The following is a 144,179-nucleotide window of genomic DNA, read 5'->3' as shown; positions in this document are numbered from 1 at the left end:
TTATCAGAGTTATTGACCTCACAATAAGCCAGATTCGAGTAACTTACATTGGTGCTGAAACTTGAATCAATCAAAAATGGACAGCTCAATCGGAAATGGACAGCTCATGGTGCTGAAAGTAGTCAAATTAGAGAAGCCTAGGCATAATTAATTTAAACTGTCTTCATTTTAATTATACTTTACTAACAAGAGGGCTTTGATTTGGAGCCTATATCTTCCTAGTTAAGAAATAAGACGTAGGCCTACCTGTTTAACAGACGAAATTAGGCTATAGGCTGCTATATCCATAGATTTCTCTGCCAATTCCTCCACCCACCATGCACTCTTTAAATAGCCTACCTCCGTGTCAGTGAAGGGCTATTAAGTTAAAACAAACACTCAAAATGAGGGGGTATGAGAGGGTAGTCCATAGGCCTAACATTTATGAAAGAAAATTACATAAATAAAATAAAACGGATCCGATTATATAAAGTGATCTACAACAGCGCTTTGGTCCGTGATGCTTTATGCTAGAAAACAAGAAGTAAAAAAACAGCTGTAAAAGATGTGACTCCGATGCATATGGGATATCATTGTTTTCGTTTCTTTGACAGTCATAGGCTGACTTTAATTGGGCAGTAATCTAATTCTGTCACTATCAATTGATTAAGCTATTCACTTTCTGTATAATAGAAGATGTTTAAACCCAGACAGCTTTTAGCGAAACACTTGTGACCTTCTCTCATTGGGTTAAGCCACATAAGAAGAGTAGCCAACAGTTAAAGCTTAAATGTTTCTGCGTCGGTAGGCCTACTCTGTCTGGAGTGGAAAGGTAGGCCTAACTTTTGAAAGTACCATGCTCCGATTCCTAATTTCTACTCAGATTTTATTATTTGCAAACAGGGACAATTTCACAAACAAGACACATTGATTTGGAATGGGAGAAATATGATAAGATGAACACATAGGCGTATCTCTCTGTCTATTCTTAGCCTGTAATTCCGGTAGTTTGTGTGGTATAAAAAAATTATTCAGCTAATATGTAAAATTGCCCTTACGAAAAAGATTGCAGTCAGGGTGCAGTATAACTGCAGTATAACTGCAGTTAGAGTGCAGTATATCTACTGTATGCTGCAAATACTGCGTCCAAAATAACATTTTTTTTTTTTTACTGCAGTAATTTTGCAGTGTAAATACCACAGTCGACTGCAGTTACTGCACTTTTACTACAGTTTTAAAACTGCAATCTTTTTTGTAAGATTTCCATGACATTTTTATAAAAGGCACTTTTTTTTCTTGGACCTGCAAATACGATGATAGATTCATGCAATGCTTTTACTATAAAATGAGATCTTTCACCCCTACTCTTGTCCACAGTGGTCTGTGAACCCACAACCTTCTGGCCCGCAGCCCTGTGCGCAATCAAAATCAAGAGTTGCCATGTAATGCTGACAGGACTGAAGAACAGTTTCTAAAACTCCATATCGAAGGCTCTGGTCTGTCCAAGAAGTGAGGGTAAATGGTATACATGTTCTCTGCTATCCACTTTGTTTTAATTATTATTTTGGGTATAGGAGAGGGTCACTTGTTTTTTTTTCAAGCGTTCAGGGAGGGTTTAGGTCAAATATATTTTGCTGAAGGGAGGGCCATCCATTTTCATTTCAGAGAAGTTCGATTTTCTCCATGTAACCCTTACTATAAATAACGTTCACTCCCTTAGTCAGGTAGCTAGCTCACTAAGTAATTGCATCATGTAGCTCTCTGGGAACAGGGTTGGAGAGCCCTGCTCTACACAGTCCAAACAAAGTGTTTTGTTTGACAGTAATTTGACAGTATAGCTAGCCATTCACCCGTAGGGCCACAAGATGAGCACGAGCAGCCCCATCTTGCCACCATCGATGCATAGCTAGCTAGCTAGGTAGAGCTAGTGCTAGCTAAGTTGCAGAAAACATTCTCTTTCACATACACTTTAAACGCATTTGCTTTTTCATCTTAATACCATTTTTTTAAACTAACATTATCTTCCATGTTCTTTGCTGTTGGTTTGCCATGGGCTGAAGTTCTGACTAGAGGGAGTACAGCTACGATCGGAAGTGGATGGATCACTATTTAATTAAATATCTCGATTTGTAGCTAACTTTCAAATAATTAACCGTGGGGATCGAACTTTAGAGCCCAAACTAATTTTAGAGCCCAAAACGTCCATTTAGATTTGTTTTGTTTGGTTGTTCTGGTGATCGTAATTTACATAGGCTTTCTAGGGCAGACCAGGGCTTTTGGCACCGCTAGGTTGCTACGCAGTAGCCAACCAGATGAGCTTGTGATTTCACACTCCAGACCGGACATTCGGGCCTGGGCGGAACAAGCAAGGAGGTGGGCAGAGCCAAACACAAGCTAACGAGATCCTTTTGGCACATTCTGGCATGTATTTCCATATTTCCGTTAGGGAACACCTTGTCTGTGAAGTATGCGTGTGCAATAACTCAATTCAACCTTGCACTCCTTGTAAACAATGCCATTTTTTACAACTTTGGCAAAGGCTCACGTCTACAAAACTTAGTGCACTCTGTTCATAACAGATTCTAGTTTTGGAACAGGAAACTGTATTGAGATCTGGATTTTCTTTGATGAGAAAATCAGCAGAATGTCGGCCCAGTTCCACCTCGCTCCATGTTCTCCCACTGCCCACCACTGGGCTTCCTCTCCTCAACATATTCCAATTCTAATGTATACATCCGGTGAAATGTCTAGCTCCTTGTTCTATCTGTGAGGTAGCTAGCTAGCCATCGGTGGGTTGACGAAATTTTGCAAATGTAATTCCAACGATTAACTACCTAGCTGGCTAGTTACCTGACTAACAATAATTTATTTTCATAATATAGCTGTCATTGTCACTGTAGCCTGCACATCCTCCTTTTTTCACAGCTTTCACAAATCCTGTTGTGATTTTGTTATAAAATTATATTTGCATTCATTTAGTAAAAAAAGAGGTGCTTTTTGGCAAGTTGTTAATAATGTATATTTTTTCTATATGCCGTGGTTCAATTTGTACAACTCTGCATTTTTCTTGGAGATCCTGAATGGTTTTGTGATACTCTCAACTCTCTGTGGTATTAAGCACATTCATAACTGTTTTATAACACCAAATTAATGTTACTTTACTTAAGGTGTCTCTGCACACTCTATAACGGTTATGGTTATTACAGTTCCATTCACTGTAATAATGTGACATAGAGGTTGGTAAATGACATAATACCCTGTTCAAACATCTGGTATGTATGACATATGACATAAATTGTCATGCAGACTGTGTAATAGTAGTTGTTATTAACAGTTGACATTAGAGCATATGAACAGCAGGATGAACAGTCATCTAGCTTATGACAAATGCTTATTACATTTACATTTACGTCATTTAGCAGACGCTCTTATCCAGAGCGACTTACAAATAGGTGCATTCACCTTATAGCCAGTGGGATAACCACTTTACAATGTTTTTTTTGGGGGGGGGTTGGAGTAAAGGGGGGGGGGGGGGGGGGGGGTAGAAAAATGTTTATGACAAATGTTGTAATGTGTTATATAGCTGTTATAAAGGCTTTATGAATGCATGAATAAGGACACTTACAGTAAAGTGTTACCATATTTTTTTACCTCCTGGATAAGATTTTTTGATTATCACAGCCGGTAAATGGTAGTCCATCTCTGATGACAAAAATGATATTTTTGTCCTATTTTGCCGACTAAATGTTTCATCTATCCCAAACTTGTTGCAATGGGTCAGATGGTGACACTGTACAACCTCATTGAGGTTTCAAACATATTATGGTATGTGACCACATGGGTCCCCCCAAGGGTTAGGGTAAGGGGAGGGGAAGGGAAGGGGTTAGGGTTATGGTTAGACCTGAAACTGTTAAAAAACATCTCTCCTCATAAACTTGACCCAGGTCACCAGCCTAACACTAACTCCAGACAGGTGAAACCATTGTCCCCCCAGTGCAAGATTTCTCTTTCATTTCGTTCTCTTTGAGAAAACCGCTGGATGACATTGGATGAGTAGTGGAAGGTGGTGTATGACGTTATTCCCCTCTCTTTCAATATAATGCACTTTAAGCTGTCCTGTGGTCACTGGTCAATGCTCAAAGGTCACCGGTCAAAGGTCACTGGTCAAAGGGGTTGGCATCTATCCCAAGTCCATTCATCTATTTCAGACAATATGCAGTGTGATTTATTTCTACATTCAGTCAAGGGGGTCTCCCAATATTTTACTTTTAAGACTTTTAAATTAATCAACTTCATTTAGTTTTCTGTTTCAGTTTCTGCTTCACTTGCTGAAAGGAAACAATGTCACAACACATTTTAGTTCCTCTTTGCTTTCCATCTGTTTGGCTGCTGTAATTTGCAATTCACTACCTCTGCATTCCCACATAATTCCACTAATTTCCCATGTTTACCATAGCAGCAAAGCACCTGGAAACAAAGTAGAAGAAGTGGGCCAATATGGTATTAAGAGGAGAGGGAGATTCAGAGAGACTGTGTCAAGGCCTACACTGATTCATCAAATGTACTGTTACTGATTTCATTAACTATTTCAAGAGTGTGTCAAATACATTACTATTACAGCGTATTTGGAAAGTCATTATATCTGTTTACATCATATCTGCTTGCTATCTGAATGTTCTAATGGTGTCTTACCTTGAATTGATCCTTTTTGTACGTTTTTCCATACAAGCTTGTTATTGTTCCTCGCAGACTGTTTACTTTTATTTTATTTGTATAGTATGTTATTGTCTTCTATATTGTGTGTTGACCGAGGTTGGGGATGTGTGTTAAAAATGGAGAAAATAAAAACGTTGTTTTGTATTGATTGTATTGCCTTTGATGTGATCCATAAAAAAACAATTGTTCACAAAAAATACAGTGTTTAGTGCCTATATAAAGTAGGTCTGTCTATAGGCCAGAGCAGACTGCTGTCCAGACCATAACCCTCAGGCCACAGCTCCAGACCTGACCTCTACATGCTCTCTTTCTCTCTCTCTCTTTCTTTCTCTCTCTCTCTCTCTCTCTCTCTCTCTCTCTCTCTCTCTCGCTCTCTCTCGCTCGCTCTCTCTCTCAATTCAATTCAATTTCAATTTAAGGGCTTTATTGGCATGGGAAACATATGTTAACATTGCCAAAGCAAGTGAAGTAGATAGTAAACAAAAGTGAAATAAACAATACAAATTAACAGTAAACATTACATTCACTTAAGTTCCAAAAGAATAAAGACATTTCAAATGTCATGTATGTGCAAATAGTTAAGGTGCAAAGGGAAGATAAATAAACATAAATATGGGTTGTATTTACAATGGTTTTTGTTCTTCACTGGTTGCCCTTTTCTTGTGGCAACAGGTCACAAAACTAATATGGTCATACATTTGGCAGGAGGTTAGGAAGTGCAGCTCAGTTTCCACCTCATTTTGTGGGCAGTGTGCACATAGCCTGTCTTCTCTAGAGAGCCAGGTCTGCCTACGGCGGCCTTTCTCAATAGCAAGGCTATGCTCACTGAGTCTGTACATAGCTGTACAAAGCTTTCCTTAAGTTTGGGTCAGTCACAGTGGTCAGGTATTCTGCCACTGTGTACTCTCTGTTTAGGGCCAAATAGCATTCTAGTTAGCTCTGTTCTTTTGTAAATTCTTTCCAATGTGTCAAGGAATTCTCTTTTTGTTTTCTCATGATTTGGTTGGGTCTAATTGTGTTGTCATCCTGAGGCTCTGTGGGGTCTGTTTGTGTTTGTGAACAGAGCCCCAGGACTAGCTTGCTAAGGGGACTCTTCTCCAGGTTCATCTCTCTGTAGGTGATGGCTTTGTTATGGAAGGTTTAAGAATAGCTTCCTTTAAGGTGGTTGTAGAATTTAACGGCACTTTTCTGAATTTTGATAATTAGTGGGTATCGGCCTAATTCTGCTCTGCATGCATTATTTGGTGTTTTACGTTGTACACGGAGGATATGTTTTGCAGAATTCTGCATGCAGAGTCTCAATTTGGTGATTGTCCCATTTTGTGAATTCTTGGTTGGTGAGCGGACCCCAGACCTCACAACCATAAAGGGTAATGGGTTCTATAACTGATTCAAGTATTTTTAGCCAGATCCTAATTGGTATGTCCCAAAAGAAATTGATGGCATAGAAGGCCCTTCTTGCCTTATCTCTCAGATCGTTCACAGCTTTGTGGAAGTTACCTGTGCCGCTGATGTTTAGGCCGAGGTATGTATCGTTTTTCGTGTGCTCTAGGGCAATGGTGTCTAGATGGAATTTGTATTTGTGGTCCTGGCAACTGGACCATTTTTGGAACACCATTATTTTTGTCTTACTGAGATTTACTGCCGGGGCCCAGGTCTGACAGAATCTGTGCAGAAGATCTAGGTGCTATTGTAGGCTCTCCTTATTTGGGGACAGAAGCCTCAGATCATCAGCAAACAGTAGACATTTGACTTCAGATTCTAGTAGGGTGAGGCCGGGTGCTGCTGACTGTTCTAGTGCCCTCGCCAATTCGTTGATAAATATGTTGAAGAGGGTGGGGCTTAGGCTGAATCCCTGTCTCACCCCACAGCCCTGTGTAAAGAAATGTGTGTGTTTTTTGCCCATTTTTACCGCACACTTGTTGTTTTTGTACATGGATTTTATAATGTCGTATGTTTTTCCCCCAACACCACTTTCCATTAATTTGTATAACAGACCCTCATGCCAAATTGAGTCAAAAGGTTTTTGGAAATCCACAAAGCATGAGAAGACTTTGCCTTTGTTTTGGTTTGTTTGTTTGTCAATTAGGTTGTGCAGGGTGAATACGTGGTCTGTCGTACGGTAATTTGGTAAAAAGCCAATTTGACATTTTCTCAGTACATTGTTTTCACTGAGGAAATGTAAGTGTCTGCTGTTAATGATAATGCAGAGGATTTTCCCAAGGTTGCTGTTGACGCATATCCTACGGTAGTTATTGGAGTCAAATTAGTCTCCACTTTTTTGTGGATTGGGGTGATCAGTCCTTGGTTCCAAATATTGGGGAAGATGTTAAAGAGTTTAAAAATAGCCAATTGGAATTTGTGGTCTGTATATTTTATCATTTAATTGAGGATACCATCAACACCACAGGCCTTTTTGGGTTGGAGGGTTTGTATTTTGTCCTGTAGTTCATTCAATGTAATTGGAGAATCCAGTGGGTTCTGGTAGTCTTTAATAGTTGATTCTAAGATTTGTATTTGATCATGTATATGTTTGTTCTTTGTTAAAGGGCCAAAAAGATTGGAGAAGTGGTTTACCCATACATCTCCATTTTGGATAGATAGCTCTTTGTATTGTTGTTTGTTTAGTGTTTTCCAATTTTCCCAGAAGTGGTTAGTCTATGGATTCATCAATTACATTGAGCTGATTTCTGACGTGCTGTTCCTTTTTTTCCCATAGTGTATTTCTGTATTGTTTTAGTGATTCACCATAGTGAAGGCGTAGACTCAGGTTTTCTGGGTCTGTATGTTTTTCTTTGGATAGGTTTCTCAATTTCTTTCTTAGGTTTTTGCATTCTTCATCAAACCATTTGCCATTGTTGTTAATTTTCTTTGGTTTTCTGTTTGAAATGTTTAGATTTGATAGGGAAGCTGGGAGGTAAAATATACTGTTTAGGTTTTCTACTGCCAAGTAGAAGAAACGTTTTGTCCAGGAAGTTGTCTAAAAGGGATTGAATTTGTTGTTGCCTAAATGTTTTTTGGTAGGTTTCCACACTACTTTCCTTCCATCTATAGCATTTCTTAATATTATTCAGTTCCTTTGGCTTTGATGCCTCATGATTGGATATTGCTTTGTTCAAGTAGACTGTGATTTTGCTGTGATCTGATAGGGGTGTCAGTGGGCTGACTGTGAACGCTCTGAGAGACTCTGGGTTGAGGTCAGTGATAAGGTAGTCTACAGTACTACTGCCAAGAGATTAGCTATATGTGTACCTACCGTACGAGTCCCCCCGAAGCCTACCATTGACTATGTACATACCCAGCGTGCGACAGAGCTGCAGGAGTTGTGACCCGTTTTTGTTGGTTATGTTGTCGTAGTTGTGCCTAGGGGGGCTTTTCGTGGAGGGAATGCTGTCACGCTCTAACACCTCTTTGTGGTGGGTCGGGCGCCTGCAGGCTGACTTCGGTTTTCAGTTGAACGGTGTTTCCTCCAACACATTGGTGCGTCTGGCTTCCAGGTTAAGCGGGCGGGTGTTAAGAATTGCACTTTGGCGGGTCGTGTTTTGGAGGATGCATGACTTGACATTTGACTCTCCCAAGCCTGTTGGGGAGTTGCAGTGGTGAGACAAGATTGAAATTGGGGTAGAAAATTAAATAAATAAAAATGTTCAGAAATTGTGTGATGGGTTTTATTGGTTTTCTCAAATGTATGTTTTTCCCTAGGGGGGTTGAGACCTCTCGTTGTTTGGACTTGAACCCAATTGAAAACCTATGGTTTGAATTTAAGAGGGCAGTCCATAAGCGCAGACGAAGGATATCAAGGATCTGGAAAGATTCTGTATGGAGGAATGGTCTAAGATCCCTTCCTATGTGTTCTCCAATCTCATACAACATTTTAGAAAAAGGCTCAGTGTCATTATCCTAACAAGGGTAGGGTGCTGGAGTACTGAAAGGGTGCTGGAGTACTGAAAACAGGGTTGGCAATCATTTTGACCACAATCTTCTGTAGATTTTTTTAATTACTTGTTAAACTAAATGTTTTTCTCTGAGCAATTGGATTAAAAAAATATAATAAATAAAATAAAAATAGCATGCAATATAGCTCAGTATATGTATTATTTATTTTATACAGTCTTTTTAGCTCATCTTTATCAAGGGTGCCATTATTTATGGACCTACTACCATACCCTGATCAAAGGCACTTAAATGTCTTGCCCATTCACCCTCTGAATGGTACACATACAGAGTAGGTTTGTATTGTCGGTAACTACAATGTTGTTGATCCATCCTCAGTTTTCTTCTATAGCAGGCATTAAACTCTGTAACTGTTTTAAAGTCATCGTGGTCATCATGGTGAAATCCCTTCCTTCCTTTCCGGCAACTGAGTTAGGAAGGAAACCTGTATCTTTGTAGTGACTGGGTGTATTGATACACCATCCACAGTGTAATGAATAACTTCATCATGCTCAAAGGGATATTCAATGTTTGCTTTTGTTTATTTTATTTTACCCATGTACCAATAGGTGCACTTCTTTACGAGGCATTGGAAAACCTCCCTGGTCTTTGGTTGAATCTGTGTTTTCGAAATTCACTGCTTGACTGAGGGACCTTACATATAATGTGTGTGTAGGGTACAGAGATGAGGTAGTCATTTCAAAAAGCATGTTAAACACTATTATTGCGCACAGAGTGAGTCCATGCAACTTCTTATGTGACTTGTTAAGCAAATCTTTACTCCTGAACATATTTAGGCTTGCCATAACAAAAGGGTTGAATTATTGACTCAAGACATTTCAGCTTTTCATTTTTAATTAATTTGTAAAGATCTCTCAAAACATAATTCCACTTTGGCATTAAGTGACCTAGCCATGGTGAAAGGGAACCAATAAAAGCCACAGGGTACTGGCTACTGGTACTGGTAGTACTGGTTTGAGAGATCGGTGACTAAAATAAATTATGATGAATTATAGAGCTTGATTTTATTTATTGAACCTTTATTTAAACAGGGTGTCACATTGAGATTAAAAAGAGAGCACTGTGTACATTACAATAAAAACAGAATAATAAAACAACATACACAAATATGTGTATAAAACAATATCATTCAGCACACAATAACAAAATAAACATATTTAATAAAAACAATCACATTCAACTACATAGAGGTCCTCAATCAATAATTACAACTGCCTGAGTGGCACCAGCACCTCTAACTGCAGTGAACTCTGCAAATTGTTCCAAAAATTAGGATAAAAAAAACTAAACACAGATTTTCCCAAATCTGTGGAGACTAAAGGGATCTCTAGTGTTATCCATTCCTGAGAACGGGTTTGGTAACTTATGATTCTTAACTTAATTAATGAAGTTACATATGAAGGGAGTTTCTGTAAGATTGCTTTGTAAATAAATAAAAGAGAACACGGCTCTCTTCTTACAGACAGAGAAGTCCATCCCACATTTTTATACAGACTACAATGATGAGTCCTAAAATTGTCCCCTGTGATAAAACGTATTGCGGAATGGTAGACTGTGTCCAAGGGTTTCAAAACAGAGGTTGCCGCATGCATGTAAACAATATCACCAAAATCCAATACAGGGAGAAGCGTTGTTTGAACAATCTTTCTCCTATTTTCAATACTGAGGCATGATTTATTTCGATATAAAAACCAATCTTGGATCTTAGCTTCTTAGTCAGATTTTCTATATGCGTTACGAAGGACAACTTGTCATCAATCCAGACACCCAGGTATTTATATTGAGAAACAAGCTCAATTTGGGCTCCATTTGTAGAGCAAATATGTAGGTCCTTAGGGTCAACATTTTGTGACCTAGAGAACAGCATGAGCTTGGTTTTACTTATATTTAACACTAACGTAAGATCTGTAAGAGATTTCTGAATTGAGTCAAAGTCATACTGAAGTTCACGAATGGCCTGCTGCACTGAGGTGGCACAGGAATACAAAACTGTGTCATCTGCATAGAGATGAATGTTAAAAGTATTAACAGTGTTTCCTATGTCATTATTATACAAGGTGAACAATAATGGACCCAAAATCAAACCCTGAGGAACACCATTTTGAATCTCAAGAAATTCAGATTCAACCCCATCTGTCAAGATGGCCTGAGTTCTGTCGCCAAGATAATTCTGAAACCATAAAGAGCATATCCCAGGCCTATTCTTGATAACTTCTTCAGCAAAACAGAATGATCAAAAGTGTTGAATGCCTTTGACAGGTCAATAAACAAGGCAGCACAGCTCTTTTTAGCATCCAAGGCATTGACAAGATCATGAACCTCTTAAGGATTGGACCCTTTTTTTTCAATTTTCGCCTAAAATGACAAACTCAAATCTAACTGCCTGTAGCTGAGGACCTGAAGCAAGGATATGCATATTATTGATACCATTTGAAAGGAAAGACTTTGAAGTTTGTGAAAATATGATATTAATGTAGGAGAATATAACACATTAGATCTGGTAAAAGATAATACAAACAAAAAAACATGCGTTTTCTATTTATTAATTTTTTTCATCATCTTTGAAATGCAAGAGAAGACCACAATATAATATTCAAATGTAAGAACTGGGTTCTACAGTTTGAACCCCTGCTGTCTCTGGCTCCACACCCACCCCGCCCGGCCATCTAGATGTGTGAAAGTTAGTGTATAAGCTAATGATCCATCTCCTGGGAGTGTGTAAACTTACATTTTGTATTACCATATCATTTTTGTATGTTCTCTATAGTTATGTATCAATTGACCAATTCGGCACATTTGGGCAGACTTGATACAAAATAGTCCAGTATTGCAACGCTTCACTCGATCAATCTGAAACTTTGCACACACACTGCTGCCATCTAGTGGCCAAAATCTAAATTGTGCCTAAACTGCAATATTATAGTGTGGCCTTTCTCTTGCATTTCAAAGATGATGGAACAAAACAAATAATAGAAAACAAATGTTTTTTTGTTTGTATTATCTTTTACCAGATCTACTGTGTTATATTCTCCTACATTAATTTCACATTTTCACAAACTTCAAAGTGTTTCCTTTTAAATGGAATCAAGAATATGCATATCCTTGCTTCAGGTCCTGAGCTACAGGCAGTTAGATTTGGGTATGTTGTTTTAGGCGAAAATTGAAAAAAAAGGGTCTGATCCTTAAGAGGTTACAGTTGAAGTCGGAAGTTTACATACACATAGGTTGGAGTCATTAAAACTTGTTTTTCAAGCACACCACACATTTATTGTTAACAAACTATAGTTTTGGCAAGTCTGTTAGGACATCTACTTTGTGCATGACACAAGTAATTTTTCCAACAATTGTTTACAGACAGATTATTTCACTTATAATTCACTGTATCACAATTCCAGTGGGTCAGAAGTTTACATACACTAAGCTGACTGTGCCTTTAAACTGCTTGGAAAATTCCAGAAAATTATGTCATGGCTTTAGAAGCTTCTGATAGGCTAATTGACATCATTTGAGTCAATTGGAGGTGTACCTGTGGATGTGTTTCAAGGCCTACCTTCAAACTCAGTGCCTCTTTGCTAGATATCATGGGAAAATCAAAAGAAATCAACCAAGACCTCAGAAAATAAATGTGTAGACCTCCACAAGTCTGGTTCATCCTTGGGAGCAATTTCCAAACGGCTGAAGTCACCACGTTCATCTGTACAAACAATAGTATGCAAGTATAAACACCATGGGACCACGCAGCCGTCATACCGCTCAGGAAGGAGACGTGTTCTGTCTCCTAGAGACTAACGTACTTTGGTGCGAGAAGTGCAAATCAATCCTAGAACAACAGCAAAGGACCTTGTGAAGATGCTGGAGGAAACAGGTACAAAAGTATCTATATCCACAGTAAAACGAGTCCTATGTCGACATAACCGGAATGGCCGCTCAGCAGTAAAGAAGCCACTGCTCCAAAACAGCCAGACTACGGTTTGCAACTGCACATGGGGACAAAGATCATACTTTTTGGAGAATTGTCCTCTGGTCTGATGAATCAAAAATAGAACTGTTTGGCCATAATGACCATTGTTATGTTTGGAGGAAAAAGGGGAAGGCTTGCAAGCCGAACAACACCATCCCAACGTGAAGCGCGGGGGTGGCAGCATCATGCTGTGGGGGTGCTTTGCTGCAGGAGGGACTGGTGCACTTCACCAAATAGATCGCTTCATTAGGAAGGAAAATTATGTTGATATATTGAAGCAACCTTTCAAGGCATCTGTCAGGAAGTTAAAGCTTGGTCGCAAATGGGTCTTCCAAATGGACAATGACCCCAAGCATACTTCCAAAGTTGTGGCAAAATGGCTTAAGGACAACAAAGTCAAGGTATGGAGTGGCCATCACAAAGCCCTGACCTCAATACTATAGAGACTTTGTGGGCAGAACTGAAAAAGTGTGTGCGAGCAAGGAGCCTTACAAACCTGACGTAGTTACACCAGCTCTGTCAGGAGGAATGGGCCAAAATTCACCCAACTTATCGTGGGAAGCTTGTGGAAGGCTACCTGAAACGTTTGACCCAAGTTTAACATTTTAAAGGCAATGCTACCAAATACTAATTGAGTGTATGTAAACTTCTGACCCACTGGGAATGTGATGAAAGAAATAAAAGCTTAAATAAATAATTCTCTCTACTATTATTCTGACATTTCACATTCTTAAAATAAAGTGGTGATCCTAACTGACCTAAGACAGGGAATCTTTACTATGATTAAATGTCAGGAATTGTGTGAATTTTCATTTCTCAGTTTTTTAAAGGGAGCATGTTTATCTACAATTGAAAACATTTGATTAGTGGTTCAGAGCCAATCAATGTCACCAAAATAAAGGTCACAAAAAAGGCCTGTTCATTGAAATGTTTAAAATTCCTCTTGTTGATAAAACAAGGTTTGGATCTAGATATCCGTATATCCCTGACACAATGGGACAGTGGTCACTAATATCCAAAGCAAATACCCCACTCCAAGCATATCTCTGCTGTATTTGTAAATATGAGGTCAATCAAAGTTGACTTCGTAGGGTTCTTTAAGTTTGGATGAGTAGGTTTTGTAATCAGCTGGGTCAAATGTAGATAAGTACAAAAATCCTTTAAACAGTCAGCATCCTGCGTTCCCCATGCAAGATTAAAATCTCCAGCGATCAATACCTCTGGGGTAGTAAAAATTGCAAATAAATCAATTTAGTGCACACTTCTTGGTGGAGGGTGGACGATAGATTCCTATAACTGTTATTTTTGAGTTTGAACCCAACTGAAGACTTAAAGCCAACAATTCAAATTGTTTAGGACTGGAGGTAGCCTTTAACAGGGACACAGAAAGAAGATTATTTGTGTAAATAGCAACACCACCACCTTTGCCTTTCCTATCAGCCCTAAACACATTGTAACCATCCATAGCAACCTCAGAGTCCAGGGTTTTATCAGTTAACCAGGTTTCAGATCAAATAAAAATATCAGGGTCTGCCTGAGAGGCCCAGATCTTGAGATGATCCATTTTAGGTAATAAACTACGAATGTTATGATGTAAACATTTCTAACCTTTTCTGCATTTAAAATCACATGGAGTTTCAATACAAGTCAGATTACTTTGAGATTTCAGAACAACAGGAGACTCAAAGATTGGATTATACCTATTAGGAAAATAAAACAAAGTAGGAATAGCAATTGTATTTCTCCGGTTAGCACCCTTAGGCATGTCATCACTTTCCGATACAACATGTGGAACTCTCACAGTGACCAAAGAGGAGATGGTAAAAACTGACTTACATGTAATGCTAATATTGTCCTCATGTCAATTTAGTTGACCAAGAACCTTTCCAATGTTTGATGACAACAGCCGGGAGCCATTTTTACCCAGGTGAATTCCGTCTTCCACAAAGTAGCCCAGAAAGAGTCCAAATTGTTGACGAAGGACATGCCCAAGTCCTTGGTCAGACGCATTAACCACTGGTGAAGAGACCAAAGACGGCTAAAACACTCAGTCCCACAACGGCGATGAGATGGAATTGGGCCTGAGACAATTATATGTTCTTCTAATTTCTGAGCATTCTCCAAGAGCTGTAAGAAATTGTCTCTTAGCTTTACAGATTTCACACGTATAATATCATTAGACCCAATATGCAACACAACTGTTTTCAGAGCAGGAATCTGTTTCTTGATGGTCGGCATGACTTCTGATAACTCCAATACCCTAGCTCCAGAAAAACAAAGTGTACGGGTATTTCAGACTTCCACCAATCTAACCATGGAGCTTCCCATAATAATGGTTGATGGCTGTTGTCCATTTCGAGCCGGAGCCCTCAGCCCAACCCTAGCCCCACTAGGGGCTTCTCTAACTTGCCCCCACAAATGACAGGAATAGCACCGTAGACCCCGGTGAAGCAGAACCCACCTTAGACCTCGGCGATGCCGTCACAACGTTGGCCAATATGGAAGGAACCTCCGACGCTCCATGAGAAGATTACGCCGGGACATCAGGCTCCAGAGCAGCGAAGCTTTTTGATGTCGGCAGCCTATTCATGAATCCCGTCACTGCAGAGGGCTCAGAAAAGAGGAGGACGCCGCCCTCGACTTCAGCGATCACATCTGCGATGAATGTCTCCCTGTCCGGCCAGGAGAGGATCATCCCGCGATTCAGCAGCAAAGGTCCCGCCGACCCGATTCTACGTCGGTGAGAGGTTACGTGAGGGAAAACACACACACATTTACAATAGACAATTTGTAGGGGGTCACACTCACACACACACACACACAGATATTGTTTGTTTCATTTACATAAACAAAACAACAACCCTTTTTCCTATTGGCGAGCAGCTGGCACATAAAGTCAAATCTTCACAAATAAAATCTTTATTGGATATCTCATGACAACACCTAGGAAGACGCCCAGGACCAGGATATGGCCAATTTGGCCATATGTTCATTCCACAAGTAATGGTGGTGTATACATTTTTTATCATGTCAGTTTTCCAAGACAAATGGAATTCAATCGAGTACAGGCTTACCTGAATGAACAACAGACAGATAGCAATATGGAAATTTATTAAATAGTTTGGGGTACGGCCTTGTTTCCGAGGAATGTTCCTCAGAGCCAGATGCTGTTGACAGATAGCCCTTTACTGGGCAGCTGGCATCGAACCAGCTAGTGGTGGTGGGGAGGTGGATGGTTGTCAACAACTGTTGCTTAAAAAAAGTGAGAGAGCATGGGTAAGTTGACATATAAATACATCCCAAGATTTACGCCCATTGGTTGAGAGAGAGGAAGGTGATAATTGCAATAGGTTGAACAGCAATCATGAGGTATGTGCATTATTGTGCTGTACTTATAGGCTATAAGGTAAATAGGTGAATGACATTCTGCACATGGCTTAGAGTAAAGAAGAGAAGAAGCAAGACGCTATGCGGATGATACCTTTGTATTCATTGGCACTATGCCCGTATAATAGGAATCGAAGTGAATTACTTGATGAAGTTAACCGAGCATTCAGACCAGCCTTCCTGTTAGAACTTTCATAAACAATATTATAAATCAAGGCCTACAGAAGCGATGAGCTGGTCCTCTGGAGAGGTATTTTTCCAGGATCAGGACAGCTCATACGGTCCTAAAGCCCCTTAATGGACCCATCAGGAATTGGCCAGCTCAGAGGGGAGCTTGACGAAACCTACTGCTGTGATATGATACTGTGTATGAATAACAAGTCAGATCAAACAGGTCCCTTCCATCCATCATCCCTTCCCTAAGGGGAAAAGGCCTAGCCATCCATCCAGGAGACAAACAACCCTCACACAGAGTCCACCGTTATACATGCAGTACAAAGTAAAGGACTGAGCTGATAAGTTCCTCCAGGTCTAAGGGGTCTAGCTACTTCAGGAGGAGAGGGGATGCTTCACCTTTAACCTGCACAACTTATAAAACCCTGTGATCTCTCTCTTCCCATTGGTTCCCCTGTAACTGTATTATCTTCCTCACATCTCACTGGTCACAGAGAGACAGACAAATGGACGGACGTACAGACGGACAGAGATGGACAGAGATAGACAAACAGACGTGCAGACAGACGGGCAGAGACAGACAGAGTCAGACAGATGGATGGACAAACGGACAGGCAGACAGGTGGACAGAGACAGACAGAGTCAGACAGACAGACATACAGACAGACAGATGGCTCTGAAGACCTGTACTGTATAGACCGGTGGGTCAGTCGGTGCTCCTCTCTGGAGACTCTCCCTTCAGCCTCTGGGTCTAACACTTCCAAGAGCCTAGGAAGAACTCTGGGAATCTGAACTGTCACTTGATGTGATTTATTCCCTGCCTCAAACACATGGATGTATTTAAAGGGCAGTGGGGTGACCGAGAACAACATGTGGGAACAGATATGAGAAACGGTCCAGTCTTTTTTTCTCCTTAATTCAATGAATTCCCCCTCGCTGGTTGAGATGTGTAACGTAGCTCTCGTGTAATGTGATATACAGTACAGCTAGGCTATCGCTAGCACCCGTGGCCAAACTGCATCTGAGGCTCGCTGTTTCTCATTGAAGACATGTACTGGTCCTGGGTATTTATATTATCCCCCGAGGATTAATGCTTGGGTTGTTTTTTTAAAAGAGCTAAAGGCCCAGTGCAGTCAAAAATCGGATTTTCCTGTGTTTTATATATCCACGCTATGAGGTGGAATAATACTGTGACGGATTACCAGGACGTGTACTCCGAGCATGTGCTGACCAACTGGCAAGTGCCTTCACTGACATTTTCAACATGTCCCTGACTGAGTCTGTAATACCAACATGTTTCAAGCAGACTACCATAGTCCCCGTGCCCAAGGACACTAAGATAACCTGCCTAAATGACTACCGACCCGTAGCACTGATGTCTGTAGCCATGAAGTGCTTTGAAAGGCTGGTCATGGCTCACATCAACACCATTATCCCAGAAACCCTAGACCCACTTCAATTTGCATACCGCCCCAACAGATCCACAGATGATGCAATCTCTATTGCACTCCACACTGCCCTTTCCCACCTGGACAAGAGGAACACCTACGTGAGAATGCTATTCATTGACTACAGCTCAGCGTTCAACACCATAGTGCCCTCAAAGCTCATCACTAAGCTAAGGATCCTGGGACTAAACACCTCCCTCTGCAACTGGATCCTGGACTTCCTGACGGGCCGCCCCCAGGTGGTAAGGGTAGGTAACAACACATCTGTCATGCTGATCCTCAACACGGGGGCCCCTCAGGGGTGCGTGCTCAGTCCCCTCCTGTACTCCCTGTTCACCCATGACTGCATGGCCAGGCACGACTCCAACACCATCATTAAGTTTGCCGACGACACAACAATGGTAGGCCTGATCACCGACAACGATGAGACAGCCTATAGGGAGGAGGTCAGAGACCTGGCCGTGTGGTGCCAGGATAACAACCTCTCCCTCAACGTGACCAAGACAAAGGAGATGATTGTGGACTATAGGAAAAAAAAGAGGACTGAGCACACCTCCATTCTCATCGACGGGGCTGTAGTGGAACAGGTTGAGAGTTTCAAGTTCCTTGGTGTCCACATCACCAACAAACTATCATGGTCCAAACACACCAAGACAGTCGTGAAGAGGGCACGACAAAGCCTATTCCCCCTCAGGAGACTGAAAAGATTTGGGATGGGTCCTCAAATCCTCAAAAAGTTCTACAGCTGCACCATCGAGAGCATCCTGACTGGTTGCATCACCGCCTGGTATGGCAACTGCTCGGCCTCCAACCGCAAGGCACTACAGAGGGTAGTGCGTACGACCCAGTACATCACTGGGGCCAAGCTTCCTGCCATCCAGGACCTCTATACCAGGCGGTGTCAGAGGAAGGCCTTCAAAATTGTCAAAGACTCCAGCCACCCTAGTCATAGACTGTTCTCTCTGCTACCACATGGCAAGCGGTACCGGAGCGCCAAGTCTAGGTCCAAAAGGCTTCTCAACAGCTTCTACCCCCAAGCCATAAGACTCCTGAACAGCTAATCATGGCTACCCGGACTACTTGCACTGCCCCCCCACCCCCACCCCATCTTTTTACACTGCTGCTACTCTGTTAATTATTTATGCATAGTCACTTTAACTCTACCAACATGTACATATTACCTCAACTACCTCAACTAGCCGGTGCCCCCGCACATTGACTAGCCGGTACCCCCCTGTATATAGCCTCCCTACTGTTATTTTATTTTACTTCTGCTCTTTTTTTCTCAACACTTTTTTGTTGTTGTTTTATTTTACTTTTTTATTAAAAAAGAAATGCATTGTTGGTTAAGGGCTGTAAGTAAGCATTCACAGTAATGTCTACACCTGTTGTATTCGGTGCATGTGGCAAATACAATTCGATTTGATTTGATTTGAACTGTGAAAATGATGATAATGCCCTTTTAGCTTAACAGCTGTTTCAAAAGACTTTCTGAAATTTCAGGCTGTTTTGGTGGGATGGAGTTTTGACCAACCCGGTGACATCACCAGGTGGTAAATGGGTTAATAGACCAATAAGAAAGAGAGTTCCAAACCTCTCCATCAATAACAGCAAATTTTCTGTTTTCTCTTCCCCACTCAGACCATTCCCAGACAGTCCTAGCAAAATTCTTGCTTGAGAAATTACTCTTTGCTAAGAAGCTATTTTTGTTTCTTTTTGACCATTTTAATTGAAAACAATCACAGTAAGGTACTTAATTGTTAACCAGCAATGATTTGAGATAAATATCAATATTAGGAAGGTGTTCTTAATGTTTTGTACACTCAGTGTACAGCTTGAAGTAGAATGCGTTGCTCAGTTGATTGATAGGTGTAGGCCTAGGCTACTGTAGAACGATAAACTTTCCTCCTGTGTGGATGCTCATACTAAGCTAACATATGAAATTGTTTTAAGATGGTCAAGGCTGCATTGAGACAATGACTTAGCAATGACCCAAGCTCAGCTCAGCTAATCCCTACCATTGTGACACAGTGTTGTCAAAATGCTTCAGCAAATGTACATTACATCAGGGGCATTGGTAGACACAATATTAATAACCAAATGTATGTCCCTCTAACTGCCCTGAATGCCTCTGCTGATCCTACAGCTATTGTATGCAGTAATCATGTGCCTAAGAACCAGATTTATACTGTTAGCACTGAGCCGGTGTGCCCGAGGAGGAAGTCCACTGTGTGCAGCTCACCCTGCACTAACATAAAGAACACGAGCACATCTACTGCTGCTAAGCTTCCCAGTAAAGCAATAAAAACAAGTAAGCATCCCTGGAGAATGGACACCAAATTAGAACGGATACATTTTGGTCCGTGGTCCATGCGCGTGTGGAGTGTGTGACATATAAAATTCCCTATTTTCTAATTGGCTAAACAGATGGTTTTGTATCTGTCGGCCCGTCAAAAGTTCAACTCGTGAACTTTTTGTCCATGAAAATGGATGGAAATTGTATGGATATGGATGTGTCATCTTCGATGACCATAAACGTACTACTCCTATTGAGAAAGCATTGGAAATCACGGATACGGATCAAATCAACAGGCCAGTCTGGCCTCGCCTTTACTCATGAGAATGTCTCCTTGGGATGTTTGACAGGTCTGTGATATTGGTTGGAAGGGAGTGTGTTCCCCGCAGGCTTACTAAATAGGTTAACAGTGAGTCAACACTAGTCTGAAGTGGTTTCTCCATGTCCACTAACGATTCAGCAGGAAAAGAAAGGTCTAATGCAAGGAATACACTGTGCATTTTTAGATACTTCACTGTACAATATAACCAGGGTTGAAAGTAAACCGGTACGGTCCGGCATGGAGTACAGTACCAGTAAAATAAATAGTGGCGGTACGCAGTACCAGTAAAAGATTAGCCTATCACAATAATTAGATAAAAAATGTCAACAAAACCTTAGGCTTATACACTGTAATTATCAGGTCAGCCACAAAGGTGGTATACGTTCCAAAATGCGGTGTGGGTTTGTCTCGACAACTAGAACACGGTGAAATTTTCCACGGCAAAGATGACATGCCGAGACCAAGACACCAGCGGACAACAGAGGACAGAGGATGTCTTTTTCCATTCATCAAATGGCTGGTGCGCTGTTGGATGCTGGAAATATTTTAGAGTGGATGAATGTGCACAGGTAGCCTAAGAAGCATTTCTGTGGGGAAATGTTGTTGCAGTGTCATGTACACGTTTAAGGTGGCGTTTTAAATACAAAACAAATTGACAATACAACTTTTATAACAGGTACATACCAATAAAAAAGAGACTAGCCTGCTGGCTTACTGGGTCGATAGGAACATTAGCCCGAGCTGTTTAGGAGGGATATCACACCTGGCACAAATTATTGTCTAGTTCTGTTTTTCCTACCGAGGGGTGCCCTATACCTGCACCCAGAGGGGAGTAGTTCAAAGTTCGGGTACAGCGGGTGGCTTTGGTCTAAAATGATTTTGTGAGCCTTGCGGAGGGCCCTGACCTTAAAGATCTTATCCAGACCTGTCTGTTTGATTCCAAGTACCTTGCTTACTGTGGTGATAATCCTTCTCAGCAATTTTCTCTGGCTGACAGTGGCATTGCCAAACCAACAAACAATACAAAAAGTTAAAATACTCTCAATGAAATATTTGTAAAACAGAGTCTGTATAGTACAGTCAACACTAAAAGATCCCAGCTTTTAAAGTACAGTCTCTGTTGACTCTTTTTGTAGATCAGGTCAGTACATTTACTCCACTGAAGCTTATTGTCCAAGAGGACACCCAGATATTTGTATTCCTCTACAATCTCTATGTTCTGACTTCTGATAGATGTTGCAGAGGTAGGTGTTATACACTTCCTGAAGTCTGTGCACATCTATTTGGTCTTGTTGGTATTGAAGACCAAGTGTGATTTGTCACACCACTCTACAAAGTCATTTAGGACCAGGCCATGGTGTTCCTCGTCATCATGCAACAGGCTGATCAAGGCAGTGTCATCAGTGAACTTAACGAGGTGTCTGTTAGGATGGGAACTAGTACAACTATTAGTGTACAAGATGTACAGGAGTGGGGACAAAACACATCCCTGAGGAGAGCCTGTGTTGGTGGTGCGTAAGTCCGACTACTTTGACCCTCTGTGACCTCTGGCTCAGGAAGTCCAACAGCCACAAAACCAGCCCCCCATCTAAGGAGAAGTCCCTAATGAGTCTCTGTGCCAGAATGTAAGGCTGGATTGTGTTGAAGGCAGAAGAAAAGTCAACAAACAGAACCATGACATGGGATTTGGCGCCCTCTAGATGTCTATAGACCATTTTGAGGAGAGTTAGAATGGCATCATCAACTCCTCTGCTGGGCTGACAGGCAAACTGAAACGGGTCAAGGAGCTTCTGGGTGGCGCTGAGAATATGACTTTTCACAATTTTCTCAAAGCATTTCATTACTAATGATGTCAAGGCAACAGGGCGGTAGTCATTCAGCACAGAGGATTAGATGATTTAGGAATGGGTATCATTATTGAATTTTTCCACAATACTGGCACGTGTTGCTGGTCGAGCGAGGATTGGAAAATGTCTGTAAAAACACCAGCCAGTTGTTCAGCACAGTGCTTAACACATGTCCACTTATTTTGTCTGGGCCTGGGCTTTTGTGTGAATTATATCCCCTGAACAACTTCAAAACATCAGCCTGTTTAACAACAACCCTCTCAAACTTTTGTAATGATGGTTCCATTTGTTTTACCTCAGACACAAAGTCGTCAGACTCAAATCTTGAAAAGAAAACATTCAGTTCATTAGCTATGTTCTGGCCTCAAGGTCAGCATTTGTTTTTCCCCTACCTACAGTTGAAGTCGAAAGTTTACATACACCTTAGCCAAATACATTTAAACTCAGTTTCACAATTCATGACATTTAATCCTAGTAAAAGTTCCCTGTCTTAGGTCAGTTAAGATCACCACTTTATTTTAAGAATGTGAAATGTCAGAATAATAGTAGAGAGAATTATTTATTTAAGCTTTTATTTCTTTCATCACATTCCCAGTGGGTCAGAAGTTTACATACACTCAATTAGTATTTGGTAGCATTGCCTTTAAATTGTTTAACTTGGGTCAAACGTTTCGGGTAGCCTTCCACAAGCTTCCCACAATAAGTTGGGTGAATTTTGGCCCATTCCTCCTGACAGAGCTGGTGTAACTGCGTCAGGTTTGTAAGCCTCCTTGCTCGCACACGCTTTTTCAGTTCTGCCCACAAAGTCTCTATAGTATTGAGGTCAGGGCTTTGTGATGGCCACTCCATACCTTGACTTTGTTGTCCTTAAGCCATTTTGCCACAACTTTGGAAGTATGCTTGGGGTCATTGTCCATTTGGAAGACCCATTTGCGACCAAGCTTTAACTTCCTGACAGATGTCTTGAAATGTTGCATCAATATATCAACATAATTTTCCTTCCTAATGATGCCATCTATTTTGTGAAGTGCACCAGTCTCTCCTGCAGCAAAGCACCCCCACAGCATGATGCTCCCACCCCCGTGCTTCACGGTTGGGATGGTGTTCTTCGGCTTGCAAGCAACCCCCTTTTTCCTCCAAACATAACAATGGTCATTATGGCCAAACAGTTCTATTTTTGTTTCATCAGACCAGAGGACATTTCTCCAAAAAGTACGATCTTTGTCCCCATGTGCAGTTGCAAACCGTAGTCTGGCTTTATAATGGTGGTTTTGGAGCAGTGGCTTCTTCCTTACTGAGTGGCCTTTCAGGTTATGTCGATATAGGACTCGTTTTACTGTGGATATAGATACCTTTGTACCTGTTTCCTCCAGCATCTTCACAAGGTCCTTTGCTGTTGTTTTAGGATTGATTTGCACTTTTCACACCAAAGTACGTTCATCTCTAGGAGACAGAACTCGTCTCCTTCCTGAGCGGTATGACGGCTGCGTGGTCCCATGGTGTTTATACTTGCGTACTATTGTTTGTACAGATGAACGTGGTACCTTCAGGTGTTTGGAAATTGCTCCCAATGATGTACCAGACTTGTGGAGGTCTACAATTTCTTTGCTGAGGTCTTGGCTGATTTATTTTGATTTTCCCATGATGTCGAGCAAATAGGCACTGAGTTTGAAGGTAGGCCTTGAAATACATCCACAGGTACACCTCCAATTGACTCAAATTATGTCAATTAGCCTATCAGAAGCTTCTAAAGCCATGACATCATTTTCTGGAATTTTCCAAGCTGTTTAAAGGCACAGTCAACTTAGTGTATGTAAATTTCTGACCCACTGGAATTGTGATACAGTGAAATATAAGTGAAATAATCTGTTTGTAAACAATTGTTGGAAAAATTACTTGTGTCATGCACAAAGTAGATGTCCTAACCGACTTGCCAAAACTATAGTTTGTTAACAAGAAATTTGTGGAGTGGTTGAAAAACGAGTTTTAATGACTCCGACCTAAGTGTATGTAAACTTCCGACTTCAACTGTCTGTGGGGGGCACTAGCCATGGATTTAATCCCTTGCCAGGCCACCCTTGAGTTTCCTGAGGAGAGGGTCCTCTCCACCCTTTGTCTGTATGCCTCCTTGTCCACCAGTATCTGTCGTTTAATCTCACGTTGTACATCTCTTAAAGCCTGTCTATTACCCTCAGCATAAACTACTTTCTTCCTATGTAGTTATTTTAAATTTTTTGATACCAAAGGCTTATTGTTAGGGAAGATTTTACAGGTTTTAGTAGGCACAACTGACTCAACACAGAAGTTTACATAGTCTGAAATAACATATGTGAGTTCATCAAGATCAGAGCTGCTGTCCTCAAATATCTCCCACATAGTACAGTCAAAACACCCTTGGAGACGAGTGATACTATTGTCGTTACAGATCTTGACAGTTTTAACTGTAGGTTTCTACCTCTCCAGGAGCCGACAGTAGGTTGGCCGGAGGTAGACAACATTGTGGTCTGATGTACTCAGGGGAGGTCTAGTGGTGACAGAGAAAGCATTTGGTATTGTCCAATAGCACAAATCAAGAGACTTATTTTTCCTAGTTTGACATTTCACATACTGGTGGTACGTGCGCAGGACCTTGTGCAAAGTACAGTTGTTAAAATCCCCTAAAATAAATGTGGGTGCGTCGGGGGATATAGATTCCAGTTTCTGTGACAGATTCTAAATAATCTCTGATGCATTTGCTATATTAGCTTTTGGTTGAATGTACACAACAGTAACAAACAATTGGGGGAACTCACGGGGCAGATAGTAGGGTCGCAGTGACACAGAAAGCAGTTCAATGTCGGGGGTACAGAGTCTCTCTCTCTTACCAGGATATTTTTCTGATTCCCCCGCTTTTTCCACATTTGCATTTGGGTTTGTAATCCACTCGCAGACAATCGGAGATGGACCATTGGGATATCCATCATGTTCGTGTTTGAGTTGCATTGTAGTAGGAACTTTCTACTGTATTGTAATCCACTGCCAGCAGCGTTTTCATAAGTTAGTCCGTTTGTAGCGGGTATGTACATGATCAACAAGATCAGTCCAACACCCCACCACGGTAAAGCCATCGTTGACAGATGGTTTACAAACAAAGTGTACAAATTAAAAGCATAAAAGAACGCCACACCAAACGTCACACACACTGTGGGAGACAACAGAGCCGCGCCCCGTCATCAGCACCTTGACGTCAGCTTTGGTAAGCCAAGCGCCACGTCCTGCGAGCTTTATCATCGAAATGGTCTGGTTGACTATGTGGTACTCAACAGAGATGTTTTGACTTGGAATTAAGCTGTTAATACTGGGGATTGGCTGTTGCGGGGGGCAGAGAGGTCAATTATGATTTGTTTCTTTCTGGAGTACTTACATGTAGCTATCCCTATGGGGCTGATCCTGTAGATGGGGAAGGGTGGTGATGAGAAGGGGCAGATCATGAATCCTTCCTTGATCTCCTTGGCAAGAAGGGTTTCCAGTTTCCACTGCTTCCGGTTCTGTGATTGCAGTCTGGAGCTTGGGGCATGTGAAGGATGATTATGGCAGGGTGATGAGGCTGGGGGAGAAACTGTGGGTGAGGCCGTTGAGGAGGAACTGGACGAAGGGGGTGGGGTGAGATGAGAGTTCGGCTGCCATGGCTGGGATGTTGATGGGGGTAGAGAGGAAGCTCTACCATCTGGAGACTGGTGGGACGTGAGGTCATCGTCGGAGGTCGGGGGTTCGGCACTGGCAGCTGTGGACGTGCTAGCGGGGCCCTCTCTGCTGAGAGAACTGGAGTAGATCGAAAATACTAGAGCTTTGGAATCTACCCAGCAAAAAACAGATTTCCCGCCTGCGGATGAGCCTCTGGAGGCCGACCACCAGTGATGGCTAGTGGCTTGGGCTTGTTGCCGCTGTAGGCTGTGCGGAGAGATCTATATGTCTCCCAGTGTCTGTCGGAGTGACGTGGGCAGCAGGGGATGATTGAAGCTGCTGGCTCGGTCTGATAGAACGCTGTAACGGGGTATCCGTGAACAGGTCTTCGTCGAATAAAGAGAACATGAGCTGTTCGATGGCGGAGGTGGTGAGTAGCAAAACTAATACCCTATCGGTAAAGTGGATAGTTGGCAATAGCAATAGCGATAGCAAAAGCTGGCGATCAAGCAAGAATAGCGAACTACGAAAGCGTGCTACGCTTGGTGTAACGCAGAGAGCAAATACTAGTGCTGAAAGATTAACCGAAATGTCATTTTTGGGGGGTTATTAAATAACTAAATAGACCCACATCATTTCAATTACTTCAATTCCATTTAGTTCCATTTAGTTCAGAAATCAAATCATTCACGAGAGAAATTTTGTCAAGAACTATGTGTGACGATATGCTCATTGGAAGTTGTAGTTTTCATTAGGCAAATATTCAACCTAGTTCAGCGCATAAAAGTGGTAATTAACTACAATGACCATAATCCACATCACCTGTTCTTCCTGGCCCCGGACAGAGGTGGATACATACAGACCATATGAGACCATATGAGAGAGGAATGTACACAACACAGAGATGAGAGGGATAGAGTCAGTTTGTGAGGTAGATCTACCCAATTGATAGTTGTAGTAGTTGGTAATAAGCAGCCTAGCTAAATAGGATGACTCGTTCAATGAGGAGCACAGAGATAAGATTAGATGGTTGTCTGGCTGGCTGCTACTGCATGAGCAGAGATGAGATGGTGACTTTAAGGAATGAAAAATGAAAAAGTAATCAAATAAAAACTAAGTAATATATACAACTGAAATATTTGATTAAAGTAAAGTTAGTAATGTGAATGATGGTTAATAAGTGATACGCAGTAATGGGCATTCACTACCATCATGGGGCTCTTATTCATTGTTTTATTCTGTGTTGTTACAGTATTCAACCCACTGTCAGTGTCAGGAAAAAGGCAGGTGATGGCTGAGGGAAGCTCTAAAATCATTTTAATGTCATTATTTCATCATGCATGTATTTAAATAGTGGGCACAGTGAGATCCGGATTAAGAGGCTGATTCATTAAACAGATGATAAAGAGGTGGTAAAAAAATGAAATGAGATTGTGTGTTCTATGGTTGAAGCAGGGGATTAGGAGGGCCTTCATAAATTAACTAGGATTATCTGTTCTACCCATAAATCAAATTCCAGAACACACACTAGAATTCCAGATCTATCCATTGAAGGTCCTCAGAGTAGTTGAAGTGCATGTGTTGTTAGGAAACCCTGGCATCCCTCAGGTCACTCAGGACAAGGAGAACGTCAATGGGTCAATGAGGACAAGAGCTACCAGCATACGCTATATATACAAAAGTATATGGACACCCCTTCAAATTAGTGGATTCAGCTATTTCAGCCACACCTGTTGCTGACAGGTGTATAAAATCGAGAACACAGCCATGCAATCTCCATAGACAAACATTGGCAGTAGAATGGCCTTACTGAAGAGTTCAGTGACTTTCAACGTGGCACTGTCATACCATGCTATCTTTCCAACAAGTCAGTTCGTCAAATTTCTGCCCTGCTAGAGCTGCCCCGGTCAACTGTAAGTGCTGTTATTGTGAAGTGGAAACGTCTAAGAGCAACAAAGGCTCAGCTGCAAAGTGGTAGGCCACACAAGCTCACAGAATGGGACCGCCGAGGGCTAGAGCGCGTAAAAATCGTCTGTCCTCGGTTGCAACACTCACTACCGAGTTCCAAACTGCCTCTGGAAGCAACATCAGCACAATAACTGTTCGTCTCATGAAATGGGTTTCCATGGCCGAGCAGCCTAAGATCACCATAGCAAAGCCAAGCGTCGGTTGGAATGGTGTAAAGCTTGCCGCCATTGGACTCTGGAGCAGGGGAAACACGTTCTCTGGAGTGATGAATCACACTTCACCATCTGGCAGTCCAATGGACGAATCTGGGTTTGGTAGATGCCAGGAGAATGTTACCTGCCCGAATGCATAGTGTCAACTGTTAAGTTTGGTGGAGGAGGAATAATGGACTGGGGCTGTTTTTCATGGTTCGGGCTAGGCCCCTTAGTTCCAGTGAAGGGAAATCTTAACGCTACAGCATACAATTACATTCTAGACAATTCTGTGCTTCCAACTTGGTTTGTCGAGTTCGGTGTGGAAGAACTTGACTAGCCTGCACAGAGCCCTCATCTCAACCCCATCGAACACCTTTGGGATGAATTGGAACGCCACTGCGAGCTAGGCCTAATCGGCCAACATCAGTGCCCGACCTCACTAATGCTCTTGTGGGTGAATGGAAGCAAGTCCCCACTGCAATGTTTCAACATCTAGTGGAAAGCCTTCCCAGAAGAGTGGATGCTGTTATGGCAGCAAAGGGGGGATTAACGCCATATTAATGCCCATGATTTTGGAATGAGATGTTCGACGAGGATACTTTTGATCATGTAGTGTATGTATCTTCTATGATCAGCAGATGGTAGAGTTGTCATATAGAACCTGTCTGAATGGGGAGTGAGATGCTGCTAAAAGCTACCCATATTACTCTGAGGAAGCCGCAGGGTCAGCTAGCTAGACAATGCACCCCTCTACGGGACAAAAGAGGGAATGGTTTACTCCATGTACTAAGGATCAGACCCTTTTTTTCAATTTTCGCCTAAAATGACATACCCAAATCTAACTGCCTGTAGCTAAGCACCCGAAGCAAGGATATGCATATTCTTGATTCCATTTGAAAGGAAACACTTTGAAGTTTGTGGAAATGTGAAATTAATGTAGGAAAATATAACACATTAGATCTGGTAAAGATAATACAAACAAAAAAACGTGTTTTCTATTAATTTTTTTGTTCCATCATCTTTGAAATGCAAGAGAAAGGCCACAATATAATATTGCAGTTTAGGCGCAATTTAGATTTTGGCCACTAGATGCAGTGTGTGTGCAAAGTTTCAGATTGATCCAGTGAAGCATTGCAATACTGGACTATTTTGTATCAAAATGTGCAGAATTGGTCAATTGATACATTTTCAAGTACATAACTATAGAGAACATACAAAAATGATATGGTAATACAAAATGTAAGTTTACACACTCCCAGGAATGTCACACATGATGGATCATTAGCTTGTACACTAACTTTCTCATCTAGATGGCCAGGCGGGGTGGGTGTGGAGCCAGAGACAGCAAGGGTTCAAACTGTAGAACCCAGTTCCTACATTTGAATATAAAAATGGATTTTATCAAACCAAACTATGCTGCATTTTATCTCTGGGACCCTCAGGATGACAAATCAGAGCAAGATTACTGACTGTAAGTACATTATTTACCTTCAGAGGTGAATGTATCAAACCAGTTGCCGTGATACGTTTTTTGCTGTTGTGCACTCTCCTCAAACAATAGCATGGTAATTTTTCAATGTAATAGGTACTGTAAATTGGACAGTTCAGTTAGATTAACAAGAATTCAAGCTTTCTGCCCATATAAGACATGTCTATGTCCAGGAAAGTTTGCTGTTACTTACAAAAGTAATGCTAATCACATTAGCGCATGTTAGCTCAACCGTCCCGTATACGGGACACCGATCCCATAGAGGTGTCCCTTATACAGGACGGTTGAGCTAACGTGCGCTAATGTGATTAGCATGACTGTTGTAAGTAACAGCAAACCATATGTAGCTTGTTTTTGGTCGCAGGTTCAGGAATAGCTGAAAAATTGCAACATTTACTTGGAACTAACTCTGCAAAAAGCACTGCTGGGTGATTTGAAAAGTCATAGTCAATCGATCAATATTTAATTGTTATTATTAGCAAAGGTGTTTATCTTTAATTTACAATATGTAGAAATTATGAGAATAGAAAGTTTCAGAACCTTTGTGAATTATCACAGCACAGTGGAAAAATATATGACTGGATGGTCTCCAGAGATAGATGGGAGGGGTTGAGGGTAGCTGAAGGCTGGGACTAAAAACAAACAAAAGATAACTAATGTAAAATATACTGTCCATGAAATGTATGTAGTATGTATAAGCTGGAAGTGGAAGCCTAAGTATTGTTGCCCATTAGTTTACTCCAATTAGCGGATTGGTGGTAGGGTTAGGGGAAAATAATAAAGAAGGATAATATATTTAATTAGTTTACTCCAATTAGGGGAGTGGTGGTAGGGTTAGGGTAAAATAATAAAGAAGGATAATATATATATATTAAAAATAATATATATATTTACTAAAAAAGAAATATGTGGGATTGGAAATGATGCAGACAATTACATTGATAGAAGCCACAGTCTATCTGCAAAATTAAAGCTGATAAATACATAGCAACGAATTCCAATGTGTTATAATGCCACTGGAACGACAAAGAGTTTTACAAATCTCTTTTGCAATATATCAAGTTTTGTAAATATTTGTAATGTAGTAATTAAGTTAAGGGCAGACAAAACCACGCGGGACAAAGTAGGCAAAGACAAAAGCACATCACGACAAGAGGGATATCACAATGCTACATGATGGGAGACCCACCACAACAATGCAAAACATTGCAACAGCAGGCAACAGCACAAGGGGCAATTAGGAAGAAAGGTATAACGGACAAATGGACAGCTGAGTACAGTGAGTTTCAAAAGTATTGGGACAGTGACACATGTGTTGTTGTTTTGACTCTTTACTCCAGCACTTTGGATTTGAAATGATACAATGAAGTGAAGACTGTCAGCTTTAATTTGAGGGTATTTTCACCCATACATTTACATTTGACATTTCAGTCATTTAGCAGATGCTCTTATCCAGAGCGACTTACAGTTAGTGAGTGCATACATTATTTTTTTATTTTTCATACTGGCCCCCCATGTGAACCGTTTAGAAATTACAGCACTTTCTGTACATAGTCCCCCCATTTTAGTGACCAAAAGTATTGGGACAAATACATTTATATGTGTTGTCACAGTTTTCTAAGCCAGAACCCAGAAGCAGACCAGGACGAGGTGAGTTGAACGAAGGTGAGTATTTATTAACAGATTCTGAAAACGATGCAGAATAATCCAGCGGACAGAGCGGGCGGCGGAGATGAGTTGGTGGAGGTGAAGTGGCAGATCCAATGATGGCTCGGCAGCCGCCGACAACCAGGCAGGGGTTGGGTGAAGGTTCCGGGAGAATGACTGTAGATAGAAACAAATGGAGGCAAGTACACGGCAAGCCAACAAGGTGCAAAACAACAAAACTAACGCTAGTAACTCAGAGGCTGATACGCTGACAAACATACTGTTCATGGCTAACGATCCGGCAGGGAATGGATGTCAGGTCAGAGCTTATGAAGGGTGATGATCAGGACCAGGTGTGCAGATAGCTGATGAGATGCAGGTGCGGGTAATCGGGAGATCTCCCGCCTAGGAACGTCGCCCGGCAACCAGGCAGGGAGCGTTCAAGAACCTTCAGGAAACAGGAGATTCAGAGCAGAAAAACGGCAACACAGGCAGGAACCGACTCAGGACGCAGGGTTCATGACAGTACCCCCCCTCCGACGAACGTCACCGGGCGGACTACCCGGAGCGCCAGGATGGAGGCGGTAGAAGTCACGAAGGAGGTCAGCATCAAGGATCTGACGCCGAGGAATCCAACTCCTCCTCAGGACCATACCCCTCCCAGTCCACGAGATACTGGAAACACCGGCCCCGCCGTCTGGAATCCATAATGCGGCGCACCGTGTAGGCAGGACCACCTCCGATCATCCGAGGGGGAGGAGGAGGAGGCGGAGGGGGCAACAGAGGACTGAGGAGAACAGGCTTGAGGCAGGAGACATGAAAGGTGGGATGGACTCTGAGCGTTCTAGGTAACTTGAGTCGAACCGCAACAGGATTGATCACTTTCTCCACCACAAACGGACCAATGTACTTCGGTGACAGTTTCTTAGACTCAGTCCGCAGAGGAAGATCCCGTGTAGCCAACCAGACCCTATCTCCGATGGTATAGGTGGGGGCGGGAATCCGGCGGCGATTCGCCTGGAGCTGATACCGGTCAGAAACTCTAAGGAGGGCCTTTCTGGCCCGATGCCAGGTCCGGTGGCAACGACGAATGTGGGCCTGAACAGAGGGCACTGAGAGATCCTTCTCCTGAGAAGGAAACAAGGAAGGTTGGTAGCCATACAGGCACTGGAAGGGAGACATCCCAGTGGCAGATGTAGGGAGAGTATTGTGGGCATACTCAACCCAAGGCAACTGAGAGACCCAGGAGGTGGGGTTGGAGGAGACAAGGCAGCGTAGCGTGGATTCCATCTTCTGGTTGGCTCTCTCCGCCTGACCATTAGATTGGGGGTGAAACCCAGATGTTAGACTGACTGTAGCTCCAATGTCCAAACAGAAGGACCTCCAGACAGCAGAGGTAAACTGAGGACCACGGTCGGAAACTATGTCACTGGGCAACCCGTGGACCCTGAAAACCTCCCTAACCAGGATCTCGGACGTCTCAGAGGCAGAGGGAAGCTTGGAAATGGGCACAAAGTGGGCGAACTTGCTGAATCTGTCCACGATAGTCAGAATGACCGTGTTCCCCTCAGAAGAGGGCAACCCAGTGACAAAGTCCATGGCCAGATGCGACCATGGTCGCCGGGGAATAGGGAGGGGGTGAAGAAGTCCATAGCTGGGCCGATTGGCACTCTTATTCTGCGCACACACTGGACAGGCAGCAACAAACCTCCGAGTATCTTCTCCCATGGCCGGCCACCAAAATCGTCTGCGAAGTAACGCCATCGTCCGAGCCACGCCAGGGTGACAAGCCATCTTGCTGGCGTGGGACCATTGGAGGACAGCAGAACGAACCAACTCAGGCACAAACAACCGACCGGGTGGACCGTTACCGGGACCGGGCTGCGTCCGAAGGGCCGCCATAACCTCCTCCTCAATCCTCCACATAACTGCTCCCACGACACAGTTCCGGGGAAGAATCGTCTCGGTCTTGGCCCCACTCTCCTCCCTGGCCTGACGGGAGTTGAGACGTCTAGCCGATTGCACGTAAGCAAGATTCTTGTGGTCAGTCCAGACAATAAACGGTTGCTCCGCCCCCTCCAACCAGTGGCGCCACTCCTCCAAGGCAAGCTTCACCACGAGAAGCTCCCGGTTACCCACATCGTAGTTCCTCTCCGCAGACGAAAGACGACGAGAGTAGTAGGCGCAGGGATGGAGTTTACCGTCAGTGGAGCATCGCTGGGACAGTTTGGCGCCAACCCCCACATCAGACGCATCCACTTCAACAACGAACTGACGGGCCGTGTCAGGTTGAGAGAGAGAATCGGTGCGTTGGTGAATCGCCTCTTCAAATCCAGGAAAGCTCGGTCCGCCTCAGGATTCCAACTGAAGGTCCTGGTACTGGAAGTCAGGGCAGTTAAAGGAGCGGCCACACGGCTGTAATCCCGGATGAATCTGCGATAGAAATTCGCAAACCCCAGAAACCTCTGGAGCTGCAATCTCGTACCGGGCTGGGCCCAATCTAGAACCGCCCTAACCTTCTCCTGGTCCATCCTAATCTCTCCCCTGGAGATGATGTACCCGAGGAAGGATGTAGTGTGGGCGTGAAATTCACACTTCTCGGCCTTCACAAACAGGCGATTCTCCAGCAATCGCTGCAGAACCTGCTGGACGTGGCTGGAAGGTTCCTTCGAGAAGATAAGAATGTCATCCAGGTAAACAAACACAAAAAGACCGATCATATCTCTCAGGACGTCATTCACCATACTCTGGAACACTGCTGGAGCATTGGTCAGTCCAAACGGCATCACCTGATACTCGAAGTGACCCATCGGTGTATTGAAACCCGTCAACCACTCGTCCCCCTCTCTGATCCGGACCAGATGATACGCATTGCGTAGGTCCAGCTAGGTGAACACAGTAGCACCCTGTAAGGAGTCGAAAGCAGAGCTCATCAAGGGCAGGGGATACTTGTTCTTGACCGTGATATCATTCAACCCCCGATAATCAATACACGGTCGAAGAGAGCCATCCTTCTTACCCACAAAGAAGAATCCTGCCCCCAGGGGTGATGACGAGGGACGAATGAGACCAGCAGCTAGGGACTCCTTGATGTAGGTCTCCAAAGCTTCACGTTCAGGTCGGGAGATGCTGTATAACCGTCCCTTGGGATAGGCAGCCCCAGGGAACAGGTCTATGGCACAATCATATGGTCGGTGGGGAGGGAGTGACAGAGCCCTCTGCTTACTGAACACTTCCCCCAACTCGTGATATGTTTCGGGAACCAGGGACAAATCTGGGGGGTTAGCCTCAATGACCTGACTGGGAACAGGCAGTCTTGAGGCAGTTAGCATGACAATCAATGCTCCAACTAGTTACCTTGCCAGTCGAGGGATTGTGTTCCTTCAGCCAGGGGTATCCAAGGACCAGAGGAACATGGGGAGAAGGCAGAATGAAGAATGAGATAACCTCAGAATGATTCCCTGACAACAGCATCCTAACCGGTTCAGTCCTCATCGTGATACGTGCCAGACTACTGCCGTTCAGAGTGGTAGCTTCAATGGCTTCCGGTAATCGCTCCTTGGAAAGCCCCAGCTGTTCCACCACGTCGGCATCAATAAAGCTGCCATCGGCACCTGAATCGACGAAAGCGTTAATCGCTAAACTCTGATTCCCGTTCATGAGGGTAGCCGGGAAACGGGGTCTGACAGGGGTATTGAGAGGTTGTAACTGGCTCGCTAAAAGTCCTCCCAAACTTAGCGAGCCGGGCAGTTTGACGGCCGCTGGGAACAAGTGGAGATGTAATGTCCCGAACTACCACAGTAGAGGCAGCGGTTGGTCTCACGTCTACGTTGGCGCTCCTCCTTGGTTAACCCGTGCCGCCCCACTTGCCTGGGTTCAGAATCTGGAGGGAGGACCTCTCCACTAATCCCGTGTGATGGACAATGATCGACGCGTTCTGGTCCACCTCCTGACCCGAATGGAAACCGAGAAGCTGATTGATTGGACTGCTCCCATTGCTTCTCCCTCCTTCTCTCTCGAACTCTGTTATCCACCCGAATAGACAAAGCTACCAAACTGTCCAGGTCACTAGGCTCCGGATAGGAGATCAGCTCATCCTTGAGTTGCTCCGACAACCCCTGATAGAAAGCCGCTTGCAGTGACTCTTCATTCCACCCACTCTCCACAGCCAGTGTCCTGAATTCGATAACGAAGTCGGCAACTCTGCGAGCTCCTTGGCGAAGAGAAAACAGGCGTTTAGCTGCGTCCTTACCTCGGACTGGATGGTCAAACAGCCTCCTCATCTCTGCCATGAACTCCTGGTATGACGCCATGCAGGTGTCCTGTCGTTCCCATACGGCTGAAGCCCACTCCAGGGCTCTACCACGCAGCAATTCAATAACAAAGGCCATCCTAGCCTTGTCTGTGGCGTAAGAGTGGGGCTGTAGATCGAACACTAATCCACACTGCATAAGAAAGGAACGGCATCTTCCCAAATCCCCTTTATACTCATCAGGCGTCGGAACCTTGGGCTCACGGAAGGGCACAGCTCCAGAAGCGGCAGGCGAGAGGGGTGAAACCGGTGGTGGATTCTCCACCGGCAAACTAAGTTGAGCCTGGATCTTCGTCAGACTGGTAGAAAAGTTCCGAACCGACAACGCTATCTCCTGTAGCGCCGTGCTGTGTTGTCCCAACATCTTCTCCTGATGGGTAATGGCATGGCGAACAGAGTCCAGGTCCGCTGGGTTCATTTCTGGCCGGATCGTTCTGTCACGGTTTTCTAAGCCAGAACCCAGAAGCAGACCAGGACGAGGTGAGTTGAACAAAGGTGAGTATTTATTAACAGATTCAGAAAACGATGCAGAATAATCCAGGGGACAGAGCGGGCGGCGGAGATGAGTTGGTGGAGGTGAAGTGGCAGATCCAATGATGGCTCGGCAGCCGCCGACAACCAGGCAGGGGTTGGGTGAAGGTTCCGGGAGAATGACTGTAGATAGAAACAAACTGAGGTAAGTACACGGCAAGCCAACAAGGTGCAAAACAACAAAACTAACGCTAGTAACTCAGAGGCTGATACGCTGACAAACATACTGTTCATGGCTAACGATCCGGCAGGGAATGGATGTCAGGTCAGAGCTTATGAAGGGTGATGATCAGGACCAGGTGTGCAGATAGCTGATGAGATGCAGGTGCGGGTAATCGGGAGATCTCCCGCCTAGCAACGTCGCCCGGCAACCAGGCAGGGAGCGTTCAAGAACCTTCAGGAAACAGGAGATTCAGAGCAGAAAAACGGCAACACAGGCAGGAACCGACTCAGGACGCAGGGTTCATGACATGTGTATTAAAGTAGTCAAACGTTTAGTATTTGGTCCCATATTTCTAGCACGCAATGATTACATTAAACTTGTGACTCTACAAAGTTGCATTTGCTGTTTGTTTTGGTTGTGTTTCAAATTATTATGTGCCCAATAGAAATGATTGGTAAACAATGTATTGTGTCATTGTTTGAGTCACTTGTATTTTACATAAGAATATAATATGTTTTTCTAAACACTTCTGCAATAATGTGGATACTAACATGATTACGGATAGTACTGAATGAATCGTGAATAATGATGAGTGAGAAAGTTATATAGCAGCGTAAACAGACAGACAGAAAACAGACACCACAATCAGCAGCCTAAGTTATTGGTTCGCATAAGAGATACAACTGTCAGTGAAAATGTCCATGACTGAAAAAAATAGTTTGGGCTAAGTGATTTTGGGCATAAGCTACGTATCATTTATGTCATTAGGGTTGACTGGTGGAACTTGACTCACACAGCAGAAAACAAACCAAGAGACATGCTAATAATAGATACCTTATTGTCCCCTGGTTAGAATGGAAATGTGTCTTCTGCCTTTTCCAACACCCCCAGACATACACACCCACACACGTTGAGAGGCACGGGGTCAGCCACAGTGCAACGCCCCTGGATGGAGAGCAATAACAGCAGGAGATGGTATATGGGATCAGAGAACAGCAGCCTTCAAGCTGCCAGTTCAATCGAGTACAGGCTTAACTGAATGAACAACAAATACGGAATGCAATATTACATTTGATTAAATAGTTTGGGGAATGGCCTCGCCAGATGATGTGATGGCAGGTAGCCCTATGCGGGGCTGCTGGCTTCAGGTGGACGGTTGTCGAAAACTTTTGCTGAAAAACAGCAGGTGAGAGAACGAGGGTAAGTTGACGTATGAATACAGTGGGGGAAAAAAGTATTTAGTCAGCCACCAATTGTGCAAGTTCTCCCACTTAAAAAGATGAGAGAGGCCTGTAATTTTCATCATAGGTACACGTCAACTATGACAGACAAAATGAGGAAAAAAAATCCAGAAAATCACATTGTAGGATTTTTAATGAATTTATTAGCAAATTATGGTGGAAAATAAGTATTTGGTCAATAACAAAAGTTTCTCAATACTTTGTTATATACCCTTTGTTGGCAATGACACATGTCAAACGTTTTCTGTAAGTCTTCACAAGGTTTTCACACACTGTTGCTGGTATTTTGGCCCATTCCTCCATGCAGATCTCCTCTAGAGCAGTGATGTTTTGGGGCTGTCGCTGGGCAACACGGACATTCAACTCCCTCCAAAGATTTTCTATGGGGTTGAGATCTGGAGACTGGCTAGGCCACTCCAGGACCTTGAAATGCTTCTTACGAAGCCACTCCTTCGTTGCCCGGGCGGTGTGTTTGGGATCATTGTCATGCTGAAAGACCCAGCCACGTTTCATCTTCAATGCCCTTGCTGATGGAAGGAGGTTTTCACTCAAAATCTCACGATACATGGCCCCATTCATTCTTTCCTTTACACGGATCAGTCGTCCTGGTCCCTTTGCAGAAAAACAGCCCCAAAGCATGATGTTTCCACCCCCATGCTTCACAGTAGGTATGGTGTTCTTTGGATGCAACTCAGCATTCTTTGTCCTCCAAACACGACGAGTTGAGTTTTTACCAAAAAGTTCTATTTTGGTTTCATCTGACCATATGACATTCTCCCAATCTTCTTCTGGATCATCCAAATGCACTCTAGCAAACTTCAGATGGGCCTGGACATGTACTGGCTTAAGCAGGGAGACACGTCTTGCACTGCAGGAATTGAGTCCCTGGCGGCGTAGTGTGTTACTGATGGTAGGCTTTGTTACTTTGGTCCCAGCTCTCTGCAGGTCATTCACTAGGTCCCCCCGTGTGGTTCTGGGATTTTTGCTCACCGTTCTTGTGATCATTTTGACCCCAAGGGGTGAGATCTTGCGTGGAGCCCCAGATCGAGGCAAATTATCAGTGGTCTTGTATGTCTTCCATTTACTAATAATTGCTCTCACAGTTGATTTCTTCAAACCAAGCTGCTTACCTATTGCAGATTCAGTCTTCCCAGCCTGGTGCAGGTCTACAATTTTGTTTCTGGTGTCCTTTGACAGCTCTTTGGTCTTGGCCATAGTGGAGTTTGGAGTGTGACTGTTTGAGGTTGTGGACAGGTGTATTTTATACTGATAACAAGTTCAAACAGGTGCCATTAATACAGGTAACGAGTGGAGGACAGAGGAGCCTCTTAAAGAAGAAGTTACAGGTCTGTGAGAGCCAGAAATCTTGCTTGTTTGTCGGTGACCAAATACTTATTTTCCACCATAATTTGCAAATAAATTCATTAAAAATCCTACAATGTGATTTTCTGGATTTATTTTTCTCAATTTGTCTGTCATAGTTGACGTGTACCTATGATGACAATTACAGGCCTCTCTCATCTTTTTAAGTGGGAGAACTTGCACAATTGGTGGCTGACTAAATACTTTTTCCCCCCACTGTAAATCCGAAGATTTATGCCCATTGGTTGAGAGAGAGGAAGGTGATAATTTCAAGAGTGAGCGCATAGGTTATACAGCAAGAGTGTGGAATGTGCATTATTTTGCCGTACTTATAGGCTATAAGGTAAATAGGTAAATGACATTCCGAACATGGCTTAGAGTAAAGAAGAGCAGAAGCAAGAAGCTATGCTGATGATACTTTTTTATTCATTCATTCCTACTATGCCCTTAGAATAGGAAACAAAGTGAATTATGTTATGTTATGTTAAGTTAAATGAGCACTCAGACCAGCCTTCCTGATTGAATTTTCGTAAACTACATTTCAGTTCCATTCCCACCTTCCGGCTGCTGGTCCGCCTCACTAACCTCTAGGCTACGGCCTCTCTAAACTCTAGGCCACTAACTAATCACTTGGTTTTGCTTAACACAAGACATGATCCCTCGGCAAAACGGTTAACCTCTCACCCCCAGTTACCATCTCTCAACTGTAAATATACAGGTACTGAACATTGTAACATATCACTCATCATCAATGTAGCCGCTTCTCTCTAGAAATATTATATTATACCACAGTTTGGCTGAATACTTGATTCAAAATTGGTCAAGAGGGTGTTGATTATTTTCGGATATTCAGGCAGCAAAACATGATATACATATGGTTATGAAGTAATTCCAACCACCCTAGTTACATATGATATCAGTACACAAAACCAAAACACACAGTACTTTCTATTCATTACAATAAAGTGAGCCTAACCAAGCACACATCAACATTGGATACATTCTGAACACAGGGCCAGTAATGAGAAAGTTGGCAAGTGAATTTCATTTACTTTTGATAAGTGCTGTCATTTTCACAGCATTTAGTCTGGACAGATGTGAATTTCTCGCATCAGTCTTTGGCTAGTTAGTTACACTGTTTTAAATTTGATAGTCCATTTCCAAAGTCGAATGAATAACATTAGCTTGAATTATTTCAGAGACCTCAAAGTTTATTTAATTCACTAAATAAGAATATCAGACAGTTTTTATGGAACTCCTAGGGTGAGTTTATGGTGGCCTCTGTCTTCTGAACTTTAAAATGTACTATTGGGTAGCGCAAGTTAGATATCTGACCCAGGCCCAGTCCCTTCTTCAGTTCAGATGGAAAAAAAATGTTGTTTTGTGGAAGAGTTTGGAAGTAATATAATGAATTTATTTCAATTGACTGATTTCCTTATATAATAATAATATAATATGCCATTTAGCAGACGCTTTTATCCAAAGCGACTTACAGTCATGCGTGCATACATTTTTGTGTATGGGTGGTCCTGGGGATCGAACCCACTACCTTGGCGTTACAAGCGCCGTGCTCTACCAGCTGAGCTACAGAGGACCATTATGAACTGTTACTAAGTAGAATTGCTGCATGTTGCGTTTATATTTTTGTTCAGTATAGATTTATACAGTATAATTTCCTTTATCAACTGTATCTGACAGGTTGAATAGATATTATCCTGATATACGAGCAACGTGTTTCAGGTGTGGAATAACAGAAGGTACCTTTTTACACCACATGGGACTGTGTCAAATTACAAGCATTTTGGCAGGAAGTATATGACATGCTTCCATTAGTCATGAATAATCCTGTTCCACAGACCCTGAACTGCCTTCTGGGTAGTTTTGAGAAGGTAAACTTTACAAATATCTGTCACTTAAAATTAACTGAAATTGGCCTTGCTGTAGTGAAAAAGTGTGTCGCTCTAACTTGGAATTCAGACTCCTCTCGCACAATTACAAAATAGTTATCTGAAATGAATAAATGCATTCCTTTAGAGAAAATAATGGTAACACTTTACTGTAGGTGTCCTTATGAATGAATACATTCATAATGCCTTTATAACAGCTACAGTGCCTTCAGAAAGTATTCATACCCTTTGACTTATTCCACATTTGTTGTGTTATAGCCTGACTTCAAAATTGGTATATATATTTTTTTATATCTCACCCATCTACACACAATATCCCATAATGACAAAGTGAAAACATGTTATTAGTGTTCACACCCCTGAGTCAAAACTTTGTAGCAGCACCTTTGGCAGCGATTACAGCTGTGAGTCTTACTGGGTAAATCTAAGGGCCTTGCACACCTGGATTGTACAATATTTTCCCATTATTCTATTTAAAATTCTTCAAGCTCTGTCAAGGTGATTGTTGATCATTGCTAGACAGCCATTTTCAACTCTTGCCATCAGTGACCCGTCATTTGAACCCCCACATTTGAGCACCACATTTTTGGGGGCTTGCCTATTTTGCATGTTATTTTGGCATTAGTACGTGTCACATATCAGTTTGCAAACAATGTAAAAAATTATTATAATAATTGAGTTAATAAAGCCGCATACAAACATGGTCTCTTTTTTGCTTTCTTGAGTAAGGTAGCTCCAAAATGCAGGTGTTTCAGCCTATTTCAGTGCTTTCTGTGGTGGTGGGGCAGACAGCGGAAAATACAGAGCGTAGGTGTTGGTAATGTTCTCTAGTTGCGCCGTGATTAGCTCAGTGTTCTGTCACTCGTGGGGACAATAAGTCACCACCAAGTCTGAGGGTAGAGCTCGAAAATTCAAGCCCCTTGGGTGCTGCCATAGAGTTACATTAGAAGTGCCCATCCAAGAAGGCTCAAGGTCATTGGCCACAGATAAAATGACGTCAAATCACGTTATATCTACAGTAGCTTTGATTGGACTGATCATGTCAACATCATACTTTCAAAATATTAGCTAGCAGTCAACATCATGAATCAAGTTGACAATCTGCTGGCAAATCATTTTATAATCCTTGTCATATGGGCTCCCGAGTGGCGCAGCGGTCTAAGGCACTGCATCTCAGTGCTAGAGGCATCACTACAGACCCTGGTTCGATTTCAGGCTGTGTCACAATCCGGCTGTGATTGGGAGTCCCATAGGGCGGCGCACAATTGGCCCAGCGTTGTTCGGGTTTGGCCGTGGTAGGCTGTCATTGAAAATAAGAATTTGTTCTTAACTGACTTGCCTAGTTAAATAAATATAAAATAAATATGAAGATAAATAATGAAGAAAAATTACAGATAAAACGTATTGGTGTTTATCAGCCATTGGACATTACACACAAGTTGGAAATTGCAAATTCAACAATGAGGGGTTTGGAAGGAATCAGTGGCTAACTGCAATCATTGCAAAGCAATCACTAGCCTGCTATTCAGTGGCTGTGTGGTCCCAAATCTGGGATTAAGGGTCTCCTTTCCAAGTTTAGAATGATAAACATTCAACATTGGCCATGCTGTCAATGAAGCATGATTTGTGCCGTGCTCAAAACTACTGTTAACTCGGAACTGCGAAATCTGATTTCAGTGGCATCCTCTGGATTTATGGTGCTTTCAAAACAAATGGGAACTCGAGCTCCGACTGGGAAAATATGTTTTCAAAGGTCATCCAACTCAGAATTGTAAATCTGGAACTCTGCCTCTTTCTAGAGCTACGACCTGAAGATCAATGACGTCATCATGATTCAACATTGTTTTTTTCAGAGTTCCCAGTTGTCTTGAATGCACCATAAATCCAGAGAATGCCAGACTTTGATGACAAAGTTTGATGACAAAATTTGCCCACGAAGGACTGCCGCGCCACCTTCCTGTTCAAGTGAGCACAGCACAACAAGGTGAGTCCAAAAATGTATTGTACACTGCTGCATAAATTATGTAATATGCCAGGGAGATATGTATACTGTAGCTAAGAAAGTAATACTAAGTGTATGTTGTGTAATAAGCTGTTAGTAGCCCATGTGCCTCAACCTAATCATTCGGTCTATTTGCGCCTCTTAATTTCGCCTACTGTTCTGACTTGGTGGTGCACATGTAGCCTACAACCTGTTTTAGAGAAATGTAATCATCAAATATTGTAAGAGCTTTCATTGTCTGCTTATATGCCCCCTTTATTTATCCTACTGTTCTGACATGGTGTACAGGGAGAACACTGTAAGAATGGCCCCTGTTCTTAATTCTGTCACTGTACATTTCAAAAGTGCTAAACAAATAGTTATGTTGACTACGTCCGTCCTAGCTCACTCATTAATGTCTTAATCAAAATTACGGATTGCCTTTTATCCGCTTGTCTTCCCCTTATGCCATAGTTTGTACATCTCAATTGTCATTAGAAACCACATTTGTTTAAGCAAGTCAGCCATATCAGCTATGTTTTTTTAACAGGCAGTATATAAGGCTGAATGAACTGTTTCGCTGCCAGACAACGCTCCGCTGATAGCCAGGTATGATGTTGGGACTGCTGTTGGGACTCTGCTGTTGGGACAGCTTTATAGACATTTACATTTTAGTCATTTAGCAGACGCTCTTATCCAGAGCGACTTACAGTTAGTGAGTGCATACATTATTTTTTTATACTGGCCCCCGTGGGAATCAAACCCACAACCCTGGCGTTGCAAACGCCATGCTCTACCAACTGAGCTACACCCCTGCCGGCCATTCCCTCCCCTACCCTGGACGACGCTGGGCCAATTGTGCGCCGCCCCATGGGTCTCCCGGTCGCGGCCGGTTACGACAGAGCCTGGATTCGAACCAGGATCTCTAGTGGCACAGCTAGCACTGCGCTGCAGTGCCTTAGACCACTGCGCCACTCAGGAGTGGTTGTTGTCTTACAGCCTGAATTTAAAATTGATTAAATTGAGATGTTCTGTCACTGATCTACACACAATACCCCATAATGTCAAAGTGGAATTTTGTTTGTTAAACATTTTCTAAATTAATGATAAATTCAAAGCTGAAATGTCTTGAGTCAATAAGTATTCAACCCCTTTGTTATGGCAAGAATAAACAAGTTCAGGAGTACAAATGTGCTTAACAAATTGCATAATAAGTTGCATGGACTCATTCCGAGTTCAATAATAGTGGTTAGCATTCTTTTATGACTACACCATCTCTGTACCCCACACATACAATTATCTGTAAGGTCCCTCAACTGATGGCCCCCTTCAACCAGCCCAGATAATCCTGTGTGTGTGTGTGTTTGTGTGTGTAAGTGTGTGTGTGCGTGTGAACATCCGCACCTCGGCTCCAATACATTTTTCTATGAGCAATTTAATGCGCAAACAGAAACATCAGTCAATATACAAGATGACAATCTAGACATACAAACGAGAATACACATGATTACAATGGAACTGCGTCATGATGGATAAAACATAGCATTCCATTGTTTGTCTACAGTGTATTGACCAGTATGGTCCCACTTTAAACGAAGTATCTTATAAAGGCTTTATATGCTTCAGAAATCATCTTTAAGCTTATGTCATACTCTATCACCGCTGTATAAAGGGTGACATAACAATTCCCACTGTAGGGGGAATTGTCAAAAGTAACATAACACACTGTGTATGTTTATACACCATTTATAGAGTATGACAAACGCATATGGATGATTTGTGAAGCATTCATGTAGTGCGTATGAAGCCTTTTTGTACACTATATAAAGCCTCTATAAGTTGTACACTTAAAGTGGGACCAAAAGGGTCATAAACAAATCAAATTACCCTTCATGTGAGTGATTGACTTTGGTATGACTTCTTTGCTTTCCTTGAATCCATCACTGACAAACTGCAGGGGCTAGTGAGAAAGGTCAGGGGCCGTAACGTTGGTTATGTTTTCCCACTAAATTGTTAGGAGCATATGTGCAACCTTCTTTCTTTCTTTTTATGGAGGGTCCTGTTCCTACATAGACCCAACAGATTTGTCAAGTCCTGGCCTTCAATCTTCGGTCTTGATGATTTTCCCAATCTTGATTCTATGTGTGTGTTTTGAGTTTCCGTGGCAATTATGTGTCTGTACAGTTAACCTCAAAGTACAGATTTCTGGTAGACATCATTGAGGGTGGATGGGGTGAATTACTTGACTTAATGTAAAAGTGCTATAAAGATGTAATGAAAAGTGCTTCATAAACGCTATCTATTATTGTTATCACCTACTGCTAAACTCCAGCTCCTGCCAGCTCTCCAGTGGAATGTGTTATGGTTTCTCCCTGACACTGCTGGAAGGCCCAGGGCTCCTAGTGGGATGTCAGCCTGGGAGAGGAGAGGAAAAGGGTGGGAGATAAACTTTGTATTATTTTGTATTATTTTTCCTTTTGTGTTGCAGTCAGAATCCCAACGACAATAAGCAAGGAAGGGAGGGTAAAAGAGAGGAAGAAAAAATGGTTCCTAACTGTTCTAGACGCACCCGACCTGGGGAATACTTACAGGGGAGAGCAATGAGCCAATTGGAAGCTGGGGATGATTAGGTGGCCAGATTGGGAATTTAGCCAGGGGGGTTCACAGAGCCATTGACGAGGAGTGGGACAACATTCCACAGGCCACAATCAACAGCCTGATGAACTCTATGAGAAGGATCAGAAAACGATTGACTCGTTAACACCCCTACTCTTACGATAAGTGCCATGGGATATTTAGTGACCACAGAGAGTCAGGACTCCCATCTAACATCTCATCTAATCACTGCCCTGGGGCATTGGGATGTTTTCCAGCAGCATCTGGTCTACCATCCAGGGACTAACCAGGACCAACCCTGTTTAGCTTTTGAGTCAAGCCATCAACTGGGCGCAGGGTGGTATGCTGCTGGCATCACACATCTTCACCCAAAAATACATTCTTACTTGGGGAAAGAGGGCAGAGCTGAAGGATTGATGAGGGGGAAGGGGCAGGGGATACTTTCCAGAATCTCCTCATTGGGAAACTTTCCAGTGTTTTCACAGCTGGAGTACTTCTCAGCTTTCCAGCACCCACTCCTCTCACACCCTCAGTAGGGTGGAGGTCATATAAACGCAACTTGCAACCATTTCAAAAATTTTACTGAGTTACAGTTCATATAAGGAAATCAGTCAATTGAAATAAATTAATTAGGGCCTAATCTATGGATTTCACATGACTGGGAATACAGATATGCATCTGTTGGTCACAGATACCTTAAAGAAAAGGTAGGGGTGTGGATCAGAAAATGAGTCAATAGTTTTCTGATCCTTCTCATAGAGTTGATCAGGCTATTGATTGTGGCCTGTGGAATGTTGTCCCACTCCCCTTCAATGGATGTGTGAAGTTGCTGGATATTGGCAGGAACCGGAACACGCTGTCGTACACGTCGATCCAGAGCATCCCAAACATGCTCAATGGGTGACATGTCTGGTGAGTATGCAGGCCATGGAAGAACTAGGACATTTTCAGCTTTCAGGAATTGTCTACAGATCCTTGCGACATGGGGCCGTCCATTATCATGCTAAAACATGAGGTGATGGCGGCGGATGAATGGCACGACAATGTGCCTCAGGATCTCGTCACGGTATCTCTGTGCATTCAAATTGCCATCAATAAAATACAATTGTGTTCATTGTCCGTAGCTTATGCCTGCCCATACCATAACCCCACCGCCACCATGGGGCATTCTGATCACAACGTTGACTTCAGCAAACCACTCACCAACATGACGCCATACACGCTGTCTGCAATCAGCCCACTACAGTTGAAACCGGGATTCACCCGTAAAGAGCACACTTCTCTAGCGTGCCAGTGGCCATCGAAGGTGACCATTTGCCCACTGAAGTCGGTTACAATGCCTAACTGCAGTCAGGTCAAGACCCCGGTGAGGATGACGAGCACGCAGATGAGCTTCCCTGAGACGGTCTCTGACAGTTGGTGCAGAAATTCTTCCCACAGTTTCATCAGCTGTCCCGTGGCTGGTCTCAGACAGCTGTCCTGTGGCATTGTTTTGTGTGACAAAACTGCACATTTTAGAGTGGCCTTTAATTGTCCCCGGGCAAAAGGAGCACCTGTGTAATGATCATGCTGTTTTATCAGCTTCTTGATATGCCACACCTGTTAAGTGGATGGATTATCTTGGCAAAGGAGAAATGCTCACTAACAGGGATGTAAACAAATTTGTGCACAACATTTGAGAGAAACAAGCTTTTTGTGAGTATGGAACATTTCTGGGATCTTATGAAACATGGAACCAACATTTTACATGTTGCGTTTATATATTTTTGTTCAGTATAAATAACGCAAAAACAATATGAAAGAGAGGGATGTAATAAAAGAAAGTGAACCTGAATCGGTTTTTGGAAAGCTTGCTATTTTGGTGGGTGTGGCATCTTCCTTTATGGGCATGTAGGCCTCTCATCGTCAGATTGGCACACCATGGAACCATGAAGTGTCTTTAGGACGTAAACTGTCCAGTTCGATGTGTCTTCAGAATATATCTCAACAAGTGTTTAAAAACTTTTCAGGGTTGAGCAGTCACTAGACAGGTTTAGACCAAGGCGCTGGCTAGCTGCAGGTCTAAAAAAGGGGTCTTGAAGAGTGCACAGTTGTCTTTGTCTTGGCTCAGTTGGTAGAGCGTAGCGCTTGCAACGCCAGGGTTGTGGGTTCGTTTCTCATTGGAGACCAGTACAAAAAAAGTATGCAATCAGTATTATAAGTCGCTCTGGATAAGAGCGTCTGCTGAATGACTAAAATGTAAATGTACAATTCAGGAGACCCCCTTTACCATCTGCTCTTCTACCCTATGCCATGTACTGTATCTCCAACCATCTAACACAATTGCAGAAAACCAGCCTTTTGCCAAAAACCTTTTATTTTTGATGCAATTTACTTCTTTGAGAAATGCATCGTCTGTCACTGCTGTCCATACACAAGTCAATGTTTTGCAGTGCAAGCAAGACAAGCATGCAATATACCATTTATAATGTAGTTGCTCCTGTATGGTTTTAGCCCACTGATAATTTCCATTGTTCTCCCAATTCTTTGTTTAAGGTTATGTTGAACGAATACAAGAAGTGCTGGAAATATTTCTGGAAGTAACATTTTGGATCGTAAGATGCAGAGCCCTAACATTGTGTGGGCCCACTGCGTGATTAACATATAACAGGAGTATGCATATATAACAAAATATAAAGAAGAGATGCTGTGGGATGTGGAGATTGAATGGAATGCGAACTTAGCTTTGGAACACTTCTGAGGGATGAAAGTGTATGGGAAAGTTTGATGTTGGTGTGAATTACTCTGTTATCATAATAGTTTGAAGGTCTCCACTCAAAAGCTTATATACTCCCTGCAGCCACTGACACACACCATGGGGAGTCAGTCTCCCTCTCTCTCTCTCTCTCTCTCTCTCTCTCTCTCTCTCTCTCGCTCTCTCTCTCTCTCTCTCTCTCTCTCTCTCTCTCTCTCTCTCTCTCTCTCTCTCATTCTTTCAGTTTTTTAGATTTGCCAGCAGGCTTCATAGTCATAGTTTGTTGCATTCTGACAAAATCATGAACACATTGGTGCATAGCGCCGAGCATGCTCATGCTTTCAATGTCAGTACCAGAGCAAAACAACTATGTATACAAAATATAGTTATTTTTGTGGCTGCAATTGTTTTGCGACTCTTTCTTCCCAATCCAATATTATTCAAATTCAATTTTGGAGCAATTCTGCATTGTAGTGTGTCCAATTGTTTCTTAATTTGTTGTTCTTTTACAGACCGAAGAATCAATGACAGTCTTGTTACTGCATTGCATTTAATTGGATGTTGTGGGCTGCTGGGAATGGAGGGGTACTTAGGAGACGAGTGGTTTGAGACCAGGCATGTGATATTTCTGCTTTATCTAAAGCCAGATTGGGGCATTAAGAATAATATAAAATTGTTTGTTTGAAACACAGTGGACATACAGGCTAGCCTCGTTCAACCATCCTGATCTCGCAAGCGTACATTCTGTTTCGTTACACGTTTAAAAAAGTCTGGCCCTCTCAATCTGACTGGCCTTCAGGCCAGTCAATCACCTGCATATTCCAACCAATCAGGACACTTGGATGCACTCCAGGTCTCTAACACCTCAAGTTAGTGAGTGCTTACATTACATGCCATCGCAAGAAGAAGAAAGTGTTGTGCTGCCGGACTGTTCACATTTTGTTTCCTAACCAACGTTTTTAGTATTTATTAGAATTCCCACTACTCTTCCTGGGGTCCAAGCAGAATTAAAACAATTACATCACAACAAAACAACAGCCTACAAAAAAAATAAAACAATGCATCATACAAGACATTATTAAATTATTAGTGTGCGTCCATTGGAATAAGTAAGTGTTGTAAATGCTAGTGGGTTAATGTTGGGTGTAATGTCAGCGAACGCTAGTTACTTTACCACAAAATGTAAATGTGTAGATAACTAAGATCAGGGCTGGCGTTATGCCCCGCCCTACCGCACCTCCTTGCCCATCTAAATAAAATATTGAAATATTGATCATTTAATTTACCGAGACGCACGACGACAGAACGATGCATCAATCTCAGATCAAGCACGCGAGCGAAACAGCGCCCCTCTGTCTCAGTATGTGTAGAACATGTGTCTGATGCTGTCTGGACCAAAAGAGTATGGCATGTCATACTGCAGTATTTCTGGCCAGACTGCATCAGATGCATGGGCTACATACAGCGCATTCAGAAAGTATTCAGACCCTTGACTCTTTCCATATTTTGTGACGTTACAGCCTTATTCTAAAATTGATTAAATAAAACATTTTCCTCATCAATCTACACACAATAGCCCATAATGACAAAGCGATAACAGGTTTTTAGATTTTCTTTGCGAATTTATTTAAAAAAGAAAACAGAAATACCTTATTTACATAAGCATTCAGACCCTTTGCTATGAGAATTGAAATTCAGCTCAGGTGCACCCTGTTTCCATTGATCATCCTTGAGATGTTTCTACAACTTGATTGGAGTCCACCTGTGGTAAATTCAATTGATTGGACATGATTTGGAAAGGCACACACCTGTCTATATAAGGTCCTACCGATGACAGTGCATATCAGAGCAAAAACCAAGCCATGAGGTCGAATGAGCTTGAGACAGGATTGTGTTGAGGCACAGATCTGGGGATGGGTACCAAAAAATGTCTGCATCATTGAAGATCCCCAAGAAAACAGTGGCCTCCATCATTCTTAAATGGAAGAAGTTTGGAACCACCAAGACTCTTCCTAGAGCTGGCCACCTGTCACGCCCTGACCTATAGAACTCTAGTTTGTTGAGTCAGGGTGTGGAAATCTATGTTAGAGATTCTATGTTTATGTTCTAGTTTCTCTATTTCTATGTCTGGCCGGGTATGATTCCCAATCAGAGGCAGCTGTCGCTCGTTGTCTCTGATTGGGGATCATACTTAGGTAGCCCATTGCCTACTGTGTATTGTGGGATCTTGTTCCTGTTAGGCTGGTATGTGGATAGCCCTTTGGACTTCACGTTACGTTGTTTCTTGTTTTGTTGAATGTTTATTTAGTTAATAAACATGTACGCTTTTCACGCTGCACCTTGGTCCGATCCGTTTCTCAACGATCGTGACAGAAGATCCCACCACAAAAGGACCAAGCAGCGTGCCGAGAAGGAGCAAATGCCTGGGACTCAACAGGAGGTAACCTTAGTAGATATCCTCCTCAGTTGGGGGAGGATTACTGAGGAGGAGGCCGTCCATTATCGGAAGGCGATGAAGGAGAGTGTAGCCGATAAAGGATCCTGGGAGAAGGAGGAAGCCCGGGTAGGAGAGGATCAATGATGACGCCAACGGGACCAACCGCTGAGGAAGCCCGAGAGGCAACCCCAAGAAAAAAAAAATTAGGGGCTAGAAGGGTGGTCGGGGATCGAGAGAGAAGAGCCCCGACCACTGCACCCGGTGGGGTTCCAGTTGGAGTCCCTACGACCATGGGAACAGGAATGGGAACAGTTTTACACAGAGGAGTCGGAGGATGACGGCGACGATGAGGTTCTGTTCCCTAACTCGTGGGGGCTCCCGGAGGAGCCTCACTGGAGGAGGATTGGCGAGAGAGAGAGAAGGACTGGAGCAGTCTGAGAGAGGAGGCCACCACGTTACGGGGGCTGTTAGCTCAGAGGGAGCAGGAGTTATCCGTTCAGAGGGAGGCGCTACAGGAGGCTCTAAGGGAGAAGGAAGTAGTGGAGGCACGGAGAGAGGAGCTGGTCAGGCAACAAAAGGAGCGTGTGTTCATTGAGGAACCTAGGTATGCGGAGATATGCACTGTGTCGCCAGTGCGCATTCACAGCCCAGTGCGTCCTGTGCCAGCGCCCCGCACGTGTCGTGCGAAAGTGGGCATCCAGCCAAGACGGGTTGTGCCGGCTCAACGCTCCTGGTCTCCAGTGCGCCTCCACAGTCCAGTATATCCTGTGCCAGTCCTATGTACTGTGTCGCCAGTGCCCGTTCACAGCCCAATGCGTCCTGTGCCAGCGCCCCGCACATGTCGTGCGAAAGTGGGCATCCAGCCAGGACGGGTTGTGCCAGCTCCCCGCACCAAATCAGTGGTGGGTGTATCCAGTCCAGTACGGCCTGTACCTGCTCCCCGCACCAAACCAGTGGTGCGTGTTGCCAGCCCGGTAAGCCTCGTTCCTGCTCCTCGCACCAGACCTGTGGTGCGTGTCTCCAGTCCGGCCCGGCCCGTTCCTGCTCCTCGCACCAGACCTGTGGTGGGTGTCTCCAGTCCGGCCCGGCCCGTTCCTGCTCCTCGCACCAGACCTGTGTTGCGTGTCTCCAGTCCGGCCCATTCCTGCTCCTCGCACCAGACCTGTGGTGGGTGTCTCCAGTCCGGCCCGGCCCGTTCCTGCTCCTCGCACCAGACCTGTGTTGCGTGTCTCCAGTCCGGCCCGGCCCGTACCTGCTCCCCGCACCAAACCAGTGGTGCGTGTCGCCAGCCCGGTAAGCCTCGTTCCTGCTCCTCGCACCAGACCTGTGGTGCGTGTCTCCAGTCCGGCCCGGCCCGTTCCTGCTCCTCGCACCAGACCTGTGGTGGGTGTCTCCAGTCCGGCCCGGCCGTTCCTGCTCCTCGCACCAGACCTGTGTTGCGTGTCTCCAGTCCGGCCCGGCCCGTTCCTACTCCTCGCACCAGACCTGTGGTGGGTGTCTCCAGTCCGGCCCGGCCCGTTCCTGCTCCTCGCACCAGACCTGTGTTGCATGTCTCCAGTCCGGCCCGGCCCGTTCCTGCTCCCCGCACCAAGCCAGTGGTGCGTGTTCCCAGTCCGGTACGGCCCGTACCTGCTCCTCGCACCAGACCTGTGGTGCGTGTCTCCAGTCCGGTCCGGCCCGTGCCTGCTCCTCGCACCAAGCCAGGGGTGCGTGTTCCCAGTCCGGCATGGCCCGTACCCGTTCCACCGGTGCCTGGTACTGTCTTGCCCTGACCTATAGAACTCTAGTTTGTTGAGTCAGGGTGTGGAAATCTATGTTAGAGATTCTATGTTTATGTTCTAGTTTCTCTATTTCTATGTCTGGCCGGGTATGATTCCCAATCAGAGGCAGCTGTCGCTCGTTGTCTCTGATTGGGGATCATACTTAGGTAGCCCATTGCCTACTGTGTATTGTGGGATCGTGTTCCTGTTAGGCTGGTATGTGTATGCCCTTTGAACTTCACGTTACGTTGTTTCTTGTTTTGTTGAATGTTTATTTAGTTAATAAACATGTACGCTTTTCACGCTGCACCTTGGTCCGACCCCTCTCTCAACGATCGTGACACCACCAGACCAAACTGAGCAATCGCGGGAGAAGTGCCTTGGTCAGGGAGGTGACCAAGAACCCGATGGTCACTGACTGGAGGAAACATGGCACCATATCTACGGTGAAGCATGGTGGTGGCAGCATCATGCTGTGGGGATGTTTTTCAGTGGCAAGGTCTGAGAGACTAGTCAGGATCAAGGGAAAGATGAACTGAGCAAAGGACAGAGAGATCCTTGATGAAAACCTGCTCCAGAGCGCTCAGGACCTCAGACTGGGGCGAATGTTCACCTTCCAACAGGACAACAACCCTAAGCACACAGCCAAGACAACACAGGAGTGGCTTCGGGACAAGTCTCTGAATGTCCTTGAGTGGCCCAGCCAGAGCCCGGACTTGAACCCGATCGAACATCTCTGGAGAGACCTGAAAATAGCTGTGTAGCGACACTCCCCATCCAACCTGACAGAGCTTGAGAGGATCTACAGAGAAGAATGGGAGAAACTCCCCAAATACAGGTGAGCCAAGCTAGTAGCTTCATTCCCAAGAAGACTCAAGGCTGTAATCGCTGCCAAAAGTGCTTCAACAAAGTACTGACTACAGGGTCTGAATACTTACGTAAATGTAATATTTAAGTTTTTTATTTGTAATACATTTGCAAACATTTCTAAAAATCTGTTTTTGCTTTGTCATCATGGGGTATTATGTGTAGATTGATGAGTGGGAAAATGATTGAATCCATTTTAGAATAAGGCTGTAACGTAGCAAAATGTGGAAAAAGTCAAGGGGTCTGAATACTTTCTGAACGCACAGTATATTATAGTAACACAGAGGGGCACTGTTTCACTCATTTGGATGCTTTCTCCGGTGAGAGAGTTTCAGCAGAGAGGAAGAAGCGAAGCGTGAGGGCTAACTCTAGCCAATATCTGTCCAGAATAAGCCCAATGCGTTTCTATGGGCATAATATGCAGACGTAAGCTTGTCGCCTGCCTTACCGCCTTTGGGACAACGAATCCAATTGTTAGGGTGGAGACATGAGCATCTCGTCATTATATACAGACCTCTGGTTTCAGCCTCTTGCGAATTGGAAAGGAAAGCTGGCGGTTGCACGGTGCACTATTAGGATGCTGGGTTCCCCTAAAGTAAATGTATGTTTTGCCAAAGTTATATAATTACTCCTGTCTAAATAAAAGCGTTCAAAATTCTTCCCCAGAGAGCATGACTTAGCCACAGAGGATCATTAGCTTTGTTTTTTGTTTTTATAGCTTTGGATTGTTTCAAATCCAAAGTGTGTAGGCCTATGCCTATTTGGGAATCCTGCAATTTGGGCACTGCGCGTGGCAATATGTCTAGCTGATTGAGTTGCGGCTTTCAGTGAAAAGCATCTAAAATATGTGTGAAGATAATGCGTCTTGAGTATAATTTAAAATGTTGCAACAAGAAGAAGTGGAGGGGTGTGGGACAACAACACTCAATTTGTGGAAATATGTACAAAAAGTATTTCAACGGATTTTGTTCGTTTTTGTGCGTTTTTGTGTGGCTTAATTCATGTGAAAAGACACACATTTTTGTGTGACTTAATTAGCAGGAAAATACACACTTTTGTGTGACTTCATTCATAGGAAAATACATTTTTTGGGGAAAACTTCGGAACAATCTTTTGAAAGTTATTAGAACAATGCTTGATGGGCAATGGTGTTCTACACTGCCCTTTTTTTTGTGTCCCACATTTATTTATATTTTTTTTTTAAACGTGTTAACAACCCAATATTGTTAATCAACCAGGTTGTCACCGAAATAATTACAATATAATAGCAGCTTTATGTTGTTTTTATTGTATTATGCCAATACTCTTTTCTATGCTTGTTTTCTCTTAATAGTTTGGGATACTGGTGCACTTGTAGTCAGAAAGGCCCTTTTTTAGTGTAGGCAACAGTAGATGTTCTTCATAACGCATTTCATATTTTGTGGAGCCTACATTACACAATTTTCCTCATAATGCATTTAATACAAGACTCCACTTTTTCGTGTACATTACATCATTTCTTTCATAATGTATTTATGCAAGGCTATGTTGACTTTTATGAGGGTTGCCAGATTGGAGAAGAAATACAGATATTTTTGTATTTTTGGGGGGTATCAATGAGGGTATTTGATTGGGGAATGGTGATACATTTTTATGATGGGAAATTATAATACACACCATAATACACACACACACACACGCGCACGCACACAAACAAACACTTACACACATATACACACACTCACTTTGTTTGTAGTCATGTTATAGCCAACTGTTGACTTTTGTATGAATTATTTTTAATAAAAAATTGGTATCTAGTTGTCATGTATTAATTATCTTTAACTGGATAGGTGTTTGTAGTTTGCATGTTTCAGTAATGATTAACATGGATAAATAGTCGTCAATCACTGCTTGATTTAACTTTTGGTATTGTCAGGTTTTGGCCATGACTGTTCGGGTTTTGGTCACTAGATGTCCCCATTGCACCTTTTTGTACCTTTTGTTTTTCTTGCTCTAATTATTGTTTGCACCTGTAGGTCATTCCCTTGTTAGTATTTAAACCCTGTGTGTTCCTCAGTTCCTTGCTCAGTGTTTGTAAGTTAGCACCCAGCCCCAGCCCAAGCCTTGTTTTATATAGATATTTCTCTGGTGGGATTTTCCAGAGGTTCTCTGGTTTAGTTCTTGTGTTTTGTTTGAGTAGTCTTTTGAGGTTTGTTTTTTCCCTGCTGTTTTTTACCACTTTGTGGAGTTTCTTTTGTTTTTGGAGGTTTTCCTCTTTGTGCCTCTTGGCTTTATTTTTGGACATTGTGGATTTAGCTTCTTTGCCTGAAGATTTTGTTCTTTAATAAACCACCATCTCTAGTACAGCTGTGTCTGCCTCATCTTCTGGGTTCTGACAATTATTAGTGACTGTTTCTCGCACCGGGTCGTGACAGAAACACTGAGCCCCCCCGGACAACCTCGAGTCCCTTATCAAGTTGGCTTCACGCATAGACCAGCGTCTGAGAGAGAGAGAACAAAACCATAGACCGCTCACCCCAGCTCCTATCGGTTCCAGCTCCGAGTCTCCACCTTTATCCTCGCTGGCTCCACCAGAACCCATGCAGGTTGGACGCATCTCCCAGGCTGAGAGAGACCGCCGGATGAGGGAGCGATGCTGTCTATATTGCGGCAAACCGGGCCATTTCCGCTCCACGTGTCCCGGGCTCCAGGGAAACGCACTCTCCCGTGCAGGCCTGGGAGGACTGTAACGGGAAACATAACCTCCTCCCATCCATCCAACTCCCGCCTGCTCATTCCAGTTACCCTCTCCTGGGACGACCACGAGTTTTCTCTTCAAGCCTTGGTAGACTCTGGAGCCGCAGGTAACTTCATGGATGGGATCTGGGCGAAGGAGAATGGCGTTCCTTCTGAACCTCTAAGTGACCCCATAAGGGTTACTACGTTGGATAGAAGTCCTTTGGGATCTGGACTTGTCACTCGTGCCACTACCCCCTTACGACTTTCAGTTTCCCAACACCAGGAAGTGATGAACTTTCATCTGATCTCCTGTTCCGAGTTTCCTCTCGTCCTTGGTTATCCCTGGCTTCACAGCCATAACCCTCACATCGACTGGTCTGTGGGCACTATCAAGCAGTGGGGTCCTACGTGCCAAGCCACTTGTATCTTCCCGAGTTCCCAGAGTTCTCCTTCCGAGTCTCTAGAATCCATCGACTTGTCCCGAGTTCCCGAGTGTTACCATGACCTCAAACTGGTATTTAGCAAACAGAGGGCCACCAAACTACCACCCCATAGACCTTACGATTGCACCATCGACCTGTTGCCGGGGACCTGCCCTCCCAGGGGTCGGATCTTTTCCCTTTCCCCTGCCGAACAAGCTGCTATGGATACCTACATCAAGGACGCTCTGACAGCAGGCCTCATGCGTCCATCTACCTCGCCGGCGGGAGCAGGGTTTTTCTTTGTGGCCAAGAAAGACGGTGGATTACGACCTTGCATCGACTACCGGGGACTCAATGCCATAACCGTCCGTAACCGCTACCCGCTACCTCTTATGGCCACAGCCTTTGAGCTGCTCCAGGAAGCAGTTGTCTTCACTAAGCTTGACCTGCGGAACGCATACCATCTTGTGCGGATCAAACCCGGGGACGAGTGGAAGACCGCTTTCAACACGCCTACTGGTCACTACGAATACTCGGTGATGCCCTTCGGCCTGACCAACGCTCCGGCTGTGTTCCAAGCGCTCATAAACGATGTGCTTAGGGATATGCTTAACATCTTTGTGTATGTTTACTTGGATGACATCCTCATCTTTTCGAGCTCCCTTCAAGAACACACGAAGCATGTCAGACAAGTGCTCAAACGCCTCCTAGACAGCCATTTGTACGTTAAGCCGGAGAAGTGTGAATTCCATTCCTCTCGAGTACAATTCCTGGGATTTATAGTGGAACCCGGACGAGTCCAGATGGACCCCAAGAAGGTAGAGGCGGTAGCGGATTGGCCCACCCCCAAGTCCGTTAAGGAAGTTCAGCGTTTCCTGGGCTTCACCAACTTTTACCGCAAGTTCATCAAGAACTTCAGCTCGGTGGCAGCCCCTCTCTCGGCGGTAACCAAGGGTGGCAACACAAGGTTTCTGTGGGGAAGAGAAGCTGAGACGGCCTTCCAAGGACTCAAGCAGCGCATCCTCTCTGCTCCCATCCTGACACTACCAACGGCGGATGAACCTTTTGTGGTGGAGGTAGACGCATCAGAGGTTGGGGTTGGAGCTGTCCTGTCTCAGAGGGGTGAAGACAAGAAGCTTCATCCTTGCGCCTTCTTCTCTCACCGGCTTACCCCGGCCGAGAGGAATTACGATGTGGGGGATCGTGAACTCCTAGCGGTTAAGATGGCATTGAAGGAATGGAGACACTGGCTCGAGGGGGCTTCTCAACCGTTTCAAGTGCTTACGGACCACAAGAATCTGGAGTATATCCAGCAGGCGAAGCGGTTGAACGCCAGACAAGCTCGATGGTCTCTTTTCTTCAGCCGATTTCAGTTTATCCTCACCTATAGACCCGGGTCGAAGAATCTCAAACCGGACGCCTTGTCACGAATCTACTCTCCTGCCATTCGAGAAGATACTGACATGACTGTCCTTCCGGCCGCTAAGATCGTGGCTCCGATCTCGTGGCAAGTGGAGGATACCGTGAAACAAGCTCAAGCCATCGAACCGGGCCCTGGAGGAGGTCCTGCTAATCGGTTGTTTGTTCCCAAGGCAGCAAGGTCCCAAGTCCTTCGGTGGGGGCACTCCTCTCGCCTCACCTGTCACCCGGGCGTAGGCCGCACCTTGGAGTTCATCCAGCGTAAGTTCTGGTGGCCCACCATAAAAGAAGACGTTGCCACTTTCATCAAGGCCTGTTCCGTGTGCTGCCAGGGCAAATCTTCTCACCTCCGCCCTCAAGGACTCCTTCACCCTCTATCTATTCCCCACCGACCCTGGTCCCATATCTCGTTGGACTTTATTACTGGCCTTCCTCCGTCCCATGGTAATACTACGATCCTAGTCATCATCAACAGGTTTTCTAAGGCGGCCAGGTTTGTTCCTTTGACCAAATTACCTTCTGCCAAGGAAACAGCTGAGTTGGTGATTAACCATGTGTTCCGAGTCTTTGGGATTCCGCAAGATATGGTTTCCGACAGAGGTCCCCAGTTCGCCTCAAGGTTTTGGAAGGCCTTCTGCCAACTCATAGGGGCCACGGCCAGTTTATCTTCAGGGTACCATCCGGAGTCCAATGGCCAAACTGAGAGGATGAATCAGGAGCTGGAAACCACCCTCAGATGCATGGTTTCCAACAACCCGTCCACTTGGTCATCCTTCATTGTTTGGGCCGAGTACGCGCACAACACCTTGTGCTCCTCCTCCACTGGTATGTCCCCGCATGAGTGTCAGTTTGGCTATGCGCCTCTATTGTTCCCGGACCAGGAGGCAGAAGTCAGAGTGCCTTCAGCCTCGAGGTTCATCAGACGCTGTCGGCTTACGTGGAAGAAGGCACGTCTTAATCTTCTGCGTTCCTCTCAGCAGTACCAACGACAAGCCAACAGAGGTCGCCGTCCCGGTCCTACCCTGTACCCCGGCCAGAGAGTATGGCTCTCAACTAAGAACGTACCACTACGGGTGGAGTCTCGCAAGCTGTCCCAGAGGTTCATCGGTCCCTTTAAGATTGCCAGGAGAGTCAATCCCGTTACTTTTCGCCTGCACTTACCCAGATCACTTAAGATCAATCCAACATTTCACATTTCTTTATTAAAACCTGTTGTTTTTTCTCCCCTTATCCCGGCAGGCAGACCTCCCCCTCCGCCCCGTGTCATCGGTGGTCAGTCGGCTTATACCGTCCACCGGATACTGGATTCCCGCCGGGTGCAGCGGTCCTGGCAGTATCTGGTGGACTGGGAAGGCTACGGTCCCGAGGAGCGCTCCTGGGTTCCTGCCAAGGACATACTGGACCCTGACCTCATTCGTCAGTTCAGGGCCCTCCACCCTGAGAAGGCTGGTAGGAACGTCAGGAGCCGTTCCTAGGAGGGGGATTCTGTCAGGTTTTGGCCATGACTGTTCGGGTTTTGGTCACTAGATGTCCCCATTGCACCTTTTTGTACCTTTTGTTTTTCTTGCTCTAATTATTGTTTGCACCTGTAGGTCATTCCCTTGTTAGTATTTAAACCCTGTGTGTTCCTCAGTTCCTTGCTCAGTGTTTGTAAGTTAGCACCCAGCCCCAGCCCAAGCCTTGTTTTATATAGATATTTCTCTGGTGGGATTTTCCAGAGGTTCTCTGGTTTAGTTCTTGTGTTTTGTTTGAGTAGTCTTTTGAGGTTTGTTTTTTCCCTGCTGTTTTTTACCACTTTGTGGAGTTTCTTTTGTTTTTGGAGGTTTTCCTCTTTGTGCCTCTTGGCTTTATTTTTGGACATTGTGGATTTAGCTTCTTTGCCTGAAGATTTTGTTCTTTAATAAACCACCATCTCTAGTACAGCTGTGTCTGCCTCATCTTCTGGGTTCTGACAATTATTAGTGACTGTTTCTCGCACCGGGTCGTGACAGGTATATTTGGCATTTTTACACACATTCTGTATTTCCAGTGAAGAAAGCAATAATTTTTATGGTTAACCATGTGACAATGATTTTGAGAAACAAAAACTTTATTATTGAAATGAAACTGTTCCACAAAAATGTGCATATAAAAATAATCATAACTTTCACGGAGATCGGATGAAATGATAAATTGTAAGCTTCCCCAAACTTGAAACTCAAGAGCTGCCTATAGTCTTTACTATAACACCCCTTGAAAAGAATTGTGAACTCACAAGTGCACGCACACATAGGAGGTCCCGTGAAAAATGTGCCCCCCTCTGGAAAAATGTGCCCCCCTCTCGCTTTCAAGGAACGGGACTCTAACCCGGACGCTTATAAGAAATCCCGCTGTGACCTCCGACGAACCATCAAACAGGCAAAGAGTCAATACAGGTCTAAGATTGAATCATACTACACTGGCTCTGACGCTCGTCGGATGTGGCAGGGCTTGAAAACTATTACAGACTACAAAGGGAAGCACAGCCGCGAGCTGTCCAGTGACACAAGCCTACCAGACGAGCTAAACCACTTCTATGCTCGCTTCGAGGCAAGCAACACTGAAGCATGCATGAGAGCACCAGCTGTTCCGGATGACTATGTGATCACGCTCTCCGTAGCCGATGTGAGTAAGACTTTTAAGCAGGTCAACATTCACAAGGCCGCAGGGCCAGACGGATTACCAGGACGTGTACTCCGAGCATGTGCTGACCAACTGGCAAGTGTCTTCACTGACATTTTCAACATGTCCCTGACTGAGTCTGTAATACCAACATGTTTCAAGCAGACCACCATAGTCCCCGTGCCCAAGGACTCTAAGATAACCTGCCTAAATGACTACCGACCCGTAGCACTGACGTCTGTAGCCATGAAGTGCTTTGAAAGGCTGGTCATGGCTCACATCAACAGCATTATCCCAGAAACCCTAGACCCACTCCAATTTGCATACCGCCCCAACAGATCCACAGATGATGCAATCTCTATCGCACTCCACACTGCCCTTTCCCACCTGGACAAGAGGAACACCTACGTGAGAATGCTATTCATTGACTACAGCTCAGCATTCAACACCATAGTGCCCTCTAAGCTCATCACTAAGCTAAGGATCCTGGGACTAAACACCTCCCTCTGCAACTGGATCCTGGACTTCCTGACGGGCCGCCCCCAGGTGGTAAGGGTAGGTAACAACACATCTGCCACACTGATCCTCAACACGGGGGCCCCTCAGTGGTGCGTGCTCAGTCCCCTCCTGTACTCTCTGTTCACCCATGACTGCATGGCCAGGCACGACTCCAACACCATCATTAAGTTTGCCGACGACACAACAGTGGTAGGCCTGATCACCGACAACGATGAGACAGCCTATAGGGAGGAGGTCAGAGATCTGGCCGTGTGGTGCCAGGACAACAACCTCTCCCTCAACGTGACCAAGACAAAGGAGATGATTGTGGACTACAGGAAAAAAAAGAGGACTGAGCACGCCCCCATTCTCATCGACGGGGCTGTAGTGGAACAGGTTGAGAGCTTCAAGTTCCTTGGTGTCCACATCACCAACGAACTATCATGGTCCAAACACACCAAGACAGTCGTGAAGAGGGCACGACAAAGCCTATTCCCCCTCAGGAGACTAAAAAGATTTGGCATGGGTCCTCAGATCCTCAAAAAATTCTACAGCTGCACCATCGAGAGCATCCTGACTGGTTGCATCACCGCCTGGTATGGCAACTGCTTGGCCTCCGACCGCAAGGCACTACAGAGGGTAGTGCGTACGGCCCAGTACATCACTGGGGCAAAGCTTCCTGCCATCCAGGACCTCTATACCAGGCGGTGTCAGATGAAGGCCCTCAAAATTGTCAAAGACTCCAGCCACCCTAGTCATAGACTGTTCTCTCTGCTACCGCACGGCAAGCGGTACCGGAGTGCCAAGTCTAGGTCCAAAAGACTTCTCAACAGCTTCTACCCCCAAGCCATAAGACTCCTGAACAGCTAATCATGGCTACCCGGACTATATGCACTGCCCCCCCACCCCATCCTTTTTACGCTGCTGCTACTCTGTTAAGTATTTATGCATAGTCACTTTAACTCTACCCACATGTACATATTACCTCAACTACCTCAACTAGCCGGTGCCCCCGCACATTGACTCTGCAACGGTACCCCCCTGTATATATAGCCTCCCTACTGTCACTTTATTTTACTTCTGCTCTTTTTTTTCTCAACACTTTTTTTGTTGTTGTTTTATTCTTACTTTTTTTGTTTAAAATAAATGCACTGTTGGTTAAGGGCTGTAATAAGCATTTCACTGTAATGTCTGCACCTGTTGTATTCGGCGCATGTGACCAATAAAATTTGATTTGATTTGATTTGATTTGATATCAAAGTCCAAATGATTCGTTCTGGCGCCGGCCCTGAGTAAGATAAGAGATGTTTGCTGGCGCCAGCTAATGCTAGTATTGTTTGTTGTATGAACCCTATTATTGTCTGTTGTATGTACCCTGTGCATGATACCTCATCTAGTTAGTATTATTATTAATCTCTAGTGTGTTTGAGTGCAACTAGCCTACTCAGTTTACTGTAGGTGTAATAGCAATGTTTATATTGTTTGCGTTCTACCGCTGTTACTGCAGTATTAGATTGCACCATTGCCTCTCTCATGCACTTGCCCATGAGCAGTAACTAATTGTGTCAGATAAGATCTGTAGCTAGGCCAGAGAGGGCCATACATCTTATGAGCTCTAGGCTCAGTTCTCTCTCCATCTCTGGCAATGTGTTTACATCACTGATGTGTGAATATCTTTCTGTTAGCCTGTATTATTATTATCATCGCATTCATGGAAATGATTATACAGTGGGGAAAAAAAGTATTTAGTCAGCCACCAATTGTGCAAGTTCTCCCACTTAAAAAGATGAGAGAGGCCTGTAATTTTCGTCATAGGTACACGTCAACTATGACAGACAAATTGAGAATTTTTTTTCCTGAAAATCACATTGTAGGATTTTTTATGAATTTATTTGCAAATTATGGTGGAAAATAAGTATTTGGTCACCTACAAACAAGCAAGATTTCTGGCTCTCACAGACCTGTACTTCTTCTTTAAGAGGCTCCTCTGTCCTCCACTCGTTACCTGTATTAATGGCACCTGTTTGAACTTGTTATCAGTATAAAAGACACCTGTCCACAACCTCAAACAGTCACACTCCAAACTCCACTATGGCCAAGACCAAAGAGCTGTCAAAGGACACCAGAAACAAAATTGTAGACCTGCACCAGGCTGGGAAGACTGAATCTGCAATAGGTAAGCAGCTTGGTTTGAAGAAATCAACTGTGGGAGCAATTCTTAGGAAATGGAAGACATACAAGACCACTGATAATCTCCCTCGATCTGGGGCTCCACGCAAAAAAAATCCCAGAACCACACGGGGGGACCTAGTGAAGTGACCTGCAGAGAGCTGGGACCAAAGTAACAAAGCCTACCATCAGTAACACACTACGCCGCCAGGGACTCAAATCCTGCAGTGCCAGACGTGTCCCCCTGCTTAAGCCAGTACATGTCCAGGCCCGTCTGAAGTTTGCTAGAGTGCATTTGGATGATCCAGAAGAGGATTGGGAGAATGTCATATGGTCAGATGAAACCAAAATAGAACTTTTTGGTAAAAACTCAACTCGTCGTGTTTGGAGGACAAAGAATGCTGAGTTGCATCCAAAGAACACCATACCTACTGTGAAGCATGGGGGTGGAAACATCATGCTTTGGGGCTGTTTTTCTGCAAAGGGACCAGGACGACTGATCCGTGTAAAGGAAAGAATGAATGGGGCCATGTATCGTGAGATTTTGAGTGAAAACCTCCTTCCATCAGCATGACAATGATCCCAAACACACCGCCCGGGCAACCAAGGAGTGGCTTCATAAGAAGCATTTCAAGGTCCTGGAGTGGCCTAGCCAGTCTCCAGATCTCAACCCCATAGAAAATCTTTGGAGGGAGTTGAAAGTCCGTGTTGCCCAGCGACAGCCCCAAAACATCACTGCTCTAGAGGAGATCTGCATGGAGGAATGGGCCAAAATACTAGCAACAGTGTGTGAAAACCTTGTGAAGACTTACAGAAAACGTTTGACCTGTGTCATTACCAACAAAGGGTATATAACAAAGTATTGAGAAACTTTTGTTATTGACCAAATACTTATTTTCCACCATAATTTGCAAATAAATTCATTTGAAATCCTACAATGTGATTTTCAGGATTTTTTTTCTCATTTTGTCTGTCATAGTTGACGTGTACCTATGATGAAAATTACAGGCCTCTCTCATCTTTTTAAGTGGGAGAACAGCTCTCTGCAGGTCATTCACTAGGTCCCCCTGTGTGGTTCTGGGATTTTTGCTCACCGTTCTTGTGATCATTTTGACCCCACGGGGTGAGATCTTGCGTGGAGCCCCAGATCGAGGGAGATTATCAGTGGTCTTGTATGTCTTCCATTTCCTAAGAATTGCTCCCACAGTTGATTTCTTCAAACCAAGCTGCTTACCTATTGCAGATTCAGTCTTCCCAGCCTGGTGCAGGTCTACAATTTTGTTTCTGGTGTCCTTTGACAGCTCTTTGGTCTTGGCCATAGTGGAGTTTGGAGTGTGACTGTTTGAGGTTGTGGACAGGTGTGTTTTATACTGATAACAAGTTCAAACAGGTGCCATTAATACAGGTAACGAGTGGAGGACAGAGGAGCCTCTTAAAGAAGAAGTTACAGGTCTGTGAGAGCCAGAAATCTTGCTTATTTGTAGGTGACCAAATACTTATTTCCCACCATAATTTGCAAATAAATTCATTAAAAATCCTACAATGTGATTTTCTGGAAAAAAAAATCTAAATTTGTCTGTCATAGTTGACGTGTACCTATGATGAAAATTACAGGCCTCTCTCCTCTTTTTAAGTGGGAGAACTTGCACAATTGGTGGCTGACTAAATACTTTTTTTCCCCACTGTACATTTATTTTTGTTAGCTTCATATGTGACATAACTCCACCAGTCCTTTTCATGATATAGTTTACAAAGATTATACAGTTTTTACAACTTTTTCCTGCCCAAAATGTTTAAAAAAATAATCAATTAGTATATTTGAGTTTAACCATAATATTTGTTGTAACATTTGTTCTGTCTTTTCTGGTGGATTAAACTGAAATTGCAACTTACTTTCTATGGCTTGTTTTACAAATTGTAATATTTTGGAGATTATTTCATTTTCAACTAACTGATAGTGAGAGGTTGTAATGTGAATAAAGGGAAAAACTCCATTCTTGAACACGGGGTGAGACATTCTTCGTAATCTGCTAGAGAGCCAGTTCGGATTTAAGTATAGCTTTTGTATGACTGAAGTGAGAGGTCTAATAATTTAATATTTAATAATTTATGCCCTCTGAATTCATATTCATTATATAAATAGGCCTGTTTAATTTAGTCTGGCTTGCCATTCCAAATTAAATATAATATTTTTTGCTCGACAATTTAGGCAGGACCATAAGCAAATAGGTCAACTGGGATATGACTAAAGAGTTAATCAGGGTGATTTTTCCACAAATAGATAGGTATTTTCCTTTCCATGGTATCATAATCGTAGCAATTTTTTCAAACTTTCTATTAAAATTGATTGTAGTGAGATCATTTGTTTTTTTCGGGATATTTTATGTAATGTAAAAGTTCTCTTTTTTTGGTGATCCAATACGTAATATAGTACACTAATCCTAATTTGGTTGTATTCCAGAGAGGTTACATTTTTTTTATCTAGATCCTCTATGATTCTATGGAGGGATCCAAATTGTGGATTGAAAAGAAAACATGAATCATCAGCGTACACTGACACCTTTGTTTTTAAGCCCTGCATTTCTAGCCCCTTCATATTGTTGTTGGATCTGATTTTAATAGCTAACATTTCGATGGCCATAATGAATAGATAGGCTGATAGTGGACAACCTTGTTTTACTCCTCTTGACAGTTTAAAACTTTCTGAGAAGTAGACATTATTTACTATTTTACACCTAGGGTTACTATCCATAGCCTTAACCCATTGTATAAGATATTCTCAAAAAATTATACCTAGACTTTCGAATGGTCAACAGTGCCCTGCCAGAGGATCTCGGGCTGCGTCCTGACTATGGAGATACAATATCAGCGATATAGGATGGGGCTAAGCCCAAAAAAATGTGATCAGTGTTATTTCCTGATATTTGCTGGTTGAAAATACAATCTACACAGGACCTTAATCAGCACCTAATCAGCAGGTTTGCATGGGCTGGAGTTTGGGCTTTCCATGGTAACATCACCATGAGGTAAATTGGTTAATAGACCAATAACAAAGAGCTTTCCAAACCTTTCTGCCAATAACAGCTAGTTTTGAGTTTCCCCCTCCCCACTCAGACCACTCCCAGACAGTACTAGCAAAATTGTTTATTGAGAATTCGTTTTTTGCAAAAAAAATATATAAATACCTATTTTAAAGGAAATCTATTACAGTAAGGTACTTCATTGCTACTCAGAAATGATATGATATTGATATAAACATGGCTGCATTGGGCATTTAAAGGAATATACCATTAAAAAACTATATTTTGTTATTTGTTTCATTAGTTCACTGTTGATATAGCCCCAACATGTTTTGCATGTGAGCAATCAAGTTGACAAGATATAGAACTTTCAAAATACAGGAAGAGTCACAGTATGATGTATTTTTACCAAACCACAACCACCTGGTAGATTGATCACTATTAAGTTAGACGGAGTGAAGTTGACACCCATGTAAACTTCAGCATGGAGTATTTAGGATGTAACGGGGAAACCTCTAACCAATATTTCACCCTTCTGTTGTTTTCATCACAAGACCCCAGATGAATCGGGCATAACTGTGTAAATTAAAAGGTTTGTGGTCATACACACGTCCTTAAAAACTTAGGTGCTGGGCTAATAAATAATACTTGTGAAGAACAGGAAGGCCCGCACTGTTTATGCTCCCAATTAACCGCTTTATTGACAACGTTTCAATCCGAAACGGATCTCCTCATCAGGTCAAAATGGGTAAATTAGGCACTGATGTGTAAATTAGGCACTGATACCCTTCCGATGTGAATAGGACGAAGTCTTCTGAGGTCCAACCCAGACTAATGTCCTTAATCACTGTCGGGACAGTTTATCCCCTCATTCAAAGAAACTGAAATTGGCCACACTGGCCTGTCATTTGTTTTTATGGGGGGTTGGTTATTTCAGTCAAGCATTGAAAAAGTTGTGAAAGAACATATTTCCCTTTAAAACACCCCCACTGATTGTACTGTAATGTAGTAGCAGGCCAGTCTGGCTGTATTTTTACTTCTGATACTGAGGTGCGCTGCCTGTTGCCGATCATCATTCTCCCGAGTCATCCTATAATAATGTGGCCACATAGGCCTATGCTCCCAGTGGCCCAGTTATTTAGGAAAGCTTAATATGCGTTCTGCTTCCTTTCCGAAGTCGGAAGTTTACATACACCTTAGCCAAATACATTTAAACTCAGTTTTTCACAATTCCTGACATTTAATCCTAGTAAAAAATCCCTGTTTTAGGTCAGTTAGGATCACCACTTTATTTTAAGAGTGTGAAATGTCTGAATAATAGTAGAGAGAATGATTTATTTCAGCTTTTATTTATTTCATCACATTCCCAATGGGTCAGAAGTTTACATACACTCAATTCGTTTTTGGTAGCATTGCCTTTAAATTGTTTAACTTGGGTCAAACATTTCGGGTAGCCTTCCACAAGCTTCCCACAATAAGTTGGGTGAATTTTGGCCCATTCCTCCTGACAGAGCTGGTGTAACTGAGTCAGGTTTGTAGGCCTCCTTGCTCGCACACGCTTTTTCAGTTCTGCCCACACATTTTCTATAGCATTGAGGTCAGGGCTTTGTGATGGCCACTCCAATACCTTGACTTTGTTGTCCTTAAGCCATTTTGCCACAACTTTGGAAGCATGCTTGGGGTCATTGTCCATTTGGAAGACCCATTTGCGACCAAGCTTTAACTTCCTGACTGATGTCTTGAGATATTGCTTCAATATATCCACATCATTTTCCTTCCTCATGATAACATCTATTTTGTGAAGTGCAACAGTCCCTCCTGCAGCAAAGCACCCCCACAGCATGATGCTGCCACCCCTGTGCTTCACGGTTGGAATGGTGTTCTTCGGCTTGCAAGCCACCCCCTTAAACATAACGATGGTCATTATGGCCAAACAGTTCTATTTTTGTTTCATCAGACCAGAGGACATTTCTCCTAAAAGTACTTTGTCCCCATGTGCAGTTGCAAACCGTAGTTTGGCTTTTTTATGGTGGTTTTGGAGCAGTGGCTTCTTCCTTGCTGAGCGGCCTTTCAGATTATGTCGATATAGGACTCGTTTTACTGTGGATCAGGGACGGCTTGTTCAATAGGGCGATATGGGCGACGCACTGCCAAACGGGAAAAGGAAGGGATTTTTTTTCTAATCAATTATATCACGGCAACAGCAGTTATCAGTGTTCACGTCTGATCTGCCAGCCACTAAATGTCAAATAAGGCTAAAGTCGTGCTTCAAATGGCCCCGCCCGTTTTTGGGGCGATTTCAGTCAAGTTGAAAATCGCCCAGAAGTCTCTCATAGCCTGTCATGTAAAATCAATTTTTTTCACATTTCAAAGCTTTCAATACATTCTCTATGGGTGTCTGTGGGCTTGCACTTACGCGCTTTCGTCATACGTGACGTAACGTTGAACGTAACTAAGACAATGGCGGCTAGAAGCGTCTCTGTTGCGACCTGCAGTGCGGCGTTATTTTATGTTTTTAATTTGTAGACTTAGTTTACAAACATTCTGCCAACCATGGATTTCCAGTGGTTGGTTTTGGACTGATCTTGTTGATCGTGTACATACCCGCTACGAACGGACTAAATAATGAAAACGCTGCTGGCAGCTGAATCCCAATACAGCTGGGAGACTTGGCTGGATGAGTCCCGGACAGAGAAGTGGAGCCGGCCACCTTCACCCTGGTCAGAGCGGACCGCGATCCTGGTAAGAGAGCGACTCTGTACCCCGACATTGAACTGCTTTCTGTGTCATTGCGACCTTACTATCAATTCAATTCAATTTAAGGGCTTTATTGGCATGGGAAACGTGTGTTAACATTGCCAAAGCAAGGGAAGTAGATAGTAAACAAAAGTGAAATAAACAATAAATATTAACAGTAAACATTACACTCAGAAGTTTCAAAAGAATAAAGACATTTCAAATGTCATATTATGTATATATACAGTGTTGTTACAATGTGCAAATAGTTAAAGTACAAATGGGAAAATAAATAAACATAAATATGGGTTGTATTTACAATGGTGTTTGTTCTTCACTGGTTGCCCTTTTCTTGTGGCAACAGGTCACAAATCTTGCAGCTGTGATGGCACACTGTGGTTTTTCACCCAGTAGATAAGGGAGTTTATCAAAATTGGGTTTGTTTTCGAATTCTTTGTGGATCGCTGTAATCTGAGGGAAATATGTGTCTCTAATATGGTCATACATTTGGCAGGAGGTTAGGAAGTGCAGCTCAGTTTCCACCTCATTTTGTGGGCAGTGTGCACATAGCCTGTCTTCTCTTGAGAGCCAGGTCTGCCTACGGCGGCCTTTCTCAATAGCAAGGCTATGGTCACTGAGTCTGTACATAGTCAAAGCTTTCATTAAGTTTGGGTCAGTCACAGTGGTCAGGTATTCTGCCACTGTGTACTCTCTGTTTAGGGCCAAATAGCATTCTAGTTTGCTCTGTTTTTTTGTTTGTTCTTTCCAATGTGTCAAGTAATTCTCTTTTTGTTTTCTCATGATTTGGTTGGGTCTAATTGTGTTGTTGTTGTTGTTGTTGTTCTGGGGCTGTGTGGGGTCTGTTTGTGTTTGTGAACAGAGGCCCAGGACAAGCTTACTTAGGGGACTCTTCTCCAAGTTCATCTCTCTGTAGGTGATGGCTTTGTTATGGAAGGTTTGGGAATCGCTTCCTTTTAAGTGGTTACTATCTGCCCCGTGAGTTCCCCCAATTGTTTGTTACCGTTGTGTACTGTTGATAATCACAAGTTTACTGGAGAACTGAGACCAAGTAGAGACTTTGGACAGGGTGGATATGGTATAATAAAGGCAGTTTATTCAGAGGTAAAGATATCTGGAATCGCGTGCACGGACTCGTGCACGTGTGTAGGTCACCTAAATCATCAGAAAAATTGCCCCTCCTGAGAATTTTTTCAGGAGCCGCCACTGCTGTGGATATAGATACTTTTGTACCTGTTTCCTCCAGCATCTTCACAAGGTTCTTTGCTGTTGTTCTGGGATTGATTTGCACTTTTCGCACCAAAGTACGTTCATCTCTAGGAGACAGAACGTGTCTCCTTCCTGAGCGGTATGACTGTTGCGTGGTCCCATTGTCACGCCCTGGCTCTGGGGACACTTGTATGTTGAGCCAGGGTGTGCATTTCATTTTGTTTATCTTGTATGTGTATTTCTATGTTGGCCTGAGTGGCTCCCAATCAGAGGCAACGAGTGTCAGCTGTCGTTGGTTGTCTCTGATTGGGAGCCATATTTAAACTGTCTGTTTCCCATTTGTGTTTGTGGGATCTTGTTTCAAGTCTGTTTATGTTAGACCGTGAACTGTCACGTATCGTTGGTTGTTTTGATCGTGTCTCTAATTAAAGAGTATGTTTGCCTGCAACGCTGCGCCTTGGTCCTCATCTTTGGTAGACGATCGTGACACCCATGGTGTTTATACTTGCGTACTATTGTTTGTACAGATGAACGTGGTACCTTCAGGTGTTTGGAAATTGCTCCCAAGGATGCATCAGACTTGTGGAGGTCTACAATTTTTTTTTTGAGGTCTTGGCTGTTTGCTTTTGATTTTCGCATGATGTCAAGCAAACAGGCACTGAGTTTGAAGGTAGGCTTGAAATACATCCACAGGTACACCTCCAATTGACTCAAATTATGTCAATTAGCCTATCAGAAGCTTCTAAAACCATGACATAATTTTCTGGAATTTTCCAAGCTGTTTAAAGGCACAGTCAACTTAGTGTTTGTATACTTCTGACCCACTGGAATTGTGATACAGTGAATTATAAGTGAAATAATCTGTCTGTAAACAATTGTTGGAAAAATTACTTGTGTCATGCATAAAGTAGATGTCCTAACCAACTTACCAAAACTATAGTTTGTTACCAAGAAATTTGTGGAGTGGTTTAAAAATAAGTTTTAATGACTCCAACCTAAGTGTATGTAAACCTCCGACTTCAACTGTAGCCTAAATAGCTGTCATTTAACTTTTCAAATGTATTACCTTTTATGTGTGGCATAAATACAACTAGTCACAATGTTTTAATCTGATTAGGCTACTTCAAAAGTCTCCTGTAGGCTACCTGCACATGTTCATCCACTCTAATATAATTCCAGCATCCAATCTGCGCAACGGCCATTCGATAAATGGAAAGGCACATCTGTTAAAAAACACCAAAAAGTTTATTGACATTTGTTATTTTATTAGGATCCCCATTGCTGTTTCAAAAGCAGCAGCTACTCTTTCTGGGGTCCACACAAAACACGAAACATGACACAATACAGAACATTAGTAGACAAGAACAGCTCAAGGACAGAACTACATACATTGTTTTTTAAAGGCACACGTAGCCTATATATCAGTACATACACACAAATGATCTAGGTCAAATAGGGGAGAGGCATTGTGCCGTGAGGTGTTGCTTTATCTGTTTTTTGAAACCTGGTTCGCTGTTCATTTGAGCAATATGAGATGAAACGGAGTTCCATGCAATAATGGCTCTATATAATACTGTACGCTTTCTTAAATTTGTTCTGGATTTGAGAACTGTGAAAAGACCCCTGGTGGCATGTCTGGTGGGGTCAGTGTGTGTGTTAGAGCTGTGTGTAAGTTAATAATAATAATATAATAACAATATGCCATTTAGCAGAAGCTTTTATCCAAAGCGACTTACAGTCATGTGCGCATAAATTTTTACGTATGGGTGGTCCCGGGGATCAAACCCACTACACTGGCGTTACAAGCGCCATGCTCTACCAATTGAGCTACAGAGGACCACAAGTTAACTATGCAAACAATTTGGGATTTTCAACACATTAATGTTTCTTATAAAAAGAAGAAGTGAAGCAGTCAGTCTCTCCTCAACTGTTAGCCAGGAGAGACTGGCATGCATAGTATTTATATCAGCCCTCTGATTACAATGAAGAGCAAGACGTGCCGCTCTGTTCTGGGCCAGCTGCAGCTTAACCAGGTCTTTCCTTGCAGCATCCTACCACACGACTGGACAATAATCAAGATAAGGCAAAACTAGAACATCGCTTTATTACGGACAGACCTCTCCCCATCTTTACAACCATTGAATCTATATGTTTTGACCATGATAGTTTACAATCTAAGGTAACACCAAGTAATTTAGTCTCCTCAACTTGTTCAACAGCCACACCATTCATTACCAGATTCAGCTGAGGTCTAGAACTTAGGGAATGATTTGTACCAAATACAATGCTCTTGGTTTTAAAGAGGCTCAGGACCAGTTTATTACTGGCCACCCATTCCAAAACAGACTGCCACTCTTTGTTAAGGGTTTCAGTGACTTCATTAGCTGTGGTTGCTGATGTGTATATGGTTGAATCATCAGCATAACTGGACACACATGCTTTGTTTAATGCCAGTGGCAGGTCATTGGTAAAAATAGAAAAGGGTAGAGGTCATAGAGAGCTGCCCTGCGGTACACCACACTTTACATGTTTGACATTAGATAAGCTTACATTAAATACATCCCTTTGAGTTCTATTAGATAGATTGGCTGAATCCACGATACGGCAGAGGTTGAAAAGCCATAACACATACGTTTTATCAACAACAGGTTATGGTCAATGATATCAAAGGCTGCACTGAAATCTAACAGTACTGCTCCCACAAACTTCTTATTATCAGTTTCTTTCAACCAATCATCAGTCATTTGTGTCAGTGCAGTACATATTGAGTGCCCTTCTCTATAAGCATGCTGAAAGTCTGTTGTTAATTTGTTAACAGAGAAATGGCATTGTATTTGGTCAAACACAATTTTTTCCAACAGTTTGCTAAGAGCTGGCAGCAAGCAATCTCTATTGCACTCCACACTGCCCTTTCCCACCTGGACAAGAGGAACACCTACGTGAGAATGCTATTCATTGACTACAGCTCAGCGTTCAACACCATAGTGCCCTCAAAGCTCATCACTAAGCTAAGGATCCTGGGACTAAACACCTCCCTCTGCAACTTGATCCTGGACTTCCTGACGGGCCACCCCCAGGTGGGTGGTAAGGGTAGGTAACAACACATCTGCCACGCTGATCCTCAGCACGGGGGCCGCTCAGGGGTGCGTGCTCAGTCCCCTCCTGTACTCCCTGTTCACTCATGACTGGATGGCCAGGCACGACTCCAACACCATCATTAAGTCTGCCGACGACACAACAGTGGTAGGCCTGATCACCGACAACGTTGAGACAGCCTATAGGGAGGAGGTCAGAGACCTGGCCGTGTGGTGCCAGGATAACAACCTCTCCCTCAACGTGACCAAGACAAAGGAGGACTGATTGTGATTGTGGATTGTGATTGTGGACTACAGGAAAAAAAAGAGGACTGTGCACGCCCACATTCTCATCGACAGGGCTGTAGTGGAACAGGTTGAGAGCTTCAAGTTCCTTGGTGTCCACATCACCAACAAACTATCATGGTCCAAACACACCAAGACAGTCGTGAAGAGGGCATGACAAAGCCTATTCCCCCTCAGGAGACTGAAAAGATTTGGCATGGGTCCTCAGATCCTGAAAACGTTCTACAGCTGCACCATCGAGAGCATCCTGACTGGTTGCATCACCGCCTGGTATGGCAACTGCTCGGCCTCCGACCGCAAGGCACTACAGAGGGCAATCATGGCTACCCGGACAATTTGCACCCCCACCACATCTTTTTACGCTGCTGCTACTCTGTTAATGATTTATGCATAGTCACTTTAACTCTACCCACATGTACATATTACCTCAACTACCACAACTATCCGGTGCCCCCGCACATTGACTCTGCACCGGTACCCCCCTGTATATAGCCTCCCTATTGTTATTTTATTTTACTTCTGCTCTTTTTTTCTCAACACTTTTTTGTTGTTGTTGTTTTATTTTACTTTTTTATTAAGAAATAAATGCATTGTTGGTTAAGGGCTGTAAGTAAGCGTTTCACGGTAATGTCTACACCTGTTGTATTCGGAGCATGTGGGAAATAAAATTTGATTTGATTTGAAGCTGATAGGTCTGATGTTAGAACCAGTAAAGGCCACTTTAACACTCTTGGATAGCAGAATTACTTTGGCTTCCCTCCAAGCCTGAGGACAAAGACTTTCCTCTAGGCTCAGATTAAAGATATGACAGATAGGAGTGGCCATAGAGTCAGCTACCATCCTCAGTAGCGTTCCATCTAAGTTGTCAATGCCAGGAGGTTTGTCATTATTGATCAATAACAATCATTTTCCCGCCTTTCCCACACTAACTTTACAAAATTCAAACTTGCAATGCTTTTCTTTCATTATTAGTTTTTTTATACATGAATACGATGGCTCACTGTTCGTTGTTGGCATTTCCTGCCTAAGTTTACCCACTTTGCCAATGAAGTAATCATTCAAATAATTGGCAACATCAAATGGTTTTGTGATGAGTAAGCCATCTGATTCGATGAAAGGTGGAGTAGAATTAGTATTTTTGGCCAACAAATCCCCCAAAAAGATCCTGCATTCTTTATATCATTGATCTTGGCTTCTTAATACAGTTTATTCTTATTTTTGTTGAGTTTGTCACATAATTTCTCAATTTGCAGTAAGTCAGCCAGTCAGATGTGCAGCCAGACTTATTAGCTGCTCCTTTTGCCCCATCTCTTTCAACCATACAGTTTCAATTAATCAATCCATGGAACCTTAACAGTTCTAACAGTCAGTTTCTTAACAGGTGCATGTTTATCAATAATTGGAAGAAGCAATTTAATAAATGAATCAAGTGCAGCATCTGGATGCTCCTTATTAATCACATCAGACCAACATATATATTTAACATAATCCACATAAGAGTCACAGCAAAATCATTTGTATGATCTCTTATACACTATTTTAGGCCCAGCTTTTGGAACTTTGTCTTTCCTTAATATAGCCACTATATTGTGATCACTGCATCCAATGGGTACGGATACAGCTTTAGAACAAAGTTCTACATTATTAGTAAAAATGTGATCAATACATGTGGATGATCTTGTTCCTGTAGTGTTTGCAAACACCCTGGTAGGTTGATTAATAACCTGAACCAGATTACAGGCACTGCTAACAGTGAGAATATTCCTCTTGAGCGGACAGCTTGATGAAAATCAGTCAATATTCAGGTCCCCAAGAAAGTAGACCTCTCTGTTCACATCTTATACACTATCAAGCATTTCACACATATTATTTAGATACTGAGTGTTAGCACTTGGTGGCCTATAGCAACACCCCAAAAGAAAAGGCTTTAGATGTGCCAAGTGAACCTGCAACCACAACACTTCAATAACACTTGACATAAGATCTTCTCTAAGCATTACAGGGATATGGCTCTGAATATATACAGCAACACCTCCCCCATATGCATTTCTGTATTTTCTATAGATCTTATATCCTTGTATTGCTACTGCTGTATCATCAAATGAATTATCTAAGTGAGTCTCAGAAATGGCTAATATATGAATGTTATCTGATGTTAGCAAGTTATTGATTTCATTAACCTTATTTCTAAGGCTACATATATTAATATGGGCTATTTTCAGCCCTTTCCTGGCTAGCTTATCATAGATAGACATAATATGGAAAAGAGCTGTTCTGTGGGCGCGCTCCACCTCAATCTTCCTGTGGTCCCATCTTCATTTTCTCAGAGATCATTTCCCTCACTTTGTCCTCAGACTCCGTCCAGGTCTCATGTGGAGATTCTGCAATTCCGCCCACAACCATGTTGTTCCGCTTTGATTGTCCCTCAAGGTAATCTGATTTCTCCGTCATTGTTATCATGGATTCACACACAGAACTGATGTCCTCTCTCAATGACTTACAGATTGCTGTTATCTTGTCATTCTCCTGTTTCAGCTCATCGAGCTGACCCTGGGAGAACTGCAAACTGTTCTTCAGGTCCTGGACCTCTCTGGTCAGGTTGTCCATTATTTTATTAGTTGACTCCACCAGTATATGAACAAAACACTTTAAGCTATTTTCTTGTTGTTGTAACAACTGCTTGTATAACTATTTTTGTTATTTTAGATGATCATTTATCTGTGATAGAGAGACACGACTGTCCTCAACGGTACTCCCGCCGGCTTTGGTCTTTGTCATGGTAGCTAGCAACGTAGGTTACACTATTCAGTGTTTCCCAACACTGGTCCTCGAGTACGCCCAACAGTACGCATTTTCATTGTAGCCCTGGACAAGCACACCTGATTCAACTTGTCAACTAATCATCAAGCCCTCAATGAGTTGAATCAGGTGTTTGCCCAGGGCTACAATGAAAATGTGTATTGTTGGGGGTACAGGAGGACCAGGGTTTGGAAACACTGCTCTACTTGATTGTGGTGTTGAAAACACAAACATGCTATTAATTTAGCAGACGCTCTTATCCAGAGAGACTTAAAAGAGCAGTTAAGTTTAAGTGCCTTGCTCAAGGGCACATCGGCAGATGTTTCACCTAATCGGCTCAAGGATTTGAACCAGCGACCTTTCGGTTACTGACCCAATGCTCTTAACCACTGGGCTACCTGCAAACCATGATGATAGGTAATTGGTATGCACTTATGCGTGGCTTATTGGTTGTGTGTGGTGCATATATTATATATAATTATAAATATAGCATCAACATTTAGAAAATCTGATTTCCCCCTAGCTGGTCATTGTCTGCAGCCGACTCTGATCTTAGTGTAATGAGACAGGCAGGGAGAGTGAGTTTGTCCGTGGTGGTCGGCGAACCCTCAACCTTCTTGGCCCGTTAGCCCTGCCACAAAACCATGCTGATGTGGTAAAGTCGATATCCACTTTTATAAACATAGGGTTGCTACATTTATTCTTATTTATGGTCATAATATTTATTTTAGAGTACATTTTATGAGGGGGGAGGGTCATGTGAAAATATTTTTACTGTTGGAGAGTAGGGTGATTTTTTTCAATGACACCTCCTTAATCTGTTTTGCAACCACATAGTGCATTTATTTCAGGTTATTATACTAATTATGCGTGTTAGGATGAAAAGTCTCCACTACACATACTTTCACTGAGTGTCAAATGGCTCTAATAAACGCAGGTTAATCTATTACAGTGCCTTCAGAAAGTATTCATACCCCTTGACTTATTCCACATTTTGTTGTGTTACAGCCTGAATTCAAAATTGAATAAATAGTTTTTTTTCCCACACAATACCACATCATGACCAAGTGAAAACATGTTTTTAGATTTTTTTGGCTAATTTATTGAAAATGAAATACAGAAATATCTAATTTACTTAAGTATTCACACCCTTGAGTCAATACATGTTAGAATCACCTTTGGCAGCTATTACAGCTCTGAGTGTTTCTGGGTAAGTATTTGCATATTATTCTTTAAAAAAGTCTTCAAGCTCTGTCAAATTGGTTGTTGATCATTGCTAGACAGCTATTTTAAGTCTTGCCTTAGATTTTCAAGCCGATTTAAGTCAAAACTGTAACTAGGCCACTCAGGAACATTCATTGTTGTCTTGGTAAGAAACTCCAGTGTATATTTGGCCTTGTGTTTTAGGTTATTGTCCTGCTGAAAGCTGAATTTGTCTCCCAGTGTCTGTCGGAAAGCAGACTGAACCATATTTTCCTCTAGGATTTTGCCTGTGCTTAGCTCTATTACATTTATTTTCATCCCCCCCCAAAAACTCCCTAGTCCTTGCCGATGACAAGAATACCCATAACATGATGCAGCCACCACCATGCTTGAAAATATGAAGAGTGGTACTCAGTGATGTGTTGTATTAGCCCCAAACATAACATTTTGTATTCAGGACATAAAGTTAATTTCATTGCCATATGTATTTGCAGTTTTACTTTAGTGCCTTATTGCAAACAGCATACATGTTTTGGAGAAAAAAAAATATTCTGTAAAGGCTTCCTTCTTTTCACTCTGTCAATTAGGTTAATATTGTGGTCCTCTGTAGCTCAATTGGTAGAGCATGGTGCTTGTAACGCCAGGGTAGTGGGTTTGATCCCCGGGACCACCCATACGTAAAAATGTATGCGCACATGACTGTAAGTCGCTTTGGATAAAAGCGTCTGCTAAATGGCATATTATTATTATTATTGTGGAGTAACTACAATGTTGTTGGTCCATCCTCAGTTTTTTCCTATCACAGCCGTTAAACTCTGGAACTGTTTTAAAGTCACCTTTGGCCTCATGGTAAAATCCCTGAGCGGTTTCCTTCCTCTCCGGCAACTGAGTTAGGAAAGATGCATGTATCTTTCTAGTGACTGGGTGTATTAATACACCATCCAAAGTGTAATTAATAACCTTACCATGCTCAAAGGGATATTCAATGTTTGCTTTTTTTACCCATCTACCAATTTGGGGCCTTCTTTGTGAATACTTATTGACTCATTACATTTAAGCTTTTCATTTTAATGAATTGGTTAAAATGTCTAAAAACATAATTCCACTTTGAAATTATGGGGTGTTGTGTGTAGGCCAGTAACACAAAATCTCAATTTAATCCATTTTAAAATCAGGCTGTAACACAACAAAATGTGGAAATAGTCAAGGGGTGTGAATACTTTCTGAAGGCACTGTATACGTAGCCAATAGGGCCTGCGGACAATAAAGACAGATGGGATGTTCAATGGCGATACAGCTTATTAGATAGGAGGTAGAGGACCGCAGTTATTTGGGGCATTATTGTCCGGGACAGTGGCTCTGGGTATGCCAGAAGCCTAATGTGATAATTGATGTCCAATCTGCCAATAAGAAGTACAGATAATTCTGTGCCAAAAATAGGCCTACATTTCCTGGATACAGGGGTACAAAGGATCATTTGGGAGCATGGACAGAAGAGTGTCAAGCGTCATATGGCAGTGATTGGCTTGACTCTGGGTCAGACACCAATCTGAAAGTGAAATCTCAGCATCCTGACTTTTCGCCATGACCCAATGTACTGGAGCTGGGTCATCAGTATCTTATGTACTGAGTCTGACAGCCTGGTCACATGATTTAGTGGTCATATGTTGACATTTTGAATGTCAATATGTAATGAAAAAGGCATGGGACCAGTTATCTTGTCTGCAACATTCAGACCGTTATGTCTATAGGTTAATTGGCTGATCCAAAGCCTATGACTCGTATTCATCAGTTCTAGTCTTGAGTTTCCACCATAGCCACGGGAAGGGTTAGGGTCAAGGTCAGGGTTAGGGTAGGAGGTCAAAATATCTTTCCAGGCTATGGTTGAAACCCATGACCAGAACTGAAGAATTCACCTTAATAATAAATAAATACATAATTTGGATAATAAAGCATATGCATCTATCATCGAATTTGCAGACAAACAGTAAAATACTATTCCTAATGTGATGAGTAGGCCTAGGCCTAGATTTGGTACCCGTAGCCTAGTCCCTGCAGGTTAATAAGTTATTGAACTCACGACTGTTTGCAAAAATTACCTTCTGTACACATTCGAGGCTCAGCTCCAGGGGTAAATTATTTTAGGACGTCCGGGAAAATGTTGTCCTTTTATCAAAAATTCTACATCATTTTACAGACTGGAGACATTAGCAGAATATTTTTTAATACCACTAAAATGACCGAAATGTCAGGCTACTTTGATACTGACCAACTGAAAACAATAAAAACGATCTCCTCTTGAATGCAACCAATAGCGTAGGTGTACAAAAGGGAGACACATAGATTGTACAATATGATGTCAATCTAGTCTAATTATATAATTTTCTGCAATTTTTATTCAATTTACCAGGGGGTGCTGCAGCATCTCCAGCACCCGTACTTCCCACAGCTTTGAATTGCAGGCTTTGGTTTCAGCCTACAACTAACAAAAAACACATTGCCCGTATTACAACGAGAGGGATGAGAAGATTAAATATCCCATATAATGTCTGTGTAAACTATTAAGGATGATCATATGAACCGGTGTCACCAGTCTTTGACCTCTGTGACCTCTAGGTATGAGGTCATTTCCTTTTCTTTTCTAGTCTACCCCCTGATTTGATTGGACACAGCATCTGGATATAGCAATTGGCCATTGCCCAAAAAAGGGCAAGGGAAATCTAACATGAACCCATCTTTTTCAGACCCTTAGCATTTTCAATTAAATTCAATGAGTGAAATCATTTTGACATGTAAAAATGCACTGAATTCAAGGATTTTACATTTGAGGGTTCACACAGTGATTTTTTCCATTTCCACCGCTGCATACCGCCACCATGTTCACAGTGGTCAACTATTGCTATGAGGATTCAGACTGATCATGTGATCCTTCATGAGACATTATATTGAAACACAAAAGCTTAGTCTTGTTTGTAGAGATGAATTAGAAAATACTAGGGGTGTAACGATTCGTTTTAACAACGATTCGATTTGTATCACGATTCGTGGTTGTCGATACGATTCAAGGACGATATTGGTTCATTTAGAACGATACGATCCAAAACGATTCAGTGACTTGAAATCGATTCAGTAACCTTTTAGCCAAAAATTCAACCAGTGTGACTGAAATAAATACCTGGATACTGGACAGTGCAGGTGAAGTTTCCTAGATTCCTGTTTCTTGTAAGGACCGCAATGGTGGCTTGATAATTTCTCGCTCGTCGGCTTCTCCTCTGTCGTCCGCCATGCTATGTTTTGTTGTCTTTGCGCCTTTGCGCTGCTGCTGGCGCGGGGTGATGACGTCACGGATAGGCAGACTGAATCGAGTAATGTTTAAAGCCTTTATCATTAAAAGTGCTAAGAAAAAACATCCATATAAAGTCTGACGTGCTTAAATCCAATGGGTTATTTCCTAGTATCGATACAATCGATTTATTACATTTTAAAACGATGTTAGATTGATATATGTTGTCCAAAAGGCCAACTCGCCGAGCACAGATCGATGTAGTTGGATCATAGGAATATAAATCGATACATCGAAAAGAAAATACCCTTTGTGTTCACAGAGCTGCTCAAAGTGGCTTCACATACAGAGTCTTGAAGATGTTACGGGCCAGTTACAAAAGGTCGTACAAGACAAATAACTAGTGGTCATACTGTGCCAAAGAGTTGGACTAACATAGACATCTGATAGGGCTCTTTCTGCATTGGGTTTCATGAGTGCTCAACGGGGGCACCACTCCATGTGGCAAGGAAAGTATGAGGACTTGTGAAAGAGAGATTGATGGACTTTGACAGCAAGTTACAAAGAGAGGAGATGAAGAATGAGAATGAGAGAGCAAGTAAGAGGAACAAGATAGAGAGAGAGGGTGGGTGGGGGAGGGACGAAGACAGAGAGAAATAGGAGGTACCAGTGTAAATGTAATGAGGTACCAGTGAGGAGAGGCGGTCACACACACACCCACACCCACATCCCAATCCACACTCACACTCGCTCAGTCAGTCAGTCAGTCAGTCAGTGAAGACAGATATGGCTAAGCAGAGCTGAACATTGACCATAGACTACTTGTCAGTCAACATCCTGACGTTGATCTTCCCTCATTCGGAGTGTCACTCCTTTCCTTCTCTTTTCTCATCATCGTTATGCACTTCAAGTGGGAAATAATCAAATCACCAGAACTCTGCTCCAATGACTCTAAAAGTGGACTCTATTCTTTTCTACTTGCCTAGGTCAGCCAGATGAACACACACAAACCAGCCCACAAAGCCAAGGTAGGTCCCTCACTCTGGAACCTTGGCATTTTGGGCATCTTATTCTGATGTCAACTTGTATCATTCCAAGCTTTCTTTGTTGAGGGCAAAAATGATTGGCTGGGAATAGTAATAACCTATAATAACTATGATGAATGCTAGATATTTTGTTATCGACATTTGTAATGTATTTATTTGTTTTAAATTATGTATTCATTATGGCTGTGGATTTTGATTAGAGTATTGGTCTAAGTTTGCAATTCACACAAAGAGTGATGCTTTGAGTTGATTGAAGGCAAGCTTATTTTATTAAGCCACTGACGCATGTGTGAATTTGACAAGACAGTTATTGAGTTGTAATTAACTGTGTTTACTATAGTAGCCTAGGCAATGCACAGAGAGTGGTCACTGTTATTGTGAAGAAGATTGTTGGTTCCAGTCTGTAATGTGAAACACATCCAGTGTAGCCAATGGATCTTAGGAAGTGAGAAGAAATATTGGAAGCATTTTTTTGTTGCTTATGAAATGAGCATGAGACGCGTCACAGGTTTATGAAACAACTTCTGTGGCCCAGCTAGAACACACAGTACCACACTGAAACGTTAACATCTAGGATGACATAAGAACACTGTCTCTTTTTAAATATCTCTTCTTGAACTCATTCGCTCAGCTCAACAGAGAGATTTCTCTGCTCTTGTTCGTTCTTTGAGCTTCTAGTTTGTGTAACCATTGTAATGCCAGAAAGTAAATCCTGTACTGTATGTGTATTCATAGCTGCGGGAAGTAATTTGGGGGTGGGGGTGCTGCGTTTTCCCCCGACAGGCAGGCTATGGGTGTATCATACATGTATATGACCGTAGTAAATGGGTTGGATGGGGAGATGTGTTGTGTAAAGAGGAGTGATTGAAGCAGACAAAAAGCCACATCAATGGACTTAGTCAATTTCCTGCACAAAGACTTCACAAGCTTAAAACCCCCTAAGGTCAATGTCCGTGCCTGCGTGGAAATCGAATTAGCATAAAAATACATCTGTCAGTTTAAGCTAGAGATATCTTTTTTTTTGCATTGGATGCGTCTCAATCCACCACATCCGCCTATGTCGCACTTCCACATCTGCTGTGAAAGGTGACAGAGCTAGAACAGTGTTTATCAGACCATGAGACATCCCGAAAATCGGTCTGTAGCTTTCGAACGGTTTGGCCTCAAAAAGAAAGATGAGTCTCTCACAAACACATACATGTTGGTTGTTTTGCTCTAGGACACCCATAGGCCTCACAAGACTCGTCTGAAGGTCCCCCGGAAGTATACTGAACAAAAATATAAACGCAACATGGAACAATTTCAAAGATTTTACTGAGTTACAATTCATATAAGGAAATCTGTCAATTGAAATAAATTCCTTAGGCCCTAATCTATGGATTTCCCATTACTGGGAATACGGATATGCATCTGTTGGTCACAGATACCTTAAAAATAATTGGCCTCACAATGGGCCTCAGGATCTCGTCATGGTATCTCTGTGCATTCAAATTGCCATCGATAAAATGCAATTGTGTTCGCTGTCCGTAGCTTAGGCCTGCCCATACCATAACCCCACCGCCACCATGGGGCACTCTGTTCACAACGTTGACATCAGCAAACCGCTCGCTCACACAATGCCATACACGTGGTCTCCGGTTGTGAGACCGGTTGGACGTACTGCCAATTCTCCGGCAACAGCTCTGGTTGACAACTCCGTTGTGTCCTCCTCCCAGAGTGCGAAGAGCCTTGGCGTGACCCTGGACAACACCCTGTCGTTCTCCGCTAACATCAAGGCGGTGACCCGATCCTGTAGGTTCATGCTCTACAACATTCGGAGAGTACGACCCTGCCTTAAACAGGAAGCGGCACAGGTCCTAATCCAGGCACTTGTCATCTCCCGTCTGGATTACTGCAACTCGCTGTTGGCTGGGCTCCCTGCCTGTGCCATTAAACCCCTACAACTCATCCGGTATGCCGCAGCCCGTCTGGTGTTCAACCTTCCCAAGTTCTCTCACGTCACCCCGCTCCTCCGCACACTCCACTGGCTTCCAGTTGAAGCTTGCATCTGCTACAAGACCATGGTGCTTGCCTACAGAGCTGTGAGGGGAACGGCACCTCCGTACCTTCAGGTTCTGATCAGTCCCTACACCCAAACGAGGGCATTGCGTTCATCCACCTCTGGCCTGCTGGCCCCCCTACCTCTGCGGAAGCACAGTTCCCGCTCAGCCCAGTCAAAACTGTTCGCTGCTCTGGCACCCCAATGGTGGAACAAGCTCCCTCACGATGCCAGGACAGCGGAGTCACTCACCACCTTCCGGAGACACTTGAAACCCCACCTCTTTAAGGAATACCTGGAATAGGATAAAGTAATCCTTCTACCCCCCCTTACCCCACCCCACCCCCCAAAAAAATTAATAAACATATTGTAAAGTGGTTATCCCACTGGCTATAAGGTGAATGCACCAATTTGTAAGTCGCTCTGGATAAGAGCGTCTGCTAAATGACGTAAATGTAAATGTAAATGTGGACATTCCTGCAGTCAGCATGCCAATTGCACGCTCCATCAAAACTTGAGATATCTGTGACATTGTGTTGTGTGACAAAACTGCATATTTTAGAGTGGGCTTTTATTGTCCCCAGCACAAGGCAAGGTGCACCTGTGTAATGATCATGCTGTTTAATCAGCTTCTTGATATGCCACATCTGTCAGGTCGATGGATTATCTAGGCAAATAAGAAATGCTCACTAACAGGGATGTAAACAAATTTGTCGACAAAAATTTGAGAGAAATAAGCTTTTTGTGTGTATGGAACATGTAAAGTGTATGGAAATATATATGGGATATTTTATTTCAGCTCATGAAACATGGGACCAACACTTTACATGTTGCATTCATATTTTTGTTCAGTTCATGTATGGAGACTGTAGCTCAGTTGGTAGAGCATGGCGCTTGCAACGCCAGGGTTGTGGGTTGTGGGTTCGTTTCCCACGGGAGGCCAGTATGAAAATGTATGCACTCACTAACTGTAAGTCGCTCTGGATAAGAGCGTCTGCTAAATGACTAAAAATGTAATGTAAAATGAGACTGTTTAGTGACAACAATAAGGGGTTAAATACACTATATATACAAGAGTATGTGGACATCACTTCAAATTAGTGGATTCGGCTATTTCAGCCACACCCGTTGCTGACAGGAGTATAAAATCGAGCACACAGGCATGAAATCTCCATAGACAAACATTGGCAGTAGAATGGCCTTACTGAAGAGCTCAGTGACTTTCAACGTGGCCCCATCATAGGATGCCACCTTTCCAACAAGTCAGTTCGTCAAATGTCTGCTGTTATTGTGAAGTGGAAAATTCTAGGCGCAACAATGGCTCAGCTGCGAAGTGGTAGGCCACACATGCTCATAGAACGGGACCGCCGAGTGCTGAAGCGCGTACTGCATAAAAATCATCTGTCCTCAGTTGCAACACTCACTACCGAGTTCCAAACTGCCTCTGGAAGCAACGTCAACACAATAACTGTTTGTCGGGAGCTTCATGAAATGGGTTTCCATGACTGAGCAGCCGCACACAAGCCTAAGATCACCATGCGCAATGCCAAGCGTCGGCTGGAGTGGTGTAAAGCTCGCCGCCATTAGACTCTGGAGCAGTGGAAAAGCGTTCTCTGAAGTGATGAATCGAGTTTCACCATCTGGCGGTCCTACGGACGTATATGGGTTTGGTGGATGCCAGGAGAACGCTACCTGCCCGAATGCATAGTGCCAACTGTAAAGTTTGGTGGAGGAGGAATAATGGTCTGGAGCTGGTTTTCATGGTTTGGGCAAGGCCCCTTAGTTCCAGTGAATGGAACTTTTAATGCTACGGCATAAATTACATTCTAGACGATTCTGTGCTTCCAACTTTGTGGCAAGAGTTTGGGGAAGGCCCTTTCCCATTTCAGCATGACAATGTCCCCGTGTACAAAGCGAGATCAGAAGAACTTGACTGGCCTGCACAGAGCCCTGACCTCAACCCCAACGAAAACCTTTGGGATGAATTGGAATGCCCAGGCCTAATCACCCAACAACAGTGCCCGACCTCACTAATGCTCTTGTGGCTGAATGGAAGCTAGTCCCCGCAGCGACCTCACTAATGCTCTTGTGGCTGAATGAAAGCAAGTCCCCGCAGCAATGTTCCAACATCTAGTGGAAAGCCTTCCCAGAAGAGTGGATGCTGTTATAGCAGCAAAGGGGGAACCAACTCCATATTATTGCCCATGATTTTGGAATGAGATGTTCGACGAGCACAGATTCAACCACAAAGACCAGGGAGGTTTTCCAATGCCTCGCAAAGAAGGGCACCAATTGGCAGACATTGAATATCCCTTTGAGCATGGTGAAGTTATTAATTACACTTTGATTGGTGTATCAATACACCCAGTCACTACAAAGATACAGGCGTCCTTCCTAACTCAGTTGCTGGAGAGGAAGGAAACCGTTCAGGGATTTCACCATGAGGCAAATGTTGACTTTAAAACAGTTACAGAGTTTAGTAATGGCTGTGATGGAACTGAGGATGGATCAACAACATTGTAGTTTCTCCACAATATTAACCTAAATGACAGAGCGAAAAGATAAAAATCCAATATGGATGGTGTTAAGACATAGATGGGAGGTGTTGAATGGAGCTGAAGGATGGGACTAATAACAGCTAACAACAACTAATAACAACAAGATAACTAATGTAAAGCATACTGTGTCCATAATAAGTATATAGGTTATAGGTTGAGAGCTTTTGTGAAAGAGCACAGTTAGAAAGATATGGCATATAGAAGCAAACCGGATGGACATCATGAAAATGATTGGAGAGGTTGAGGGTAGAGGAAGTTCAGGAGTAAAAACAAACAAAATAGAATTATTGTAAAATTGACTGTGTCCATAAAATGTATATAGTATGTATAAGCTGGAAGTAGAGGCCTAAGCATTGTTGTTCACTAGTTTACTCCAATTAGGGAAGGGGTGGTGGGGTTGTAAAGTAATAAAGGGAAATATATATTTTTAAATAAATATGTATTTAAATATGTATGTATATGTATTTATATGTATATATGTATATATGTATATGTATGTATATGTATATATATATATATATATAAATATATATATTTGCGAGAGAAAAAACATATGGGGGATTGGATGTGATGCAGACAATTACATTGATGGAAGCTACAATCTATCTGCAATATTAAAGATGATCTACCCCCATTTAAAATAAGAAGAAAAGAGACACATTCACCTTTCAGCAGGACAGTAACCTAAAACACAAGGCCAAATGTTGACTGGAGTTGCTTACCAAGATTACATTGAATGTTCCTAAGTGGCCTAGTTACAGTTTTACTTAAATTGGCTTGAAAATCTGTAGCAAGACTTGAAAATGGCTGTCTAACAATGATCAACAACCAACTTGACAGAGCTTGAATAATTGTTTAAAGAATAATGTGCAAATATTGTACAATCCAGGTGTGCAAAGCTCTTAGAGCTCTTAGAGAATACTTATGTAAATGAGACATTTCTGTATTTCATTTTCAATACATTTGCAAAAATGTGTAAAAACATGTTTTAATTTGGTCAGTATGGGGTATATTGTGTAGATGGGTGAGAGAAAAAAATATATGTAATCCATTTTGAATTCAGGCTGTAACACAACATGTGGAATAGGTCAAGGGGTATGAATACTTTCTGAAGGCACAGTACTTAGAAATGCCTCATGAGCTTATTTTAACTGTTGTACCCCATCAGAATCCAAAATGTAATCTTGTTTTAAATTGTTTGTAAACAAAATAAATGTAAACAAACACTGTATAGCCTCAAAACGTGGTTAAATCTATAATTTTGATATCATGGATGGTCATTCCTTGCATCCATAACTCTGTCTATGAATTTGAGAGTGATTCAATTTCTCCAGCCCCATCCCTCAGCCTTTTATTGTTAACAGATGCTTTTTATTTTTTCAACTGCTGATTGGCCCTTTACATTTCTGAATCTGGTCAAAATGATGTTATTTGTATGCATGGCAAGTAAATACATTATTCCATATTAAAGGAAGCTACTAATAGAATTATCTTTTTATAAGTGTTTGATATGAGGCTGTTTTCTCAGAAAGGCAATTCCAAGTCTTGGAATTGCTCTCTTCAGGAAACATCTTCAAGCTGTAGTAATAAGATTATTTAATTATTCCATGAAAAAATGTAGATTACATTATTCCATTTGATTTTTTTCATGAAAAATACATAACTCATTCATTTTAAAGCTGTCATTGTGACAAAAAATCTCTATATGTACTTTTTTCAAAAAAAGTCCTGTTTTATACAGTGGTTCACAAATGGTCTTCATATTAAACAAATAACTACTGTACTCATATTGTTGGGATATTGGAAGCAGGGTGTTTACATGAGTTGAGTTAATTGAATCAGCGACTCATTCAAAATACTTGGCTTCAAACTCAACATCTTCAGTGCTATTGGAGTGTTTCATTAGAACAACACCCACCATGTACAATATCAATCATGTTAAACAAGACGTAGTGAGAGGGTCCTACTTTAAGGACGCAGAAGGAGGGACATTGTTGGATGCAGTACTGTTGTTTTTGGCCTCCACAGTGCTAGCTAATGTGTACATTAAGATATTATTCACATTATGATTTTTTTCTGTTCTGTTTCAAAGATGGGATGAATGTGACCAGTGCCTGATGTCTGAGTATGTCTTGAAATGAAGTGCTCTCTGGTGTATGGGTAGGGTCATGTCGGAATCTATGGAGGCAACATCTTCTGCTGAACACATGTTATTTCATTATTATTTTTACTTTTTTTATTATGACATTAATCTAAATAACATTTTATACTGTTGTGAAACACATCAACCTTCATCGATTACATATGCCGTATTTGCTGTGAAAGAAAGGAAAAGACATCTGGTCATGATTTTGAGAGAATAACCATAAAGTACAGATGTCGTATCGTAATTTGATCATCCTGTTGTTGCAGGAAACGCAAACTTGTATAGCCACAGGAAGTGTGCGTGTGTGTGTGTGGGGGGGGGGGGGGGGGTGCTGGGGAATGTTACTCCAACATACTACAGATGGCTATGTTGGAGTAAAGGCCCAGTGCACTACTTTGGGAAAATATATTTTCAGCACCCCATCTTCCCGCGGCTATGAACTTGTAGCATGTAGTGTATTCAAGGTTTTAAAAGGCTTCTAAAGTTTGCAATTTCCACTTTAACATTTCAGACTTGATAACCCTAATGATAATTGTATCAACCCCTATAAAAACATTTCCATTAATTCTAATCCACACAACAAATCAGATCTCCTGTTGCTGCAAGATTATTGTCCTGTTGTGTGAAACTGTGTGTGTGTGTGTGTGTGTGTGTGTGTGTGTGTGTGTGTGTGTGTGTGTGTGTGTGTGTGTGTGTGTGCGTGTGTGTGTGTGTGTGCGTGTGTGTATTTGTTAAAGATGACATCTTTAATAATATTCACTTCAATCAAGTGGAACCAAATAATTCATTTTCACTGCTGCAAGAATTTAATCTCTCACTCTCTCTTTTTTTGATGTGATGATATATCATATAATGTTAGCTGTTCACTTTTCCAGATGTTTATAACCAGTTTTCTGCAAGAGTATGGGAATTGGCAGCAGAGACACTGTAATACTTTCCAATCACTTTCACTATGACCTTTACAAGATTGCTGTCATCAAAAACTCTAAGTGTTCTCAAATAAACAGGATACAATGTGATTTGAAATGAAACTAGCGTGATTTTATTGACTATCAAATTTGAAGACATATCCAAAAATGTGTCATACCCCATGTGACCTAGAATTGTATTAACTTAATATGTAATTTAGTTATCAAGTGTGGATAAAAGGCACCATTGTACCTACAATTTTGGAACTCATTATTGAACATTATTGAGCCCGATTCATGGCTTTGCTCTTCTTTATGGGAACATATGGTTCAGTGTGAACAACAAAACTTTGACTTGTACATCCCTGAGCAGTAGTAGTAGTGGAAATATAAGTTATTGTTGTAGTACTATGTAGAATAGTAGTGTAGTGTATTAAGATTATGTCTTTGTTAAATGTTTTTCATGAAGAAATGGAATGTTGGTTATGTTAGTATCAAAAGGCAATGTTTAGTATAATGTCACATACAATAGACAGGAAGTGTGTTGTAAACTGGTGATTGGCCAGAAGAGGGAGCCCATCTTGTTGCATTGTTTATAAATAGGGGTACACGAAGAAGAGAGGGCAGAGCAGCCATTAGAATTGGAGGACACTGCTCTCCAGACCTCGCGAGTCTGTTACTCATGCTGAAGCTTGTGATCTGAATAAACCTTATGATCAACGTTCCGTATGAGCAGACTCCTTTTGTTCATCAGCAATAATTGCCACCACTCACTCGATACGACAGTAGTAGTATAATGTAGTAGTAGTAGTAGTAGTAGTGGTAATAGTTATGTAATAATAATGTTCTGTCCATTGCAGGCTAGGCATTTGTGCTTCGTCCTCCTCCTGTGCATCCCTTTGGCATGGGCTGGCGTCCCTGGTCCGTGTCGGCACTCTGTGACAAAGGGTCACCTCCTCAACCTCAATCGCCTGGTGAGGACACCTCATACCACACTAAATCATACAGTAATATCAACAGACTCTACAAACAAAAAATCTACTTGAGATATAGTTGCTTACAATCACTCAAACTGTCATATAAGTCATGCCTGAATGTATTGATGTTAATGAAAGGTTTCCTCCCAAGTTAGTAAATGTATTATCCAAATGTAGGATTTTTCCTTCTGTGACCCACAAACATAACTAATGAGAACAATATGTGGCAGATGTGAATTCTCTATGGCGGCATGACTACCCTCACTATCATCCTGGAGAATCATATCTACCCAATTCCACGCTTCTGTTTTACATTTCACTGTTTGTATCTTTGTTTGCCACGCAGATTGACAATCAGTTGGAGAATGGCTGTTCAATAACCTACGTATTCACTGAGCTCCAGAGTTTGGTGAGTATTTCCTTCCTACTACACTCCAATTACATCTTTCACAACAAAATGAATTTGATGTGTGCAGATAAAGGATGTTATACCAAAGATTTGCACAACATCACAACCAGTCACTGTCAAGATAGTCTTGTTCTTTCAAGATGTGCCAGGCTGGCATACTGATTCAAACGAATGCTCTCACTTCTGACATTACAGATCCAAGTTCATCACATCTCTTGCTCCGTCCAGCCTTTACGCAAAAATCTAATTATATTTAGAAGAAGAAACATAATCCCATGAAAGAGACGGGTTTATCCCCTGGAAGGGAAATGTTTTGAAAATACCTCTGAACTGTGCCAAGTTACATGAGATAGATAAAGAGAGGGAGCTGTGTGGCAGTATGGAGTCAGGATCCCCGCCCCCAGTTTAACTTGTCACCTATCAGGAAATGGTTTATGGGTTAACCGTTTACTGCAGTGGGCTAAATCAGAGTCACACAGTGTTTCTTGGTAGTCTTAAACAAAAGTATACACCTCACACACATGGTTATGGGCTTAAAAAATAAGACCCCTGTACGGATGTTGGATCACCACCTCAAGCTGAATCTCGGCAAGACGGAGCTGCTCTTCCTCCCTGGGAAGGACTGCCCGCTCCATGATCTCACCATCACAGTTGACAACGCCATTGTGTCCTCCTCCCAGAGTGCAAAGAGCCTTGGCGTGACCCTGGACAACACCCTGTCGTTCTCTGCTAACATCAAAGCGGTGACCCGATCCTGCAGGTTCATGCTCTACAACATTCACAGAGTACGACCCTACCTTACACAGAAAGCGGCACAGGTCCTAATCCAGGCACTTGTCATCTCCCGTCTGGATTACTGCAACTCGCTGTTGGCTGGGCTCCCTGCCTGTGCCATTAAACGCCTACAACTTATCCAGAACGCCGCAGCCTGTCTGGTGTTCGACCTTCCCAAGTTCTCTCATGTCACCCCGCTCCTCCGCACACTCCACTGGCTTCCAGTTGAGGCTCGCATCTACTACAAGACCATGGTGCTTGCCTACGGAGCTGTGAGGGGAACGGCACCTCCTTACCTTCAGGCTCTGATCAGACCCTATACCCAAACGAGGGCACTACGTTCATCCACCTCTGGCCTGCTAGCTCCCCTACCTCTACAGAAGCACAGTTCCCGCTCAGCCCAGTCAAAGCTATTTGCTGCTCTGGCACCCCAATGGTGGAACAAGCTCCCCCACGACAGCGGAGTCACTGACCACCTTCCGGAGACACTTGAAACCCTACCTCTTTAAGGAATACCTGGAATAGTATAAAGTCATCCTTCTACCCCGCACCCCCCCATAAAAAAAAAGAAAAAAAAGAAGTGGTTGTCCCACTTGCTATCATAAGTTGAATGCACCAATTTCTAAGTCGCTCTGGATAAGAGTGTCTGCTAAATGATGTAAATGTAAATGTACCATGTCAGATATAGAGTTGAAATGTATTCAATTTTTAGTTTGCATCCCAATATTACACTTTATATACATCACAAAACTGTTTGACATAGAAACAATGGATTTTCTGCAGGTTTTTTGAAATAATGTTGATTAATTACGACATTATGAAAAATATTGATAACATTCCACCCATTCGGCCACTAAGTCATTTGACTGTAAGAAAGGGCTACCAAGGTCTCTGAAATGGTGAAGGTCTGTTTAAAGGTTGTGCCATATACTACCACGAGGACCTGTTGGTAGGTAGCTAACTTTTTCTGCACCTCCATTTCAGTCTAGTGATACAGGAAGCAAAATCATTGTCACTAAGAGGAAACGACTATCTGTTGAGTCATGAGTGACTTTCCAGGTCTGCTTTGGAAAGGAAGTTCAAACTCAATGGAAATCTGTGTTTAAAAAATGCAGTGACGATAGGTTTCTTTTTCCTTTGAACCACAGAGTGAAGTATGTTATGTGAAAGCAGCCTTTCCACAAATCCTGGAGCTTCTGAACACAAACTTCAATTATGTCATGAAGTCAGACAACGGGCGTTATGTCAAAGCCCTGAAGAAGGTCATATACAACCTTTACTCCCAAAACTGTATACCTGAAATCAACGAGGAGATTGAGGTGAGTGCTACCTACTTATGATCTTTGCTACTCTAGTCTGGGAATAGGCTTAGGTAAATATCTTCCAAAGGTCTGTTGGATTGTGCCAGACAGCATAAATTACTTCTCAGAAGTAAACAAAGTGAAACAGTGCTTGGGAGGTTGGTACATGCAGTGCAGCCTTATTAAATTGGACCATTTGAAAAGGCATAGTAGTATGCAGTGATGTTAAAAAGGTTTCTCTTAAATTACAATAGGACATGGTAACTCTAAACACATTGTTTTATTACAATATGGCTCCTTAGATATATATTATGTTCTCGAAACATGTTAAGCTGTTCAGTGGTCATGGTGGTTAAATAGATCAATTAGATAAAGTAAGGATAAAATACAATCAATCAATCAATCAATCCAGCTTCCTCAGACCTCAAATAAACTCAATTTACAGAGAGTACAGAGGAACAGTCACCAATATTCAATTTAGCATTGAATTCTTTCTTTAAGGATATTGTGACCCCAGATATGGCAGGGTTAATAGAATATGTTTTACAGTACGGAAAAAATGTGATCTGTATTAATAATAATAATAAATAATAATATGCCAATTAGCAGACGCTTTTATCCAAAGCGACTTACAGTCATGCGTGCATACATTTTTGTGTATGGGTGGTCCTGGGGATCGAACCCACTACCTTGGCGTTACAAGCGCCGTGCTCTACCAGCTGAGCTACAGAGGGCCACATTAAGTTGGCTTGGGGAGGTGGTCCTCTGTAGCTCAGCTGGTAGAGCACGGTGCTTGTAACGCCAGGGTAGTGGGTTCGATCGCCGGGACCACCCATACACAAACATTTATGCACGCATGACTGTAAGTCGCTTTGGATAAAAGCGTCTGCTAAATGGCATATTATTATTATTATTATATTAAGGTAGCAGGGCCCAGGAGACAGCAATGCACAGCAGTCACCGTCCATAACCCTGCACACTTCAGAATGCCAGTAAGTCTGGGCAAATCATCTTCTGTCTATATTAGATCAGTGTTAAATTAAGGTCAGACATGAGACTGGTGCCTCTGTATGTCTCTTGGTACCCTGTGATGCTGGTATCAGACAATGGTTTCTCTTCAGGCGACCCCTGTCTCTTAAGGGAACGCTTGTCCAACATCTACACTGTGAAGTTTGGGCTAGCTAAATGTGTCTGTTTTGTGAATGGCTGTAGTCTTATCCAGTATCAAATATTAAAATAACCCCTATATGAAACAAATTACTTGACTCAATCAGAGTGATTGATTGTATAATTTCTCAGCTGATTTTCCTCAAACAAAATATAATTTTTTACTATTTTTTACCTTTACTTTCCGCAAAGTAATTTGTCACGAAACCCTTTCAAACTTTTAAATACTGAAGACTTAAGCCAAGGTGGCCAATAGCCAATGAAGTGGCGTTGGAAATAGACACTTTCATTTTGTTTCTAATATATAATTATCTAGAATAGCCTTCTCCTCTTGCAACTCCCTTCACAGGGATCTGCGTTTTCATTACTGGAGTTGATCAAACATTCATTAGGCATGAGGCATTAACTGAGTGCCATTGAAAACAACTTTAAAGTGTTTCAGGATGTTTTGAATTGTTAGTAGAGAATGAATGTGACCCATCCCGTCTCCTCTCTCTCTCTCCTCTCATCTCTGTCACAGGACAACCCAGTGAAGTTTGTGAGGGTGCACAGCACCTTGCCCAGAGAGGCTCTGAGGAAGGCCCGCGGGGTCATTGAGATGTACATGACCCTGATGACCAAGAGCAACGGGCCCATCAACTGGAACTGTGAGGAAGAGTATGCTGAGGATTACCCAGAATCCGTCACTGCCCTCCCCACCCAAACCACAGGTAGAGTGAGATTAATGATACTATCCATTAATATCTATTCTAAGACAGTTGAAGTCATTTTGTAGTGTTTTACTGGGGGTTTCAGTCTCCCATGACTACCAAAGACTTAATTGATTGTTATTGCTGTTTGTCCCCCGTATTGGAACCTTTTATGAGCATAGGCTGGAAGGATCATCTTTCATTTGGAAGTGTTGGCTTACACGTTATGAGGAACATATAATATTATAGCCCATATAAAAACCAGTCAAGCCCTAAATTACCAACAAAAAATCTGGGAAACACACACCTAAACAATGCTTCCTTTTCAAAAGCCAGCAAAGCTCCCAGCAATGATTTAGAGATTTTGTGTACGTGTTTACTTTGTTTAGGAACAAAACATTTTTGCCACACATGATTACTCCAAGCTGTTTTCAGACTGATCTCCTAGACCTATTTACCATAATCATGACCATGTTAGGGGACAGTTCAAGGTGTCCCCCCAGAAAATGCACCCCCCTCCCCAACATAAAAAACATTTTCACATGACCTTCCCCTTGTACTGAAATACAATTGCACATATAATTAACTTAAAATAATGTTTACCACCACAAATAACAATAAATGTAATGTTTATAAACATGGACATCAACTTTTCCACTTCAGCATGCTTTTGTTGCACAGTCGATGACACGCAGGGCTACGGGCCAGAAGGTTGAGGGTCCGCTGACCACCACAGACGAGCTCACTCTCCCTGCCTGTTTCATTACACTACAGTCAGAGCTGGCTGCAGACAATGATCAGCTTGGGGGAAATCAGATTTTCACAACTTTCATGCCATATTTATAAATGAATAAAATATATATGCAACAAATGTTCCACCAACATGTTTCTGTGCCAATGCACCACTCAACCAATAAACAAAGCATACCGACTTTGCGCACTTCGATATCATGGTTTGCGTTTTCAACATCACAATAAATAGACTGTCAATCGCGACAAAGAGGAAATACATCCTTACCTACCTTGAAGGCCTACCCAGTATTGAAGGCTTGGCTTGACAATCTCCAAATATCATTAAACTTTGTGTTTTTTTACAGATGTCTCTTTCCATTCAACAAATGGCCGCTTCACAGTTTGGATTGATTGATTTTATTTGTCAGTTAAAAAAATATACATACAGTGGGGAAAAAAAGTATTTAGTCAGCCACCAATTGTGCAAGTTCTCCCACTTAAAAAGATGAGAGAGGCCTGTAATTTTCATCATAGGTACACGTCAACTATGACAGACAAATTGAGGAAAAAAAATCCAGAAAATCACATTGTAGAATTTTTTATGAATTTATTTGCAAATTATGTTGGAAAATAAGTATTTGGTCACCTACAAACAAGCAAGATTTCTGGCTCTCACAGACCTGTAACTTCTTCTTTAAGAGGCTCCTCTGTCCTCCACTTGTTACCTGTATTAATGGCACCTGTTTGAACTTGTTATCAGTATAAAAGACACCTGTCCACAACCTCAAACAGTCACACTCCAAACTCCACTATGGCCAAGACCAAAGAGCTGTCAAAGGACACCAGAAACAAAATTGTAGACCTGCACCAGGCTGGGAAGACTGAATCTGCAATAGGTAAGCAGCTTGGTTTGAAGAAATCAACTGTGGGAGCAATTCTTAGGAAATGGAAGACATACAAGACCACTGATAATCTCCCTCGATCTGGGGCTCCACGCAAGATCTCACCCCGTGGGGTCATAATGATCACAAGAACGGTGAGCAAAAATCCCAGAACCACACGGGGGGACCTAGTGAATGACCTGCAGAGAGCTGGGACCAAAGTAACAAAGCCTACCATCAGTAACACACTACGCCGCCAGGGACTCAAATCCTGCAGTGCCAGACGTGTCCCCCTGCTTAAGCCAGTACATGTCCAGGCCCGTCTGAAGTTTGCTAGAGTGCATTTGGATGATCCAGAAGAGGATTGGGAGAATGTCATATGGTCAGATGAAACCAAAATAGAACTTTTTGGTAAAAACTCAACTCGTCGTGTTTGGAGGACAAAGAATGCTGAGTTGCATCCAAAGAACACTATACCTACTGTGAAGCATGGGGGTGGAAACATCATGCTTTGGGGCTGTTTTTCTGCAAAGGGACCAGGACGACTGATCCGTGTAAAGGAAAGAATGAATGGGGCCATGTATCGTGAGATTTTGAGTGAAAACCTCCTTCCATCAGCAAGGGCATTGAAGATGAAACGTGGCTGGGTCTTTCAGCATGACAATGATCCCAAACACACCGCCCGGGCAACGAAGGAGTGGCTTCGTAAGAAGCATTTCAAGGTCCTGGAGTGGCCTAGCCAGTCTCCAGATCTCAACCCCATAGAAAATCTTTGGAGGGAGTTGAAAGTCTGTGTTGCCCAGCGACAGCCCCAAAACATCACTGCTCTAGAGGAGATCTGCATGGAGGAATGGGCCAAAATACCAGCAACAGTGTGTGAAAACCTTGTGAAGACTGACAGAAAACGTTTGACCTGTGTCATTGCCAACAAAGGGTATATAACAAAGTATTGAGAAACTTTTGTTATTGACCAAATACTTATTTTCCACCATAATTTTCTAATAAATTCATTAAAAATCCTACAATGTGATTTTCTGGATTTTTCTTTCTCATTTTGTCTGTCATAGTTGACGTGTACCTGTGATGAAAATTACAGGCCTCTCTCATCTTTTTAAGTGGGAGAACTTGCACAATTGGTGGCTGACTAAATACTTTTTTTCCCCACTGTATATGCACACAGTACATGCTGCTTACAATGCTCAACCTCCAGATGAGTATGAGGGGGGAGTTTAAGTACAAGTCTTACAATCTTGTTTTGGATAGTCTGTAGCTTATTCTTTAGATCACGTGTCAAACATAAGGCCTGTTGGCCGAATCCGGCCCATGACACATTTCTATCTGGCCGCCCAATGATTTGGGTTGTCAATTCAATTAGGCCCGCTTCCACACAGCCCACGGCGCGCTGCACTACAAGTCTCAGCAAGCACTGCCAACGTGTTGCACGCCAAATGAAATTGCCAAACACACACACACAACCCTCTCCTCCAAGACCCATAGTTGCAGGAAGTAGTGGTGCTGAGGGTGCAGCAGCACTTTTTCCCACCTTTTTTTGTTTTTTAAGCTTGACTTTGAACTACCAAAAAAAAAAAAAAACACTTCAGGTGTTGTTCAAATGACCCATGGGAGTGTTTTTTCAACACCCTCAGTATTAAGCAGCAACACCTTTCAGTGTTGAGGATCATCTCTAGAGAATGCATCCTGTAGATGAATTGACACCAGGAAGTGCTAAATATTCACACTAGGAAATAACAATTTTTTGTCTGGTTCTCTCCCACTCATAAATCAAGCCTGCAAGTTGTAGGTGACTTAAATTCCTTATAAGAGTAGTGACTCTGCTTTGTTTCATTTATTTAGGCCAAAGTGAAAACAGTGCATCACAGACATATTAAAATGAAATATGTGCATCACAGGCAAATCAGAATTATATCCGTTCATCACGGGCGCCCCAGAATGAAATCAGTGCATCACAGACACATCAGAATGAAAACAGTGCATCACAGGCACCTCAATACATGTACAGTCGTGGTCAAAAGTTTTGAGAATGACACAAGTATTGGTCTTCACAAAGTTCGCTGCTTCAGTGTTATGAGATATTTTTGTCAGATGTTACTATGGTATATTGAAGTATAATTACAAGCATTCCATAAGTGTCAAAGGCTTTTATTGACAATTACATTAAGTTTATGCAAAGAGTCAATATTTGCAGTGTTGACCCTTCTTTTTCAAGACCTCTGCAATTCGCCCTGGCATGCTGTCAATTAACTTCTGGGCCACATCCTGACTGATGGCAGCCCATTCTTGCATAATCAATGCTTGGAGTTTGTCAGAATTTGTGGGGTTTTGTTTGTCCACCCGCCTCTTGAGGATCGACCACAAGTTCTCAATGGGATTAAATTCTGGGGAGTTTCCTGGCCATGGACCCAAAATGTTGAGGTTTTGTTCCCCGAGCCACTTAGTTATCACTTTTGCCTTATGGCAAGGTGCTCCATCATGCTGGAAAAGGCATTGTTCGTCACCAAACTGTTCTTGGATGGTTGGGAGAAGTTGCTCTCGGAGGACGTGTTGGTACCATTCTTTATTCATGGCTGTGTTCTTAGGCAAAAATGTGAGTGAGCCCACTCCCTTGGCTGAGAAGCAACCCCACACATGAATGGTCTCAAGATGCTTTACTGTTGGCATGACACAGGACTGATGGTAGCGCTCACCTTGTCTTCTCCGGACAAGGTGTTTTCCGGATGCCCCAAACAATCGTAAAGGGGATTCATCAGAGAAAATGACTTTACCCCAGTCCTCAGCAGTCCAATCCCTGTACTTTTTGCAGAATATCAGTCTGCCCCTGATGTTTTTCCTGCAGAGAAGTGGCTTCTTTGCTGCCCTTCTTGACACCAGGCCATCCTCCAAAAGTCTTCGCCTCACTGTGCATGCAGATGCACTCACACCTGCCTGCTGCCATTCCTGAGCAAGCTCTGCACTGGTGGTGCCCCAATCCCACAGCTGAATCAACTTTAGGAGACGGTCCTGGCGCTTGCTGGACTTTCTTGGGCACCCTGACGCCTTCTTCACTACAATTGAACCTCTCTCCTTGAAGTTCTTAATGATCCGATAAATGGTTGATTTAGGTGCAATCTTACAAGCAGCAATATCCTTGCCTGTGAAGCCCTTTTTGTGCAAAGCAATGATGATGGCACGTGTTTCCTTTTAGGTAACCATGGTTAACAGAGGAAGAACAATGATTTCAAGGACCACCCTCCTTTTAAATCTTCCAGTCTGTTATTCTAACTCAATCAGCATGTCCGAGTGATCTCCAGCCTTGTCCTCGTCAACACTCTCACCTGTGTTAACGAGAGAATCACTGACATGATGGCAGCTGGTCCTTTTGTGGCAGGGCTGAAATGCAGTGGAAATGTTTTTTGGGGATTAAGTTCATTTTCATGGCAAAGAGGGACTTTGCAATTAATTGCAATTCATCTGATCACTCTTCATGACATCCTGGAGTATATGCAAATTGCCATCATCAAAACTGAGGCAGCAGACTTTGTGAAAATTTGTGTCATTCTCAAAACCTTTGACCACGACTGTACTGTGTAAGAACAAGAGTTTGCTATTTAACACAAGTGGAAGTCCTCCTAAGACTAGGTATGTAATTTTCTTGACAAAGTTGCCAACAATCTGACTATTACTCAATCATGTCAAACAAAGGAACAACATAAAGGCTCTTAGCACCTTGAAGGACAAAAGGCTTATAAAATTTCAGATCAACTTTGACAACTTTGTCATCAACACCATCAAACACAGTTAACGCATGGCAATGTTCACCGACATTATCAAAATGCAACTTATCCAGCAATAGGTACACTATTGCAACCACAATGTTCTTAGTAGTTTTACAAAAGACTCCATCTTACTGCAAGCTAACAGTCCCTTATCTGTACTCCGTGCCATCCATCTTAACCTAGCTGGTAGAGTAAAAGGCTTTCTGCATAGTGACCTTAAGTGACGCTGCCAACTCCTCACCACCAGTAAAATCTCTCAGGGAAAATGCTTTCATCGGTCCATACTCAGTGTGTAGCAATGGTGATGTCTCCAAGGGATGGCCTATAGCAAATTGGTGTTTTTTGACAAGGGACTTGTAATGTTCTTGACGTTTTTGAGGGTGTTCTTAAAGAGTTTGTGCTTTGCCTCAAACCTCATGCTCCACATATAGTGGGGGAAAAATAGTATTTAGTCAGCCACCAATTGTGCAAGTTCTCCCACTTAAAAAGATGAGAGAGGCCTGTAATTTCATCATAGGTACACGTCAACTATGACAGACAAAAAGATTTTAAAAAATCCAGAAAATCACATTGTAGGATTTTTAATGAATTTATTTGCCAATTAAGGTGGAAAATAAGTATTTGGTCAATAACAAAAGTTTCTCAATACTTTGTTATATACCCTTTGTTGGCAATGACACAGGTCAAATGTTTTTTGTAAGTCTTCACAAGGTTTTCACACACTGTTGCTGGTATTTTGGCCCATTCCTCCATGCAGATCTCCTCTAGAGCAGTGATGTTTTGGGGCTGTCGCTGGGCTACACGGACTTTCAACTCCCTCCAAAGATTTTCTATGGGGTTGAGATCTGGAGACTTGCTAGGCCACTCCAGGACCTTGAAATGTTTCTTACGAAGCCACTCCTTCGTTGCCCGGGCGGTGTGTTTGGGATCATTGTCATGCAGAAAGACCCAGCCACGTTTCATCTTCAATGCCCTTGCTGATGGAAGGAGGTTTTCACTCAAAATCTCATGATACATGGCCCCATTCATTCTTTCCTTTACACGGATCAGTCATCCTGGTCCCTTTGCAGAAAAACAGCCCCAAAGCATGATGTTTCCACCCCCATGCTTCACAGTAGGTATGGTGTTCTTTGGATGCAACTCAGCATTCTTTGTTGAGTTGAGTTTGAGTTTTTACCAAAAAGTTCTATTTTGGTTTCATCTGACCATATGACATTCTCCCAATCCTCTTCTGGATCATCCAAATGCACTCTAGCAAACTTCAGACGGGCCTGGACATGTACTGGCTTAAGCAGGGGGACACGTCTGACACTGCAGGATTTGAGTCCCTGGCGGCGTAGTGTGTTACTGATGGTAGGCTGTGTTACTTTGGTCCCAGCTCTCTGCAGGTCATTCACTAGGTCCCCCTGTGTGGTTCTGGGATTTTTGCTCACCGTTCTTGTGATCATTTTGACCCCACAGGGTGAGATCTTGCGTGGAGCCCCAGATCGAGGGAGATTATCAGTGGTCTTGTATGTCTTCCATTTCCTAATAATTGCTCCCACAGTTGATTTCTTCAAACCAAGCTGCTTACCTATTGCAGATTCAGTCTTCCCAGCCTGGTGCAGGTCTACAATTTTGTTTCTGGTGTCCTTTGACAGCTCTTTGGTCTTGGCCATAGTGGAATTTGGAGTGTGACTGTTTGAGGTTGTGGACAGGTGTCTTTTATACTGATAACAAGTTCAAACAGGTGCCATTAATACAGGTAACGAGTGGAGGACAGAGGAGCCTCTTAAAGAAGAAGTTACAGGTCTGTGAGAGCCAGAAATCTTGCTTGTTTGTAGGTGACCAAATACTTATTTTCCACCATAATTTGCAAATAAATTCATTAAAAATCCTACAATGTGATTTTCTGGATTTTTTTCTTCTCAATTTGTCTGTAATAGTTGACGTGTACCTATGATGAAAATTACAGGCCTCTCTCATCTTTTAAGTGGGAGAACTTGCACAATTGGTGGCTGACTAAATACTTGTTTTCCCCACTGTATGTAATAAAGGACCGATTTGTCTTATTCATGCTGGGTATCATAAAGTGATGTTTGGGTATCAAGTTTTTATGTGGGTACAAATGTTTGAAAAGTGCGTGATGTTCAATTATCAAATTCTTCAGATACACAATCATGCCCTGGCTAAGAAAAGGGGAAAAAACAATGTTGATTATTTGCAGTAAGATGAGCAGCAAATTCCTGTTCTCATTTCCTGGTGGAACAACGTCACCCAAAATCAAGGGAACGTTTTTCACAAGACACAGTTTGAATAGAATTAAGTGCTTTGCTATTTCCACTGTTCTCTAGGTTGACTTTTGTTGGACGGTTTTTGCGCTCCAAGTACCCATAGTCAAACAAGTAGATTCTAGAGAGAAGCGTACGTTTCAAAATACAATTTTCTGAGACATATTCAAACAGTTTTAACTCAAACTGAGCCACCACTTCAAGAACGTCTTGCATTATACATTTACATTTTTTTTTTACATTTTAGTCATTTAGCAGACGCTCTTATCCAGAGCGACTTACAGTTAGTGAATACATTTTTTATTTATTTTTTTATACTGGCCCCCCGTGGGAATCGAACCCACAACCCTGGCGTTGCAAACGCCATGCTCTATCAACTGAGCTACATCCCTGCCGGCCATTCCCTCCCCTACCCTGGACGACGCTGGGCCAATTGTGCGCCGCCCATGAGTCTCCCGGTCGCGGCCGGCTGCGACAGAGCCTGGATTCGAACCAGGATCTCTAGTAGCACAGTTAGCACTGCGATGCAGTGCCTTAGACCACTGCGCCACTCAGAAAAATTACTGCACTGATCTTAGTCCTCTTCCCTCCTGCTGGTGGTGGGAGGAGCTGAAGCAGCAGCAGCAGGGAGGACATATCATTGTCCCAGTCTGAGTGCAAGAAAAAGCAAACACCCAAAATCACATAAAACAATATAGCAGAGTTTGAAACATTGCACTACCCATGAGAGAATCCACTTACTGGTTTCGCTGTCATTCTCTGGCAGTTTTTCTGCAGACTTCAGGAGGCGATGCAAATCAGTGGTCGTAGTCAGGGATTTTGCCAGTTTGATGACTTTAGGCTTCAATACAGTGTCCCACTTTTCAAGGAGCTTAGAGGATATTTCATCGTTGAACATCAGTAAAAATAACTGATTCACCTAAAACAAAGTGGATCAACTCAACTTCATGACCAACACAAAATCATGTTCTCAATCAGACAAATAGCCTGTAGTTCTGATTCCAAGACATACTACTTCACTCACCATTCCTTTGATGTCCAGAAACCTGGGAAAGACTGAGGACATCTGTGCTTCTGTCTGGACTATAAACTAGCTCCTGGCGATACTGGAACACCTCCTTCATCTTCTGATAGATTTGTTTTTCATCGGCTGAGTGGACAAGGAATGATATGACCTTCTTGCAAGCATCACCAACAAGCTGGTGGTCCAGGTCAGTCTTCCTCCTATGGGTTGGGCCTCCCGACTGGGGTGAAATACTCTTCTTGATGTGAGGTCTTCCTTGATACGTCTTCAGGCGATAATTCAGATATCCTTTGCCCTTGTCAGGATCATAGAAGTGTTCCTTAGATGTGGGAAAAGGTGACCAACATGGTAGTCAAATGGTTATTATTTTTAGACTTGATTATATGACTGTTTGATGGCCCTTTCAGCCCACAGAACAAGTGTCAAAATATTAAAGCAAGCATGCTCTACCAGCACTTACATAGCCTTTGGCGCAAAAAATATTTCTTAACGAAGGAAAGAGGGTCACAATTCCAAGAGCATAACGTTCTCTCTGTTGACGTGTGGGAAGCCTCCTGCTCAAAAACAGTAAAGCATACACGCCAAATATGTTTAACCAAAGTTTTGTTGATGAAGGCATATTTCTACAGTCTCATAATGATGCCAAATAACAATGTATAGTTTGATTGTTTTGATCCATTGTTTGTGGCCAGATTGGCTAATGAGAAGCTTACCCATTCATCTCTTTCATGTGGCTGACTAAGATGGCAATCATCTCTCTCCTGGTTCTGTGGCCCAATGTTTTGGTTGTCTGGTACTCTAATACGTCTTGCCCACCAGGTCTACTTGTGAGGGCATCTCGGACCATCTATTAAGACAAGAGAAAAGTTAAACAATTTAGGGTTGGTTTATCCTTGCTGAATCTCCATGAAGAGCAAACACAGAATTGGGATTATCAGTTATCATTATACCTATTTTGCTGCTGTCGATGGCCTCATCTCCTAAGGTTGTGTTGGCCTTTTTAGATGGTCTTTCTGGACATCTCAGGTCTAAATCACTTGACGAGAGGGATAATGTGTCTGTGAACTAACTAGGTGTCGAACAGCCTGCAGGAGAAATGTCTGAGCACAAACAATGAATCAAAGCAATCAATCTATACATTCATGTTATTTGATATCATTATGTGAGACTGTAGAAAGATACCTTCATCAAGATCTTGTGAGGCACAGGTCTGGATTGGCCTCAATCAGGTCCAGCAGGACATCCTCCTCCACCTCAGTTTGGGAATCATCAAAAATGTGTATTTGTGCTGTAGAGGGCAGTCCAAACCTATTTTGGACTACAAAAAAGATAGACTAATCAGAATACAGTGAGATACGCCACCTAGGGGGCAACAGAATGGGTCTGACCCAAATCAAGCCCCAAATCAAGCCCAAGGGTTAAATTAAGAAAATACATCAGACAGTTCATATATTCACCTTGATTAATGAAATCTCCATAAGAGAACCCAGGCTGCAACGTCATGAACTTCTTGCATTTTTGGGATTGGACCTTCACCAACATGTTACACTGCACTCCTGCAAAATGCAATTATACACAATGTCATTTTTAAGTTAAATTTGGTCGCAAACATTTTATGGTGTAACTGTACATATAGAAACAAATCACACAAAATGCCCCCTTATACCCTCTCCCCTTTGTCTTCCCTGCAGTGGATCAACCATTTGTTCCAAATGCCACTTTTAATGATGTAACAGGTGTCTGCCTGCCTGCGGATCTGGGGCTTGGCTAACTAGCTACAAACAGTTACCACGACCACTCAAATCTATAGGAAAGAAACTGGCCAATACATTTGAAGCCGTATTGGCTTGAACACAATGTCTGATCTGTGATTTAAAGCACACACCATAGACATGTTAATCTAAGTGACCGAGGACAACCCTATCACATCTGGCCACATGCGCTAGCTAGCTAACCTTAGCGCTAAGTTACAAGATGTTGAGGTCGGTGTTGTAGATAGCTATATAGCTTGCTAGCTATCTAACCATTTTTGGCCAGACAAACATTCTTAGTTATATGCGTTTTGAAGAACAAATTAGTAGATATTAGCCATGTTCTTACCTTCACTTCCTGGCTAGCTACATCCTGCACCAAACACGGCTCAAAGTGATCAAACCCCAATTAACACCATGCACCTGCTGCACCACAAATTGTAGTTGGCCTCGTGAACTCAACACGCACATGTTTGAAATCACCTAACGGTACAGCCTAACTCTGATCCTTTTGGATTTCGATTCATTTTCTCAAATCGTATAGTTTGCTAATTTTAGCGAACTAATGAAGTTGAGACAAAGTTCCCGCTAACATTTAGCTAGATAGCTAATGAATCTAGTGCTAACGTAAACCACGTTAGCTAGCTAGCTACCTTCTAAATCTAAACTTTGTAGATGTAGCTATATCTACAAACAAAGATCTCAACCATTCACTTAGCCGATATAACAAGTTTGGCCATCAGTTAACTTATTTAAAAAAATAACATATTAATTGCCTTTCAATGCTGCGCAATTCCAGCTGCCCTTGCACCATCAGCAATTAGATGAAAAGGAAGTTTCAAGTTAAAACCGGAAGCTCAATCAACACTGCTCAGTGCCACTGCCCAGCCTCTGTACGGTAACTCTCACCTGGGAGTTATATTAGCACAGAGGGTGTAAAAACAACTCTTAAATCAACACCTCTTAACAGTACAAATGTAACACCAAGAAAAGTAACACTTGTTAACGCTGGCCAATTTATGTGTATAGTGAATGTACCCACTCTGGTATTGGCACATGTGCTCTAGCCAACAGCTCAGAGATACAGTGCTGGTATAGCCTACACCAGGGGTATTCAACTCTTACCCTACTAGATCTGGAGCCTGCTGGTTTTCTGTTCTACCTGATAATTAATTGCACCCACCTGGTGTCCAAGGTCCAAATCAGTCCCTGATTAGAGGGGAAGAATGAAGAAACGCCGTGGCACTGACTTTGAGGTCCAGAGTTGAGATTCAGCGGCCTACACAATTAGTTATTATGGACAAAAGTGTGAGATTATTTTTATTTGTCAAATGGCAGCCAAGCATCAATAATCATGTCACCAGAATAAGACCCTCAATATTTATTGAAAAGCAGCATCAAGCTCATCACCGTGCACTTTCTGTCACGTTGTATAATGATTAGAAGACAGGCACAGGAATATTTAATAGGGGTTTTATTACTCCACCCAACACAAACATACATATACACACACACATATATATATGGGGTGTAACCCAAACAAAGAGCGAGGTGTAACCTCTACACAATACATGGGACGAGACCCGTAAACAACCAGAGCACAATACACGGTACTCACGAGACCAACGGAAATGGGACAATAATCGACAAGGACAATGGGGAACAGAGGGCACATATACATATATATATATATATATATATATATATATATATATATATATATATATATACATATATATATATATATATATATATATATATATATATATATATATATATATATATATATATATATATATATATTACTAATCAGGGGGAATGGGAACCAGGTGTGCATAATGAGACAAGACAGTCCGGGGTTGGTGGTATGATCCATGTCAGTGACGCCTAGAAAGCCGGTGACGTAGTCCTCCGGACCTGGTGAACAGTACCCCCCGACGTGCTGCGGGACGACACCGGCCTCGAGGACGACCACAGGGACTCGGTGCGGGTCGAACAGGGCGCCGACAGTGAAAATCCCTGGTCAGCGAAGCGTCCAAGATGTCCACCGCAGGAACCCAGCACTGCCCCTCCCAGTCGATGAGTTACTGGAGACGCCCCGCCCGACGCCTCGAATCCAGGACTTCACGGACCGAGTATGCCGGACCTCCCTCGATATCCAGAGGAGGAGACGTGGCGTCACTGTGTCCAGCCTCAGCGAGGGGACCAGGCACCACTGGCCTGAGGAGAGACACATGAAAAGTCGGGTAAATGCAGTAATCAGCAGGGAGTTGCAAGCGGTACGTTACCTCATTAACCCTCCTCAGGACTTTAAATGGCCCCACAAACCATGGGCTCATCTTCCGTCAGGGCAAGCGGAGGGGCAGGTTCTGGGTGGAGAGCCAGACCCGGTCGCCTGGAGAGAAAACAGGCGCCTCACTGCGGTGGCGGTCGGCCTGTTCCTTGTGCAGACGCACGGCCCACTGGAGATGAGTGTGCAAAGTGTTCCAGAGCTCCTCAGCACGCCGAAACCTCTCGTCCACCACATTAGCCTCGGTCTGGCTTGGATGCCAAGGTGCCAGGGCCGGCTGATACCCCAACATGCACTGGAAAGGAGTGAGGTTAGTGGAGGAGTGGCGGAGGGAATTCTGCACGTACTCAGCCCAAGGTAGAAAATCCACCCACTCCCCCGGCCAGTCCTGACAGTAACACCTCAGGAACCTGCCCACTTCCTGATTGACCCTCTCCACCTGCCCATTAGCTTGAGGACGGTACCCGGAGGTGAGACTGACCGTGATCCCCAGGCGTTCCATGAACGTTTTCCCTATGCGTGAGGTGAACTGAGGACCACGGTCTGACACAATGTCCTCTGGGATCCCGTAGTGCCAGAAGACATGCGTAAAAAGAGCCTCCACGGTTTGCATGGCCGACGGGAGCCCAGATAGAGGAAGGAGGCGACAAGCTTTGGAAAACCGGTCCACAATGACGAGAGCGGTGGTGTTCCCCTGGGAGGGGGAAAGGTCAGTGACAAAGTCTACCGAGAGGTGAGACCAGGGTCATTGTGGAACCGGCAGAGGAAGGAGCTTTCCATAAGGGAGGTGTCTGGGTGTCTTTGACTGGGCACAGATGGAGCAGGAAGACACGTAAACACGGACGTCCCTAGCCAAGGTGGGCCACCAGTACTTCTCAGTCATGCAGGCGATGGCACGGCCTATCCCAGGATGACCCGACACAGGCGCTGTGTGCGCCCGCACACCTGTGGACATGTAGGCAAAGTTCTCCGGGCACTGTGCTGGTGCGGGTTCCGTACGCAGGGCCTGCTGTATGTCGGCGTCCACGTCCCACACCACTGGCGCAATGATATGGAACGGAGGGATGATGGGGGTCTCCTCTTCCTGCCTCTCCTCTGCCTGGGTTGGAGAAAGGGAATTCCCTGGCTTGTCACCTCACCTATTAGTGGATTGATGGCAGGTCGGGGAGAAATGACCCCTTTCTCCACCATAGGAGCAGAGGCCCAGATTCCTCCTTCCCCTACGTGCTGCCTCGGGCAAACATGCAGAGCACACCGCTATCAGCTCTGGCCACGGAGCAGGTGTAGCCATGGGCTCCGGATTCCGCGCAGGTCTTCGTCCGGACCGCAGGAGGTTCTCCAACCAGATCGCCATGCTGATGAGCTGGTCGAGTGAAAGGTTATCATCACGGCAGGCTAACTCCATCTGTACCTCCTCATGCAGTCCGCTGCGGAACATGGTGACCAGAGCCGACTCGTTCCATCCGGTGGAGGCCGCGATTGTCCGGAACTCCAGAGCGAACTCCGAGGCGGTCCTAGATCCCTGAAGTAGTCGGAGTAGATGCTCACCCCCCTCTTGGCCTTCCACAGGATGATCAAACACAGAGCGGAAGAGGAGGGTGAAGCGCTCGTAGGACTCAACCTCGGGTCCGCCCGTTTCCCAAACCGCGGCACCCCAGTCCAGGGCCCGTCCGGTCAGTGCAGAGATGACTGTGGCAACCCTGTCTCTCCCGGAGACAGCCTCGGCGAGGTACAGGTCGCATTGCAGAAGGAATCCCTTGCATCTCTCTGGCGCGCCGTCAAAGCGCTCCGGGAGGGACACGGGTATTCCGCGGACCGGCTCAGATGGAACGGAGGCAGGTAGTGTTGGTGTGGGGGCTGGTACCAGAACCAGTGCTGGAGACTGGAGGGACTGCACTTTCCCCTCCAACCGCAGGATGGTTACCAGCACGCTGTCCATGGCGCTGCTGAGTCTCGTGATGCTGGACTGTCTCTACGATGGTCGCCAGCTCTGCCTTTCCCGCTGTCTCCATTTTTATGGGTTGATTATTCTGTCACGTTGTATAATGATTAGAAGACAGGCACAGGAATACATATTACGGGGTTTTATTACGCCACCGAACACAAACACGTATATACAGTGGGGTAAAAAAAAGTATTTAGTCAGCCACCAATTGTGCAAGTTCTCCCACTTAAAAAGATGAGAGAGGCCTGTAATTTTCATCATAGGTACACGTCAACTATGACAGACAAATAGAGAAAAAAAATCCAGAAAATCACATTGTAGGATTTTAAATGAATTTATTTGCAAATTATGGTGGAAAATAAGTATTTGGTCAATAACAAAAGTTTCTCAATACTTTGTTATATACCCTTAGTTGGCAATGACACAGGTCAAACGTTTTCTGTAAGTCTTCACAAGGTTTTCACACACTGTTGCTGGTATTTTGGCCCATTCCTCCATGCAGATCTCCTCTAGAGCAGTGATGTTTTGGGGCTAGTCGCTGGGCAAAACGGACATTCAACTCCCTCCAAAGATTTTCTATGGGGTTGAGATCTGGAGACTGGCTAGGCTACTCCAGGACCTTGAAATGCTTCTTACGAAGCCACTCCTTCGTTGCCCGGGCGGTGTGTTTGGGATCATTGTCATGCTGAAAGACCCAGCCACGTTTCATCTTCAATGCCCTTGCTGATGGAAGGAGGTTTTCACTCAAAATCTCACGATACATGGCCCCATTCATTCTTTCCTTTACACGGATCAGTCGTCCTGGTCCCTTTGCAGAAAAACAGCCCCAAAGCATGATTTTTCCACCCCCATGCTTCACAGTAGGTATGGTGTTCTTTGGATGCAACTCAGCATTCTTTGTCCTCCAAACATGACGAGTTGAGTTTTTACCAAAAAGTTCTATTTTGGTTTCATGTGACCATATGACATTCTCCCAATCCTCTTCTGGATCATACAAATGCACTCTAGCAAACTTCAGATGGGCCTGGACATGTACTGGCTTAAGCAGGGGGACACGTCTGGCACTGCAGGATTTGAGTCCCTGGCGGCGTAGTGTGTTACTGATGGTAGGCTTTGTTACTTTGGTCCCAGCTCTCTGCAGGTCATTCACTAGGTCCCCCTGTGTGGTTCTGGGATTTTTGCTCACCGTTCTTGTGATCATTTTGACCCCACGGGGTGAGATCTTGCGTGGAGCCCCAGATCGAGGGAGATTATCAGTGGTCTTGTATGTCTTCCATTTCCTAATCATTGCTCCCACAGTTGATTTCTTCAAACCAAGCTGCTTACCTATTGCAGATTCAGTCTTCCCAGCCTGGTGCAGGTCTACAATTTTGTTTCTGGTGTCCTTTGACAGCTCTTTGGTCTTGGCAATAGTGGAGTTTGGAGTGTGACTGTTTGAGGTTGTGGACAGGTGTCTTTTATACTGATAACAAGTTCAAACTGGTGCCATTAATACAGGTAACGAGTGGAGGACAGAGGAGCCTCTTAAAGAAGAAGTTACAGGTCTGTGAGAGCCAGAAATCTTGCTTGTTTGTAGGTGACCAAATACTTATTTTCCACCATAATTTGCAAATAAATTCATAAAAAATCCTACAATGTGATTTTCTGGAAAAATCTGTCTCAATTTGTCTGTCATAGTTGACGTGTACCTATGATGAAAATTACAGGCCTCTCTCATCTTTTTAAGTGGGAGAACTTGCACAATTGGTGGCTGACTAAATACTTTTTTTCCCCCACTGTATATACAAAAGGGATGTAACCCAAACAAAGAGCGAGGTGTAACCTCTACACAATACACAGGACGAGACCCGTAAACAACCAGAGCACAATACACGGTACTCACGAGACCAACGGACATGGGACAATATTCGACAAGGACAATGGGGAACAGAGGGCAGATATATACACATACTAATTAGGGGGAATGGGAACCAGGTGTGTGTAATGAGACAACACAGTCCGGGATTGGTGGTAATGATCCATGTCAGTGACACCTAGAAAGCCAGTGACGTAGACCTCCGGAATTGGTGAACAGAATGAGCAGCAGTACCGGGGGGATCCGTGACACTTTCACCACCCTTTGAAGTTAATCATAACTTATTTCATCTGTAGCCTAATAAACTGCATGCTTTCCCATGATGTTGTGAATTTTTTATCCAACATACTTTTTCTCGCATAAAAAGGTTGGATGGAAACCTGTTTAATGTCAAGCCATTTTGAGGATGCTGGAATTATATTTTGGACGAACGTGTGTATGCTTACAGGAGACTTTTGAAGTAGCCTAATCAGATTAAAACATTGTGACTGGTTGTGTTTATGCCACATATAAAAGGTAATACATTTTAAAAGTTAAATGACACATATTTAGGCTATATTGAAGTGTTAGGTTCTAGCTGCGTCAGCTGCTCAGATTGGAGAGGAGGCATAGTACACATTAAGCTTTCCTGAATAACTGGGCCTGCCGTGAGCATATGTGGCCACATTATTATAGGACGACTCGGGAGAATGATGATCTGCAACAGAACGCATCTCAGTATCAGAAGTAAAAATACAGCCAGACTGGCCTGCTACTGTGCCTTTCTAGACTGTATAAACTGCTGAGAGTAGACTCACAACTGCTCCAAATGGAATTAAACATTCAAATCACTCAGATTCTGCTCTGTTATTCAAATGACATTTTCACTGCAGCCTAGAGTAGAAGTTTGCACTCATTTAAAAACAATAATGCAATTCTTCATTGCATTGTGATGGTGTAGGCTAGTCTAAGTAGGATAATTATATTGTCCCTAAAAAAGATCAATAGGGGAGCTGTCTTCACTGTTCTTTCATGCACCTGGCTTCTCTGCTGCCTATCAGCTATTCCTATGTGTTATTGTGGATTCATATAGAAAATATATGCAGCTTTGAATGCTTTTATGTGTGGTATGACTGCTAGTTAGCCTATTGCAGATCTGGACAAACGATCCACCTGCCACTATCACTATGAATGGTGGATAGAGAGTAGGATAGACAGTTAGACTGGTAGACTATATTGACCTCTGGTATAGTAAAAGTCAGCGTGCAGAAAAGCGTAGTGCATAAGGGAAGTACCAAAAGACCTTGATATAGGGTGCATGCAAGCAGATGGTGAAATGTGGCTGGGATAGAAGAAATTATATAGTAAAACCTGCAAAATAATTAATGTAAACCAGTACATTTCTAACTGTCCCTTACATCTTCCTCTCATCTGCCCCTAGCTGAACCGGAACGCCAGTGTGCATGTCCAACAGTGGGTCCGGTGAACCCTGATGTCTCCCTGGTGTCCCACAGTGTATGGAGCAGTCCCCCACAGCCCACCCTCTCCCAACCCACCTCAGCTGTGCATCCCAGGCCTCCTCACCCACCCTTGGGTACCCACAGCGCTGACCCTGGGGTGTTCCTAGGGAGTCCTGGTACCATAGGACCCCCCTCCCCTAGGGATCTGCAGGTGCCTGTCCCCGATGGACATTCACTTGGAGAGGGCAGAGAGGGGGAGTTACACTGGGACTCTCATCCACCTCCACCCACTGGAACTGAGTCAGGCTCTGCACTCTATAACATAGGCTCTGTCCCCCCTTCTGCCACGGACCACCCTTCAATGTCTTCACCTCCCAGCCTTGTTCTCCTGGGGACTGTTGGCTCCAAGGACAAGGCTTTTTACCACCCCCAGACTGAAAGGGCGATGGAGGCTTCTGCAGACAAACCAGCAGGGAGAGGAATAGCAGGTTCACCCCACGGTCCCATTGCTCTCCCTGGGGTCAAGCTGGTCACACATGTCCCTTTCCTGTACAAGGTGATGGGCATCACCCCAAGTAGTGATGAGAGCACTGCCTATGTGTTGGCCAAGAGGTCACTGGACGCCAGGAACTATGGAATATTTCAGGATGGGGTTTCAACAGAGACCTCTCAACTAGAAGACACTACAAAAACATACCAAGGCACAGAGAGATATTCACATGACTGGAACCATCCGATTGGGAGCACTACGACCGAAGCAGCTCCACATTTGAAGATGACAGAGGAGGAACCAGAAAAACTACACACCACTACAGAGGTCCTGGGCCAAGTCACGAAGACTGAGTCAAAACATACTAGGACATACCATGAGGAAGTCTTCAGCATAGGTAAAGAGCATAGCACCCTGTTTGAACTACTTTCTGCGTCCTCCTCCTGATTCAAAATACACACATTCACTTGCATAGAGATTTGGCTAGCACTATATTTTACTGTACTGTTTTCTCTGGTATGTACCTGATATTTACCTGATACTTTAAAGAAAGTATTGGTAAGTACCTGGTACTATCAAATGATGCTTGTTTTAATTCATTTTAAGGAAACAATAAAGTAATGCATGTGTAATTGCTGTGTAATTACCATTTCACATGTAAAATAATCTTAAATACCATGCCATTTTTTTAACCATAAAATAAACTGCTCTTGAGATTTAAATTAGGATTCCCTCTCCAAACAATGGCTCATGCTCTTCCTCATCATCCCTCAAATATCATGTCAGAGAAGACAGATGTGGATGACTCTCCTATTTCAGAAAGGCCCAATGAAGGCTCAGAGAAGGAATTCCGGAATGGGAAAACTGGTCATTCCGATTCAAGTACCTCCTACCAGACAGCCTTAATCATTGCAGCCGTGTGTGGGGGACTACTCCTCATCACAACCCTATTCAGGGAGAAGAAGGTAAGAGGGAACACACACTGAACAAACAATTGCAGTGCCCAACTGAGCTGTCACTAGCCGTGCCAACAAGCTGTGAGACAACTAGTTTACATCTGCCTCCACATCTGAGGATAAATCCTGCTAACCATTCCCACTCTAATTCCTACATAGAAGTCTAATTGAATATTTTTTTAATTTCTCAGAGACTCCGAGCCCTTCTCCACAGTGCCAGCAGAATTGAAAACCAGAGGTAAAAAAATAAAAATAAGAATATCCTTAAATGTCATGGTGGTAAAAACTGAAAACTGAAAAGACAGTGGAGTCCTTTGAAAGCTATTTACATTAATCAGGGTGGCACTATCGCTAGGCAACAACCACAACAGAAACATTCAGACATGGCGATGGTGCAGTCAACAGCGACAGAAATCGTCAGGCAATGAACTCATGGTTTTGGCTCAAGATGATTATTTGAACTTATATTCAACTCCAACTCATAGTCATTGTTCTGTTTTAGTTGTAATACTTACCTTGAATTTGGCTCCCCCTATTGTTGATCTGGAGTAGTTTCCTTTAGCTAGAAAATGACCCGTCATGTGACTTGTTAGGAGGAAGTTGGTCATTGTTGCTTCATGTAGAGCTCAGAGTGCATATATCCTTCGTTTCAGATCATTATTTGTGGAATTTGGATGTGTATGTTTACTTTGTGGAATAGATGGACATCACTAGCTTAATTGCTACAGTATGTTAGCCTAGCTTTTGCTAGTTGTCAGTGTCAGCAAAATATCAGGTGACGTTCATATCTAGTTTGTATTTTAGGACAGATTACATTGTCTTATGCAGACATTGATGTCTTTGTGTTTCAATTTCACGCTGTTTCAACTCAATAAATCTTGTGAACATGGAGATCATGCTTTGAGGGTTATTGATGTGGAGGCGTTTATCTTGCTGTCAAAATATGCACAGTAACGCATACAGAGGACAGTACAGTGAAATGACAGCTCTCTAGCGGGCAGGACCACAAGTTGGATCAAGCAACAGACACTGCCTAACTGTCACAATGCCAAGAGAGGCCTACAACAATTACGGCAGTGTAAAGACATCCTCCAACACAGTATGGCCGAGGAGCAGGCATCCACCTTCAATACCAGGTCTCGTGCCTCAGCCTCATCCCACCATTCAAGCAGCTCATCTAGAAAAACCACAATTAGAAGCATGTATGGACGTGCTGAAAGAGGAAAAGGAAGCGGCTGCAGCAGTGGCTGAAGCTGAGGCTCTAGAAGCCACTGCTGAATTAAGCAGTCAGAAAAGTAGCTGCAGACTCAAGCTCGACTCCAACCCACTCGACCCCACACAGCGAACTAGGGAGTATCTCATGGAGCAAGCTAAATCCTATGACACTCCCAAGCCAACGACAGGAGTAGAGCCGTCCTCTGACGACGAGACTAGACAGGGATATACCAGGCCAGAGCCTGCACATTACACCCTATTACAACGTCTCAAGCCTGAGATTAGTTCCCCTCCTGTTGACACTACTACCGCTGTAGACCGCCGCCTCCCTAATCCGGAGTCAAGGCCAGCCCAGCAGTTTCACCTCACCCCTAGTGTACACAGTTCCCTTCGAGAAGGCCAGAACAACAGCCGGACCCAAAGAGGTATGCACAATGACGGAAGTCACCCAACTGCTCCACATTACAAGCGCACATGGGAAGACCCCCAAAGTGGGAACCCAAACGTTACCGACTTCGTGAGGTACTTCGCTCATTGCAAGCTCATCACCACGGGTCTACTCCAATTTGATGACCAACCAGAGAGCTACAGGGCTTGGCGGCGCTCCTTTCACAACGCCATCAGAGGCATAGACTTAACCTACAGTGAAGAAATGGATCTTCTAGTTAAGTGGCTTGGAAGAGAGTCTACTGAACATATAAAACGAATCCGAGCTGTTCACGTGAACCATCCAGAACAAGGTTTAGGATAGACTCGAGGAATGCTACGGTTCGCCAGAGGTGATAGAATGCGCTCACCAAACCTATTGACAGTTTCCCCCAAGATCTCCATCAAGGATTACCCAAAGCTGAGGGAGTTGGGCGACCTGCTTATGGAGCTTCAGTCCGCCAAGGCCGAAGGAGACCTCCCTGGCCTAGCTTTTCTCGATACAGCTCGAGGCGTTAACCCTATAGTCCAGAAACTGCCCTTCGGGTTACAAGAGAAATGGATCTCCATTGGTTCCAACTACAAGCAACAATATTATGTTACGTTCCCTCCTTTTGCCTTCTTTGTTGACTTCGTCATCCAACAAGCCAGAATCAGGAACGACCCCAGTTTCAACCTTGTTGTCGATGTTCCTGCTAAAGCAGACAAAGTTCCCTGGAAGCAAGGCAGACAGAGAGAAGTCTCAGTTCACAAAACAGAGGTATCCCCCACTACCAGCTCCGACTCAGACAAGCCTATTAAGAAAGCCAAGAACTCCGGACGGCAGTGCCCTATCCACAAGAAACCTCACCCCTTACGGAAGTGCCGCGCCTTCCGCAAGAAACCACTGGACCAAAGCAAAGCTTTCCTTAAAGAGAATGGCATATGCTTTAGATGTTGTTCATCCTCCTTTCACATTGCCAAGAATTGCAAGTCAAGCATTAGCTCTGCAGAATGTAAGAGCGAGAGTCATAACAATGCCCTTCATCCAGGACCACCCCCCTGGGTCAAAAAGGCAGTCCTTCCTACAGAGCACGGTGGGGAGGAAGAGCTCACACCTCCCTCTGACGTAACGTCCCAGTGTACGCAAGTCTGCGGTGGGAACCTCACCGACAGGTCTTGCTCTAAGATCTGCCTCGTCAAAATCTACCCAACAGACTACCGAGATGGAGCAGTGACATTGTATGCCATCCTCGATGAGCAAAGCAACAGATCATTGGTTCATTCTGAGTACTTCGATATCTTTAGGGTACAAGGCCCCAGCTCTCCCTACTCCCTTAAGACCGGCGCTGGAGTGATGGAGACAGTAGGAAGAAGAGCCAACGGCTACCAGGTTGAATCTATGGATGGGCAAGTCAGTCTTCTGCTGCCAACTCTCATCGAGTGTAACAAGATCCCGAACAACCGATCTGAGATCCCAACTCCAGATGCAGCGCTCCACCATGCTCACCTGAAACCCCTTGCTCACCTCATCCCAGAACTCGAACCTAAAGCTCCCATCATGCTCCTTCTGGGAAGAGACATTATCAGAGTCCATAAGATGTGCAAGCAAGTTAATGGGCCCCATGACTCACCATACACCCAGATGCTTGACCTCGGATGGGTCATAATAGGCAACGTCTGCCTGGGGAGCATTCACAAGCCTCTCTCAGTGAGTACCTTTTACACAAACACTTTGGAGAAAGGACGCCCTACTCTCTTCGAGCCATGTCCCAACCTCTTTTTGGTGAAAGAAAGATTCCGGAATGCCCAAGCTCCCGATCAACCTACATTATGCTGCTACAAAAGTCTTCCTTGCGACAAAGAGGAAGTTCACTTGGGCTGCAATGTGTTACAGCAACTAGAGACGGCAATAAAGTGGCCTTCTCCATCGAAGACAGCACTTTTCTGAAAATCATGAAGGAAGGGATCAGGAAGGACGACAGCAATAGATGGGTGGCACAATTACCATTCAAGTCACCAAGACGTCGTCTCCCCGACAATAGACCTCTAGCGCTGAAATGCTTCTCCTCCCTTAGATGCAACTTCCTTAGGAAGCCCGAGATGAAAGACCACTTTGTCTCCTTCATGGAGAAGATTTTCGAGAATGGTCATGCCGAAGTGGCTCCGCCCCTGAAAGAAGAAGAAGAACGGTGGTACCTACCTACATTTGGTGTCTATCATCCAAAGAAGCCTGGTCAAATCTGTGTGTTTTTTGACTCCAGTGCCCTATACAATGGAGTATCCCTCAGTGACGTCCTCATGACTGGGCCCGACCTCAACAACACACTCCTTGGGGTGCTTACTCGCTTCCGTAAGGAATCTGTCGCTGTGACAGCGGATATTCAACAAATGTTCCACTGTTTCCTGGTGAAACAAGAAGACCGTAACTTCCTGAGATTCCTGTGGTTCCAGGACAATGACTTGTCCAAAGACATCATCGACTACCTCATGAAGGTCCATGTCTTCGGCAACAGTCCCTCTCCAGCAGTGGCCATCCAAGGCCTTAAACAGTCTGTTCAAGAAGGAGAACCAGACAATTATCCTGATGTCAGACAGTTTGTGGAACGTGACTTCTATGGTTTAAAGTAATTTTCTACAGCCCAAGATGCAGTCACCCTGCTCAAGAGAACACGAGATTGCCTCGAACAAGAAGGAGGAAATGGAAGCATTTCCATCTCAAGATCACGCGAACGACCTCAAAGATCTCGACATAGGGTCAGACACTGTGCCAAATGTGTCACATGGGCTTTGTTATGGGTAAAGCAAAACTGGCGCCATGCCCAGAACACATGATTCCAAGGTTGGAACTCTGAGCAGCAGTCTTGGCAGTCGAGTTGGCCGAGCTCATCACCTCAGAAATAGACATCGAGCTTGATGATACAACCTTCCACTCAGACAGCAAGGTGGTGTTAGGTCACATCAACAATGAGACCCAGCGCTTCTACGTCTATGTCAGCAATCGAGTCCATCGGCTAAGGAGATCTACTCATTCAGAACAGTGGCGCTATGTACCTACAGATCAGAACCCTGCATATCATGCGACGAGATTTATCCCTGCAGCTTACCTCTCAGACACAACCTGGCTTTCTGGCCCAGCGTTTCTGACAAGCCAGTCTCTCAGTCTTGAAAGGGACGTTTTTGAGCTCATCAACCCCTCCTCAGATGCTGACGTTCGCCCCCAAGTGTCCACACTGAAGACCACAACTTCACCCAAGCAGCTTGGATCCTTACGCTTTTCAAGGTTCTCCACGTAGAAGTCGCTGACTCGTGCCATCACTCACCTCGTTCAAATCGCTCGTCTCTTCAACAACACTACAGCGGCAAAAGACAGCAGCTGTAAGGGCTGGTACTACTGTCAGACAGCATGCACACCAAACGGATTTTCTCAGTCAAAGGATATCATCATACGGACAGTCCAAAAGGAAACCTATCTAAGAACCAGGAAACAATTCCCAAAGACAGCTCTCTGAGAGCCTTAGATCCATTCATTGATAAAGATGGCCTTCTGAGAGTTGGGGGTTGCATCACAGAAGCAAAACTCAGACACGACGAGAAGAACCCCCTGATCATCCCGGGGAAGCATCACGCCGCAACTTTACTGGTGCGTACCCAACGTACCCAACACCAGGGATGTCTTTTCACAGAGGGAGCCATCTGTACAGCCAGACTTTGGATAGTTGGCGGTAAAAGTTGCGTGAACAGCATCACCCACCAGTGTGTCACCTGTCGGAGACTTAGTGGTCTTCCTCAGGCACAGAAGATGGCCAGCCTTCCTGCTGATCGTCTCTCCACCGAACCTCCGTTCACCCATGTCGGGGTGGATGTATTTGGTCCATGGACCGTTGCCTCTCGCCGGACAAGAGGAGGCCATGCATACAGTAAGCGGTGGACCGTCATATTCACCTGTATGAGCGTGACAGCCATTCATCTCGAAGTCCTTGAGTCACTGGATACATCATGCTTTATCAACGCCCTGAGGCGTTTCTTCTCGATCCGAGGCCCAGCAAAGCAGATTCGTTCCGACTGTGGGACCAACTTCATTGGGGCCTGCAAGGAACTTAAGATCCCCTCGAACATCAACGACGACTCAGTGGATACCTACCTGTCAGAACAGGGCTGCACCTGGATATTCAAACCGCCTCATGCCTCTCACATGGGTGGTGCCTGGGAGAGGATGATTGGCATAGTAAGGAGAATCCTGGATTCTATGTTCCTCCAACAGGGTCATTCAAAGCTAAGTCACGAAACGCTCACTACTCTGATGGCAGAAGTGGCTGCCATCATCAATGCCAGACCTCTGGTTCCAGTCAATACAGATCCAGATGACCCTCTCATACTTACACCTGCCACTCTCCTCACACAGAAAGTGAGTATCCCTTCGAGTCCTGCTGGCGACTACGGAGCCAAGGACCTCTTTAACCGGCTGTGGCTTCAGGTTCAACATCTTGCAAATACCTTCTGGGATAGGTGGAGGAAACAATACCTCTCTTCACTTCAGATAAGAAGGAAGTGGCAGTCAAACCAGCCCAACCTCGAGCCTGGAAGCATTGTGCTCCTCAAAGACAAACAAGTCAAGAGGAATGAATGGCCTGTTGGACTGATCACTCAGGTCTTTCCCAGCAAGGATGGTAAAGTCTGTAAAGTCGAGGTTAGGAACTAAGCTCTTTCTTAGGCCCGTCACAGAGACGGTCCTTCTCCTTTCTCCAGAGGTCTTAACAAACAAGGTCTCTTATATGGACATTCCATAGTTATCAGAGTGGCGTTCTATCACGCCAGGTGGGGAGTGTTCTGTTTTAGTTGTAATACTTACCTTGAATTTGGCTCCCCCTATTATTGATCTGGAGTAGTTTCCTTTAGCTAGAAAATGACCCGTCATTTGACTTGTTAGGAGGAAGTTGGTCATTGTTGCTTCATGTAGAGCTCAGAATGCTCTGTTTCAGTTGTCTGCTCACAATCTTCATCCGTCCTTTACGTTGTATGCCTTAGGAAGCTTTGTCAGTGAGTATTTTCATTCCTTTTGTATGTTTACTTTGTGGAATAGATGGACAGCACTGGCTTAATTGCTACAGTATGTTAGCCTAGCTTTTGCTAGTTGTCAGTGTCAGCAAAATATCAGGTTACGTTCATATCTAGTTTGTATTTTAGGACAGATTACATTGTCTTATGCAGACATTGTTTTCTTTGTGTTTCAGTTTCATGCCGTTTCAACTCAATAAATCTTGTGAACATGGAGATCATGCTTTGAGGGTTATTGATGTGGAGGCGTTTATCTTGCTGTCAAAATATGCACAGTAACGCATACGGAGGACAGTACAGTCATATTGATTTTTACTTAAACGTTCTCTGGAAACCAATATCTATAAATAGGCTAACATTTATTGGTACATTAATAATACATTCAGTGCTAGTGATCCTGATGTCTTTCCACATGTTCAGATTAATTAATTAATTACAATAAATGTATTGTTGATTAATTGATTAAGATGAAGCTGCAGCAATTGTCTGTTCTGTTTTAAAACTAAGTAGCCTATATTTACATAATGATCACATGCTACCTCTCCCTCATAATGCCATTGACTAGTTTTCACTAAAACCTAACCTAGTGCCTTCAGAAAGTATTCATACCTGTTGACTTATTCCACATTTTGTTGTGTTACAGCCTGAATTCAAAATGGATTAAATATATTATTTTCTCACCCATCTACTCACAATACACCATAATTACAAAGTGAACATTTTGGGAAAATGAAATACAGAAATATCTAATTTACATAAGTATTCACACCCCTGAGTCAATATATGTTAGAATCACTTTTAGCAGTGATTACAACTGTGAGTCTTTCTGGGTAAGTCTCTAAGAGCTTTGCACACCTGGATTGTACAATGTTTGCACATTATTCTTAAAAAAATTATTCAAGCTCTTTCAAATTGGTTGTTGATAATGGCTATACAGCCATTTTCAAGTCTTGCCATAGATTCTCAAGCTGATTTAACTAGGCCACTCAGGAACATTCAATGTTATCTTGGTAAGCAACTCCAGTGTACAGTCGTTGTCAGGGCGTGTTGTAGGTGTAGTGTAGGAATCAAACGCAGGACGCAGACTGAATGTTCCAAAGGCTGTAATACTGGCCCAACACAGGCAACAGGACAACTAAGCCCGACAGCAAAAACACGCACGAAGGCGAAAGGTAAATGCGCACTAACAGGTGCGACAAAATGTAACGGTGCACACACAGGTGCAAATAAGCTCCAGCACAGTGGAGAAAATACGCTCAACCGAGCAAAACACAACACTGACGGAAACAATCACACACAACACTAGACAAACACAACGAGAAACTTATAGGACACTAATTACGTCAAAACAGAAACAGGTGTGGAAACAAACAGACAAAAGCAAACGAACATGAAACATATAGCGGTGGCAGCTAGAATTCCGGAGACGACGAACGCCGAAGCCTGCCCGAACAAGGGAGAGAGGCAGCCTCGGCCGAAACCGTGACAGTACCCCCCCCTTGACGCGCGGCTCCAGACGTGCGCCGACTCCGGCCTCGGGGACGACCAGGAGGACGCGGCGCAGGGCGCGTCGGATGCCTCCGATGGAACTCCGTCAGGAGCGACGGGTCCAACACGTCTCTCCTCGGCACCCAGCACCGCTCCTCCGGACCGTACCCCTCCCACTCCACTAGATACTGGAGACCCCCCATCCGACGTCTCGAATCCAAGATGGATCTCACGGAGTACGCCGGTGCCCCCTCGATGTCCAACGGGGGCGGAGGAGTCTCCAAGATCTCATCTTCTTGGAGTGGGCCCGCTACCACCGGCCTGAGAAGGGACACATGGAACGAGGGGTTAATACACTTATACTCCACAGGTAGCTGTAATCTATAACATACCTCGTTCAACCTTCTCAGGACTTTAAATGGCCCTACAAACCGCCGACCCAGTTTCCGACAGGGCAGGCGGAGGGGCAGGTTTCTGGTAGAGAGCCAGACTCGATCACCAGGTGCGTACACCGGTGCCTCACTGCGGTGGAGATCAGCGCTCGCCTTCTGACGTCGGAGGGCCCGCTGCAGGTGGACGTGTGCAGCGTTCCAAGTCTCCTCCGAGCGCCGCGCCCACTCATCCACCGCAGGAGCCTCGATCTGGCTCTGCTGCCAGGGTGCCAGAACCGGCTGGTAACCTAACACACATTGAAATGGAGTTAGGTTAGTGGAGGAATGGCGTAGGGAATTCTGGGCCATCTCGGCCCAGGGAACGTACCTTGACCACTCCTCCGGCCGGTCCTGGCAGTATGTTCTGAGAAACCTACCCACATCCTGGTTTACGCGTTCCACCTGCCCATTGCTCTCCGGGTGGTAACCCGAGGTGAGGCTCACCGAGACCCCCAACCGCTCCATAAACGCTCTCCAGACTCTGGAGGTGAATTGGGGACCCCGATCAGCCACAATGTCCTCGGGTACCCCGTAGTGCCGGAACACATGGGTAAACAGTGCCTCGGCAGTTTGCAGGGCCGTAGGAAGACCCGGCATGGGGAGCAAACGACAGGCCTTAGAGAACCGGTCCACAACGACCAGGATGGTAGTATTCCCTTGGGAGAGGGGAAGGTCTGTTATAAAGTCCACTGAGAGGTGGGACCATGGCCGTTGTGGAACGGGCAGGGGTAGCAACTTACCCCTAGGTAGATGTCTAGGCGCCTTACACTGGGCGCACACCGAGCAGGAGGAAACATAAACCCTCACATCCCTTGCCAACGTGGGCCACCAGTACTTGGCACTAAGACAGTGCACCGTCCGACCAATACCCGGATGTCCAGAGGAGGGTGACGTGTGAGCCCAATAGATCAATCGATCCCGAACCTCGAGCGGAACGTACTTCCGACCCTCCGGGCACTGTGGTGGACTAGGGTCGGTGCGTAACGCCCGCTCGAGTTCAGCATCGACCTCCCACACTACCGGTGCCACCAGACACGACTCAGGCAGTATGGGAGTGGGCTCCACGGACCTCTCCTCCGCGTCATACCGCCGAGACAGCGCATCTGCCTTGCCATTCTGTGACCCAGGGATGTACGTGATCTTAAAAGTAAACCTGGTCAAGAACATACTCCATCTTGCCTGGCGAGGGTTCAGCCTCCTCGCCGCCCGGATGTACTCCAGGTTACGGTGGTCCGTCAAAATGAGGAAAGGGTGTTGAGCCCCCTCAAGCCAGTGCCTCCACACCTTTAGAGCCTGTACCACGGCTAACAGCTCCCTGTCCCCTACGTCATAGTTCCGCTCCGCCGGACTGAGCTTCTTAGAATAAAAAGCACAGGGGCGGAGTTTAGGTGGCGCGCCAGACCGTTGTGAAAGCACGGCTCCTAAACCGGCCTCCGACGCGTCCACCTCTACTTGGAACGGCAAAGAGGGATCCGGATGCGCCAGCACCGGGGCCGAGGTAAACAGGTCCTTCAGCCTCCCAAACGCCCTGTCCGCCTCGACCGACCACTGCAGACGCACCGGACCCCCCTTCAACAGAGACGTGATGGGAGCTGCCACCTGTCCAAAACCCCGGATAAACCTCCTGTAGTAATTTGCAAACCCCAAAAACTGCTGCACCTCCTTCACAGTGGTTGGTGTTTGCCAATTACGCACGGCCGACACCCGGTCTACCTCCATCTTCACCCCTGACGCAGACAACTGATAACCCAAAAAGGAGACCGACTCCTGGAAAAACAGACACTTCTCTGCCTTCACATACAGGTCGTGCTCCACCAGCCTCCGCAACACCCTGCGCACCAGGGCCACATGCTCGACACGGGTAGGTGAGTACACGAGAATGTCATCAATGTACACCACCACCCCCTGCCCCTGCATGTCCCTGAAGATCTCATCCACAAATGATTGGAAAACTGATGGAGCGTTCATCAACCCGTATGGCATGACCAGATACTCGTAATGGCCCGAGGTGGTACTAAAGGCTGTTTTCCATTCATCACCCTCCCTGATGCGCACCAAGTTGTACGCGCTCCTGAGATCTAATTTCGTGAAGAAACGCGCCCCATGCAACGACTCAGTCATGGTCGCAATCAGCGGGAGTGGATAACTATACTTCACCGTAATCTGATTGAGACCACGGTAATCGATGCACGGACGCAAACCACCATCCTTTTTCTTCACGAAAAAGAAACTCGAGGACGCGGGGGAAGTGGACGGCCGTATGTATCCTTGTCTCAGCGATTCGTCTATGTAAATCTCCATAGCTTTCTTCTCCTCCTGAGACAGAGGATACACATGGCTCCGTGGGAGCGCAGCTCCTGCCTGGAGGTTTATCGCACAATCCCCCTGCCTATGGGGTGGCAACCGCGTCGCCCTCGCCTTACTAAACGCAATAGCCAAATCCCCATACTCAGGTGGAACGTGCAATGCGGGCACCTGGTTTGGACTCTCCACCGAGGTAGCCCCTACGGAAACGCCCAAACATCTACCCACACACTGAGCAGACCACTCCATCAGAGCCCTCTCCTGCCACGAAATCGCTGGGTTATGGGTACTCAACCAGGGCATGCCCAGCACCACCGGATACGCAGGAGAGTCAATCAGGAACAGCTGAATCATCTCCTGATGATCCCCCTGCGCACACATCCTAAGTGGCGCCGTGACCTCCCTGATTAAGCCCGTACCCAACGGACGGCTATCTAGGGCGTGAACGGGAAAAGGAACATCAACAGGAATGAGGGGAATCCCTAACGCTAAACAAAACTTTTTATCAATAAAATTCCCAGCCGCGCCTGAATCTACCAGCGCCTTATGCTGGGAATGAGGTGCTACCTGTGGAAAACGTACAGGCATACAAAAATGGGCAACAGTGAGCTCTGGGTGAGTGGGGCGCCTACTCACCTGGAGGGAATCAACATTTTTGAGAATGACACAAGTATTGGTCTTCACAAAGTTCGCTGCTTCAGTGTTATGAGATATTTTTGTCAGATGTTACTATGGTATACTGAAGTATAATTACAAGCATTCCATAAGTGTCAACGGCTTTTATTGACAATTACATTAATTTTATGCAAAGAGTCAATATTTGCAGTGTTGACCCTTCTTTTTCAAGACCTCTGCAATCCGCCCTGGCATGCTGTCAATTAACTTCTGGGCCACATCCTGACTGATGGCAGCCCATTCTTGCATGATCAATGCTTGGAGTCTGTCAGAATTTGTGGATTTTTGTTTGTCCACCCGCCTCTTGAGGATCGACCACAAGACAAAACTTTTGACCACGACTGTATATTTGGCCTTGTGCTTTAGGTTATTGTCCTGCTGAAAGGTGAATTTGTCTCATAGTGACTGTTGGAAAGCAGACTGAACCACGTTTTCTTCTAGGATTTTGCCTATGCTTAGGACTATTCCATAAAAATCTGAAATAAAAACTCCAGGACTGCTTTGTATTCAGAACATAACGTTTTTTTCTTTGCCACATTTTTTGCAGTTTTACTTAAAATATTCAAAAACATGCATCCTGTTTGCGATAAGGCACTATTCTGTACAGGCTTTCTTCTTTTCACTTTTAGGGTGGTTCATTTAGGTTGGTATTGTGGAGTAACTACAATGTTGTTGATCCATCCTCAGTTTTCTCCTATCACAGCCATTAAACTCCTGTAACTGTTTTAAAGTCACCATTGGCCTAATGGTGAAATCCCTGAGTGGTTTCTTTCCTCTCCGCAACTGAGTTACAAAGGACGCCTGTATCTTTGTGGTGACTGGGTGTATTGATACATCATCCAAAGTGTAATTAATAATTTCACCATGCTCAAAGGGATATTCAATGTTAGCTTTTTTTATTTTTACCTATCTACCAATAGGTACCTGTCTTTGTGAGGCATTGGAAAACATCCCTGGTCTTTGTGGTTGAATCTGTGCTTGAAATTCACTGCTCGACTGAGCGGACCTTACAGTTAATTGTATGTGTGGGGTACAGAGATGAGATAGTCATTAAAAAATCATGTTAAACACGATTATTGCACACAGAGTCCATGCAATTTATTATGTGACTTGTTAAGCACATTTTTACTCCTGAACTTATTTAGGCTTACCATAACAAAGGGGTTGAATACTTATTGACTCAAGACATTTCAGCTTTTCATTTTTTAATAATTTGTAAAAAAACATAATTCCACTTTGACATTATGGGGTATTGTGTGTAGGCCAGTGACACAAAATCTCAATTTAATCCGTTTTAAATTCAGGCTGTAACACCACAAAATGTGGAAAAAGTCAAGGGGCGTGAATAATATCTGAAGGCATTGTAACATGTTCCACAGGGCATGCCACAGCATTGAGGACTTTGAGCTGCAGTATTATGAAGCCAAGGATTGAGAGATCTGGTAAGAGCCACTAACCTTCCTTTCCACATCTTCAGTAAGAGTGAAATGCAAAATGATTTATGGATGTCATTGGAAAACATCTTTAATTCCTATCCAAGCACTTAGGATGGCCAGGGTCTGGTCTCGCTTTGAGCATTTCTCAAATGGTATTTGTTATTTTCAATGACTGAAGATGGGTATCTGGGATTGAAGCCCCATATGTGGGATTGGCTGGGACTAATGCACCCCTATTGAGATCTGAGGGAAACAGCTTAAGATGCTTGAACTCCTGTGGAGTACACTGCTGCCCTCAAATCATGACACAGTATATCATTCAAGCAATGACTAAGAAGTCTCTCTCTCCTCTCTCTCTCTCTCTCTCTCTCGCTTTCTTGCTCTCTCGCTCTCTGATTGGTTTCAACTGCCAGTAAGAGACCAATAACCACGTCATTCGTCAAACAAGTGGAAGACATGGACATTTGGCGGAACAACTATTTTACTCATGTCAAAGTGTCACGCTTTTGTATATAAATATCTAAAGTTATCTATTTTTACACAAATTAATTTTATTATTGCTTGAAAAATGTTTAGATTTTTTTTTACAGAGAATCTTATGCTATCAAAGTTATACAATATCAGCCTGCTTCCATTTTTTCTGTTAAAAAGGTTTGAGTGAATTTGTCGCTCATAAAGACTGTTTGGACGGTGTCATGTACAACAGAATTTGGATCTTCCATGAAATAGTGTGGACCAAAGAATCCTCCAAGGACTCTTCATCACGGCAGAGGTTAACGACTTCAGCTAACCCTGATGCTTTTTCACTGACACTCCCCTACCATCTAAAATCTCCCAGCATGACTGATAGATCCTCACAGTGAGATGCACAGTTCAAGAAGGGAAGAACCTCTTTCTTTATTACATCGGCATCTGTGTTTGGACCTGCATGTGTCTCCCAAGTCAACATCAAACTAAAGAAAGTCTGTGTGACTGAAGTACTCCATTGACATTGTTGAATGGAGTTGGGTTCTTGAGCCAAAGTGATACCAGGTGCCATCACCTCAAGTGGACAGAGGATGTATCTTTGGAGATTAATACATTAAATAGAAGAAGAAAAAAAACTCCCAAAGTAAGAACACAATGTTTTGACTGAACTCCCTATATGCCATGATGCATCATACTGGATTAATTAACATTTTAACATTCTTCTGTTTTGTCCCTTTTCAACTGAAGACAATGATTTAAACCTGTCTATCATGCCATGTTGTGCTGATGCCAGTGAGAATGTATGGCAATCTCCATCAGTTTGTATACCTATTATAGCACTCCATTCCATATAGTGAATCATGTCCATGTACAAAGGATTGTGTTGTAGTCATGTGGCATGAGGGTTTTTATAAATCACAAAAGTTGAACATGTTGAACATTGTGTGTTGGTACTTTGTCCCTTTCAATTGCTTAATTGTGAAGTGAGATAAAATTGAAGTGATGCTAATTGATGACGGTGCCTAGAAACTTCAACTAGCACTACACAATTCAATAGAAACTGCAATTCCATTTTCAGTATGTTACCTAAATTCTGAAACGTTTCAATATTACTTGTACCATGTAATAAGTGCAATTGAACATCTTGATTGTGCTAACCCATGTGAGTCACCCTCGGATGATGTTGTATTTCAGAGAAATGGGATGATTCAATACAATGTATTAGATAAAGTTAAGCCCCAGGATCATGTATGTATTACTTTAATACTGTATATAATAATAATAATAATAATGAAGATTGACATGGAACTGTTAAATATTTTGACTTTTATGTGCAATTGCAGTAAAAAGAAGTTGAGTTGTGTGACGAGGTGTGAATGAAGGAGTCAGGTCATGACGTAAAACACCAAAGTCCAGAGTTTATTCCGTTTACATAAATCAAATGCTCACAAGACAAGTGGAGTGATGAGAATGGGAGCAGCAGTAGCTAGTAAGCCGGTGACGACGAATGCCGAAACCTGCCCAAACAAGGAGGGGAGGCAGCCTCGGTGGAAGTCGTGACAGTACCCCTCCCTTGACGCGCAGCTCCAGCAGTGCGCCGACCCCGACCTCGGGGACGGCCAGGAGGATGCGGAGCAGGGCGAGACGGATGGCGACGGTGGAAATCCCTCAACAGGGAGGGATCGAGGATGTCCCTCCTTGGGACCCAGCACCGTTCCTCCCACTCCACGAGATACTGAAGGCCCCCCAGCCCGATGCCTCGAATCCAGTATGGAACGGACCGAGTACGCCGGGGACCCCTCGATGTCCAGAGGAGGTGGAGGAACCTCCCGCACCTCAGACTCCTGGAGCGGACCAGCTACCACCGGCCTGAGGTGAAACGAAGGGTTAATACGGTAATCAGGGGGGAGTAACAACCTGTATGTAACCTCGTTCATCCTCCTCAGGACTTTAAACGGCCCCACAAATCGTGGGCTCAGCTTCCGGCAGGGCAGGCGGAGGGGTAGATTCCGGTCGAGAGCCAGACCCGATCCCCTGGTACGAAAACCGGGGCCTCCCTGCGGTGGCGGTCAGCGTTCACCTTTTGACGACGCACGGCACGTTGGAGGAGGACGTGGGCAGCGTCCCAAGTCTCCTCCACGCGCTGAAACCAGTCATCCACCGCAGGAGCCTCGGTCTGGCTCTGGTGCCACGGTGCCAGGACCGGTTGGTAACCCAAAACACATTGGAAGGGTGTTAGGTTAGTGGAAGAGTGGCGGAGAGAGTTCTGAGCGTATTCTGCCCATGGCAGGAACACCGACCACTCCCCCGGCCGGTCCTGACAGTAGGTCTGCAGGAACCTACCCACATCTTGATTCACCCTTTCCACCAGCCCATTATTCTCGGGGTGAAATCCAGAGGTCAGGCTGACCGAGACCCCCAGACGTTCCATAAATGCCTTCCAGACTCTAGACGTGAACTGGGGACCTCGGTCGGACACTATATCCTCTGGGACCCCATAGTGCCGGAAGACGTGAGTAAACAGAGCCTCCGCAGTTTGTAGGGCCGTGGGGAGACCAGGCAGAGGAAGGAGCCGGCAGGACTTCGAAAAGCGATCCACAAGCGATCCACAACGATAGTGGTGTTACCCTGAGAGAGGGGAAGATCAGTAAGAAAATCAATACTAAGGTGAGACCATGGTCGTTGTGGAACTGGTAAAGGTTGTAGCTTACCCGCTTGGAGGTGCCTAGGTGCCTTACTCTGGGCGCACACTGAGCAGGAGGAAACATACACCCTCACGTCCTTAGCCAAGGTAGGCCCCCAGTACTTCTCGGTCAGGCAGCGCATTGTACAACCAATACCTGGATGACCAGAGGAGGGTGACGTGTGTGCCCAGTAGATCAGACGATCACGGATAAGCGTAGGCACGTACTGCAGCCCAGCTGGACACTGCGGTGGAGATGGATCTGTGCGTAATGCCTGCACTATATCCGCGTCCATCGCCCATACTACCGGCGCCACAATGCATGAGGCCGGGAGTATGGGGGTGTTGTCTCTAGGCCTCTCCTCTGTGTCATACAGCAGAGACAGTGCCTTCACGTTCTTCGTACCCGGAATGTATGGGAGTGTGAAATCAAACCGGGTGAAGAAGAGGGCCCACCTGGCCTGGCGAGGATTCAGCCTCCTCGCTGCCCGAATGTACTCCAGGTTACGGTGGTCTGTCCAGACGAGGAAAGGGTGTTTCGCCCCTTCGAGCCAATGCCTCCACACCGTCAAAGCTCGGACAACAGCCAGCAGCTCCCGATCACCAACGCCGTAGGTCTGCTCTGCTGAGCTGAGCTTCTTCGAAAAGAAGGCACAGGGGCAGAGCTTGGGTGGCGTGCCCGAGTGTTGAGATAGACAGCGCCTATCCCTACCTTGGACGCATCCACCTCCACTACGAACGGTAGTGATGGATCGGGGTGAGCCAGTACCGGGGCGAAGGTGAACAGATCCAGCAATCTACTGAAGGCCAAATCAGCCTCAGCAGATCAGTGGAGCCGGGACGGCCCACCCTTCAACAAGGAGGTAATGGGAGCTGCGACCTTGCCAAAGCCCAAAATAAACCTCCGATAGTAGTTTGCAAAGCCAAGGAAGCGCTGCACCTCCTTCACCGTGGTTGGAGTCGGCCAATTACGCACGGCTGAAATGCGATCTCCCTCCATCTCCACACCTGTGGTAGTAATGTGATATCCGAGGAAGGAGATTGACTGCTGGAAAAAAACGAACTTCTCTGCCTTGGCATAAAGATAATTTTCTAGCAGTTGGACCAGTACCTTGCGAACCAGGGACACATGCTCGGCACGCGTAGAGGAATACATCAGGATGTCATCGATGTAGACCACCACACCGCGACCAAGAATGTCCCGAAATACCTCATTCACAAAGGACTTGAAAACGGATGGAGCATTCATCAAACCGTAGGGCATCACCAGGTATTCATAATGCCCGAGGTTGTGCTGAATGCTGTTTTCCACTCATCCCCTTCCCGAATACGCACCAGGTTGTGGGCACTCCGGAGGTCTAATTTGGTGAGAAAACGGGCCCCATGCATTGACTCACTCACTGAAGGAATGAGGGGAAGAGGATAACTAAATGGTACCGTCACCTTATTCAGTGGTCGATATTCAACGCACGGGCATAAACCGCCATCTTTCTTCTTCAGAAAGAAGAAACTTGAGGAAGCAGGTGAAGTGGAGGGACATATATACCCCTGGCGCAGGGACTCTGTGACGTATGTTTCCATAGCCTCCGTTTCAGCCTGCGACAGGGGATACACATGACTCCTGGGAGGTACAGCGTCTACCCGAAGGTTTATCGCGCAATCCCCCTCCCGATGAGGTGGTAATTTAGTCGCTTGCGTCTTGGAAAACGCGAGCACCAGATCATGGTATTCGGGGGGAATGCGCATGGTGGGAGTACCGTCTGGACTTTCCTCCGTGGTCGCACAAACGGAAACACCTAGACACCTACCCGCACACTCACGCGACCACCCCGTAAGAACCCTCTGCGGCCATGAAAAATTGGGGTTGTGAAGGGCTAACCACGGAATACCTAAGACTACAGGGTAAGCAGGAGACTCAAAAATCGACTATCAAGTGCTCTGATGGGGAGTGGAATGGATAGGGGAACCAATGAAATGCTTGACGGCGTGCAAATGCCCTGTCCATAAAGTTCCCAGCTGCACCTGAATCGACTAGCGCCTTACACTGGGAAACTACCAGGTGATCGGGAAAGGAGATAGATAGGGTACAGTGCGCCGCAAAGGGCTCTGAACAAGTTTGGGTGTTCGTTACCTGGGGTGATGCGTGAGTACCCTGCCTACCGCCTCCAGACCCAAAAGAAAGTTGACTGCGACGTGACGTGGATTGTCCCTTCGTGCCACCAGAGTGGCACTGTCGCTGTCCTCCTGCGCTCTCTCGACCGGCGGCTCCCCCCAGCTCCATCTGCTCAGGGTCAGAGTCGTCCGGAGTGGGAATGGGCAGACTCCTACCAGGACGTCCTCTGGCTGCTAGCAGATTGTCCAGCCGGATGGCCATGTCCACCAGTTGGGAGAACGATAGCATGGCATCACGGCAGGCTAGCTCCCATCGGACGTCCTCCCTTAGGTGGCACCGGAAATGGTAGATCAGGGCCCGCTCGTTCCACCCGGACCCCCGCTGCCCGCGTCCGAAACTCCAGCGCGTAGTCCTGTGCGGTCCTCGTCCCCTGCCTCAGATGGACCAGTTGTTCGCTCCCGCCTCTCGACCCTCAGGCGGGTGATCGAAAACAGCCCGAAAGTGGCAAGCAAACTCCCCGTAGTCCTCCAACGCGGCACCTCTCTCGTTTCACACCGCTTTGGCCCACTCCAGGGCTCTCTCACGAAGGCAGGAAACAAGGACGGATACCTTATCCCGCTCTAGTGGCGCCGGCCTGATGCTGGAGTAATACAGCTCGGGTTGGAGCATAAATCCCTTACATTGCGCTGCCGTCCCATCAAACACCGGGGGCCGGGATATCTGGATCCCTCCAGGGGCTGGTGTGTAGGTGGCTTTTGACCAGCTGGTCTCGATGCTGGCCTCCCCCAAGCTGGCCAGCATCGAGGAATGTTCCTGGACCCTTGCCACAACTCCAGGCATGCAGTCTTCTCTTGCTGACTCCATTCAGCGGGTGAGTGATTCTGTGACGAGGTGTGAATGAAGGAGTCAGGCGCAGGAGGTAAAACAGTCCAGAGTTTATTCCGTTTACATAAATCAAACGCTCCCAGCGTGAAAACGAAACTAATACAAGGGAAAATGTTCCACCTTGGCAAGTACAAATAGAAGAGTAGCTCAACCGAGCTACTCGCTCTCACAATAAACAATCACTCACAAAGACAAGGGGAACAGAGGGAACACTTATACACATACTAATTAGGGGAATGAGCACCAGGTGTGTGTGATTGACAAGACAAGACATGACAAGTGGAGTGATGAGAATGGGATCGGCAGTAGCTAGTAAGCCGGTGACGACGAACGCTGAAACCTGCCCGAACAAGGAGGGGAGGCAGCGTCGGCGGAAGTCGTGACAAAGTTAAACATTTTCCGTGACCGAAAGAAATGTCATAAACAGAGCTGACAGGATTCCATATTCTACATGTCATATGTTACATAAAATATTTTAATCTAAACGTTTTGTTCGCATTATAATGTGTCTTATGATACCGTTCCTTCCCTTTCTTTAGGCTAAGCTACACCGGCTACAAATGCTTTCTATGAAACCTGAATGCACTATGTAACTAACATTTACAGCAATAACTACACATTCTAGCTTTAACAATAACACCAATAATCAATACACATACAGTACCAGTCAAAACGTTGGACACACCTACTCATTCAAGGGTTTTTCTATTTTTTACATTGTAGAATAATAGTGAAGACATCAAAACTATGAAATAACACATATGGAATCATGTAACAACCAAAAAAGTGTTAAACAAATCATATATTTGAGATACTTCAAATAGCCACCCTTTGCCTTGATGACAGCTTTGCACACTCTTGGCATTCTCTCAACCAGCTTCACGAGGTAGTCACCTGGAATGCATTTCAATTAACAGCTGTGCCTTCTTAAAAGTTAATTTGTGGAATTTCTTTCCTTCTTAATGCGTTTGAGCCAATCAGTTGTGTTGTGACAAGGTAGAAGGTAGAAGATAGCCCTATTTGGTAAAAGACAAAGTCCATATTATGGCAAGAACAGCTCAAATAAGCAAAGAGAAATGACAGTCCATCATTACTTTAAGACATGAAGGTCAGTCAATACTGAAAATGTCAAGAACTTTTAAAGTTTCTTCAAGTGCAGTCGCAAAAACCATCAAGCGCTATGATGAAATTGGCTCTCATGAGGACCGCCACAGAAATGGAAGACCCAGAGTTACCTCTTCTGCAGAGGATAAGTTCATTATAGTTACCAGCCTCAGAAATTGCAGCCCAAATAAATGCTTGACAGAGTTCAAGTAACAGACACATCTCAACATCAACTGTTCAGAGGGGACTGTATGCATCAGGCCTTCATGGTCTAATTGCTGCAAAGAAACCACTACTAAAGGACACCAATAATAAGAAAAGACCTGCTTGGGCCAAGTAACACGAGCAGCAGACATTCAACCGTTGGAAATGTGTCATTTGGTCTGGAGTCCAAATTTGAGATTTTTGGATCAAACTGCCGTGAGACGCGGTGTGGGTGAACGGATGATCTCCGCATGTGTAGTTCCCACTGTAAAGCATCGAGGAGGAGTTGTTATGATGTGGGGTGCTTTGCTGGTGACACTGTCTGTGATTTATTTAGAATTCAAGGCACACTTAACCAGCATGGCTACCACAGCATTCTGCAGCGATACACCATCCCATCTGGTTCGGGCTTAGTGGGACTATCATTTGTTTTTCAACAGGACAATGACCCAACACACCTCCAGGCTGTGTAAGGGCTATTTTACCAAGAAGGAGAGTGATGGAGTGCTGCATCAGATGACCTGGCCTCCACAATCCCCCGACCTCAACCCAATTGAGATGGTTTGGGATGAGTCGGACGGCAGAGTGAAGGAAAAGCTGCCAACAAGTGCTCAGCATATGTGGGAATTCCTTCAAGACTGTTGGAAAAGCATTCCAGGTGAAGCTGGTTGAGAGAATGCCAGGAGTGTGCAAAGCTGTCATCAAGGCAAAGGGTGACTATTTGAAGATGTCACAACCTGTACCTTGTCCCACCACACTGGATTACTGATCTCTGCCTGCCCTGACCCGGAGACTGTTTGCCATTTGCCCTGCTGACAGCTGGTGATTCTTTACGTTGTGTTGTTGGGGAGAGATGCTGATAAAGATCTCAACTGGTGATTTGGCTGGCTGAGGACTATTCGGCGGGATTTTTGAAAATTTTGAAATAATGTTTATAGATGATGAAATTATGAAAAATATTAATAACTTTCCACCCATGAGGCCACTAGAGGGCGCTTTGGTCATTGACTGCAGGAATAGGTGTTAAGTTCCTGAGAGCCGCATGCAGCTCACAAGCTGCACAGTGACTGCCAGTGGTAATCCTGCTATTCTACACTTTGCCATGAGGCTGAGAGAAAATGTAGCAGGATTAATGCACATTTCCTGCTATTCAACACATTTTGCCATGGCTTATGTCATGTTCATATGCTATCTGAGCAATGCCGGCTTTAGCCTTTTGGTACCCTAAGTAAGTTTTGGTTGGGGGCCTACCGATCTGCCGCCGGATATAATAATAATTGGGTTGGGGACCCAGGGCACATGCCCTGCATGCCTGTCAGTAATAAGGCCCCGACTACCATGGTGTGCAGAGTGAGAGGCAAATGCAAAGGCTATTTGCATAACTGAGGGGGCCGCACAGAACTATGGATAAATAGACCAAATTACATTCTGCGTGATGGAACTATGACGACAACTTCCACAAAGATGACAGAAGAGGCGGGTTTAAAAAGAAACATAATATCATCAGATGCCATTAGCAGTCATACATCATTCAGAACTAAGCATGAACTTCACATAAGCACGTGGACCATAATAGGATACCATAAATGATGTGAACATAGTTCCTCGCGGTAAAATACCTTGCATGTCCGCAGTAATAATAAAACAACACTATGTTGTGTGCTTAAAGAGATTCTCTGTACTTCTGTATACTTTTTAGCCAGTAGTACTGAATGTAGCGCTCAGAAGCCAAAAGTGGTCCTCAGAGGCCAAAAGTAGTCTGCTGTGTGTGCATGATGAGGCTCTTGCTAGCTCTCACACAAATGCAGAGGGGCTGAAGCTCATTAGTTGAAGTCGAATTGCTAGGGGGCTGGCCCACGTGGAGGAAAATGTAGGGAAAATGGCAAAGCACAGCTTCCAGAAAAACAGTCGCTTTCAAAATAGGGGTTTTGTGGTTAATTTAGGTAAGAAAGTATGCTACCTGACCAAAAGTATGTGGACACCTACATCTCATTCCAAAATCATGGGCATTAATATGGAGTTGGTCCCCCCTTTGCTACTATAACAGCTTCCACTCTTCTGGGAAAGCTTTCCACTAGATGTTGGAACATTGCTAGGGGCGGCAGGTAGCTTAGTGGTTAAGAGCGTTGTGCCAGTAACCGAAAGGTTGCTGGTTCTAATCCCCGAGCCGACTAGGTGAAAAATCTGTCGATGTGCCCTTGAGCAAGGCACTTAACCCTAATTGCTCCTGTAAGTCGCTCTGGATAAGAGCGTCTGCTAAATTACTTAAATGTAATTGAGGTGGGGACTTGCTTCCATTCAGCCACAACAGCATTAGTGTGGTCGGGCACTGATGTTGGGCGATTAGGCCTGCAGTCGACGTTCCAATTTATCCCAAAGGTGTTCGATGGGGTTGAGGTCAGGGCTCTGTGTAGGCCAGTCAAGTTCTTCCACACCAATCTCGACAAACCATTTCTGTATGGACCTTGCTTTGTGCATGGGGGCATTGTCATGCTGAAACAAGAAAGGGCCTTCCCCAAACTGTTGCCGCAAAGAATCATCTAGAATGTCATTGTATGCTGTAGCGTTAAGATTTCCCCTCACTAGAACTTAGGGGCCTAGCCCGAAAAACAGCCCCAGACTATTGTTCCTCCTCCACCAAACTTTACAGTTGGCACTATGCATTCGAGCAGGTAGCGTTCTCCTGGCATCCGCCAAACCCAGATTCGTCTGTCGGACTGCCAGATGGTGAAGCGTGATTCATCACTCCAGAGAACGCATTTCCACTGCTCCAGAGTCCAATGGTGGCGAACTTTACACCACTCCAGCCTAGGCTTGGCAACCCATTTCATGAAGCTCCCGACGAACAGTTATTGTGCTGACGTTGTTTCAATGTTGCTTCCAGAGGCAGTTTGGAACTCGGTAGTGAGTGTTGCAACCGAGGACAGATTATTTTCCCGTGCTTCAGCACTGAGTGGACCCCTTCTGAGCTTGTGTGGCCTACCACTTCGCGGCTGAGCCGTTGTTGCTCTTAGACGTTTCCACTTCACAATAACAGCACTTACAGTTGACCGGGGCAGCTCTAGCAGGGCAGAAAGTTGACGAACTGACTTGTTGGAAAGGTGGAATCCTATGACGGTGCCACGTTGAAAGTCACTGAGCTCTACAGTAAGGCCATTCTACTGCCAATGTTTGTCTATGGAGATTGCATGGCTGTGTGCTTGATTTTATACACCTATCAGCAACGGGTGTGGCTGAAATAGCCGAATCCACTAATTTGAAGGGGTGTCCACATACTTTTGCATATATAGTGACATTCTGCTCATAGATTATGCATTATGAACTAGTGTATTGACATTACATCTCAGCATGCTCTTAAAGTATTGACCAATACAAATGAAACGTGTGAATTTCCAGTAGGGCTGAGCCAACGGAGTCCAGACGGTTTGCCACTACTGAGCCACCGGAGTTGAGAAGTAACGCCTCTGCCAAGTCTCTTGAGTACTTCCCTACCCCTATGTCTAGAAGAAACTCCAGTCAAAGCAGGAGACCACAAACCACTAAGTGAACAACTGTGAGCATTTGCTTTGCATTAAGGAATAGTGCTGAGTATCTTAACTAGTTGTGTGTAGTACACGAGCCCCTTGACTGTTATACTGAAAATACAACCCAGCTTCTCATGACATACCTTGAAGTTATACCTTGTTTCTCACTTACCTAGAATGTTGTTGATTTACCAAGGTACTTTTTTCATTTATATTATTTTCTAGAGCAGCTTAGCCATGCTAATGAAACTGGTAGAGAAACCAAACTTGCCAATCTCATCTCTTTGAAGATGATATACATGTGTATTAGTATGTAATAAACTTTTTTATTTTACAGCAAGATGACAATAAAACATTAGTATTGCTTTAAAGGTGCAATATGCAGAGATCGCTCCTCCATTTCCTGGTTGCTATAATTCTAATAGTTTGCCTAATTTCAGTTTATGTGACAAAACAAGCAAGAAAAGAAAAAAGGAGGTTTACTGATCTTTGTTATATCCCTCAGATATAGGACAGACAGTTTTGAACAAACTTCCTTTAGATTTTTTTAGGGGGCTATCTGTTGTTCCATGAAGGGAAACTGTTATCAGTGCATTTGTATGGGCTAATAGCAGTAATGCCAAAAATAATTGTTTCCTATATTTCAAGGGGTCTTCAAATTCTAAATCACTGTCACGGATTCAGCCGAGGCTGCTCCTCCTCCTTGCTCGGGCAGGCTTCGGCGTTCGTCGTCCCCGGAGTACTAGCTACTGCCGATCGATGTTTCTGTGTTTGTCTTGTTTAGTCTTTATTGTGTACACCTGTTTCCCATTATGTTGTATTGTATTCCCTATATTAACCCCTGTCTCTCATTGGTTATTGTGTGTGATTGTTCTTTGTCATTCCGGCAGTTGCTTTGGTGTACGGGTTATTGTGTTTTACTCCCTGTTTGGAGGTTTGTTGTTTTTGTACTCTATTTACTGTGTTCAGTAAAAGTACGTTGCCAGCCGCTCTGTGTCCTGCGTTTGACTTCGCTGACCGCATACACGTCGCGTGACAGAATCACACACCACGACATGGAGTCAGCAGGATCGGCGGTGCCAGCTGGATCAATGGAGGAGCGCGTAGCACAACAAGCGGCCATGATCCAGGCTCTCGGCACCGCCATGGAACGGGTGGTGAACACCATGGAGCGATGGGAAAGAGGAGGTTTGCCCACACCTCCTCCGACGATACCACCACCATCAGCTACACCCATCGCTTCACCTCCAGGGTCCAGTGGGATTCGGCTCTCGCTCCCGAGGGCTTATGATGGCACAGTGGCCGGGTGTCAGGGTTTCCTGCTCCAAGTGGAACTCTACCTGGCAACCATCCACCCGGTGCCCTCAGGATACGAGAGCATGTCCGCCCTCATCTCCTGTCTGTCCGGCAAGGCGCTGGAGTGGGCCAACGCTGAGTGGGGGGAAATAGACGCCGCTACAGTCAACTATGCGGAGTTCACCCGCCGCTTCAGGGCGGTGTTCGATCATCTCCCAGAGGGGAAGGCGGCGGGTGAGCGTCTGTTTCACCTCAGACAGGGGAAGAGGAGCGCGCAGGAGTTCGCACTGGACTTCCGGACTCTGGCTGCCAACGCGGGATGGAATGAGAGGGCCCTCATCAACCACTACAGATGTAGCCTGAGGGAGGACGTGCGTCGGGAATTGGCCTGCAGGGACACCAATCTAAGCTTCGATCAGCTGGTGGACATGTCGATTCGCCTAGATACCCTGTTGGCTACCCGCAGACGTCCGGAGTCGGGGCCGTCCATTCCATCCCCCAGCACTTCCGAGCCGAGCCCTATGGAGCTTGGGGGTGCTGGTGCTAGGGAATCCAGGAGAGAGACCAGGAGAGAGGCCGTCCCCTGCACCAACTGTGGCCGCAGAGGACACACTGCGGGTCGGTGCTGGGGAGGGTCTCCTAGGAATCGAAGCAGTAGGCAGCGCACTGATGAGTCATTCCAGGTGAGTAAGCACCCAACTCACCCAGAGCTTTCTGTTGCACATATGTGTATTAAAGTTGTGTTTCCCGAGGTTTCTCCTCACTCCCAGCATAAGGCGTTAGTAGATTCAGGCGCAGCTGGGAATTTTATTGATCGCCGGTTCACGTATAAGTTAGGGATTCCTATTGTACCAGTTGATGTGCCCTTCCCCATCCATGGCCTAGATAGCCGCCCTTTGGGGTCGGGATTGATTAGGGAGGTCACAGCGCCACTTAAAATGAAGACGCAGGAGGGCCATGAGGAGATTATACGGTTATATCTGATTGATTCTCCTGCGTTTCCCGTGGTGTTGGGGCTTCCCTGGTTAACATCTCATGACCCCAACATTTCATGGCAACAGAGGGCTCTCAAGGGATGGTCTGATCAGTGTGTCGGACGGTGTGTAGGTTTTTCCGTAGGGGCAACGACGGTGGAAAGCCCGAACCAAGTTCCCACCATGCACATTCCACCTGAGTCTCCAGATCTCAACCCCATAGAAAATATTTGGAGGGAGTTGAAAGTCCGTGTTGCCCAGCGACAGCCCCAAAACATCACTGCTCTAGAGGAGATCTGCATGGAGGAATGGGCCAAAATACCAGCAACAGTGTGTGAAAACCTTGTGAAGACTTACAGAAAACGTTTGACCTGTGTCATTGCCAACAATCAGGGTATATAACAAAGTATTGAGAAACTTTTGTTATTGACCAAATACTTATTTTCCACCATAATTTGCAAATAAATTCATTAAAAATCTAATTTTGTCTGTCATAGCTGACGTGTACCTATGATGAAAATGACAGGCCTCTCTCATCTTTTTAAGTGGGAGAACTTGCACAATTGGTGGCTGACTAAATACTTGTTTTCCCCACTGTAAAAGCACCACATGCATAAATGCATTTGCGATCACTTTTGATAATGGTGTTTTCCGCTAATGGAACATTGGCGCTTATAGCCTACTGCCGTGTGCACATTGCTGCGCTTATAATGTGAAGAAATAGCCTAATAGTTTATCAACATTTTAAGCTAAACGTTCTGATCTGTTGCGTCAGCCACATTGCGTAAAAAATGTATTTTGATGCTAGTGGTTGTATTAATTTGGGATCTATCGCATCCCACAACTGTCCCAGACTATGTTTGGAATATTTATTTCTCGCACAGACTAGAATAGGTCGACCTTTGTACTATGGGGGATAGTAGATTGACATAGGCTAGTGCTTTTGCTGTTTGTTAGGCCTACTCATCTTGTTGGCTGACGAAAAGTAAATGTGGACAGTTCTTCCAATATCTTCAATATGCACTTCGGAATTGGATAAGGACGCGCGCAGTTGCATCCCCGATTTGTCTGTCTTCACATGTAGCCTGTGAGAAAGACCCGATCGCGTGATGGAGCACTCAGGGAGAAGGGCACAACCGCCACTGCCCGCAAAAGGCATGGATGTTTTTAGGGTGCATTACGGCCACACAAAGGGGATGCCGCTGTGAAATCCTGCTTGTCAAATTGTGAATGAGTGACTGATGTAGTGTGTACAGCCTGCGCAAAAAATCTAAGCAGAGCTCGTGCCTTTCAAGCGACTTTTTTCAAATCATCATTAGAGTCGCATCATGCAGCCTTAAAATGTATTAAAAATCAAAACATATAGCCCAACATTTGTATCACAACTAAAGTTACATAAATAACTCTAAATTAAGCATATAGGAATACCTATTTCTTTGTTAACCGCTCAACACAGAATAGCCACATGTGCGCACTCCCTCAAATCCTTTGGAGAAAATATCCTTTCTATTTTATTCAGCTTTGTTCAATTGTATTCTTCATACTATAAAATAATGCCATGGAATTCTAAGCAAATCTTGTCTGCTAAATGAACTAGTGTAGCCCACAGCCATTTGGCATAGCCAGATCAGGACCTAACATAAGGAAAACTCAGAGTATGCTATTCTGTTCTTCTGAAATAGACTACATTTTCTTCATATCATGCTTCTTTAGACCTGTCTAAAATAAATTAACGGTCAAATAATTAACGGTAATTTACCGTGAGACCGACAGTTATTTGCTTGACAATCACCGGCTGACGAAAATTCGTGACCACCACAGCCCATGCCCTGAGTCACTGGGTCGGAGCTGAGACAGCGTGAACTTGTTGTTTCTCAAGTCTCTGGATACTCTGTAAAAAAGCTGCTCACAGTTTTCAATGATAGGCCAAACTGGGCATTTCCATACCCAGTAACCATTTGAACACTTAAATCCCACAGAGCCTCATACCTTCCCATCAATCTGCTGAACTCCCGAATCACCTGTTGAAACAGTAGAATTGCCACTTTGTATGTTTTTTTATTTAGCTCTAATGTGAATGCAAATGTCTGAATGCGAATACCAGACCTGTTATAACTCACACAGGACATGTTTTGTGATCTACCATTTTCAACATTGTCAGTCATTTTCTTGCAATGTACAGTGGGGAAAAAATGTATTTAGTCAGCCACCAATTGTGCAAGTTCTCCCACTTAAAAAGATGAGAGAGGCCTGTAATTTTCATCATAGGTACACGTCAACTATGACAGACAAAATGAGAGAAAAAAATCAAGAAAATCACATTGTAGGATTTTTAATGAATTTATTTGCAAATTATGGTGGAAAATAAGTATTTGGTCAATAACAAAAGTTTCTCAATACTTTGTTATATACCCTTTGTTGGCAATGACACAGGTCAAACGTTTTCTGTAAGTCTTCACAAGGTTTTCACACACTGTTGCTGGTATTTTGGCCCATTCCTCCATGCAGATCTCCTCTAGAGCAGTGATGTTTTGGGGCTGTCACTGGGCAACACAGACTTTCAACTCCCTCCAAAGATTTTCTATGGGCTTGAGATCTGGAGACTGGCTAGGCCACTCCAGGACCTTGAAATGCTTCTTACGAAGCCACTCCTTCATTGCCCGGGCGGTGTGTTTGGGATCATTGTCATGCTGAAAGACCCAGCCACGTTTCATCTTCAATGCCCTTGCTGATGGAAGGAGGTTTTCACTCAAAATCTCACGATACATGGCCCCATTCATTCTTTCCTTTACACGGATCAGTCGTCCTGGTCCCTTTGCAGAAAAACAGCCCCAAAGCATGATGTTTCCACCCCCATGCTTCACAGTAGGTATGGTGTTCTTTGGATGCAACTCAGCATTCTTTGTCCTCCAAACACGGCGGGTAGCTTAGTGGGTAAGAGCGTTGTGCCAGTAACCGAAAGGTCGCTGGTTCTAATCCCAGAGCTGACTAGGTGAAAAATCTGTCGATGTGCCCTTGAGCAAGGCACTTAACCCTAATTGCTCCTGTAAGTCGCTCTGGATAAGAGCGTCTGCTAAATGACTAAAAATAAAAAATAAATAAAAAATAAACACGACGAGTTTAGTTTTTTACCAAAAAGTTATATTTTGGTTTCATCTGACCATATGACATTCTCCCAATCCTCTTCTGGATCATCCAAATGCACTCTAGCAAACTTCAGACGGGACTGGACATGTACTGGCTTAAGGAGGGGGACACGTCTTGCACTGCAGGATTTGAGTCCCTGGCGGCGTAGTGTGTTACTGATGGTAGGCTTTGTTACTTTGGTCCCAGCTCTCTGCAGGTCATTCACTAGGTCCCCCCGTGTGGTTCTGGGATTTTTGCTCACCGTTCTTGTGATCATTTTGACCCCACGGGGTGAGATCTTGCGTGAAGCCCCAGATCGAGGGAGATTATCAGTGGTCTTGTATGTCTTCCATTTCCTAATAATTGCTCCCACAGTTGATTTCTTCAAACCAAGCTGCTTACCTATTGCAGATTCAGTCTTCCCAGCCTGGTGCAGGTCTACAATTTTGTTTCTGGTGTCCTTTGACAGCTCTTTGGTCTTGGCCATAGTGGAGTTTGGAGTGTGACTATTTGAGGTTGTGGACAGGTGTCTTTTATACTGATAACAAGTTCAAACAGGTGCCATTAATACAGGTAACGAGTGGAGGACAGAGGAGCCTCTTAAAGAAGAAGTTACAGGTCTGTGAGAGCCAGAAATCTTGCTTGTTTGTAGGTGACCAAATACTTATTTTCCACAATAATTTGCAAATAAATTCATTTAAAATCCTACAATGTGATTTTCTGGAGAAAAAAATTCTCAATTTGTCTGTCATAGTTGACGTGTACCTATGATGAAAATGACAGGCCTCTCTCATCTTTTTAAGTGGGAGAACTTGCACAATTGGTGGCTGACTAAATACTTTTTTTCCCCACTGTATATAAACTTCAGTGAACAGAGCAGTAAGTTTAACCCATGCTAGCT

At 44.1% G+C, this 144,179-nt stretch overlaps 1 protein-coding gene across 2 annotated transcripts; it reads left to right on the top strand.

The window, feature by feature from the left end:
• Window positions 1-81,226: 81,226 nt before the first annotated feature.
• Window positions 81,227-128,612, top strand: LOC311134355 (uncharacterized protein). Of its 2 annotated transcripts, none has more exons than XM_084168006.1 (10): window positions 81,227-81,498; window positions 90,027-90,140; window positions 90,490-90,552; window positions 92,475-92,645; window positions 94,315-94,504; window positions 112,425-113,330; window positions 113,753-113,898; window positions 114,081-114,127; window positions 126,845-126,907; window positions 127,315-128,612. In XM_084168006.1, exons 1-9 carry the CDS (start codon window positions 81,466-81,468, stop codon window positions 126,897-126,899), a joined length of 1,725 nt encoding a protein of 574 aa, XP_084024132.1. In that variant the 5' UTR covers window positions 81,227-81,465; the 3' UTR covers window positions 126,900-126,907; window positions 127,315-128,612. The 2 variants fall into 2 exon arrangements, with proteins under 2 accessions (XP_084024132.1, XP_084024131.1); XM_084168005.1 differs by having other exon boundaries at window positions 113,720-113,898.
• Window positions 128,613-144,179: the final 15,567 nt, after the last annotated feature.

Source organism: Coregonus lavaretus (assembly GCF_964263955.1).
Source record: "Coregonus lavaretus genome assembly, chromosome: 8".
Classification (NCBI taxonomy): Eukaryota; Metazoa; Chordata; class Actinopteri; order Salmoniformes; family Salmonidae; genus Coregonus; species Coregonus lavaretus.
The sequence above is the reverse complement of the archived record's forward strand: the minus strand, read 5'-3'. Positions and strand labels throughout refer to the sequence as shown.

Bases quoted from the DNA above. Each gene is read 5' to 3' on its own strand.
- LOC311134355 (XM_084168005.1), top strand. From the start codon at position 81,466: ATGAACACACACAAACCAGCCCACAAAGCCAAG. The intron at 94,505-112,424 runs GTAGAGTGAGAT...ATCTGCCCCTAG, and splicing joins CCTCCCCACCCAAACCACAG to CTGAACCGGAACGCCAGTGT. The intron at 113,331-113,719 runs GTAAAGAGCATA...ATATCATGTCAG, and splicing joins TGAGGAAGTCTTCAGCATAG to AGAAGACAGATGTGGATGAC.